The 135,109-nt window shown below is 36.8% G+C and overlaps 2 protein-coding genes and 7 long non-coding RNA genes across 10 annotated transcripts; 2 read left to right on the top strand and 7 right to left on the bottom strand.

The window, feature by feature from the left end:
- Window positions 1–20,666: 20,666 nt before the first annotated feature.
- LOC146729883 (uncharacterized) lies at window positions 20,667–21,430 on the top strand. The gene is made up of 2 exons (XR_014927858.1): window positions 20,667–20,740; window positions 21,229–21,430. It is a non-coding gene; the product is annotated as an uncharacterized LOC146729883 (long non-coding RNA).
- Window positions 21,431–23,333: 1,903 nt separating this feature from the next.
- LOC146729882 (uncharacterized) lies at window positions 23,334–24,799 on the bottom strand. Its single transcript, XR_014927857.1, has 2 exons — window positions 23,688–24,799; window positions 23,334–23,476 (listed from the first exon to the last, which is right to left on the bottom strand). It is a non-coding gene; the product is annotated as an uncharacterized LOC146729882 (long non-coding RNA).
- A 5,074-nt stretch (window positions 24,800–29,873) lies between these two features.
- On the top strand, window positions 29,874–32,341 carry LOC146729881 (uncharacterized). 2 transcript variants are annotated; one of them, XR_014927834.1, is made up of 3 exons: window positions 29,874–30,030; window positions 30,128–30,236; window positions 32,074–32,341. It is a non-coding gene; the product is annotated as an uncharacterized LOC146729881 (long non-coding RNA). The 2 variants fall into 2 exon arrangements; XR_014927835.1 differs by lacking the exon at window positions 32,074–32,341 and adding an exon at window positions 30,977–31,108.
- Window positions 32,342–32,578: 237 nt separating this feature from the next.
- Window positions 32,579–36,009, bottom strand: LOC146729880 (uncharacterized). Its single transcript, XR_014927833.1, has 4 exons — window positions 35,238–36,009; window positions 34,148–34,747; window positions 33,826–33,933; window positions 32,579–33,606 (listed from the first exon to the last, which is right to left on the bottom strand). It is a non-coding gene; the product is annotated as an uncharacterized LOC146729880 (long non-coding RNA).
- A 4,070-nt stretch (window positions 36,010–40,079) lies between these two features.
- On the bottom strand, window positions 40,080–41,029 carry LOC146729879 (uncharacterized). Its single transcript, XR_014927803.1, has 3 exons — window positions 40,922–41,029; window positions 40,713–40,824; window positions 40,080–40,195 (listed from the first exon to the last, which is right to left on the bottom strand). It is a non-coding gene; the product is annotated as an uncharacterized LOC146729879 (long non-coding RNA).
- Window positions 41,030–46,773: 5,744 nt separating this feature from the next.
- LOC146729877 (uncharacterized) lies at window positions 46,774–48,443 on the bottom strand. The gene is made up of 2 exons (XR_014927941.1): window positions 48,341–48,443; window positions 46,774–46,953 (listed from the first exon to the last, which is right to left on the bottom strand). It is a non-coding gene; the product is annotated as an uncharacterized LOC146729877 (long non-coding RNA).
- On the bottom strand, window positions 47,704–48,246 carry LOC146729878 (uncharacterized). Its single transcript, XR_014927900.1, has 3 exons — window positions 48,132–48,246; window positions 47,918–48,034; window positions 47,704–47,812 (listed from the first exon to the last, which is right to left on the bottom strand). It is a non-coding gene; the product is annotated as an uncharacterized LOC146729878 (long non-coding RNA).
- Window positions 48,444–57,083: 8,640 nt separating the features above from the next.
- LOC146729876 (uncharacterized) lies at window positions 57,084–64,840 on the bottom strand. Its single transcript, XM_085494742.1, has 4 exons — window positions 64,723–64,840; window positions 59,206–59,310; window positions 58,156–58,294; window positions 57,084–57,251 (listed from the first exon to the last, which is right to left on the bottom strand). Exons 2-4 carry the CDS (start codon window positions 59,284–59,286, stop codon window positions 57,130–57,132), a joined length of 342 nt encoding a protein of 113 aa, XP_085350868.1. The 5' UTR covers window positions 59,287–59,310; window positions 64,723–64,840; the 3' UTR covers window positions 57,084–57,129.
- A 9,878-nt stretch (window positions 64,841–74,718) lies between these two features.
- Window positions 74,719–133,389, bottom strand: LOC102805187 (caspase-8-like). Its single transcript, XM_085494325.1, has 3 exons — window positions 133,301–133,389; window positions 75,845–75,949; window positions 74,719–75,395 (listed from the first exon to the last, which is right to left on the bottom strand). The coding sequence occupies exon 3, from the start codon at window positions 75,322–75,324 to the stop codon at window positions 74,767–74,769; it is 558 nt and encodes a 185-aa protein (XP_085350451.1). The 5' UTR covers window positions 75,325–75,395; window positions 75,845–75,949; window positions 133,301–133,389; the 3' UTR covers window positions 74,719–74,766.
- Between the last annotated feature and the right edge of the window lie 1,720 nt (window positions 133,390–135,109).

Here is a 135,109-nt window from a genome sequence, read left to right as displayed (position 1 = left end):
GGTCCATTTTTAATGCACAATATTGTTTAAAAGGCGGACTAATTGTTATCCCCAGCGGGGCTGAAAGTCCTAGGAAAAATGCTCTCTTTGTCGTAGAATATAGACGAATCCCACGGTTTACAGTTAGATAATTCCTGAGTCCGCATTATACCAGTAAAGACTCGGGCGCGGCGCGGCACCAGTTAAAAAACAACTTTCACGCAGTAAAAGCGGTAGACGGCTGTGAACCGCTCCTCGGCACGCTACAGTGTGGGTGGTCGGGCATCGCTCCCGCTAAAATTGAGCTGAAACTTTTTGGGTCTGCAACATTTGACCCTCAAAATGCAGGAAATGGAGTTTCAGAGGGTCTAGATTTCAACATTTTTAAGGGGGCATGCCCCTAGACCCCCTAGTAAAGTTGCGCCTTCGGCAAGGAGGGGATATTTTTGTTTTCATGATGCCCGAATCTTGTTATTATGTTATTTTTTACCCACTGTGCTCGTTTTTTATTTTTTATTGTTCTCTGCCTTGCAATTTTCCCAATGTATGTGACACTTCTGAACGTCATTCCCCAGTCTCACCGATGAGAAAAAACTTATATAAACAACACGCAGCTAGACGAGTCACAGTACGAGATGACCCAGTGTGTTATGATAACACTACTAACAATCACGAACAAAATAAACAATATTGTATTACTCATCTACGCAGAGAAGGTAACAAATTTATTGCCAAGTTACCTTGGAAAAGTTATCATGTTCCACTATATACTATAATTATACAGTGTCTTGCAACAGAACACGTGCCATGTAAAGTTGCCAATTCAGGCTGTTTTTGAAGTTTTAGTGTGAGCGCCACCTAGAGTTCAGAGTTGTTATTCGTTTGTTGAAGTTCGAAGCCATTTGAACCGCGGAGGGAATTGTCTCATTGTATACGTTGCTATAAGTCCCGTATTGAACACGACACGTCTCAAATTGATGAATGTCCTTCACATCAAAAAACTGTGGGTGTGTTTCTGTTTACGCCTACCGGTATCTGTGGGCCGCGAATAGACACGATGATGTTGACATCGGCGGACGCGTCGATGTTGACATCGGCGGACGCGTCGATGTTGACGTAAGAACGTAGATCAAGGGAATCCCCGGTACATAGTTCGTTGACCTCGTGCGTGACGTCATCGGTGCGCGGATTCGTGTCACGTTCAACGACACCGAAGAGAGACGAATCGAATAGCGTGCAGATTGACAATTTTCCTGCACAGGAAGCCATCGTGGACCAATCTACCAAAGATTTGAATTGTTCAATTCATTTACGGTAATTCCTCGAGTCAGGAGGTCGGCTAGATTGTCAGCTGTGGGACAATATTTATACATGTATTTAAAGCCGTTAATTTCCTTCACTCTGTTAGCAATGAATAAAGACACTTTCCTATCACTATTAATCCAATGTAATTTTATTTGACTTTCACATCACAATACGCGTTCAGTAATGTTCAGTTTCTGAGATAACGCATTGTCAACAAACTTGCTCAATCACGTGACAACTAAGGCTGTCATCAACTCTACTGAGACGAGGTAAAGTCAGTGTTTTGCAGTTGATCGGCGCGACTCGGATTTTTGCCATAAAAATAGCCGTTTTGTTGGTTTTCCTGAAGAAAACAACGGCACTATATGCTTTCATGGAAGTATCAGAAAAAAACGTTCAGTTCACAGTCGTTTGTGTTGTTCATTATGCGAGTCATCTGTTGTTTCACTCATGTAGTATTTGTGATCTCATTTAGATCGTCAGCAATAAATTCCCCAATTGTTAGACATAGTGTCATTTAAAGGTTCATCTCAGTGGATTTACTTTTTCCAGATGTCTTGAATGAACAACTTTGCTTTTACATGTACTGGAGATAATAAACCAAGCGGGTCATACAATGACGCTGTATGACTGATGACGTCACGTTTCGTAATTAATTGTCCCGGTGATTGAATGTTAATATCTCTGTAAGTACGTGTATCTTTCTCGGTATTCCACTGTGTATACCAATAATACCGACGTCGGGCGCGGTGTTCAGTTTATTATTATTTCCGGCAAGTTAGCGAATCTCATTATTGTTCGAGGATCACGAGCGAAGGTTGAAACCACAAGAACTCATTAGTTGATTGGATTATTTGTAATATTGTATAGCGTCGGATTCAGACATATAACCGGCTACGACGTCATTCACATATACGTTCTATTTCAAATCGGAGGAGGTCGGAATGTCAGAATTTGCTTCCATCTGCGTTTTATTACTAGTACTATACAGCATTCAAAATGAAAGGTGAACACACAGCGCCGAATTAAATCGATTTGAATTGATAAGTGACGAATTCCCTCTCATATCTCTTGGATAAGAAAGCCACAAGAACTTTGCAAACTTTCGCTCACAAGGTTCAAGACGTATTTGAAAAAAAACTTTCTGAATTCACTCGTGAATGCGATAGGATTTGGGCGGAATCCCAGTAAAAGCGAGGTGAGGTCGTTGGGTACTGGTGGTCCAGTCAGTAGACAGTCACCAAGTGGGTGGGGGGGGGGGGTTACTCCACACTGACTGTAATGTGTGTATCTAAAATATTGAGTACCTGGTATTCTATGTCATCGTCAACCACACTGACTATAATGTGTGTATCTAAAACATTGAGTACCTGGTATTCTATGTCATCATCTACTACACTGACTATAATGTGTGTTTCTAAAACATTGAGTACCTGTTATTCTATGTCATCATCTACCACACTGACTATAATGTGTGTATCTAAAACATTGAGTACCTGGTATTCTATGTCATCGTCTACCACACTGACTATAATATGTGTATCTAAAACATTGAGTACCTGGTATTCTATGTCATCGTCTACCACACTGACTATAATGTGTGTATCTAAAACATTGAGTACCTGGTATTCAATGTCATTGTCTACCACACTGACTATAATGTGTGTATCTAAAACATTGAGTACCTGGTATTCGATGTCATCGTCTACCACACTGACTATAATGTGTGTATCTAAAACATTGAGTACCTGGTATTCTATGTCATCGTCAACCACACTGACTATAATGTGTGTATCTAAAACATTGAGTACCTGGTATTCTATGTCATCGTCTACCACACTGACTATAATGTGTGTATCTAAAACATTGAGTACCTGGTATTCAATGTCATCGTCTACCACACTGACTATAATGTATGTATCTAAAACATTGAGTACCTGGTATTCGATGTCATCGTCTACCACACTGACTATAATGTGTGTATCTAAAACATTGAGTACCTGGTATTCTATGTCATCGTCAACCACACTGACTATAATGTGTGTATCTAAAACATTGAGTACCTGTTATTCTATGTCATCGTCTACCACACTGACTGTAATGTGTGTATCTAAAACATTGAGTACCTGGTATTCTATGTCATCGTCAACCACACTGACTATAATGTGTGTATCTAAAACATTGAGTACCTGGTATTCTATGTCATCATATACCACACTGACTATAATGTGTGTTTCTAAAACATTGAGTACCTGGTATTCTATGTCATCGTCTACCACATTGACTATAATGTGTGTATCTAAAACATTGAGTACCTGTTATTCTATGTCATCGTCTACCACACTGAGTATAATGTGTGTATCTAAAACATTGAGTACCTGGTATTCTATGTCATCGTCTACCACATTGACTATAATGTGTGTATCTAAAACATTGAGTACCTGGTATTCTATGTCATCGTCTACCACACTGACTATAATGTGTGTATCTAAAACATTGAGTACCTGGTATTCTATGTCATTGTCTACCACACTGACTATAATGTGTGTATCTAAAACATTGAGTACCTGGTATCCTATGTCATCGTCTACCACACTGACTATAATGTGTGTATCTAAAACATTGAGTACGTCGTATTTTTAGGTTATCTCTACTTTATAAATAATGAGAGTCTTAAACTTGTCGGTTTTTTCGACATCAAATGATGAGATGATTGCGAGTAATACTATCCTCTTTCCACGATGTACGGCCTGCGTTCCCTTCCAATTAGAACTTAAGACGGTGTCTGTATCTGCGACCTGGTATTGACACTCGGCACAGAGAGGGTGGTCGCCCCTCTAAAATCAGGCCCTAATAAGGTCGCGCCTTCCAGTAAAAAAAGATCTACATTAACGCTAATAAACTTGTGTCTACTGGTAACTTCAACCTACGTTCTTGGTCGACAAATTGGATGATGTTGTGCAGAACGACAACAACATACACGCTACAAAAACAACTGGTGTACTTGGTATGTTATGGGACACTGAATCTGACCCGTTAACATACAGGTCTATTTTTGATCAGGAAGATTCGCAAAAAAAATGCTACTATAAATAGCATATCACGTGGTCCCGTTACTAAGCGACGAGTAGTCCACGACATTCAGTTGTATGATATAGTAGGGTTCCCTCGCCCATAACTGTTAAAGCGAAATTGTTTGTGCAAGAACTGTGGAAACAAAAACTTGAATGGAATGACATTATGACCACCGAAATGACAAATAGGTGGTACGAAACCCGTGATGATCTACAATCCACAACTGGGAAGATTTACTTGAATAAATATTGTGAATTACATATTTTCGCAGACGCAAACTTACGTCCGTACGGTGCCAACTGTCTATATCAAAATAGACAATGTCACTTCTCTCGTCATGGCGAAAAACATAATTGCGCCCACAAACCAAACTACTATTACTAAAACCAAGGTTAGTGATGGTTTTAATTAATTAATGCCACTCGACTAAGTTAAATTTGTGGAAGCCACATTCCGTGGTAAGTATGTCATTTTGATCTGATTCTCAGATTGTGCTGTATTGGTTAAATGGCCGTGGTCGTCGCGCAGCGCGTGTTCCAATTTCATGTAAACAAACAATGTATTTTACAAGCGTTGTATACGTTGCTATGAGTCCCATATCGAACACGACGCGGCGCGACGACCACCGCCTTTTAAAGTTTGACAAGAAATTACAACCATTTATTTCTAATCAATGAATGATGACGTCAGTTTCAACATACTACATTCAGCCAATCAATGACTAGATGAACTGATTCCTCCGTGGTCAATCAATGCGACTTGTGACACGTGACCGCACACCTGTTTATTGATAAATAATGCAGTTGACGAACCAAATGAAACGTACATCAATCTTGAGAATATAGTCGACTCAACTCGCTTCAGCACACTACAACGATCACTACGATTTACCTTGTTTATTCGTCGTTTTGTCGATAAACATGGCCGACGTATTTCTACCGCTAATACGCCGATTTCCGTTGAAGAAATCACCAAAGCTGAAGCTGACCTTCATCACCGACACTTCGCCGATTCATTTACCGCCATCCGCCATAACAACACAGTTTTGGTGTGCTCGTTAGACAAGTGCGTTTATTCATGGACGATAGTGGAATTTTGCGGTGTGGCGGCAGACTACACAGCGCAGATAAGAACTTTACTACTAAATTATTAATGAATCTCCTGCATTGTTACCAAGCAAACACTAATCCACTACGCTACGTGTCCGTCGAGAAGATGAACGCCTACACCGCCGTGAGACACAGGCTGAATGCTTTTGGTCAACACTATTGGATTACAAACATCAGACAGACTGTTAATTACATTATTCGGCGCGTTGTTACCTGTAGGCGAGTCGATGGTATTTGGAATTTGGGCATAATCACCCCAATATTTAAAAAAGGAGAAAAATCTGATCCAGGCAACTACATAGGGATAACTCTCTTAAACAGTCTTAGCAAGCTCTTCACAGCCATATTGAAACAAAGGTTGACCAAACGTGTAAAAAGCAATAATATCATAATTAAAGAGAAAATTGGTTTTCTTCCAAAATTCAGCACAGCAGACCATATCTTTGTTCTCAAACAGCTAATAACAAAATATCTTAATAAAGGAAACTATTTATTTGCATGTTTCATCGACTTTAAGAAGGCGTTTGATTCCATTTGGCACCTTGGTCTTTTATATAAACTTCACAAAAACAAAATCTCAGGAAAATTTCACAACATAATTAAATCTAGTTATCAGAATGTCACTGGCTGTGTTAAACTAAAAGGTGGTCTAACTGCTAGCTTTCCAGTTCAAAGGGGTATCAGACAGGGAGATGGTTTAAGCTAACTCCTTTTCAATCTTTTCATTAATGATATCAAATGCCAGATAGAATCATCCAATAATGAACCTCCTTTACTTTTAAACAAACATTTGTCATGTTTGATGTATGCAGATGACCTCCTCCTCGTATCACAATCTAAAAATGGTCTGCAAAATGCAATACGCAGAGTGGAAACATACTGCAAACAATGGAAACTAGATATCAATGTGTCAAAATCAAAAATTATCATTTTTAACAAGCAAGGTAAAATACTAAGTAAGTTCAGATTTCAAATTAATAGCCAAAAATTGGAAAACGTCTCATCATACACCTACATTGGTGTTAAAATTAATGCTACTGGTAAACTGAACAGAGCTCAAGAAGACCTTAGTCACAGAGCAATGAAGGCACTTTTTAAACTAAAACAATTACTCTATGCAGACCGAAATATCCCAATCAAAACACATCTGAAATTGTTTGATGCTATGGTTAAACCAATTTTACTCTACTGTAGTAAAATCTGGACAAGCGATATTATTAATATGCACTCAACAGACTATTTTAAACAATCCTTGCCTATGGAAAAATTACATCACAAAATGTGTAAGTACCTACTACAAGTAAACTGTAAAGCCACAAACTTGGCATGTTTACTTGAACTGGGAAAATATCCACTTATCATCTCAAGCATCAAACGTATGATTAACTACTGGCTGAAAATAAAACATATGGATGAAAACACTCTGATCTCTGAGGCCTATAAATTTGGCACCAATTTGGACAAAGAAAACATCAGTAATTGGACAACAGGCATACAAAAATTACTGAACCTTTTAGAAATTAGTGGTGTTTGCGAAAAAAACAGTATTATCCCATTAGCTACAAAAAAACTAAAAAATATGTTTGAGAAACACTGCACAGAAACAATGCATAATGACAATAAAGGCACTAATCACAAAAATAAACTGCGTACCTACAGACAGCTGAAAACTGATTTTGCACTTGAAAAATACCTTGAAATTATTAAAAACCCCATCCACAGATCATCTATGACTAAACTGAGGATAAGTGCCCACATACTTCAGATTGAAGTTGGGCGATATCACAACATAGATATCTTAAATAGACTGTGACTCCAATGAAATTGAAGACGAAGAACACTTCCTCTTCAATTGTAACCTGTACAAATTTGAAAGAGATGCTCTGTTTGAAAACTTAAACTTATCCGGTAATCTGAAAGCACTTCTCAATAACACAAATTTTGAAACTGTCCAAGCAATTGCCAAGTTTATCAGCGACTGTTTCACTAAAAGAGAGAACTTCATGAAAAGCAATTTACCAGCTGCAAATATTTATATAATATTATTTTCACAGTACTACTATTTATTTATTTCTGTCGACGCATTCCTTCAAGTTAGTTTTTTTACGATTTGCAGCGAGGCGATCGCTACCATTAACATTTCTATCCGATAACGCAACGGCTTATTTGGCGGCGTCTGAAGTAAAATAAGGTAACGTGGACATTCACCTCAAACGAGCTCCCTGGCGAAAAGGGTTTTGGGAACGACTGACCGGCATGTGAAAAACTGCATTCAAGAAAACTCTTGGTAAAACCCAAGCCACCTTCGATCATCTCCGTACAATTCTAAACGAGATTGATGCACTGGTCGACGGAATATCTCTTGGCATTGCAAGGAAAGACAAGCTTTCACAGCTGATGGATATAAACACAACGCCATTAAGGTTGGTGACGTAGTAATCGTACATGATGACATCAAGCGTCGATTCAAATATAACGCGACGGATCTACCAAACGCCCTATACATAAATTGTTTACAATCAGATGTCGGAATAAATTCCTGTACAGATGTCAGATTATCCGCCGACACATCGCTAGCTACAGATGTTGGATTAAACACACAACGTGAATGCGATAAGACACAACGCGAACAGACGGATCTCACCACCCAGAAAGCGGATGACACCAACCAGAAATTATTTGCTTATTTATATTCTGCGACAATCTACTGGGATATCACCCCAGGGAGTTAAGTTCCACATACTACATACCCCATATAGTGTGTTTGTGCACGAGTTAGTACGGGCGGTGGTATCACCTCTTGAACATGAACGGAACTGACCTCATTTTTAGACCTACCTCGAACAATTTCTTGAGTTCAAACGCAATGCAATCGTGCAACTTATAGTTATAATCTAAGACTCGCCGTGTTTGAACTCTTGTGTTACATGGCTGATATCTACCCCTAATTAGTTAATTAAACTAAAAATGCACATTACAATTAAAGAACTGAAGATTTCATTAGAAAATGAACAATATATATATATATATATATATATATATATATATATATATATATATATATATATATATATATATATATATATATATATATATATATATATATATATATATATATATATATATATTTATATATATATATAAAGCAACGGGACAAATCTGAAAGAAGTCCACATGTAGTACCTACATATGTAATATAAAAGCAATTGGACTTGCGGTTTTTAACAAGAAGTCGAAAATATCACTTTTTACCATAAATGACAAAAATATTCACCAAAATTAGAGAATTGAAGATATCATCATGAAATGAACAAATCTGAGAGAGCTCTACACCAAGTATCAAAGCATTCAGGCTTGTAGTTTTCAAGAAGAAGTTGGAAAAGTAAAACATTGACACGGACGACGGACGACGACGACGACGGACGACAACGATGACGGACGGCGACGGACAATCAATCATATAATAAACTCCGCTCGACAAAGTCGACAGCGGAGCTAAAAACTCACCGTGTGTGTTTGGTGTGTTTGGATTCAGTGGCCGGCAAACGTGAAGATGACAGGTGTTATACGGATCTACGATGACACAACATTGACGAGGAAGCGGTAAAGCGTTGAGATGTGGCTTAGTCAGCTGGCTGTGGTCTCTATGTAAACTTATTTCAATGTATGTAGTATTTATAGCACCGTTTTTTTACGTTGATTTGTGTGAAGGACTGCCACCTAACGAGTGTCAACTATTAGCAATTGAAATAATAGACACGATTAGTAAGAACATGCCGAATGCACTAGTGATTTTCTCTGAAGTGAACAATGACCAGGAAATGAATACAAACATAAATAGGTTCAATGAGCTGATGAGAGAATATGTTGATAAACGCGATGATAATGTTATTATTTTGATTAATCATGACGATTTATCAAGATCGCGCAACATGTATTCCAAAGATGGCATTCACATCAACAAGATAGGAACCGCTAGTCTTGTACGTAACATCAAGCAAACCATGAAAAATAAAGTGCAAGAAAGTACATCATTTACAAACAGTAGCAGACCAGTTTATTACAACAATCGTACTTCCAGAAAGCCGCCCACTTTTCGACGCCAATACAGCAATGAAGGCCGTGATAACTATCGCAACCGGAACAACTATCAAGAGCGCCACCAACGCCAGACAGACATACTCAAGACACCGCTCGCAATCTAGTACAATGAACTCTTCAGACATGTTCTCGAAATTCGAGAAATTCATTGACTTTATGAACTTTTTCTAAGCTGTCCTGAAATTGAATTAATTTTTGATCACTTGCCGTAACTACCCTGAATTATGAATATTGATAATAATATCTAGTACCTTACCCAAGTTACCTTCAATTCAAAATGAGACGATTCTAGTGTTTTGATTTTCTTTTATAATTTTATGATGCAACCATTAACATCTGAATTTAAATTAGACAGTTGGAACGTTAATGGGTTAATTAACAAAACTTCTAACACAGAATTTACCAGTTTTTTTTATATTCAGTTTATAGTTTGTTGTTGGTGTTTCATTTTATTTTATTATATATTTCCGTTACTAACTTCAATTTAGTCTCTTTTGGTTGTCTTTTAAACTATTAGCCATTGTAAGTTGATTCATTTTTTCTGTAATTTTTGTTGTTGTAACCTTTAACCTCCTTCAGTAGGTTGTTATGAGTTAATAAAATTGTACACTAGTGTTTCATTGTACTCGCCTCGTGACATGACACGTACATTTAATGTAAATGTACAAGATACATGTATACCTTGTCTCAACTCCGGTCAAATCAAGAACTAAGACCGTCGTTCTAATACTGTGATTGGTGTACACTCAATACAAATCTGCAGCTTTCAAAATTCCCTTTATCATCTTCCCTTATCCAGGGACAATTTTGTCGGTACAATTCGAACGCCGCTGAAGAACACCAGTTGTTATTGGTGGCATCCATTTTTGCTCGTACCTTATAGTCATCGTCGGAACGATTTTTTGCTGTTCACTAAACGATTTTTTAGTATTGATTCGCATTTCTTCCTGACCACGGCTCTCAAAATAAAACGTTAAATCAACCAAAACTTTTCTAATATTCCATGTTCCGCTAACTGCGAGATCCCCCATAGCCATGACGTTCTGGCTAGCGTTCTCTGGCGTCAGAGGAAACGTTGGTAGTCGCCCAAAGACGCTGGGATAGCGCCAGAAGAGCGCCGTGAGAACGCTAGTGAACGTCGGTAATCATTGCTGATCGTCGGGAATCGGCGGAGAACGCTGATCCAAAAAAAAAGTTTTGAACATGCACAACAGTTCTCATTTGAGACCAGCGTTCTTCAACGTTTATTTTTAAACGCTGTTAAACGTTAAATAACGTTCTTCGATCGTTTTGCTAACGTTCGACGCGTTCGATAATTGTTAGTCAGACGTTGCTCTAGCATTACTTAGTTGTTACCAATCGCTCGCTTTGCAGTGAACAACTCACTAGCGACATGTCAACGACCGCTGAACGTACCCCTAGCGCACTAAAGCGTGCGACTAACGTCAAATTAACGACCTAAACTATTCGTTCATTATTCACGTTTAAAAGTCGTTCGTCGCACGCGAGTGGCACGTTAGCACACGTAAATGATTTCCAGGGTATCTTACTTGGTCGCTCATTACACGCTCCTCGTGCGTTAGGAACACGCTAGTCATACGTTAAGGCGAACTCCGCACAGTTCGATACGCATTACTTATCATCACTGCACAAAGCAGCTTTGCATAGAACTCATTTGCATATTCGAATATGTTCGAACTACAAGACCCTGTCGGTTAACAAAGTTACGCTTAAGCCACCGTGTTACTTCAATCACTTTAATAAAACGTTTTACGTCCTAAATCTGAAAGGACTGTTCGGTTAATTAAATTAAAACATACATGTTTTACGCTTGGAAAGTGCAGTCCTTTCAAAGTTATCAAGACATTAGATTATACAATAAATTACTAACTTTATAACTTTATTAGAACCTGTGTGTTCTATAACTGTTAGACGCGGAGAATCGAATCCGTTCAAGCTAGAAATAGTATTGAAATGTTCACCAGAAAACAAGACGAACGAGGTTGTTAGGAAATCCCTTCGAGTAAAAATAGTGTTTAATGTTTCTTTCCCCATCTTGTGTACATAAACAGAACGCTGTTTTCCCTAGTTTTAGTTTATCACGTGCGCCATTTCACTACAATAACATTACCTTGCAAAACATAGTCCGTGATAAAATTGTTCGTATTTACGTTTTTACTGAAGTCTGACATTAATAAATAGTTCGGATGTCACATACGTTTTTTTTCACTTTTTGTAATATGTTTTAAGATGTAACAACTACAGGAAAATGGCCGTGCGTAGTGAGATGATTGACCATAAAATTGAAGGCTGCCTGTGGCAGAGGCACTATTGCGTAAAGCGCAAAGGCCTCTGGGAAAGAGATTGCTTTGTGCAGTGATAATAAGTAACGCGTATCGAACTGTGCGGAGTTCGTGCACAAAGCAGCTTTGCATAGAACTCATTTGCATATTCGAATGTGCGTAGTGAGGTGATTGACCACAAAATTGATGGCTGCCTGTGGCAGAGGCACTATTGCGTAAAGCGCAAAGGCCTCTGGGAAGGAGATTGCACAGACCTGTGTCATATGACTTATAAATAAATAAACGCTGCTCGGACTGATAAGTATGATATATTGAAGATAATATTTGGTAATCGTAGTCCTAAATAACTATTAAAAATAGCTAGACGTTTCGAGCAATGGCTCTTTATCGATAGCATAGAAGCAAGTGTGATAACGTACAGGTAGAACATAGGAACGTAAGAACGCGCATGAACTATAAGTTAGAATCACAAAAAATTCCACAATAGAACAAATAACGCGCCTTAGGTAGTGAGCTCAACAAATGAGTTGAACTGTTTGTTAATACCATGGGATTCTTTAGTACCAAGGCGGAATATAGTTTCCTCCTCGACACGCCTGAGCTGATTTTCGTTGCCATTGACAACACATACACCAGAAATAGACATATCTGTAATATTATGTCCACTAGAATTAAAATGAAGTGAAACCGGATAATAACGATTTTTCTGTCTAGTTTGCCGTAGATGCTCAGCAAACCGATCACCCAGTCGACGAACTGTAGAACCAATATAAAGTTTCCCGCATCTAATACATGAAATGCAATATACAACATTCATAGTGATACAACTGAACGGATATTTGACCTCAACATCTCCCTTGGGACCAAATATACGATTAGTGTCTGTAATAAAAGGACAAGTATTACACCTAGGACGATTACACGGGACAGAACCATATTTCTCAGGGTCTCCCGTTTCACCCGTATGCACCAATAACCTCCTTAAATTAGTGTCACGGCGCCAGGCAGTAGTAGGCATTAGTGGAAATGTAGAACTTGTCTCCTCACTGGTCTGTAAAATGTGAAAATGTTTTTACATAATGTTTTTAATCCTGACATTTAAAGGATGGTACCTAAGTGCCAAAATTACACGATCCTGATTGTCACGGGAAACCGTAGAACCAATACAATCAGTTCTTGACATTGACACAACCTTGGCCAATGCTTTCCCAGTGACATTACGAGGATAACCCCGTTTTCTGAAACAATCACATAAAATCCTCGCCTGGTTACGGAAATCAGTATCATCGCTGCAAATACGACGTACCCGGAGTAACTGCGAGTAAGGTATGGAGTCCTTCATTCTAGTAGGATGTGATGATTCATACTGTAAATAACAATGTGAATCAGTAGGTTTAGTGTAGATAGATGTAGAAATGCGATCACCATCTACCTTAGTAGAAATATCGAGAAATGGTAGTGTTATTTCTGATATCTCATGTGTGTATTGTATGGCGGGATTAAAGTTCTTCACAAAGTCAATGAACTGTAATAACTCATCCCGACAGCCAGACATAGCACCAAAGCCATCATCAATGTACCTGACATAAAATTCAGGTTTAGTGCCTTGAAAGGACGAAAAAATTAATTCCTCTTGATATGACATGAATAAACATGCATAGCTCGGACCAAAACAACTGCCCATAGCCACACCTCGTTTCTGTATATAATGTTTACCATTAAAAGAAAAGCAATTCCCGTTCAAAACTAATTCCGCTAAGCGCACCAACACAAACGTAGGAGGATCCTTAACTGTCCTTTTATTCAGAAAATGCTGTAAAGCCAACAGTCCATCAGTGTTCGGGATAGATGTATAAAGGGATTTTACATCCATAGAAAACAAAAATCTGGGTATATCCGGTGTGAAACGAAATAACTCTAGTTTCCTAAGTGCATCATTAGTATCCTGAACATACGTAGGCTGTGACGCAACAATTGGTCTCAACATTGAATTCAAGTATCGAGCTATGTGCTCAGTCGGACAATTACATGCTGAGACAATGGGTCTACCAGGGTTGTTTACCTTGTGAATCTTAGGTAATAGATAAAAGACTGATGTCCGTGGTGGCGTGTCGAGGAGGAAACTATATTCCGCCTTGGTACTAAAGAACCCCATGGTATTAACAAACAGTTCAACTCTTTTGTTGAGCTCACTACCTAAGGCGCGTTATTTGTTCTATTGTGGAATTTTTTGTGATTCTAACTTATAGTTCATGCGCGTTCTTACGTTCCTATGTTCTACCTGTACGTTATCACACTTGCTTCTATGCTATCGATAAAGAGCCATTGCTCGAAACGTCTAGCTATTTTTAATAGTTATTTAGGACTACGATTACCAAATATTATCTTCAATGTGTCATAGGACGCCTGACTAGCCGATTTTGTCTAAAATAGCACTCCGCCGCCTCTTTACACTAGTGTTCATACACGGAACTTGATAATTTTTTTCAATTTAAGTTGCTTTTTAATCACGTATTTTAGTGAAATATTGTTTAGTGAGTGAAATAGTAATGTCATAAATAATTCAATCTTCGAAACAACAGAAACTAACACATAATAACGATAATCAAACTTGTGTTTGAAGTTCGAAAGTACTTGCGTAATTTCCGGTCTCAACTACATGTGTGTATTTCGAAAATAGAACGTCCTTGAGCGCGATAAAATCACGCGTAGAACTCCTTCTGAACTAGACACTAGCAGCCGTAAACTTATTGCAATTTTGCGCAATTTGGTTGCAGTTTGTTCTTACAAGTTTCATTTATCATTATTTAGTAAACAGGTCTCTGAAACGATTTAATATATCCCTAAAATACGTGGCAATCGACGATTGACTTCGAAACGTTCGAAATTTCGAACAAGCTCCCGGCACACCTTGCGCGATATGCGTCAGATCGGTGTAGAAGACGCCGACCTGTAGCGTCAATGCAATCTCCCCGGGCAGAGTTCTATTACGAATATATCTCTGCCACCACGCGATCTTATGCTCGTCGTTGATTGGTCGATGCGTCACAGTGGTACTTCTTTCAAAGACGCTCACCAAAACATTGTCATGCAAGTGTTCGATTTTCGAATCCGACGAATGTGTACGCGTTGTTTACAGATTTTGGCTGTTTTCAAAGTTAGAAGCTTTTTTTCTTTCTGTAACATAAACGGTGCGGCAGTAGGAAGATTTAGTCGTCAATACTACGAAGTTCTTTCGTTAGCTTGTAATTCTTTGCCTGGCAGTCGACAGGCGAAGAAGTTTTATGAACCGAGTAACACCTTGGTAACGGTTATTACGCAATAGAATTATTTTCTTTTGTAATTTATAACTATTTCACCGTTTTAAGTGCGTTTACAAAAAAATCACTATCAGCTATCAATGAAATATTTTAAAACTTGTTTATCAGTAGGAATAAATCAACACAAGATCTCTCTAATAACAAAAATACGCAAATGATACGCGTAGTAAAAGTCTTGTGGTGTTTCACCACAAAATGGCGGTGTGTGGTGGCAGAGATACTTTCGGTGATCTAACCGCAAGGAACTCTGGGAAGGAGAATGGCGTCAATGGTGACGGGGCTATTAGCAACCAGTTTCGATCAGGTGACACAGGTCAAGCTTGCCTCAATAGACGGTGGCAGCGCCTTTGTTCACTGCGGCGTATTGCATTCACACAACAATGTTGACTGTACTAACACGCTACAATGGGAATTAAGGTAGCGGGACTATTATTTGCATACTTGTTTTCATCTTCTAATTGTGACTAAATGACTACAAATAGACCCGGGAAAGTATATATTTTTAGAATCGCCAGACTTCAAGCTTTTCACAAGTGTATTTTGCATGCCCGTATCTGCAATCTACGACGCGTTACTCAATCAAAGGTGAAAAATTATTTATTCTGTAAAAAAAATAATTACGCATTTATGCTGGCGATAAGTAGTATTTTTTTTCACTTTTCCTAGTTGTTCAATAGTCTGGTAAATTGAATGTGTCTGGTTAGTTTTATTCAAGCAACGCGTTTTAAAAAATAGTGTCCTGAATTTCAATTACTGTTTTAGTCGCATTGCCCCCAACTCAAACCACAACTCGTTGGTAAATAATCGATGAAATAGTTTGTCTGGACACATTCAAGTTCCTCTCATTGTCACCTTAAAGCTGTGAAAATTTGGTGTTAATCCGACGACAATAAGTATACGTTATTTTTTGTAAAAGACCTTGTATTTTGAAAAACATAAACTCCTAGAAAACGTTCATGAAGTAACAGCAAAGATTTTCAAGCTTGTTTATCGGCACAATCAATTTGTTTTCCCATCAAGGTCTGTTTTACCATGTGTAGGGACATCCAAATGTGTAAGGCTATTGGAAACCAAAAAAATAAAGGAATGGGATAGCTATAATTGGATAAATTTGGCATATGAAAACACCAAAATCAATGATTTTTTTTCAGTGGCTGTGTGACCTTGTGTCTGACACATTCATATGCAAATGACTAATCTGTGAAACAAACAGGGGCGGAGTCAAACCACTCAAATGTTTGGAAACACTCATTGTGTGTCAGATAGCTAATGATAACACATTCTAACATTGCTTTGTCTTGAGTTTATCTTTGAAACTTATAGGCACACAGATTAAACCTGTGTTGTTGATTTTGAAAAAAACACTACTGAGGCTGCCTTGCTTCCCATCTGAAAATCTATATTTTAACCAACTTACATGACATTCTATGTTATATTGACTTTATCATATGAAAGTTTATGGTGCATTTCATCAATTAATAAATAAATGTGAAAATCGTAATTTTCAACACAAATAATAGTCTCGCTACCTTAAACGGTGCTAACTGGATCACTCGTCGATAGCACCACAGGCATCACTGGGACTGTGATAGCACGTTGGTGTCGGTCTACTTCTTCAATTCTTCCATGCAGGTTACAATTTATGTCTATAACTTAATCAAGTCCCCCAATTTTAAGTTGATTAATTAATCCTTTGAAGGTGTTATTGGCAGTATTGAACTCGTGGTCATCCATAATATTCGGGTTGCAATTATACGTTGGTTAGTTGACGTGTCGGTTGATTGCCGCTCTCACTGCACTGAGACTCGATCTTCTGTACTTCTCTCCTGCTTGACCGGCAAATACAGCGTTCTGGCCTCGTTTAGGTTTATGTAGCACATCCCGCCATTAACAACAATAATACTAAGGTTATATATTTTGCCAGATATTTTTATTAATTCGGTATTTTTTCCAGCATTTTTCCCGATTATGAATTCGTAAATCGGGTCAATATGTTTCCTTAATGTATTCTGCTAATATCGGTACAGTAAATTTTGGTACGAACACAAATAAATTTAAAAGAACATCTAATATTCACCAATTATTTTTCAATTTAACTTTTCTATGGTCTGTGTATTCTAGTTAAAAAGACATATGAAATGGCTTATGACTTTACCCCTTGTGTTTTGTTATACACGGAAACCAATAGATTACCCCCCCCCCCCCATACAGCGAAGACGTCAAGTTTATTTACAGTCCTTCTATCTCTTCCAGAAGGAGTGTGGTTTATTTTGAGTTCCTGACTCCCTGTGTCAATTGTGACGATTATTTTGCTATTTCAAGGGGCTGTAATCAGGGTAGGGGCTTGGCTTCAGTTTCGACTGAACTTTCAAAATGGCTGCTGTTGCTACACAAATTGTTTCCTGGTATGAAAACAGTTCTTAGAACTTGCGTTTTGTGTTCTTGATATTTATACATACTTGTTTGTGTCATACAATATACAGATACAATATAAGAATGCCCTGTCCTATATGTCTTGTACAATTCAGTGTATATACCCAATAGTTTTCATCGCCATGCATGTCTTGTACAATCTTAGACATTAAAATACATTTTAAATTCCATGGTACAATTCAGTCTGCAGAGACAGTATGACTTATGTATTGTCCACACCCTAACCATTGTGTACACTAGCATTAGTTGAATACTCATTGCATATAAACATGTAGTTAAATAGAAATTGTCCACACATTATACTGTACGATTATAACTACTGACTTTACAATCTATTTTCCGTACCTACCTGTGTTTTAGATTCAACAGCTTATAGGTGTATCAGTCACGACAGACAGTCTAATGGGGTGAGAACTGGGCTTTGTGTCTGGCATCACGTGACCCGTAAACTTTGACACATATCAATTACGCTTCATAAAGTTGCTTTCTATTTGTGTTGGTGTAGTGTAAAGCCTTCTAGAATGTTCTACACAAAGGGCACGCCCATTGGAATCTTTGGGAGGGGGCCCTTGCTTTTTATAAGGCCAGTCCTTCTATAGAGAGACTGTGTTATAAGGTATAACCTTACAGGATAAAAACTAGATAGAAGTAAACCTAGAAGTGACCATTATATATCCTGGGGGGCATTGTTTGTGTTAGTGTAGTGCAATGCACTCCATGAATTGAAGTAAATCAAGGGGTGATCAATATAAACATTGGAAGGGACATTGTCTGCGTTGAAACCTTGTAAACAGTTGTATACCAAGGGGTGAGCATTATAAACTCCAGGAGAGGGACACTGTGTTGGTACAGTGTAAAAACTTAAAGGTTGAACACCGAGGGATGACCATTAGATAATCAAAGAGGAGACACTGTGTTGGTACAGTGTAAAAACCAGATAGTTATACACCAAGGGATAGCCATTATAAACTCTAGGAGGGGACACTGTGTTGGTACAGTGTAAAAAAAACTAGATATTTGTACACCAAGAGATGGCCATCAGAAACTCTAGGAGGGGACACTGTGTTGGTACAGTGTAAAAACGAATAGTTAGTTGTACACCAAGGGATGACCATTATAAACTCTAGGAGGGGACACTGTGTTGGTACAGTGTAAAAACGAATAGTTGTACACCAAGGGGTGACCATTATATATTATAGGAGGGGACACTATGTTGGTACAGTGCAAACAAGCAGCCTATCGGCTGAGATCGCTCCGCTGTTAGCAATGCACATTTCAACTAAAGAACAGTAAATATCATTAGAAATTAACAATATGTGTAGTATAAAAGCAATCAGACTTGTGTTTTAACAAGGATTTGAAAATATCACTTTTTACCAAAAATGACAAAAATAATCATTACAAATAGAGAATTGAAAATATCATCATGAACAAATCTGAGTGAGTTTTACCTGAAGTACATATATGTATAACATAAAAGCAACCAAACTTAATCGAAAAAATCACTTTTCACTAAAAAAAAGATAAAAATATTCATCAAAATCTGTGGTCCAATTGCTTTGATATTACATATATAGGTACTACATGTAGACCTCTCTCAAATTTGTTCATTTTGTAGTGACATCTTTAATTTTCTAATTTTGGTGAATATTTTTGTCATTTTTGGTAAAAAAGTGATATTTTCTTCTTGTTAAAAACCACAATCATTTTGGCGACATTTTCGACTTCTTGTTACAAATCCCAAGTCTGGTTGCTTTGATATAGGTACTATATGTGGACTTCTCTCACATTTGTTCATTTCGTGATGATGTCTTCAATTATCTAATTTTGATTAATATTTTTGGCATTTTGGTGAAAAGTGATATTTTCGAATTCTTGTTGAAAACAGCCGATTGCTTTGACACTAAACATATTGTTTATTTTCTAATGATATCTTCAGTTCTTTAAGGATGTAGTAGACTTAAAAGTCACTATTTTATACATTTTTTGTTTTATTGTATAGTTTGGTGGCATCTGACTACCTGCAGACAATGGGTGTGTTTCCCACTAAAAATCGTAACCAATACACTAAAAAAAAGCTTTTTTTAAAAAAAGTAAGGATATGTGTTTATAACAGCAGACCGCTCACTTTGCTTTCTGGATAATCGTCTTTGAGCGCAAACAATAAATATTGACCTAATTTGCATAAGTAGTTCTACCTAGCAACGAAAACAGCCCGCGCACGCCCTGCCTCTGTGATCATTCTGTATTAGCGAACGTTTGCGACACATCCAACAATTAGCGCTCCTAAATTATTATTAGATATGAAGAGAAGGAAGGGACCAAAAAGGAAGAATGCGACTCCAATGTCCGAAGAGGCAAAACTTCGTCTAAAAAAACACACCAATCGTGGTATGAATCCGATAGTTCAGACTGCAACGATGTGACGATACAAAGTTTATCAACATGTAGCTCTGACCATGGAGGTACAAAAAATGCTCTGACAGTGAAGAACCAGAAGAAGTGCCAAGAAGTGCATCTGAAAAAAAACTACCGTCACACAGTGACGATGATGAAATGGCTGACACAGATGGGTCGCTGAAACTATTCGAGGTCAACATTATAAATTGCGAACTTTTTCGGTGAGCGCGGTGTTCAAGTTGTAGCGATGAATATTTGATATTGGAAGAAGACTTGCGGCACGGCTGGGGATCTCACTTCCAGTTTAAATGTTAAATTTCAGAGTGTTATTTTTCTTCAGCCGAGAGCATTTTCCCGTCTTCCGAAAAACAAGGAAAACAGTTTCAAGTTAACAAGAAAATGATAATTGCAGAAAGAGCGATCGGTAAAGGCCGACGTGGGATGGCTAAATTTGCCGCGTACATGGGTTTACCGACACCGATCCACCGGGGACCATATAAAAAACACGTCATGGAAGTGGCAAATGGAGCCGAGAATGAGCTTGAGAAGGAGTTCGTAAAAGCGGCGTCAGAGCTCCGACAAATGAAATTGGAAATGGGTGAAATTGAGGATGAAGATGAAACCGTTAACGTGGCAGTTTATGTGGTCGAAAGCTGGAGTAACCATGGTTTCTCTGTAAAAAATGGCGTCGTTACGATGGTTTCTGTTGATACTGGTAAGCAGTAGCATTAATTATATCCATTTTCGTACGGATTCACAGTGACGCATTTTATAGTTATTGTTGCTGTAAGTCCAGTCTGAGGTTATTTTTATTTACATGGATAGAATAGAATACACATTCAAATTCGAGTTTCTAATGATTAGTCTGAGTAGTATGTGAAATTGTAATCACTGTAAATGATAGATGGTCATTTTTCGTCATTCATTCCACTGAAAACTGTCTATTGTCTTTGATTTGAGTCGCTGTGTAGATTTTGTTTCGTTTCTTTGTTTTCTGTCTTGTACTATCTTTTGTTATAATCACAGAATGTTGTATTATCTGAGACAGTTGTCTGAGGTATTATTCATGGTCTCATGTGTGAACGACATCGAAATTTTACATTTGAGCCATCCTGTGAATGTTGGGTGATTTGTGTATACCAGGTGTCAAACGTTCGCTTATTGTTTGTTCTTTCATAATGTGTATATAATAATTCTTTGCAGGAAAAATACTGGACAGTGCACATTTATGCATTTACTGCAAAGAATGTAACAAATGGGAAGACAAAGAAAAAGATGAAGAATACTATGAATGGTTTGAAAATCATATCCCTGATTGCACAGTCAACCACGAAGGCTCCTCGAAGAGTATGGAAGTAGAAGGGACTGTTTCATTATTTAGCCGATCCCTGGAAACACACAATTTCCGGGAAGTTATTTAATTTGTTACATTTTTATGAGTGTGGTATTTTCCATGGTTAGATATAACACAATCCCCGTGGCTTTCACGAACAAAACCATTTTTGCAGCAAAATAATTGTAACATTAACAAATAATTAAAATAAATAATAATTATAGAAATTATATATAAAAAAAATTAAGCCAACCAGGATCTTATTTTAATCAGATTTGATATAACAGGATTTCGAAATAGTAATTTTTTTAATTGTTAGCTATACATCGTTCATTGGTGACGGGGACAGCTCTGCGTACAATTCTGTTAAGTATATCTATGATGATGAGTACATAGTACAAAAAGAAGACTGTGTGGGACATATACAGAAAAGGATGGGTACACAGCTGAGAAGTTTAGTTGAAAAGGAAAAAGGTAAGATATATATATGTTTGCGATTTGTTTTTATATCATGATATCAGCCAATCTTATTTATAATAAAGTATTTGAGAATGTTACCCAGCACAAGGTAACATTGATTGCATGTGTTTTAATTGATTTGTTCTGTACAGGGTTGTGTTTTAGAAAGGTGCTACATCTATAATTGCATGCCCTAGAATAATTATATGATTTTTTTATCCTTTTACAGGACAGAAATTAGATGACGGTAGAGCGTTGACTGGCCAAGGAAGACTCCCTAAAAAAGTAATAAACAACCTACAAACTTTTTATGGTATTGCCATAAGAAGTAATAAAGGTATTTTTTTATATTACTTCAGTTACATTTAGAGTGTATATTACGACATACTTTCATATGTATTCTTTCTCAAATTCTTTCACAGTCAGTAAAAACATTGTAAATCAAGGCTGGTCTGAAACTTGTTTATTTATTTTATTTTTTTTGATTAAGATTACTGTATATTTTGCATAATTTATATATTATATTGTAATTTTATTCTTGTTTCACTTTTCAGGCAATGTAGACAAAATGATCCAGCAAACAAAAGCCGCAGTACTGCACTATGCCAGCACCAGTGAAAAACCAAAAGGAAATGAAAGTTGGTGCAAGTGGCAAAGGGATCTTGCTATGGGCAGTGCAACATACAGGCCACTAAAGAAACCCTACCAGCTGCTGTTGTGGACACAATTTGGCCCATAGTTGAGAAGTTGTCAAGTGAAAACCTGTTAGAAGGCGCAAAGAATGGGCTTACTCAAAATGCGAATGAATCTTGTCATCATTGTCTATGGTCTTATTTACCAAAGGAAACAAACCATGGCTACGACGAAGTAAGGCTGGGATTCCCCATGGCAGTGGCCCATTTTAATTCGGGAATGAACAAATTTAACACCAACTTCAGTTCCACGTGAAAGTACATCCGATTGGAAACATTTTGACAATGAATGAATATATGCCGGAAATTATGCCTACTCAGATGAGAGGAATGCTGCAAGAAAACAAATAAAAAAGCGCCGTCTTCATAAAGAAGACCAACAAGAATATGCAGAGGGCACAACATACGAGAGTGGGACATTCAGCGATCCACAAGAAATCAGGCATCGCCAGCCAAGATCATGTCGGCAATGCAAACTACTAATGAAAGGCCATCCAAGGGACCGCTGCAGTTTGTAATGATTCGCCACTAAATTTCCCACTGCTGTAATTATGCCATATTTGACAGTCTGTTATTTGTTTTCCTTTTTAATGTCATACTTTCAACAAAATTAGTGTAATTACAAATTTGAATCAGTCAACATTGTTTTTGTTTGTGTGAGACTTCAGTGTGAGTCAACTAGGGGACTGGCTATTATTTATATATTGTGGTTGTGAATTGGGGCCAGGGAAATGAACATAATAATGTATGAATTGTAATTGGCACAGAATTCATACATAGCTGAAAAAAAATATGTGAATAAAAATCCAACACAACAAATAGCATTGTTTTTTCATTATTATTATTATCAATTTCCAACAAAAAATAAAGAACATTCCAAAATTAAAAATGTATTGGTTGTCCTGCTATCCTGTATTGATACACATATTGCCTGACAGAAATCCTCCATCGATAGTTTGAATGCACTCTGAAAATAACAAACCAATATTAGTGAAAATATAAAGCAGATGAAATAAATGCAGTATATATTATGATTTCTGAGCCACTAACAATATAGTAGGTTGACACCCCGGGAAACTTCATGGTAGAAATTGTAGTTGTGGGTAATGATAGAATATACAAAATAATATCAACAACGAAGTGTAATGAACTGCAGGAATTTACATTGAAATACACACCTTTCTAATTTCTCCCTTCACCTGGTTTGGGTATAAAGCTCAATCCAATAAAGTACGGGAGCTGGGTAGTCATAATGACATATACACAAAGTATCAAAGCATTCAGGCTTGTAGTTTTCAAGAATTTTGACCATTCCATATTTTCACTGTCCCATCGTGTGAGGCAATATATATCCATTGTGAACATTGACATCAGAAATCAACCCAGCGTGAATCTGAAAAGAAAAAAAAAGTCTACATTAATCATTATACAGACAAAGATTTAAGGTAAAAATTACTATGCATTTTTCCCATATGTATTATGTGTATGCTATGTTGAATTGAACTGATCAAAAAAATGTGAAAAGAGATAAATGAAAATGAAGACAAAATTCAGAGTTTCAAAAACAAGATGTTTTGAAAAAATTCAGAGGTGGATGCTGTTATGTTAGTTTATGAAGGCAGTACGGTGAATATATTAACTGACTTGTAATAGGGATCAATGCAATCCTGTACTGCCTGAGTACATACTTTCTGGTATTCTCGTGATAACTTTATCATCTTATCTTTTACATGTAATAATTATTTTCGGAGATAAAATCATGAAACTGCAATGAAAAATGTTTTGAAATGCAAATATATTCATGCAAGATTAGATTCTATAAACAAAACAAATATGCATGTCTGTAAGGGTATCTCTAAAGTGTAGTTGCATGTGGAAAAGGTGAGGTGAATTTTGTCTCTATGTCACTCAACATGAGGCAATAAAATACATAAATAAATTACTTTGTTTTCATTGATGTATAAAATTTGATTTATCCTTTTATATCTATTTTTTTATTAGAACGCTGTTTATCAAAATTAATCATGTTTATATATCTGTTCTATTTTTATAGAAGAACCTTCCCAAATAAAAAAAAATTCTAAAATTTAAAAATATGAGAGGTAGTCACTGAACCATGTACTTTCACACTCAAGCAAGAGAATAGACATGTTGGTGAACTAGCCTTGCACTGTGAGTGTTTTATTGTTTACACTAAAGTTTTTTTCACAAATAAAAAAATTAAAAAAAAAGAACTGCAGACCACACTTCTTTATATTTATTAGTGGGCAAGCCATGTTTCCACATACAAAAATACACATACTATATTTCTATTTAATTTATTTTATTTAAAAAAAAAATATTTTAGAGGCATAACAATATAACGACTAGATTTGGTGTCACAGTTTGCTCCCAATTCATACTGGAATATTGCCAGCAATAATTAATAAAGCTTGTTCAGAAAACCATTTATTCCCGACATCATATTCAATGGCTAGTTCTCAGGATCTACAACAGTAAATAAATAAACAGAAATCATTTTGATGAGTGGTTTTTAGACGACACTGCCATATCGCACAGATATTCAACACCACCATATCGAATTTGGATTTGGCCATACCATTTCAAGCTGCAGGGTGTCTAAACAATGACTCAACAAACAATAAACACATCTCCCACCCACCACACAAATTTTAGCCACAATTGAACAACCAAGAAAGCAACAAATATCAGGCTGCATCTTGAAAACAACGAGATAACACATTACAACCAGTCATTACAAACATGAAATCCTCCACCCCTCCCAGTACACCCTACAGCATTAATGGTTCCTATACTCATTTGCATCTATGTACAACAAGCTTAGCCAATAGATGCACCTGACTCATCAAACTTTTCACCAACCACTCATTCTAAATATTGTGGAGTGAGGGCGCTATTTACTAAGGAGAGGAATCTTTTAAACGAATTAAACAGATCTAATATTACAAGCAGTGAGTATCTAGTTATGCTATAATTAGAGACGGTATACAATTCACTCACCTGTAAACATACTGTGGCATGACTTATAACTTGTTCCTATAGATTTGGTAGCCTAGGCGTAGTGAATACGTGTACGATATACGTCTCAGATATTGAATTTGCTTTACTTCTGAAATTAAAATAAAATATTAAAATTAATTCATTAATATTACCAGCAGTGAGTATTTAGTTATGCTATAATTAGAGACGGTATACAATTCACTCAACTGTAAACATACTGTGGCATGACTTATAACTTGTTCCTATAGATTTGGTAGCCTAGGCGTAGTGAATACGTGTACGATATACGTCTCAGATATTGAATTTGCTTTACTTCTGAAATTAAAATAAAATATTAAAATTAATTCATTACAATTACAAGCAGTGAGTATCTAGTTATGCTATAATTAGAGACGGTATACAATTCACTCACCTGTAAACATACTGTGGCATGACTCATAACTTGTTCCTATAGATTTGGTAGCCTAGGCGTACTGAATACGTGTACGATATACGTCTCAGATATTGAATTTGCTTTACTTCTGAAATTAAAATAAAATATTAAAATTAATTCATTACAAAATTCTAATATTACAAGCAGTGAGTATCTAGTTATGCTATAATTAGAGACGGTATACAATTCACTCACCTGTAAACATATTGTGGCATGACTTATAACTTGTTCCTATAGATTTGGTAGCCTAGGCGTAGTGAATACGTGCACGATATACGTCTCAGATATTGAATTTGCTTTACTTCTGAAATTAAAATAAAATATTAAAATTAATTCATTAATATTACCAGCAGTGAGTATTTAGTTATGCTATAATTAGAGACGGTATACAATAAACTCACCTGTAAACATACTGTGGCATGACTTATAACTTGTTCCTATAGATTTGGTAGCCTAGGCGTAGTGAATACGTGTACGATATACGTCTCAGATATTGAATTTGCTTTACTTCTGAAATTAAAATAAAATATTAAAATTAATTCATTACAATTACCAGCAGTGAGTATTTAATTATGCTATAATTAGAGACAGTATACAATTCACTCACCTGTAAACATACTGTGGCATGACTTATAACTTGTTCCTATAGATTTGGTAGCCTAGGCGCAGTGAATACGCGTACGATATACGTCTCAGATATTGAATTTGCTTTACTTCTGAAATTAATATAAAATATTAAAATTAATTCATTACATCTGTTCTATTTTTATAGAAGAACCTTCCCAAAAAAAAATTCTAAAATTTAAAAATATAAGAGTTAGTGACTAAACCATGTACTTTCACACTCAAGCAAGAGAATAGACATGTTGGTGAACTAGCCTTGCACTGTGAGTGTTTTATTGTTTACACTCCAGTTTTTTTCACAAATAAAAAAATTAAAAAAAAAGAACTGCAGACCACACTTCTTTGTATTTTTTAGTGGGCAAGCCATGTTTCCACATTCAAAAATACACATAATATTTCTATTTAATTTATTTTATTTTTAAAAAAAAATGTTTAGAAGCATAACAATACAACGACTAGATTTGGTGTCATAGTTTGCTCCCAATTCATACTGGAATATTGCCAGCAATAATTAATAAAGCTTGTTCAGAAAACCATTTATTCCCGACATCATATTCAATGGCTAGTTCTCAGGATCTACAACAGTAAATAAATAAACAGAAATCATTTTGATGGTGGTTTTTAGATGACACTGCCATATCGCACAGATATTCAACACCACCATATAGAATTTGGATTTGGACCATACCATTTCAAGCTGCAGGGTGTCTAAACAATGACTCAACAAACAATAAACACATCTCCCACCCACCACACAAATTTTAGCCACAATTGAACAACCAAGAAAGCAACAAATATCAGGCTGCATCTTGAAAACAACGAGATACCACATTACAACCAGTCATTACAAACATGAAATCCTCCACCCCTCCCAGTACACCCTACAGCATTAATGGTTCCTATACTCATTTGCATCTATGTACAACAAGCTTAGCCAATAGATGCACCTGACTCATCAAACTTTTGACCAACCACTCATTCTAAATATAGTGGAGTGAGGGCGCTATTTACTAATGAGAGGAATCTTTTAAACGAATTAAACAGATCTAATATTACAAGCAGTGAGTATCTAGTTATGCTATAATTAGAGAAGGTATACAATTCTCTCACCTGTAAACATACTATGGCATGACTTGTAACTTGTTCCCATAGATTTGATAGCCTAGGCGCAGTGAATACATCTACGATATACGTCTCAGATATTGAATTTGCTTTACCCCGGTAGTTCTGAAATTAAAATAAAATATTAAAATTAATTCATTAATATTACAAGCAGTGAGTATCTAGTTATGCTATAATTAGAGAAGGTATACAATTCTCTCGCCTGTAAACATACTATGGCATGACTTGTAACTTGTTCCCATAGATTTGATAGCCTAGGCGCAGTGAATACATCTACGATATACGTCTCAGATATTGAATTTGCTTTACCCCGGTAGTTCTGAAATTAAATTAAAATATTAAAATTAATTCATTAATATTACAAGCAGTGAGTATCTAGTTATGCTATAATTAGAGAAGGTATACAATTCTCTCACCTGTAAACATACTATGGCATGACTTATAACTTGTTCCTATAGATTTGATAGCCTAGGCGCAGTGAATACATCTACGATATACGTCTCAGATATTGAATTTGCTTTACTTCTGAAATTAAAATAAAAAATATTAAAATTAATTCATTACAATTCAATATCTGAGACGTATATCGTACACGTATTCACTACGCCTAGGCTACCAAATCTATAGGAACAAGTTATAAGTCATGCCACAGTATGTTTACAGGTGAGTGAATTGTATACCGTCTCTAATTATAGCATAACTAGATACTCACTGCTTGTAATATTAATGAATTAATTTTAATATTTTGTTTTAATTTCAGAAGTAAAGCAAATTCAATATCTGAGACGTATATCGTACACGTATTCACTATGCCTAGGCTACCAAATCTATAGGAACAAATTATAAGTCATGCCACAGTATGTTTACAGGTGAGTGAATTGTATACCTTCTCTAATTATAGCATAACTAGATACTCACTACTTGTAATATTTGAATTTTGTAATGAATTAATTTTAATATTTTATTTTACTTTCAGAAGTAAAGCAAATTCAATATCTGAGACGTATATCGTACACGTATTCACTACGCCTAGGCTACCAAATCTATAGGAACAAGTTATAAGTCATGCCACAGTATGTTTACAGGTGAGTGAATTGTATACCTTCTCTAATTATAGCATAACTAAATACTCACTGCTGGTAATTGTAATGAATTAATTTTAATATTTTATTTTAATTTCAGAAGTAAAGCAAATTCAATATCTGAGACGTATATCGTACACGTATTCACTACGCCTAGGCTACCAAATCTATAGGAACAAGTTATAAGTCATGCCACAGTATGTTTACAGGTGAGTGAATTGTATACCATCTCTTATTATAGCATAACTAGATACTCACTGCTTGTAATTGTAATGAATTAATTTTAATATTTTATTTTAATTTCAGAAGTAAAGCAAATTCAATATCTGAGACGTATATCGTACAGGTATTCACTATGCCTAGGCTACCAAATCTATAGGAACAAGTTATAAGTCATGCCACAGTATGTTTACAGGTGAGTGAATTGTATACCGTCTCTAATTATAGCATAACTAAATACTCACTGCTGGTAATTGTAATGAATTAATTTTAATATTTTATTTTAATTTCAGAAGTAAAGCAAATTCAATATCTGAGACGTATATCATACACGTATTCACTACGCCTAGGCTACCAAATCTATAGGAACAAGTTATAAGTCATGCCACAGTATGTTTACAGGTGAGTGAATTGTATACCTTCTCTAATTATAGCATAACTAGATACTCACTGCTTGTAATTGTAATGAATTAATTTTAATATTTTATTTAAATTTCAGAAGTAAAGCAAATTCAATATCTGAGACGTATATTGTACACGTATTCACTACGCCTAGGCTACCAAATCTATAGGAACAAGTTATAAGTCATGCCACAGTATGTTTACAGGTGAGTGAATTGTATACCGTCTCTAATTATAGCATAACTAGATACTCACTGCTTGTAATTGTAATGAATTAATTTTAATATTTTATTTTAATTTCAGAAGTAAAGCAAATTCAATATCTGAGACGTATATCGTACACGTATTCACTACGCCTAGGCTACCAAATCTATAGGAACAAGTTATAAGTCATGCCACAGTATGTTTACAGGTGAGTGAATTGTATACCGTCTCTAATTATAGCATAACTAAATACTCACTGCTGGTAATTGTAATGAATTAATTTTAATATTTTATTTTAATTTCAGAAGTAAAGCAAATTCAATATCTGAGACGTATATCGTACACGTATTCACTACGCCTAGGCTACCAAATCTATAGGAACAAGTTATAAGTCATGCCACAGTATGTTTACAGGTGAGTGAATTGTATACCTTCTCTAATTATAGCATAACTAGATACTCACTGCTTGTAATTGTAGTGAATTAATTTTAATATTTTATTTAAATTTCAGAAGTAAAGCAAATTCAATATCTGAGACGTATATCATATACGTATTCACTACGCCTAGGCTACCAAATCTATAGGAACAAGTTATAAGTCATGCCACAGTATGTTTACAGGTGAGTGAATTGTATACCGTCTCTAATTATAGCATAACTAAATACTCACTGCTGGTAATATTAATGAATTAATTTTAATATTTTATTTTAATTTCAGAAGTAAAGCAAATTCAATATTTGAGACGTATATCGTACACGTATTCACTATGCCTAGGCTACCAAATCTATAGGAACAAGTTATAAGTCATGCCACAGTATGTTTACAGGTGAGTGAATTGTATACCGTCTCTAATTATAGCATAACTAGATACTCACTGCTTGTAATATTAGATCTGTTTAATTCGTTTAAAAGATTCCTCTCCTTAGTAAATAGCGCCCTCACTCCACAATATTTAGAATGAGTGGTTGGTGAAAAGTTTGATGAGTCAGGTGCATCTATTGGCTAAGCTTGTTGTACATAGATGCAAATGAGTATAGGAACCATTAATGCTGTAGGGTGTACTGGGAGGGGTGGAGGATTTCATGTTTGTAATGACTGGTTGTAATGTGTTATCTCGTTGTTTTCAAGATGCAGCCTGATATTTGTTGCTTTCTTGGTTGTTCAATTGTGGCTAAAATTTGTGTGGTGGGTGGGAGATGTGTTTATTGTTTGTTGAGTCATTGTTTAGACACCCTGCAGCTTGAAATGGTATGGCCAAATCCAAATTCGATATGGTGGTGTTGAATATCTGTGCGATATGGCAGTGTCGTCTAAAAAACACGCATCAAAATGATTTCTGTTTATTTATTTACTGTTGTAGATCCTGAGAACTAGCCATTGAATATGATGTCGGGAATAAATGGTTTTCTGAACAAGCTTTATTAATTATTGCTGGCAATATTCCAGTATGAATTGGGAGCAAACTGTGACACCAAATCTAGTCGTTATATTGTTATGCCTCTAAAATATTTTTTTTTTAAATAAAATAATTTAAATAGAAATATATTATGTGTATTTTTGTATGTGGAAACATGGCTTGCCCACTAATAAATATAAAGAAGTGTGGTCTGCAGTTCTTTTTTTTTTAATTTTTTTATTTGTGAAAAAAACTTTAGTGTAAACAATAAAACACTCACAGTGCAAGGCTAGTTCACCAACATGTCTATTCTCTTGCTTGAGTGTGAAAGTACATGGTTCAGTGACTACCTCTCATATTTTTAAATTTTAGAATTTTTTTTTATTTGGGAAGGTTCTTCTATAAAAATAGAACAGATATATAAACATGATTAATTTTGATAAACAGCGTTCTAATAAAAAAATAGATATAAAAGGATAAATCAAATTTTATACATCAATGAAAACAAAGTAATTTATTTATGTATTTTATTGCCTCATGTTGAGTGACATAGAGACAAAATTCACCTCACCTTTTCCACATGCAACTACACTTTAGAGATACCCTTACAGACATGCATATTTGTTTTGTTTATAGAATCTAATCTTGCATGAATATATTTGCATTTCAAAACATTTTTCATTGCAGTTTCATGATTTTATCTCCGAAAATAATTATTACATGTAAAAGATAAGATGATAAAGTTATCACGAGAATACCAGAAAGTATGTACTCAGGCAGTACAGGATTGCATTGATCCCTATTACAAGTCAGTTAATATATTCACCGTACTGCCTTCATAAACTAACATAACAGCATCTACCTCTGAATTTTTTCAAAACATCTTGTTTTTGAAACTCTGAATTTTGTCTTCATTTTCATTTATCTCTTTTCACATTTTTTTGATCAGTTCAATTCAACATAGCATACACATAATACATATGGGAAAAATGCATAGTAATTTTTACCTTAAATCTTTGTCTGTATAATGATTAATGTAGACTTTTTTTTTTACTTTTCAGATTCACGCTGGGTTGATTTCTGATGTCAATGTTCACAATGGATATATATTGCCTCACACGATGGGACAGTGAAAATATGGAATGGTCAAGATTCTTGAAAACTACAAGCCTGAATGCTTTGATACTTTGTGTATATGTCATTATGACTACCCAGCTCCCATACTTTATTGGATTAGAGCTTTATACCCAAACCAGGTGAAGGGAGAAATTAGAAAGGTGTGTATTTCAATGTAAATTCCTGCAGTTCATTACACTTCGTTGTTGATATTATTTTGTATATTCTATCATTTACCACAACTACAATTTTTACCATGAAGTTTCCCGGGGTGTCAACCTACTATATTGTTAGTGGCTCAGAAATCATAATATATACTGCATTTATTTCATCTGCTTTATATTTTCACTAATATTGGTTTGTTATTTTCAGGGTGCATTCAAACTATCGATGGAGGATTTCTGTCAGGCAATATGTGTATCAATACAGGATAGCAGTACAACCAATACATTTTTAATTTTGGAATGTTCTTTATTTTTTGTTGGAAATTGATAATAATAATAGTGAAAAAACAATGTTATTTGTTGTGTTGGATTTTTATTCACATATTTTTTTTTCAGCTATGTATGAATTCTGTGCCAATTACAATTCATACATTATTATGTTCATTTCCCTGGCCCCAATTCACAACCACAATATATAAATAATAGCCAGTCCCCTAGTTGACTCACACTGAAGTCTCACACAAACAAAAACAATGTTGACTGATTCAAATTTGTAATTACACTAATTTTGTTGAAAGTATGACATTAAAAAGGAAAACAAATAACAGACTGTCAAATATGGCATAATTACAGCAGTGGGAAATTTAGTGGCGAATCATTACAAACTGCAGCGGTCCCTTGGATGGCCTTTCATTAGTAGTTTGCATTGCCGACATGATCTTGGCTGGCGATGCCTGATTTCTTGTGGATCGCTGAATGTCCCACTCTCGTATGTTGTGCCCTCTGCATATTCTTGTTGGTCTTCTTTATGAAGACGGCGCTTTTTTATTTGTTTTCTTGCAGCATTCCTCTCATCTGAGTAGGCATAATTTCCGGCATATATTCATTCATTGTCAAAATGTTTCCAATCGGATGTACTTTCACGTGGAACTGAAGTTGGTGTTAAATTTGTTCATTCCCGAATTAAAATGGGCCACTGCCATGGGGAATCCCAGCCTTACTTCGTCGTAGCCATGGTTTGTTTCCTTTGGTAAATAAGACCATAGACAATGATGACAAGATTCATTCGCATTTTGAGTAAGCCCATTCTTTGCGCCTTCTAACAGGTTTTCACTTGATAACTTCTCAACTATGGCCAAATTGTGTCCACAACAGCAGCTGGTAGGGTTTCTTTAGTGGCCTGTATGTTGCACTGCCCATAGCAAGATCCTTTTGCCACTTGCACCAACTTTCATTTCCTTTTAAGTTTTTCACTGGTGCTGGCATAGTGCAGTACTGCGGCTTTTGTTTGCTGGATCATTTTGTCTACATTGCCTGAAAAGTGAAACAAGAATAAAATTACAATATAATATATAAATTATGCAAAATATACAGTAATCTTAATCAAAAAAAAATAAAATAAATAAACAAGTTTCAGACCAGCCTTGATTTACAATGTTTTTACTGACTGTGAAAGAATTTGAGAAAGAACACATATGAAAGTATGTCGTAATATACACTCTAAATGTAACTGAAGTAATATAAAAAAAATACCTTTATTACTTCTTATGGCAATACCATAAAAAGTTTGTAGGTTGTTTATTACTTTTTTAGTGAGTCTTCCTTGGCCAGTCAACGCTCTACCGTCATCTAATTTCTGTCCTGTAAAAGGATAAAAAAATCATATAATTATTCTAGGGCATGCAATTATAGAAGTAGCACCTTTCTAAAACACAACCCTGTACAGAACACATCAATTAAAACACATGCAATCAATGTTACCTTGTGCTGGGTAACATTCTCAAATACTTTATTATAAATAAGATTGGCTGATATCATGATATAAAAACAAATCGCAAACATATATATATCTTACCTTTTTCCTTTTCAACTAAACTTCTCAGCTGTGTACCCATCCTTTTCTGTATATGTCCCACACAGTCTTCTTTTTGTACTATGTACTCATCATCATAGATATACTTAACAGAATTGTACGCAGAGCTGTCCCCGTCACCAATGAACGATGTATAGCTAACAATTAAAAAATTACTATTTCGAAATCCTGTTATATCAAATCTGATTAAAATAAGATCCTGGTTGGCTTAATTTTTTTATATATAATTTCTATAATTATTATTTATTTTATTTATTTGTTAATGTTACAATTATTTTGCTGCAAAAATGGTTTTGTTCGTGAAAGCCACGGGGATTGTGTTATATCTAACCATGGAAAATACCACACTCATAAAAATGTAACAAATTAAATAACTTCCCGAAAATTGTGTGTTTCCAGGGATCGGCTAAATAATGACAGTCCCTTCTACTTCCATACTCTTCGAGGAGCCTTCGTGGTTGACTGTGCAATCAGGGATATGATTTTCAAACCATTCATAGTATTCTTCATCTTTTTCTTTGTCTTCCCATTTGTTACATTCTTTGCAGTAAATGCATAAATGTGCACTGTCCAGTATTTTTCCTGCAAAGAATTATTATATACACATTATGAAAGAACAAACAATAAGCGAACGTTTGACACCTGGTATACACAAATCACCCAACATTCACAGGATGGCTCAAATGTAAAATGTCGATGTCGTTCACACATGAGACCATGGATAATACCTCAGACAACTGTCTGAGATAATACAACATTCTGTGATTATAACAAAAATAGCACAAGACAGAAAACAAAAAAACGAAACAAAATCTACACAGCGACTCCAATCAAAGACAATAGACAGTTTTCAGTGGAATGAATGACGAAAAATGACCATCTATCATTTACAGTGATTACAATTTCACATACTACTCAGACTAATCATTAGAAACTCGAATATGAATGTGTATTCTATTCTATCCATGTAAATAAAAATAACCTCAGACTGGACTTACAGCAACAATAACTATAAAATGCGTCACTGTGAATCCGTACGAGAAAAATGGATATAATTAATGCTACTGCTTACCAGTATCAACAGAAACCACCGTAACGACGCCATTTTTCACAGAGAAACCACCGTAACGACGCCATTTTTTGCAGAGAAACCATGGTTACTCCAGCTTTCATCCACAGAAACTGCCACGTTAACAGTTTATCTTCATCCTCAATTTCACCCATTTCCAATTTCATTTGTCGGAGCTCTGACGCCGCTTTTACGAACTCCTTCTCAAGCTCATTCTCGGCTCCATTTGCCACTTCCATGACGTGTTTTTTATATGGTCCCCGGTGGATCGGTGTCGGTAAACCCATGTACGTGGCAAATTTAGCCATCCCACGTCGGCCTTTACCGATCGCTCTTCCTGCAATTATCATTTTCTTGTTAACTTGAAACTGTTTTCCTTGTTTTTCGGAAGACGGGAAAATGCTCTCGGCAGAAGAAAAATAACACTCTGAAATTTAACATTTAAACTGGAAGTGAGATCCCCAGCCGTGCCGCGAGTCTTCTTCCAATATCAAATGTTCATCGCTACAACTTGAGCACCGCGCTCAACGAAAAAGTTCGCTATTTATAATGTTGACCTCGAATAGTTTCAGCGACCCATCTGTGTCAGCCATTTCATCATCGTCACTGTGTGACGGTAGTTTTCTTTCAGATGCACTTCTTGGCACTTCTTCTGGTTCTTCCTCACCTGTAAACATACTATAGCATGACTTGTAACTTGTTCCCATAGATTTGATAGCCTAGGCGCAGTGAATACATCTACGATATACGTCTCAGATATTGAATTTGCTTTACCCCGGTAGTTCTGAAATTAAAATAAAATATTAAAATTAATTCATTAATATTACAAGCAGTGAGTATCTAGTTATGCTATAATTAGAGAAGGTATACAATTCTCTCACCTGTAAACATACTATGCCATGACTTATAACTTGTTCCTATAGATTTGATAGTCTAGGCGCAGTGAATACATCTACGATATACGTCTCAGATATTGAACTTGCTTTAGTTCTGAAATTAAAATAAAATATTAAAATTAATTCATTACAATTCTAATATTACAAGCAGTGAGTGTCTAGTTATGCTATAATTGGAGAAGGTATACAATTCTCTCACCTGTAAACATACAATGGCATGACTTGTAACTTGTTCCCATAGATTTGATAGCCTAGGCGCAGTGAATACATCTACGATATACGTCTCAGATATTGAATTTGCTTTACCCCGGTAGTTCTGAAATTAAAATAAAATATTAAAATTAATTCATTAATATTACAAGCAGTGAGTATCTAGTTATGCTATAATTAGAGAAGGTATACAATTCTCTCACCTGTAAACATACTATGGCATGACTTATAACTTGTTCCTATAGATTTGATAGCCTAGGCGCAGTGAATACATCTACGATATACGTCTCAGATATTGAATTTGCTTTAGTTCTGAAATTAAAATAAAATATTAAAATTAATTCATTAATATTACAAGCAGTGAGTATCTAGTTATGCTATAATTAGAGAAGGTATACAATTCTCTCACCTGTAAACATACTATGCCATGACTTGTAACTTGTTCCCATAGATTTGATAGCCTAGGCGCAGTGAATACATCTACGATATACGTCTCAGATATTGAATTTGCTTTACCCCGGTAGTTCTGAAATTAAAATAAAATATTAAAATTAATTCATTAATATTACAAGCAGTGAGTATCTAGTTATGCTATAATTAGAGAAGGTATACAATTCTCTCACCTGTAAACATACTATGCCATGACTTATAACTTGTTCCTATAGATTTGATAGCCTAGGCGCAGTGAATACATCTACGATATACGTCTCAGATATTGAATTTGCTTTACTTCTGAAATTAAAATAAAATATTGAAATTAATACATTACATCTGTTCTATTTTTATAGAAGAACCTTCCCAAATAAAAAAAATTCTAAAATTTAAAAATATAAGAGGTAGTCACTAAACCATGTACTTTCACACTCAAGCAAGAGAATAGACATGTTGGTGAACTAGCCTTGCACTGTGAGTGTTTTATTGTTTACACTCCAATTTTTTCACAAATAAAAAAATTAAAAAAAAAAGAACTGCAGACCACACTTCTTTATATTTTTTAGTGGGCAAGCCATGTTTCCACATACAAAAATACACATAATATTTTTATTTAATTTATTTTATTTAAAAAAAAAAATTTAGAAGCAAACAATACAACGACTAGATTTGGTGTTACAGTTTGCTCCCAATTCATACTGGAATATTGCCAGCAATAATTAATAAAGCTTGTTCAGAAAACCATTTATTCCCGACATCATATTCAATGGCTAGTTCTCAGAATCTACAACAGTAAATAAATAAACAGAAATCATTTTGATGCGTGGTTTTTAGATGACACTGCCATATCGCACAGATATTCAACACCACCATATCGAATTTGGATTTGGACCATACCATTTCAAGCTGCAGGGTGTCTAAACAATGACTCAACAAACAATAAACACATCTCCCACCCACCACACAAATTTTAGCCACAATTGAACAACCAAGAAAGCAACAAATATCAGGCTGCATCTTGAAAACAACGAGATACCACATTACAACCAGTCATTACAAACATGAAATCCTCCACCCCTCCCAGTACACCCTACAGCATTAATGGTTCCATATACTCATTTGCATCTATGTACACCAAGCTTAGCCAATAGATGCACCTGACTCATCAAACTTTTGACCAACCACTCATTCTAAATATAGTGGAGTGAGGGCGCTATTTACTAATGAGAGGAATCTTTTAAACGAATTAAACAGATCTAATATTACAAGCAGTGAGTATCTAGTTATGCTATAATTAGAGAAGGTATACAATTCTCTCACCTGTAAACATACTATAGCATGACTTGTAACTTGTTCCCATAGATTTGATAGCCTAGGCGCAGTGAATACATCTACGATATACGACTCAGATATTGAATTTGCTTTACCCCGGTAGTTCTGAAATTAAAATAAAATATTAAAATTAATTCATTAATATTACAAGCAGTGAGTATCTAGTTATGCTATAATTAGAGAAGGTATACAATTCTCTCACCTGTAAACAAACTATGCCATGACTTATAACTTGTTCCTATAGATTTGATAGTCTAGGCGCAGTGAATACATCTACGATATACGTCTCAGATATTGAACTTGCTTTAGTTCTGAAATTAAAATAAAATATTAAAATTAATTCATTACAATTCTAATATTACAAGCAGTGAGTGTCTAGTTATGCTATAATTGGAGAAGGTATACAATTCTCTCACCTGTAAACATACAATGGCATGACTTGTAACTTGTTCCCATAGATTTGATAGCCTAGGCGCAGTGAATACATCTACGATATACGTCTCAGATATTGAATTTGATTTACCCCGGTAGTTCTGAAATTAAAATAAAATAATAAAATTAATTCATTAATATTACAAGCAGTGAGTATCTAGTTATGCTATAATTAGAGAAGGTATACAATTCTCTCACCTGTAAACATACTATGGCATGACATATAACTTGTTCCCATAGATTTGATAGCCTAGGAGCAGTGAATACACCTACGATATACGTCTCAGATATTGAATTTGCTTTACCCCGGTAGTTCTGAAATTAAAATAAAATATTAAAATTAATTCATTAATATTACAAGCAGTGAGTATCTAGTTATGCTATAATTAGAGAAGGTATACAATTCTCTCACCTGTAAACATACTATGCCATGACTTATAACTTGTTCCTATAGATTTGATAGCCTAGGCGCAGTGAATACATCTACGATATACGTCTCAGATATTGAATTTGCTTTACTTCTGAAATTAAAATAAAATATTGAAATTATTTCATTACATCTGTTCTATTTTTATAGAAGAACCTTCCCAAATAAAAAAAATTCTAAAATTTAAAAATATAAGAGGTAGTCACTAAACCATGTACTTTCACACTAAAGCAAGAGAATAGACATGTTGGTGAACTAGCCTTGCACTGTGAGTGTTTTATTGTTTACACTCCAGTTTTTTCACAAATAAAAAAATTAAAAAAAAAAGAACTGCAGACCACACTTCTTTATATTTTTTAGTGGGCAAGCCATGTTTCCACATACAAAAATACACATAATATTTCTATTTAATTTATTTTATTTAAAAAAAAATTTTTAGAAACATAACAATACAACGACTAGATTTGGTGTTACAGTTTGCTCCCAATTCATACTGGAATATTGCCAGCAATAATTAATAAAGCTTGTTCAGAAAACCATTTATTCCCGACATCATATTCAATGGCTAGTTCTCAGGATCTACAACAGTAAATAAATAAACAGAAATCATTTTGATGCGTGGTTTTTAGATGACACTGCCATATCGCACAGATAATCAACACCACCATATCGAATTTGGATTTGGACCATACCATTTCAAGCTGCAGGGTGTCTAAACAATGACTCAACAAACAATAAACACATCTCCCACCCACCACACAAATTTTAGCCACAATTGAACAACCAAGAAAGCAACAAATATCAGGCTGCATCTTGAAAACAACGAGATACCACATTACAACCAGTCATTACAAACATGAAATCCTCCACCCCTCCCAGTACACCCTACAGCATTAATGGTTCCATATACTCATTTGCATCTATGTACAACAAGCTTAGCCAATAGATGCACCTGACTCATCAAAATTTTGACCAACCACTCATTCTAAATATAGTGGAGTGAGGGCGCTATTTACTAATGAGAGGAATCTTTTAAACGAATTAAACAGATCTAATATTACAAGCAGTGAGTATCTAGTTATGCTATAATTAGAGAAGGTATACAATTCTCTCACCTGTAAACATACTATAGCATGACTTGTAACTTGTTCCCATAGATTTGATAGCCTAGGCGCAGTGAATACATCTACGATATACGTCTCAGATATTGAATTTGCTTTACCCCGGTAGTTCTGAAATTAAAATAAAATATTAAAATTAATTCATTAATATTACAAGCAGTGAGTATCTAGTTATGCTATAATTAGAGAAGGTATACAATTCTCTCACCTGTAAACAAACTATGCCATGACTTATAACTTGTTCCTATAGATTTGATAGTCTAGGCGCAGTGAATACATCTACGATATACGTCTCAGATATTGAACTTGCTTTAGTTCTGAAATTAAAATAAAATATTAAAATTAATTCATTACAATTCTAATATTACAAGCAGTGAGTGTCTAGTTATGCTATAATTGGAGAAGGTATACAATTCTCTCACCTGTAAACAAACTATGCCATGACTTATAACTTGTTCCTATAGATTTGATAGTCTAGGCGCAGTGAATACATCTACGATATACGTCTCAGATATTGAATTTGCTTTACTTCTGAAATTAAAATAAAATATTAAAATTAATTCATTAATATTACAAGCAGTGAGTATCTAGTTATGCTATAATTAGAGAAGGTATACAATTCTCTCACCTGTAAACATACTATGGCATGACATATAACTTTTAGCCCTAGGGGGGGTCAGTCTAGCCACAGTTGAAATCTTTTAAAATATTATTCCACAGGTAGTGATGCAGCTTTAGTTCTGAAATTAAATCATTTTATTAAAATTAATTCATTAATATTACAAGTAGTGAGTATCTAGTTATGCTATAATTAGAGAAGGTATACAATTCTCTCACCTGTAAACATACTATGGCATGACTTGTAACTTGTTCCCATAGATTTGATAGCCTAGGCGCAGTGAATACATCTACGATATACGTCTCAGATATTGAATTTGCTTTACCCCGGTAGTTCTGAAATTAAAATAAAATATTAAAATTAATTCATTAATATTACAAGCAGTGAGTATCTAGTTATGCTATAATTAGAGAAGGTATACAATTATCTCACCTGTAAACATACTATGGCATGACATATAACTTGTTCCTATAGATTTGATAGCCTAGGCGCAGTGAATACATCTACGATATACGTCTCAGATATTGAATTTGCTTTAGTTCTGAAATTAAAATAAAATATTAAAATTAATTCATTAATATTACAAGCAGTGAGTATCTAGTTATGCTATAATTAGAGAAGGTATACAATTCTCTCACCTGTAAACATACTATGCCATGACTTGTAACTTGTTCCCATAGATTTGATAGCCTAGGCGCAGTGAATACATCTACGATATACGTCTCAGATATTGAATTTGCTTTACCCCGGTAGTTCTGAAATTAAAATAAAATATTAAAATTAATTCATTAATATTACAAGCAGTGAGTATCTAGTTAAGCTATAATTAGAGAAGGTATACAATTCTCTCACCTGTAAACATACTATGCCATGACTTATAACTTGTTCCTATAGATTTGATAGCCTAGGCGCAGTGAATACATCTACAATGAACGTCTCAGATATTGAATTTGCTTTACTTCTGAAATTAAAATAAAATATTGAAATTAATTCATTACATCTGTTCTATTTTTATAGAAGAACCTTCCCAAATAAAAAAAATTCTAAAATTTAAAAATATAAGAGGTAGTCACTAAACCATGTACTTTCACACTCAAGCAAAAGAATAGACATGTTGGTGAACTAGCCTTGCACTGTGAGTGTTTTATTGTTTACACTCCAGTTTTTTCACAAATAAAAAAATAAAAAAAAAAGAACTGCAGACCACACTTCTTTATATTTTTTAGTGGGCAAGCCATGTTTCCACATACAAAAATACACATAATATTTCTATTTAATTTATTTTACTTAAAAAAAAAAAATTTAGAAGCATAACAATACAACGACTAGATTTGGTGTTACAGTTTGCTCCCAATTCATACTGGAATATTGCCAGCAATAATTAATAAAGCTTGTTCAGAAAATCATTTATTCCCGACATCATATTCAATGGCTAGTTCTCAGGATCTACAACAGTAAATAAATAAACAGAAATCATTTTGATGCGTGGTTTTTAGATGACACTACCATATCGCACAGATATTCAACACCACCATATCGAATTTGGATTTGGACCATACCATTTCAAGCTGCAGGGTGTCTAAACAATGACTCAACAAACAATAAACACATCTCCCACCCACCACACAAATTTTAGCCACAATTGAACAACCAAGAAAGCAACAAATATCAGGCTGCATCTTGAAAACAACGAGATACCACATTACAACCAGTCATTACAAACATGAAATCCTCCACCCCTCCCAGTACACCCTACAGCATTAATAGTTCCTATACTCATTTGCATCTATGTACAACAAGCTTAGCCAATAGATGCACCTGACTCATCAAACTTTTGACCAACCACTCATTCTAAATATAGTGGAGTGAGGGCGCTATTTACTAATGAGAGGAATCTTTTAAACGAATTAAACAGATCTAATATTACAAGCAGTGAGTATCTAGTTATGCTATAATTAGAGAAGGTATACAATTCTCTCAACTGTAAACATACTATAGCATGACTTGTAACTTGTTCCCATAGATTTGATAGCCTAGGCGCAGTGAATACATCTACGATATACGTCTCAGATATTGAATTTGCTTTACCCCGGTAGTTCTGAAATTAAAATAAAATATTAAAATTAATTCATTAATATTACAAGCAGTGAGTATCTAGTTATGCTATAATTAGAGAAGGTATACAATTCTCTCACCTGTAAACATACTATGCCATGACTTATAACTTGTTCCTATAGATTTGATAGTCTAGGCGCAGTGAATACATCTACGATATACGTCTCAGATATTGAACTTGCTTTAGTTCTGAAATTAAAATAAAATATTAAAATTAATTCATTACAATTCTAATATTACAAGCAGTGAGTATCTAGTTATGCTATAATTGGAGAAGGTATAGAATTCTCTCACCTGTAAACATGCAATGGCATGACTTGTAACTTGTTCCCATAGATTTGATAGCCTAGGCGCAGTGAATACGTGTACGATATACGTCTCAGATATTGAATTTGCTTTACCCCGGTAGTTCTGAAATTAAAATAAAATATTAAAATTAATCCATTAATATTACAAGCAGTGAGTATCTAGTTATGCTATAATTAGAGAAGGTATACAATTCTCTCACCTGTAAACATACTATGGCATGACATATAACTTGTTCCTATAGATTTGATAGCCTAGGCGCAGTGAATACATTTACGATATACGTCTCAGATATTGAACTTGCTTTAGTTCTTAAATTAAATCAAATTATTAAAATTAATTCATTAATATTACAAGCAGTGAGTATCTAGTTATGCTATAATTAGAGAAGGTATACAATTCTCTCACCTGTAAACATACTATGGCATGACTTGTAACTTGTTCCCATAGATTTGATAGGCTAGGCGCAGTGAATACATCTACGATATACGTCTCAGATATTGAATTTGCTTTACCCCGGTAGTTCTGAAATTAAAATAAAATATCAAAATTAATTTATTAATATTAAAAGCAGTGAGTATCTAGTTGTGCTATAATTAGAGAAGGTATACAATTCTCTCACCTGTAAACATACTATGGCATGACTTGTAACTTGTTCCCATAGATTTGATAGCCTAGGCGCAGTGAATACATCTACGATATACGTCTCAGATATTGAATTTGCTTTACTTCTGAAATTAAAATAAAATATTGAAATTAATTCATTACATCTGTTCTATTTTTATAGAAGAACCTTCCCAAATAAAAAAAATTCTAAAATTTAAAAATATAAGAGGTAGTCACTAAACCATGTACTTTCACACTAAAGCAAGAGAATAGACATGTTGGTGAACTAGCCTTGCACTGTGAGTGTTTTATTGTTTACACTCCAGTTTTTTCACAAATAAAAAAATTAAAAAAAAAAGAACTGCAGACCACACTTCTTTATATTTTTTAGTGGGCAAGCCATGTTTCCACATACAAAAATACACATAATATTTCTATTTAATTTATTTTATTTAAAAAAAAAATTTTAGAAGCATAACAATACAACGACTAGATTTGGTGTTACAGTTTGCTCCCAATTCATACTGGAATATTGCCAGCAATAATTAATAAAGCTTGTTCAGAAAACCATTTATTCCCGACATCATATTCAATGGCTAGTTCTCAGGATCTACAACAGTAAATAAATAAACAGAAATCATTTTGATGCGTGGTTTTTAGATGACACTGCCATATCGCACAGATAATCAACACCACCATATCGAATTTGGATTGGACCATACCATTTCAAGCTGCAGGGTGTCTAAACAATGACTCAACAAACAATAAACACATCTCCCACCCACCACACAAATTTTAGCCACAATTGAACAACCAAGAAAGCAACAAATATCAGGCTGCATCTTGAAAACAACGAGATACCACATTACAACCAGTCATTACAAACATGAAATCCTCCACCCCTCCCAGTACACCCTACAGCATTAATGGTTCCTATACTCATTTGCATCTATGTACAACAAGCTTAGCCAATAGATGCACCTGACTCATCAAACTTTTGACCAACCACTCATTCTAAATATAGTGGAGTGAAGGCGCTATTTACTAATGAGAGGAATCTTTTAAACGAATTAAACAGATCTAATATTACAAGCAGTGAGTATCTAGTTATGCTATAATTAGAGAAGGTATACAATTCTCTCACCTGTAAACATACTATAGCATGACTTGTAACTTGTTCCCATAGATTTGATAGCCTAGGCGCAGTGAATACATCTACGATATACGTCTCAGATATTGAATTTGCTTTACCCCGGTAGTTCTGAAATTAAAATAAAATATTAAAATTAATTCATTAATATTACAAGCAGTGAGTATCTAGTTATGCTATAATTAGAGAAGGTATACAATTCTCTCACCTGTAAACAAACTATGCCATGACTTATAACTTGTTCCTATAGATTTGATAGTCTAGGCGCAGTGAATACATCTACGATATACGTCTCAGATATTGAACTTGCTTTAGTTCTGAAATTAAAATAAAATATTAAAATTAATTCATTACAATTCTAATATTACAAGCAGTGAGTGTCTAGTTATGCTATAATTGGAGAAGGTATACAATTCTCTCACCTGTAAACATACAATGGCATGACTTGTAACTTGTTCCCATAGATTTGATAGCCTAGGCGCAGTGAATACATCTACGATATACGTCTCAGATATTGAATTTGCTTTACCCCGGTAGTTCTGAAATTAAAATAAAATATTAAAATTAATTCATTAATATTACAAGCAGTGAGTATCTAGTTATGCTATAATTAGAGAAGGTATACAATTCTCTCACCTGTAAACATACTATGGCATGACATATAACTTTTAGCCCTAGGGGGGTCAGTCTAGCCACAGTTGAAATCTTTTAAAATATTATTCCACAGGTAGTGATGCAGCTTTAGTTCTGAAATTAAATCATTTTATTAAAATTAATTCATTAATATTACAAGTAGTGAGTAACTAGTTATGCTATAATTAGAGAAGGTATACAATTCTCTCACCTGTAAACATACTATGGCATGACTTGTAACTTGTTCCCATAGATTTGATAGCCTAGGCGCAGTGAATACATCTACGATATACGTCTCAGATATTGAATTTGCTTTACCCCGGTAGTTCTGAAATTAAAATAAAATATTAAAATTAATTCATTAATATTACAAGCAGTGAGTATCTAGTTATGCTATAATTAGAGAAGGTATACAATTATCTCACCTGTAAACATACTATGGCATGACATATAACTTGTTCCTATAGATTTGATAGCCTAGGCGCAGTGAATACATCTACGATATACGTCTCAGATATTGAATTTGCTTTAGTTCTGAAATTAAAATAAAATATTAAAATTAATTCATTAATATTACAAGCAGTGAGTATCTAGTTATGCTATAATTGGAGAAGGTATACAATTCTCTCACCTGTAAACATACTATGCCATGACTTGTAACTTGTTCCCATAGATTTGATAGCCTAGACGCAGTGAATACATCTACGATATACGTCTCAGATATTGAATTTGCTTTACCCCGGTAGTTCTGAAATTAAAATAAAATATTAAAATTAATTCATTAATATTACAAGCAGTGAGTATCTAGTTATGCTATAATTAGAGAAGGTATACAATTCTCTCACCTGTAAACATACTATGCCATGACTTATAACTTGTTCCTATAGATTTGATAGCCTAGGCGCAGTGAATACATCTACAATATACGTCTCAGATATTGAATTTGCTTTACTTCTGAAATTAAAATAAAATATTGAAATTAATTCATTACATCTGTTCTATTTTTATAGAAGAACCTTCCCAAATAAAAAAAAATTCTAAAATTTAAAAATATAAGAGGTAGTCACTAAACCATGTACTTTCACACTCAAGCAAAAGAATATACATGTTGGTGAACTAGCCTTGCACTGTGAGTGTTTTATTGTTTACACTCCAGTTTTTTCACAAATAAAAAAATTAAAAAAAAAGAACTGCAGACCACACTTCTTTATATTTTTTAGTGGGCAAGCCATGTTTCCACATACAAAAATACACATAATATTTCTATTTAATTTATTTTATTTAAAAAAAAAAATTTTAGAAGCATAACAATACAACGACTAGATTTGGTGTTACAGTTTGCTCCCAATTCATACTGGAATATTGCCAGCAATAATTAATAAAGCTTGTTCAGAAAACCATTTATTCCCGACATCATATTCAATGGCTAGTTCTCAGGATCTACAACAGTAAATAAATAAACAGAAATCATTTTGATGCGTGGTTTTTAGATGACACTACCATATCGCACAGATATTCAACACCACCATATTGAATTTGGATTTGGACCATACCATTTCAAGCTGCAGGGTGTCTAAACAATGACTCAACAAACAATAAACACATCTCCCACCCACCACACAAATTTTAGCCACAATTGAACAACCAAGAAAGCAACAAATATCAGGCTGCATCTTGAAAACAACGAGATACCACATTACAACCAGTCATTACAAACATGAAATCCTCCACCCCTCCCAGTACACCCTACAGCATTAATGGTTCCATATACTCATTTGCATCTATGTACAACAAGCTTAGCCAATAGATGCACCTGACTCATCAAAATTTTGACCAACCACTCATTCTAAATATAGTGGAGTGAGGGCGCTATTTACTAATGAGAGGAATCTTTTAAACGAATTAAACAGATCTAATATTACAAGCAGTGAGTATCTAGTTATGCTATAATTAGAGAAGGTATACAATTCTCTCACCTGTAAACATACTATAGCATGACTTGTAACTTGTTCCCATAGATTTGATAGCCTAGGCGCAGTGAATACATCTACGATATACGTCTCAGATATTGAATTTGCTTTACCCCGGTAGTTCTGAAATTAAAATAAAATATTAAAATTAATTCATTAATATTACAAGCAGTGAGTATCTAGTTATGCTATAATTAGAGAAGGTATACAATTCTCTCACCTGTAAACAAACTATGCCATGACTTATAACTTGTTCCTATAGATTTGATAGTCTAGGCGCAGTGAATACATCTACGATATACGTCTCAGATATTGAACTTGCTTTAGTTCTGAAATTAAAATAAAATATTAAAATTAATTCATTACAATTCTAATATTACAAGCAGTGAGTGTCTAGTTATGCTATAATTGGAGAAGGTATACAATTCTCTCACCTGTAAACATACAATGGCATGACTTGTAACTTGTTCCCATAGATTTGATAGCCTAGGCGCAGTGAATACATCTACGATATACGTCTCAGATATTGAATTTGCTTTACCCCGGTAGTTCTGAAATTAAAATAAAATAATAAAATTAATTCATTAATATTACAAGCAGTGAGTATCTAGTTATGCTATAATTAGAGAAGGTATACAATTCTCTCACCTGTAAACATACTATGGCATGACATATAACTTTTAGCCCTAGGGGGGGTCAGTCTAGCCACAGTTGAAATCTTTTAAAATATTATTCCACAGGTAGTGATGCAGCTTTAGTTCTGAAATTAAATCATTTTATTAAAATTAATTCATTAATATTACAAGTAGTGAGTATCTAGTTATGCTATAATTAGAGAAGGTATACAATTCTCTCACCTGTAAACATACTATGGCATGACTTGTAACTTGTTCCCATAGATTTGATAGCCTAGGCGCAGTGAATACATCTACGATATACATCTCAGATATTGAATTTGCTTTACCCCGGTAGTTCTGAAATTAAAATAAAATATTAAAATTAATTCATTAATATTACAAGCAGTGAGTATCTAGTTATGCTATAATTGGAGAAGGTATACAATTCTCTCACCTGTAAACATACTATGGCATGACTTGTAACTTGTTCCTATAGATTTGATAGCCTAGGCGCAGTGGATTCATCTACGATATACGTGTCAGATATTTAACTTGCTTTAGTTCTGAAATTAAATCAAATTATTAAAATTAATTCATTAATATTACAAGCAGTGAGTATCTAGTTATGCTATAATTAGAGAAGGTATACAATTCTCTCACCTGTAAACATACTATGGCATGACTTGTAACTTGTTCCCATAGATTTGATAGCCTAGGCGCAGTGAATACATCTACGATATACGTCTCAGATATTGAATTTGCTTTACCCCGGTAGTTCTGAAATTAAAATAAAATATCAAAATTAATTTATTAATATTACAAGCAGTGAGTATCTAGTTGTGCTATAATTAGAGAAGGTATACAATTCTCTCACCTGTAAACATACTATGGCATGACATATAACTTGTTCCCATAGAATTGATAGCCTAGGCGCAGTGAATACATCTACGATATACGTCTCAGATATTGAATTTGCTTTAGTTCTGAAATTAAAATAAAATATTAAAATTAATTCATTAATATTACAAGCAGTGAGTATCTAGTTATGCTATAATTAGAGAAGGTATACAATTCTCTCACCTGTAAACATACTATGGCATGACTTGTAACTTGTTCCCATAGATTTGATAGCCTAGGCGCAGTGAATACATCTACGATATACGTCTCAGATATTGAATTTGCTTTACCCCGGTAGTTCTGAAATTAAAATAAAATATTAAAATTAATTCATTAATATTACAAGCAGTGAGTATCTAGTTATGCTATAATTAGAGAAGGTATACAATTCTCTCACCTGTAAACATACTATGGCATGACTTGTAATTTGTCCCCATAGATTTGATAGCCTAGGCGCAGTGAATACATCTACGATATACGTCTCAGATATTGAATTTGCTTTAGTTCTGAAATTAAAATAAAATATTAAAATTAATTCATTACATCTGTTCTATTTTTATAGAAGAAGCTTCCCAAATAAAAAAAAATTCTAAAATTTAAAAATATGAGAGGTAGTTACTAAACCATGTACTTTCACACTCAAGCAAGAGAATAGACATGTTGGTGAACTAGCCTTGCACTGTGAGTGTTTTATTGTTTACACTCCAGTTTTTTTCACAAATAAAAAAATTAAAAAAAAAGAACTGCAGACCACACTTCTTTATATTTTTAGTGGGCAAGCCATGTTTCCACATACAAAAATACACATAATATTTCTATTTAATTTATTTTATTTAAAAAAAAAAATTTAGAAGCATAACAATACAACGACTAGATTTGGTGTCACAGTTTGCTCCCAATTCATACTGGAATATTGCCAGCAATAATTAATAAAGCTTGTTCAGAAAACCATTTCTTCCTGACATCATATTCAATGGCTAGTTCTCAGGATCTACAACAGTAAATAAATAAACAGAAATCAATTTGATGCGTGGTTTTTAGATGACACTGCCATATCGCACAGATATTCAACACCACCATATCGAATTTGGATTTGGACCATATCATTTCAAGCTGCAGGGTGTCTAAACAAGGACTCAACAAACAATACACACATCTCCCACCCACCACACAAATTTTAGCCACAATTGAACAACCAAGAAAGCAACAAATATCAGGCTGCATCTTGAAAACAACGAGATACCACATTACAACCAGTCATTACAAACATGAAATCTTCCACCTCTTCCAGTACACCCTACAGCATTAATGGTTCCTATACTCATTTGCATCTATGTACAACAAGCTTAGCCAATAGATGCACCTGACTCATCAAACTTTTGACCAACCACTCATTCTAAATATAGTGGAGTGAGGGCGCTATTTACTAATGAGAGGAATCTTTTAAACGAATCAAACAGATCTAATATTACAAGCAGTGAGTAACATACGGGGGAGAGATAGAGAAGTTGCAGTAGCAGAGGGAAATGAAGAGAGAGAACAAATGGAGCATTCAGCAATCGTGAGTAATGCATAAATTTCATAATTTATTTCAAATACACAAAAAAAGTATGAAATATCTCTGGTAACAAAATCAACATATATATTATTGTATGTAAATATTGAATTTTGTGTTATTCTATTCAATGGTGGACAACCTGTGAAGCCATGACAAGGTAACAGCTGTTGGCTTTAGTAAAGCGATTAATAAGTCGCCAACCAAGCTTGGTGTTTGACCTGGTGAAGCCACCAGTTCAACAGCAGGGATACCACCCACCACCAACAGCTGAAGTACCAGACTAGTGCATCTATGAAAAGTGTTGACAGATGCCAACACTGCCAGAACGCATCTGTTGTGGATGGCTTCCACAACAGTGTCTGTCACAAACAAGAGTAAGTTCAATATTTTATTTCACACTGTCAGGAAATGACCATTAGAAACTTGGGGGTGGCAGAATTGAACAAAGAAAAATTTCTTGGGGAAAAAATCCTGCTAGAACCAATAACAGAAAAAAAAAATTCTGTGCACTTATATTTTGGAAAAAAATATTACTCAGAGTGAAAATATAAAAAAATACAGCAAACTCATCACAAAACTAAAGGATAGAAAACAATATTTTGTATCGTTTTTCTGCCATTGTCTCACCCAGAATTTGTAAAGGTCTACCTCTAATCATTTAGGAATATATAGCAGGAATAAACCTTTCAGAAACTCTGGTATGTATTATGTAGTAGCACATACAAATACAGGTACATCAGCGGTCAAAGACATATTTTTTATGATTTAGGATACAATAAATGCCATTTGTTTAAATTCTACAATACAGTAAATACAGCATTATTCAGATTTATCAGTGTCTGAATTTTCATCAACTACAAAGCACAAAATGGAAAAAAATGTGTACCTGCTATTATCTATCACATACAAAGTTTTCTGAATGATATTTTTATTTTTTTTACAGGAATTCAGAGAGATGATTGTGCACAAGGGAGTCCTAGCTATTGCAAGGGCTTTCAGGAATGACTATACACTTGGGTGTATAGTGCCCTAGGATGTTTCTGTCCTGCGTGAAACTTGCTCCTGTACCAATGTAGCTGTTGCAGGTGGTGGTATAAGTGCAATGTTAGCAGAAATGCATCTTGGGTCATCAGGTTCAAGTATAATTGTTCTGTACATCCCCTGTCTGTCAGCCATTCTTAGATCCAAAATGTTGGATTTTAATTGGACAATATGAGGATATGTCTTCTCAGTTTTGATTGGTACCACCAACCATCGACCACTTTTTTTATTGAAGATTCTTTTGTACCTAGATACAGTAAAAATATATTATACATCCGACAGTGCAACCACATCACACTAGTCAATATGCATACTTTGTAGTATTGTAATACACTGTACTTTCATAGTATTTTTACTGCTCAGTATTTAAGTTTTGGTTCAAATCTTGTCTTTATTTTCTGTACAAGATTTATGCATCAAGATACTACCGTAAAAACCCTCAAATAAGAGCCACTTTGTAACACTTTCATTTCTGGGTGGTGCTTATTTGAGGTAACATGTTGACAACTTTGTAGCCAATGGCTCTTAAACCAGGGTCATCAAACTTGTTCATTGTGAAATAGGGAAGGGGATAGGCAAACACACACACAACCAAAATAGACAAGTAATTATTAATGATGTATCATTGCAATTAATTTATTCTGTAAAAATACTGTTATGGGAATAACAAATGTCAAATAAATACGACGATTCGACGTTTCATCGATAATGTGTAGCAATGCCTGAAGTCGGATTTGGTAGCACTTTCAGTGTCTGACCCTACACTCGAATCACTTGTACCTCCGTTGTACAATTGTTTACCAAGTTTGGTACGGCAAACTTTTTTCTTGAAAACTGGGAATAACTTGGGTGGCTGTGGCTGGCGTTGTGGTTGATTTGGTGACAATATAAAATAGTTTCGGATAGAATTGATCTGACCAGCAGCGACAGGAGAAGACATACTTGCAAAGCAAGCATGGAACGAATGAAGAAAATGATGCCCAATCACTTGTATTTATGGCAAAAACAATAAATAAAAACACGTTTTTCTATAGATTTTTACAGCTTGGGTACTTGGGCATTGTTTTAATTGCGCTAGACGTCTGACAGTACAGCTTTGGTTTATATTTCCTGTTTCATAATCGAGCCAGCTTATAATGATATGTTAATGATATTCACGTACTTCACAGTCCACGCAAACGGGGTCAAACTATAGCCCCACCCCTATGTATAACCAAATACGAAACGATACCGAGAAAGTAACAATTACATGTACTAAAAATAATTTCCTGTGACCAATCGGAGAGACGAAATCATTCACGAAAGCCCAGGCCTGTTACAAGGCATTTTCTGATTGGTACAAGTTCAGATTATTTTCAATTCTCACAAATAGCTAATTTAAATATTTGGGTCAGCGGGTCACGTAGACTTCACTTTGCTGTAAGACAAGTTGATCGCGCAAGTTTGTGGAACTAATGCATTCGACTTCAATTTTGATTATTTTCGGCAAGAGAGTCCTCTCCAAACTAATGCCAGTTATTTTGTTACTTCCCTGAACATTTTGTCTCGAATCACCCCAAAACGAACGTCTCAAATGAAATGCAAAAAATAACCCAAAATCACGATCAGCGAGAGTGGACTGCGTAATCATTACATTCTCACAGTCGGAGCATTACAGCTCCCTGGTCGGAGCTACGTCACGATCCCTCAAACGTTGCCAGGACCGGATTAACACCTCTGTTTTCCCCCACGCTAAGGAAAAAATCTTTTGTTTTCTGCTGACTTCCTGTTCCGGTCCGTCTGTGAGAATGTATTTTCGATACCTCCGATTTTCCGATAAAGGCGTTCTAAAATCGTGACGTTCTTTACTTGGTTATAAAGACAACATTGACAATGAATATCCATGGAGCTAAAAAAAATCTTTTTTTAGCTCCATGGAATATCTCAACGTGATCCTTCGGTGTTTCGGCAAAAAACATACTAGTAGTTACTATGAATAGTTTGTGAATTGGTCGATTGTGTGTCAGAAATATAAAATGGACAAGTTGACAGTCACATTCACGCTCTCAGTTCATTTCTTTCGTCTATCATTCTTCCGTTCTCAATTACACAGGACATCAGGCAAGTTATGGGGATAATCTTTATTTGTCTCACACCTTCTATGGGGCAATAAACAATGCAGGGTGGAAGTGAGGCACGACAAGCTCGGTGTCTGCCTGATTGTAAACAACCTGGCGGCTGGCGCTTATTTCAGGGGGCACAGATCTAGAAGCAGTACCTACACACGAATTGGTGACGTCATAAAATACATGACCTTCAATCGGGGTCGTTTCCTCGGTATATACGAATTGGTATATACAAATTACAATAAAGATACTTAAGACATTACACATAAGGTAAAACAAATCACGTGACAATATAATGATAATAACGGTAATAAATCCTACTAGCTTAACAGTTGAAGAGAACGCTCATATAGTCAGTCGGGTGACGCCGAGGGTCACGAACTGTGTTGCAAAATGGCCGTGTGGTTGAAATTGGGTCATGGCGTGACGCGTGAGGAAGACATCATTAAACACTCAAAATCACAATAAAACGGGGAAGTGGTTGCATATTACGGCGTAGCTAACATGGGAAATAAAAAAACGCCCAATACAAACGACATGGGTTCGAATCACACTAGATACACACTCACCAGAACCGAAGCAATCAGAAACCAGCAATCGTTTTGGCTTTTCCGTTCAACTCATCGGAACACTGGAGTAGTTAGAAAAATGAACACCACTTAACGACCAACGTCGTGGCGTGGTACACAAGCGTGCCATCAAAATAAAACAAAATTAGCTTGAAAAGACAGTGGGTTCGAGTCCCGCTCAGAGCTACCGTAAAAACGTAAATCAAATAAACTGAAATCTCTCAAACCGTAAACAAGTAAACAAAGAACGTCGCAAAAAAATAATAAACCTCACAAAACTCCACCATACAAAACTGAATGAATAAATAATAAAATAACTAACGTCTTAAACTGGACGACGCGCAATTTGTTCAACAGTTTCCAGATTGTGACAAGAGATAAACAAGTCAAGGTAAGTTTTGTTAAAGTGTCGATGGCGTTCCCTATATTACGAAAACAATTCAGGCAACAGACGAATATCTTCAGTGGTGTTGTTGAATTTATACCGTGTCTGCGGAATTGTTGATTGAGGGTTCGAATCCAGCAGTTAACATTTTGTTAGAAAGTTCCACAATTAAATCAAATATCCAATGATACCAGTATATTTATTTCATTATTTTAACAACTTGCAACACGAGTTCTTACACCTAAATAAGTATCAAATATTTGTCGACACATTTATTCTCTCAACCTTGTAGAGGTGGAAATTAATTAAACAACAGGTATTTACTCACAAATATAATGGTCAATATTTGTCCATACATTCATTCTGTCAATTTAAGAACTTGTAATTGTTGGAATTAATCAAATGAGAGTTGTCTACACCAAAATAAGTTTCAAATACTTGTCCATACATTTATTCTCTCAATTTAACAACTTGTAATGGTGTAAAATAATTAAACGAGAGTTGTCTACACCAAAATAAGTCTAAAATATTTGTCCGCACATTTATTCTCTCAATTTAACAACTTGTAATGGTGTAAAATAATTAAACGAGAGCTGTCTACACCAAAATAAGTCTAAAATATTTGTCCGCACATTTATTCTCTCAATTTAACAACTTGTAATTGTGGGAATTAATCAAACGAGAGCTGTCTACACCAAAATAAGTCTAAAATATTTGTCCATACATTTATTCTCTCAATTTAACAACTTGGAATGGTGTAAAATAATTAAACGAGAGCTGTCTACACCAAAATAAGTCTAAAATATTTGTCCGCACATTTATTTTCTCAATTTAACAACATGTAATTGTGGGAATTAATCAAACGAGAGATGTCTACACAAAAATAAGTCTAAAATATTTGTCCGCACATTTATTCTTTCAATTTAACAACCTGTAATTGTGGGAATTAATCAAACGTGAGTTGTTTACATCAAACTAAGTATTTAATATTTGTTGAGACATTTATTCTCTCAATTTAACAACTTGTAATGGTGTAAAATAATTAAACGAGAGTTGTCTACACCAAAATTAATCTCAAATATTTGTCCACACATTTATTGTCACAATTTAACCACTTGTTAATAGTGGAAATTACTTAAACGCGACTTGTTTAATCAGTTGACATCAATGCAACTTACCCGCAGACAGTGCACAACAGAGTATCATTATTGAGCAATTATAAACAAAAACGTGTCTTGGCATTAGGGTTAGGGTCGGGTCAGGTATGGGCAATGGAATTATTAACAGGAATGTGTCTTGACATTAGGGTTAGGGTCGGGTCAGGTCAGGTATGGGCAACGCAAATGGCAAACACCCAATTGGCAAGATGTACACTAACGGGTTATGGCATGCATATAGTTTACACAAGTAAAAACACAAAATTGGCAATTTTTTGGACAATTGTAACTCAATAATAGAAATATGTTGTATTTCTATATATATACACACTATATAGTCTTATCAAATGCAAACACATCCAGTCAATCGAATGTGGTCTTGTGGGTCAGTTCTCTGCATAGTGATCAGGAGGACCTGGGTTCAATTCCCTTGCCTGCCCATCTTTTTCTCGCAAACGCCATTTGGCAATAAAGCTAAATATGACAACAAATTATTTAATTTGCATGACTACCCACATAGCTCAGTTGATTTGTACTATGTCAGCAATGTGAGCGATCGCTTGTTCGAATCCAGTATCTTTAGATTTTTGAATGCTAGTGAAGACAGTGCTCCTATGAATAGGACTTAAATCCTAACTCCTGTGTGAAGACACTCGTGGTACAGAGGACAAGACAGTGCGCTGGGAACTCAAAGATCGCAAGTTCGAATCACGGATTGGACACTCCTACAAAAGACATGAAAGACGTTAAAAACATAAACAGCGGATTCAAAAACTCAAGTCAAACAGAACACAAGAATACTACCCCACACGGAAGCCAGTCGAAGTCGTCGAAGAACGAACACAGTCGAAGAACGAACACAGTTGACAGCTGTAGGTCACGTGCAACAACAGACATGAGGAGCATGGCTGCTCTCCAAATGGGTCCCTTCTTTTGTATTGACCCCCTAAGGATTGCTAATCCCCCTTTGTAACTCTTCCCCCAAAAATAATATATCGCCCCTTTTAAAATTAATGAATATTCATGAGCACAGAAACTGCTACGTCATGAATAAATTAGCATAATTTAAAAAAAAAATTGCATAAAGTGTAGGTACTCCTTCTGGAGCTCTGCCTTTCAGGGTTCTTATTGACAAAACCACTAAACTCTTGGTGGCTCTTAATGGAGGGTCAAATGTAACAAATTTTCACTGAGTGTCTCTTAATTGAGGGTGGCGCTTATTTGCGGGTTTTTACGGTAAATCCTCAGGGAATAAAACTAATTTTATACTCACATGATCTCCCTGTTCTGTTTTTTTTTTGATCTCTCTATTGTAATTTACATTACAATCCATTGCAGCAAGACGATTTCTTGCTCCAGAAGCTGGTGGAGTGTATGCAAACCATTTACCGGCATATTGCAATATCTGCTGCTGAAATGTTTCCAGCTCACCTGTCTCTCTGTAGATGTAGTAAAAAACAATACTTTCATTAATACAATGTCTTTTTTATTATAAAGACACAAAATCTTATTCCAACAAGTCATTCAAAATGACACAGTCCCCGTTAAATTTTTGAAAGTTCTCTTTGTGCTCGTAATATTAAAGCAGAGGGGTTGTCGCGAACGTGTCCTTGAAACTTGAGTTCCAAGTGGCGTATACAACAGATTGTTTATTTACATCAAAACACGTGTTCCGTGTAGTAGTAATATGGCCAAAAATAAAAACAACCATTTGTTCGCCCATCTTTAATCTGATTATGAAACACACTGATATGTATGATGTATGTGCCAAATACGAATAAAAATGGTACATAAATTGAGGAAATATAGTAGTAAGACCAAAAAGTCAGATGGCTGTCACACATAAGGTACTAGGCACATGCAAAGAATGAACGGAATCGGTCCAAGGGATTCTGGTATATGACTTCGCACGGACAGACCGAGACGGCTTAGTCTTTTCCACGAAACGAAACGAAACGAAACGAAACCCAAACACTAACCCTAACCCTAACCCTAACTCGCATTTTTGTTTTCATTGGCCCAATAATATCTGAGAAAATTTCACACTGTGAAATACGGACGTGACGATGTTTGAGGTCGTTCAAAATCTAAGGTTAGGGTTATGGTTAGGGTTTCGTTTCATTTCGTTTTATTTGGTTTCATTTCGTTTCGTGGAAAAGACTAAGCCGACCGAGACCGAATTATAAGTCCCCTTTTTCGGACTTCGTCCGAACAGGGACTGAAAAAAGAAAATGACAGCCTTGTAATCTTGATTGTTAAGCTCACCTAGCATTTTAGTAGTATTTTTTTACAGAAAGCGTTTATCGAATACAATATTGCGCAATTCATCAAGTGCCTTGCTACCTCTCTGTAACCACTCTCGATCACCACTAGCTTCTTCAGTTAAGGGGCCATGAAGGCACTGACCAGTTCCAGCCTGGTCCACAGTCAAGCTCCACTCATGTTCATTTACAACATGGTGTAATAAGCCACCCCACATTCCCTGTAATGAGAACACAATTACAATCATTGAAACAAAGTATTGCCATACACATAGTACCGCCGGTACATTTATATTATAGGCATGTAACATCACATGGCTGTTGAGGTGATATGCATAAAATGTGGCTACATAAAACTGTAATCAATCATTTTGGATTTGATAGTGAATAATTCATGTGCATTATGCAAGAATAAAACAATGGCCACCAGTTGGCCATTTTGAACATAATCTGAATTCAGTAAGGTTTTTGCACAAACATTAGCTTAAAAGAAACAAATCTGAGAAAGGTCAACTAAAGGTAGCTATATATAAAATATCAAAACAATTGGGCTTACAGTTTTCATGCACACTATCAAATCAAAGAAAGGTTAGAAACAACTCCCATGTGCTAAGAATAATGGAGAAAATTAATTCAAAATTACTTGTATTTAACATATTGACGGAAACGCTGAAAACTTATTATGCAAATCAGGTAATTAACAGATTTGAGTGTAAAACTAATAAGGTCTGTGCAATGTAACAGACCATCTCTGTACCAAGTTTATAATATGAATTATGCTAATTAGGGAATTAATATGAACAGAATTTAACCATAAGCATAAGTATTGACCGAAAACTAATTGGGTCTCTGCATAGTCCTAGATTCATTGAAATGTGATGATTAGTACATGAGAAACCAGTGGAAAAGCTGAAAATTAATTAATTATGCAAAGTACATGTAGGTAATTAATATGTACTGATATTACCAGGTCTGTGCAGTGTCCTATGACATCCATGTACCAAGTTTCATCAAAAACCGGTGTATGGTTCTTGAGATATCAGTGGAACAGACGGACACTCACATACCCACGTACAGATACACTGCAAAGACTCCCATTGTGTGCTTCACACACAGGAGTCAAAAATCTTACCAGAAACTCCATTTCTGTGGAAGCCTGTTGGCAGCAGTACCAAAAGTGGTTAGCAATATGCTTTGCCCATTTTAGTAGCATCTTACAATCTTTGACTTGCCCAGCCTGAAACAAATGGTTATACAGAATATGATTGATTCATTGTAATATAAATGAGATAAGCATAAGTTAATGTGCCTTCAAAGAATTAACACCATCATGTAGTTTAACAAGTTAAATAACCATGCATATTGGTTATAACAGCAACGGTGATTTAAATAAAAACAATCCTAAAGGCATAAATAATGGCCAGTTAATTTCCTGTTGCCAAGTACAATTATGAACCAGATTGGCAAAAATGTTTTTGTTTATATTTCAGTAAAACACCAACTACTTGTACTTTAGCTACTCCAGCCTCAGGTTGCTTGGTATACATATAGTACCTAAGTGTAAGTCACCAATATTATTATAAAAATAATCTACCGGTAATGCTGCTGCAAGCCAACCCATGTAAAAGCATATAAAGCATCTACCTGTGATGGAAGACAATATAGAATAATAATCCAATCAACAATCAGTTACATAACAATATAAAAAACAGAAGAATATTATCATCTTAAACACCGAAATTAACAGGCAACACCTTGAATGAGTTAGGCAACACCTTGGATGAGTTAGGCAGCACCTTGGATGAGTTAGGCAGCACCTTGGATGAGTTAGGCAACTACCTTGGATGAGTTAGGCAACACCTTGGATGAGTTAGGCAACACCTTGGAGTTACGCAACACCTTGGATGAGTTAGGCAACTACCTTGAATGAGTTAGGCAACTACCTTCGATGAGTTAGGCAATCCCTTGGATGAGTTAGACAATGCCTTGGATGAGTTAGGCAACATCTTGAATGAGTTAGGCAAGACCTTGGATGAGTTAGGCAGCACATTGGATGAGTTAGGCAACACCTTGAATGAGTTAGGCAACACCTTGAATGAGTTAGGCAACACCTTGAATGAGTTAGGCAACACCTTGAATGAGTTAGGCAACACCTTGAATGAGTTAGGCAACACCTTGGATGAGTTAGGCAACACCTTGAATGAGTTAGGTAACACCTTGGCTGAGTTAGGCAACACCTTGGATGAGTTAGGCAACACCTTGAATGAGTTACACAGCACCTTTGATGAGTTACACAGCACCTTTGATGAGTTACACAGCACCTTTGATGAGTTACACAGCACCTTGCATGAGTTAGGCAACACCTTGAATGAGTTAGGCAACACCTTGGAAGAGTTAGGTAACACCTTGGATGAGTTAGGCAACACCTTGGATGAGTTAGGCAACACCTTGAATGAGTTACACAGCACCTTTGATGAGTTACACAGCACCTTTGATGAGTTACACAGCACCTTTGATGAGTTACACAGCACCTTGAATGAGTTAGGCAACACCTTGAATGAGTTAGGCAACACCTTGGATGAGTTAGGCAACAGCCTGAATGAGTTACACAGCACCTTTGATGAGTTACACAGCACCTTTGATGAGTTACACAGCACCTTGAATGAGTTAGGCAACACCTTGAATGAGTTAGGCAACACCTTGGATGAGTTAGGCAACACCCTGAATGAGTTACACAGCACCTTTGATGAGTTACACAGCACCTTTGATGAGTTACACAGCACCTTGAATGAGTTAGACAACACCTTGAATGAGTTAGGCAACACCTTGGATGAGTTAGGCAACACCTTGAATGAGTTAGGCAACACCTTGGATGAGTTAGGCAACACCTTGAATGAGTTAGGCAACACCTTGGATGAGTTAGGCAACACCTTGAATGAGTTAGGTAACACCTTGGATGAGTTAGGCAACACCTTGAATGAGTTAGGCAACACCTTGGATGAGTTAGGCAACACCTTGAATGAGTTAGGCAACACCTTGAATGAGTTAGGCAACACCTTGAATGAGTTACACAGCACCTTGAATGAGTTACACAGCACCTTTGATGAGTTACACAGCACCTTGAATGAGTTAGGCAACACCTTGAATGAGTTAGGCAACACCTTGGATGAGTTAGGCAACACCCTGAATGAGTTACACAGCACCTTTGATGAGTTACACAGCACCTTTGATGAGTTACACAGCACCTTGAATGAGTTAGACAACACCTTGAATGAGTTAGGCAACACCTTGGATGAGTTAGGCAACACCTTGAATGAGTTAGGCAACACCTTGGATGAGTTAGGCAACACCTTGAATGAGTTAGGCAACACCTTGGATGAGTTAGGCAACACCTTGAATGAGTTAGGTAACACCTTGGATGAGTTAGGCAACACCTTGAATGAGTTAGGCAACACCTTGGATGAGTTAGGCAACACCTTGAATGAGTTAGGCAACACCTTGAATGAGTTAGGCAACACCTTGAATGAGTTACACAGCACCTTGAATGAGTTACACAGCACCTTTGATGAGTTAGGTAACACCTTTGATGAGTTAGGTAACACCTTAGAAGTTAGGAAATATATTATTAGATAAGTTAGGATAATACTGAGACCATGTACTGTCATACTTTGCAGTATCCTTGTAATAACCTTATTCTTATACATCTTTTCCTCCCAGGAATACATCATGGAAATGCCAAAATCTAAAACGCTTATACAGATTTACCAAACTTCTTTGTTTGGGGTCCAGTCAAACCCTGGGGCTGCCATGTTTGTTTATTAGAGGACGCTTACGAGCGTAATCATTCCATATTTAGAATTTATGTTCCCTAATATGGTAGGATGAAAATAGCCTGTGCAATACCCAAAGTTAGAGCACACTGTAACTGTTTCGGTGACAGCTTTATAATAATAAACAATATAATCTTAATAAGTACATTTCAACTATTAACATTTCTCATCTAGGTATCCAGTTAGTGAATAAAGTTTTAGTAAAAGTGGAAAGACTAGAGAGTGGGATGCCACTAAAGCCAACATAGTGGATGAAACTACCAACACCAGAGACATGGGAGACACTGGTATCATCAAAAGAGAACAAAGCAACTACCAGGCAAGATTTGATTGGTTAGTTCCTTAGCTATTGTCATAGTTACCTGAATAAAGCTGAAATGGTTGAAAAAATCAAGGTACAGTTATACCTGATTGCATGCATTGCTATACAAAATATAAACCATGGCTGTAAACAAATATTATCAGAATTTCTTCACATTACTTAAGAATGAGGTCTATTAATTACTTAATTATGTACTTATGACAAGATTTCAAACTTGGCTGACTTGTTGAGTTGTGTTTTTACAGTATTTTGTATTATAACATTTCCCATATTGTTTCTGGTTCCAGAGTTTTGAAATTATTATGTAATGTCATGTGACTGGTATATACCGGTAGTATATACCAATGCATAGTGCACCAGAAAGTTGTGTTATTTCAGGCTTGCATGCAGGTTTTTTTTGTTATTTCTTGTTGTTTGTTGTTTCTCCTCTCCCAGAGTTGTGAAATTTATAAAAATGTCTGAAATTAAAGATGCAGTATGGACGAGAATTGACATTTTTGTTCACAGTCGTTTGATACTACATCCTGTAGAAGAGATTGTAATGTGATTTATCAGAATCTAAAAGCGTAACTCTTGTAACGCACTAAATAATATTTGTTCAGTGAAACAACAAAACATGCGTCTACGGTTAGTTATTGTACGTACAGGCAAAATCAATGTAAACACAGGAATTGCAACGTCATAGGTTGATAATGTGCATGCGTTAGGGCTTAGAACACAGTCTCTCGCTGTGATTACCCTTGGTAGTACCACACTAGAAGCAAGCATGTCTGCGCCACTGAAAAGGAAAGGACGACCTTTCGTTACTGACTCAGCCAAAAAACGCATCACCAAGAAAAGAAATGCCGGGAAAATAAATATTTTCGGCGAGATAGGTCGGTGGAACACGATTAAGTCGAAAATGAATTTTCAAACCAATGTGGCAGTGGCGAAATCGATCGGTAAGTTGACTGATATACGTTTGTTTTGTTTTGTCCATTATGAATTTATTTTTTATCACGTCGTATTCCATCATTAATATTTCACATTCATTTTAATAATTTGTTCATCGTTACTGTCGACAATTCAGTGTCAACAGTCAGTTGTCAGCAAGTTGGCAGTCATCGAAGTAAAATAATAAAATAAAAAGGCATTAATAACAAAAGTAATAAAAAATAAAATTAAAATAAGTTTATAGCCAAAATAATTAAAGCCCGTACACTACATCAGATTTTAATCAGATTGTAGATGACATAGTTGGGCTTGGCAGAGTTTTTTCCTTTCAAACCATGTTACCATGGAAACCCATCTTCTCTTTATAGATGTTGTAGAGAGAAGTTTTAGTTTACACTCAGTTTTTAAGCCGTGTGTGGGGTTCAGTCAAACCTTGGGGCAAACCACATAATTGTTCTATATTTGGATTTTGCACTTTTTAATATGGTAGAATAAAATTACCCAGTGCAATATTGCAAAATTGTAGTGCTACGGTGACAGAAGTATAGTAATTATAAAATATTATGAAAACATTCCAATTATAACATATTTCTGGCTCACTATTTTTAAGTTTATTATTTTTAAAGCGAAAAAAAATCTTTTCATATAAGAAAAAGTATTGTAAAAGTCTCCTGATTGGGAGATATAATTTGTTAAAATCTTACATTTTTGTCAATATCTTAGATTTCTAGACTACATTTAATAAACATGTCTTGCTGAACATAGTGTCTGTACAAACATAATTATTTCATTGCATAGCAAGATGATTTAATTAGATTGGCAACAGTTGTAATCATCACAATTAGATTGTCATTTCCGGTTTGATAATCTGTCTACAAACTAAAAAAATCAAATCATTTTCAGCAAAGAACTTTTCCCCAAATAAAGATTTCAAATTGAGGATTTGTCTCCTGATTATGTACCTATTACAGTGATTTATTTTGAAAGAATAATCCCCAAAAATTGTTTCCGACGTGATAAAATTAAGTTAACATATCGAGAGAATAATATCTCCAAAGTATTAGGCATTTTCTTTATTTTCCTGTCTATGAAAACAACCAAAGGCGATTTTTTAAGAATTATTGCAACACATCCTAAAAATTAACGTAGCGTTTGCTGACTGGGTTGTTCTAAATTCGTACAGACCTCGATAAATTACAAATTGAGTAATTTTCTCCTGATCGATACCTACATTTGTTCCTACATTTGGTGAATCCTCCTGAATTTGAGGAAAAGTTGCATGCTGACTGTCTGTACAACTGTAATTGTTGTAGTACATAACAAGATGATGTAATTAAATTGGAATCATCTGTAATCGAGACAATCTAAACGACAACTTCGGCTTGATAATCTACGTACGTTTTATCATTTATAAACTAAATCGAAAGTAAATGGTCAGTAAGTTTTCAATCCACGGTTGCGATGAAAACACTGTCAGTGTCAATTACAGTGCCGGGCGACGAACGCGTTATCCCCTATCGAACCTAAAGTACATTAAAACAGACAAATATAGTTCAATACTTACCGTTACAGGTTTATCAAACAAGGGGATCAGGTAGCACTCCGTATTTTCACTTTGCAATCCGTAGAAATAACCGCACGTTGCAATGGTTTACATCACATATAAACACAGATGACCCATGACCCGTGTAGCCTCGTCCCAGTACCTATATATTGTTGTGGCTAGACACGGAGGTACTCACGCCTATTCACCTATTAAGATGACATTGAAGTAATTAATACTGCTAATAATAATATCATAAATAATTAATTAATTACAATGATTATGTATCGGCTATAAGTGAATTCAACTCGATCGCGTGGTACATTTGTTGGCCACGAGGAGAAGACTCCATCAACGGGTGTACTAACAACTGTATTCGTTTTTACTGTGTACGAATTTGTCGGGCAGAACACACTGTCATTCACGCTTATTAACCTATTAAGTGGATAGTGGAGTAACTACTAGTTATAATAATAATATTACAAATAATTAATTACAATTATTATATATCCGTTATAACTGAATTCAACTCGCGTGGTACGTTTGCCGGATACGAGAAGACGCCACCAACAGTTGTACTAACAACTGTATTCGTTTTTACCGTGAACTCCGGATTATATTTTACACCTAAGCACATTCACATACTAGTGTCAAGGAATGATATCTTGAACAACGGTCACGTGATATAGAAACCAATCGATTTGTTAGACACGATAAAAGAGCATCTCGTGCTGCACGATACATAACATAACTGGAGAAAACGTGACGCAGTCGTGTAATTTCTGAAATTGAAAAACTGGTCTCTCTGGAAGCACGTTAAATATTGCAACACGACAATTCCTCTCACCCTAAACGCGTAACGCACCTGACCAAAATATTTACCCCAATTGTACGTTTCTTACATATGTGTTTACCCGACTTTCACTAGAGTGTCCCTGAATCTTGCCAAAACGTAATATAGTATAGTTTGGGTTATTTGGTTTTTAATCCGTGACAGAACGCTTCCATTAGATTTCCTCTTCCATTTATATGAAATACATGAGGAAATCAAACCTTTCTTTCATTTTATTATTATTGTTATCAAATTAAAACATCGACGTTCTGAACACGTGACTGTGTAATATTACGTGAACAGAAAATTAGTCACGTGGTTTTCCCTGGAAACACAAAAGGATATATAGCAATGGTGACAACCACAGTTTAGTATTTCAACTTGAAAATATATTCTTGTAAACGTGTGTGTGTTTTCTAGTTGACGCAGTAGTGTCAACGTTATATGTGTAGTGAACTCGGTCCGGCTGCTTGTGTTGGCATTGCAATGCCTTTCAGATGCCCTTGCTCTTTGATTTAAGAGGTATTGAACTTTTGACTAATGAATAGTGTGGTACTGATTTTTTTTGCTATAGAGGGCGTCATGCGTTGAACACTGTGCTCCTGTCAGCTCTGATTTATCTACGATTTACTGAGTTATTCGCACAATTTCCTATTTTAAAACATTGTAAGTAATCTCTTTAGCTATCTGTCGGATTTGTAAAATATTGAGAATCACGTTGAAGGCTTACAGATCATCACCGAGTCCTTTTGTTCTATTTCTTCATTTGCATAGCAATGAACAGTTCATACCCAACCTTGTCCTGAGAAGGTCACGTAAGTTGCGCCCTCCGCGGTGCTCCAAACCCAAAACACCCATGCCAATCACAAGAAAAGATATCGATGCCATACTGAGCACTTTAGCCGACATAGCACAAGACTCCAAAGATTTGAAAACATGATTTACAGCTATTGAGAACCGGGTGGACAATATTGAAGACACCCTTCATAGAATTCAAGAAATATCAAGCGCAAAGTGTCGACGAGGCTGAAGCAGGGATTGAGGAATATAAGAATGAAATGAAACTATGAAAGGAGGAACTGTCTGAATTGAGGAACGAAGTGAAAGCTTTGCGGAAATAGATAATAGGGACCGTAGGTGTAATCTCGTATTCCATGGAATAGAACAAAAGAATCCGTCTGAAGGCTGGGATACGACTGAGAGTATTATCAAGGATTAGACTATGGATGAACTTGTCATAGTCAACGAGTTAAGCGTCGCCAAAGAATTAATAATCGTAAACCAACTGCAAAGCTGTCGGACCGGTCGGCCCCTACAGAGTGACAAGCCACTGTCAATATTGTCATCGAATTGTCAAGGAGTAACAAAACAACTAAGCAACATTAGATTACGACTTTGAAAATGCTATCTCCATGTATAAATGCTTTTTCATGTTTTTTTCGCATATTTGTTGCCGACTATTTAACTCCCTATATGAACGAGTCTTCGGGAAATCGAAAAATGTGGTTTCATTTATCCTAGATAAAATTGTATTTGGATGAAAATAATACACCAAGATACTTATACTGAGGGACAATCTTAATTTCATGATCGTGATAGAATCATTTTTCATTTTGTTTTAGATAATCACCTCTGTGAAGGACAGTTGTCTTTGTTTTGTTTACATTTACTGTTAGACCACAATGAGAACAAAATTGGTGTGCTTTATTTATTTGTCATTGAGTGTGTGTTGGCATATCAGACCCTACGGCTACGTCATTAATATTAAGGTTGTGAAGTACTCAGTGTATGATAAAAGATCATTACCAAATATAGTAAATAATATAGGGCTTAGCATATAACCTTGAGTCTTTGACGTGTTCCGACAATGCATTAAAAATGTTCAGTAAATGAAATGAAATTACACAAGACTGCAACTTACTGTACACTGTCTGAGCGGATAACAGACAAGACTTTGCCATGAATACCATATTTGATTACTTTCCACCACAGAAAATCGTGCTGAATCGATTAGATAATATTATCGCACTGTTCCCATGTAATAAACATCACTGATGAGATATTATCACTCTGGTCCCATAGAATACTTTTTACTTGTAAGATTATATTATCTCACTGGTTCCATGTAATAAATATATTATCACTCTGTTCCCATAGAATACTCATTACTTGTAAGATTTTATTATTTCACTGGTTCCATGTAATAAACATCACTGATGAGATATTATCACTCTGCTCCCATAGAATACTCATTACTTGTAAGATTTTACAACTGACTGTACGCATCTGCGGGCATTTGACTGATATTAATTATTCATGATGTCATTGTTTATTCATGAGTGGATGTGTGAAAGTAAACGTGACGTTTTAAAGATTGATTCGATTCGATCGCAGAGATGGATACTTTACCTTTTTTTAGCGCAACGGCGATACTTTCATCCATGTTTACTGAAAACAAGTCGATTTGAATGTCCAATGTATATAAGTAGTCTTTCAAAATCGCCGGGGCCTCAGAAGTGAAAGGTCACGTACATTAACATAGATAAGAGATGACGTATACAGCTGCACTTTAATTCGTTGTCAATGCTTGTCAACATCTTTTAATCAACATAATCACCGGAGTGATTTCGCTCCGGTTTTTCACTCCAACGCAAGGGGTCGCCTGCAGATGCGTCCAGTCGGGATTTCTTTCGCAGTCACGCTAGTTTTAGCGATCACGTTAAAAAGGCTAAATTGACAAATAATTATATTTTTTTGTAAAACAAAAAAGAAGTCCCGACTTTTCCAGTCTAGGTGTCCCGTAGCGGCGTTCGAATTCTAGCTGACAAAATTGCAGTAAAATTGCACCCAGGTAATTGCCATCTGTTTCAAAGAACACGGGACAACGCAGAATTCGACGACGATATATGGTATTGTAATTCTCCACTATGGGTAAATAAATTACAGGAGATGATGAAGGTAATTTCGAAAGCTGCAGATTTGTGCAGTGTGTACACCAACCACTACATTAGAGCGACCGGTGCAAAGTCTTTCTTTCGGCCGGAGTTGAGACAAGGCGTATCATGTACTAGTCACAAAAACGATGCGAGAGTCCGATCTTACACCATCAAACTTACCCCAGAACAACGACAAAACTTGTCAGTCATACTGTCACAAACTTTGGTTATACCAAAGGTATTCAGGTCAGATGTTGGAACTGAAGTCACCGTGTCAGTCGCCTTACATGATACACGGTGTCCCGCCGCGTCTCAAATTTCAGTCGAACCAAGCATGGAGCTAAAGTTACATATAGTATGATGAGTCACAAAACCGGTTTATTTCACAACTGTAATTTTAATTGGCAAATTACAATCCAAATTGTACAAAAATCGGAATGGAAACGTGGAAAATCCGTTGTTTTAATGATCCAAACTGTACACGACCCTGTATTTCAAATGGGGTTGACGCATTCAGTAAAAGGTCATCTTTTGTTATGCAAATGCTTGTGTTTACGCTGCTCTATTCACCGTGGATACGTTTCTTTTTCATGCGGAATAAAAAATAGTTTGTATTCAATTTGAACTGTGTTGCCCATGTTATTTAAAATAGAGAGTGAACATGCCAGAATGGATATTACGTTAGATACTCGGCTGTGGCATTATCAATATTATAGTCATGACCACCATCCCTTTGGCAGGCAACAAATCGTGATATTACGTTAGATACTCGGCTGTGGCATTATCAATATTATAGTCATGACCACCATCCCTTTGGCAGGCAACAAATCGTGATATTACGTTAGATACTCGGCTGTGGCATTATCAATATTATAGTCATGACCACCATCACTTTGGCAGGCAACAAATCGTGATATTACGTTAGATACTCGGCTGTGGCATTATCAATATTATAGTCATGACCACCATCCCTTTGGCAGGCAACAAATCGTGATATTACGTTAGATACTCGGCTGTGGCATTATCAATATTATTGTCATGACCACCATCCCTTTGGCAGGCAACAAATCGTGATATTACGTTAGATACTCGGCTGTGGCATTATCAATATTATAGTCATGACCACCATCCCTTTGGCAGGCAACAAATCGTGATATTACGTTAGATACTCGGCTGTGGCATTATCAATATTATAGTCATGACCACCATCCCTTTGGCAGGCAACAAATCGTGATATTACGTTAGATACTCGGCTGTGGCATTATCAATATTATTGTCATGACCACCATCCCTTTGGCAGGCAACAAATCGTGATATTACGTTAGATACTCGGCTGTGGCATTATCAATATTATAGTCATGACCACCATCCCTTTGGCAGGCAACAAATCGTGATATTGCAATCACAAACATGTATTATTTAAACATTTTTCTTCGATGAAACAAAATTTATCGTTTTCAGCAGTAAATGTCAACACATTAATTTTTAGCATTTTTTCTCCTGATTATTTTTCCCTCTATACAATCAACCATTTCTGTAGAATAGTTATATACCTCGTGCCTATCCAGTTTTGTATTCATTATTTTAATTCTCTATGTAGTCTGGCTGGCAGCAAGTCAAACCAACTTTGTCAAACTTCCACAAATTATGTAAATTAAACAATAGTGTAAGCAATTGGAGTGACTAATAAAGGAATGTATTAGTTGAAACAGGTGTTCTCCAAACGTTGGTCAGAGACAAGTGGTCACATGACCTAATATAATTATCCTACAATTCAGTATACTTTTTGACATGATTTGACGTTTACCACATATACAGTTTGAGGGCGCTGTTCTCACGAAATGTCAATTCTAGCTCACAGTCATTCACATTCATAATTTACACAAATAAGCCACAATAAACTCATTGGTATCATTTGCTCTGGATTTATATCAAGCTACTTCGTGAATAATTTGGAATAATTTATTGTTTATTATTCATCATACAATTGACTACAGTAAGTAAAGTAACAGTTGGCAGAACGATGGTAAAATTTAATGCATTTTCTTCTCACTTTCGTCAGCAAGCACAAATTATTGACACCTATCAATAGTGAGAATTTAATCCACTAATGAGAATAAAACCTGATGTTGATTCTCACCAACAGAATGTATAGTTATATTTCACACTGTCACCATATTGCTGGTGAGAAGTGTTTTGTGGTACTGTATTCTCACATTTCACAATTTATGAAATAACTACTGTATCTTGGCAAACCCTTTCAGCAATGCATTTCAGAATGTAGAACACAACACTTGAACTCCGTATGAGAGTCACAAAAATAAACATATTTAAGAAAGTGGAAATTTAAATCAACAGCAGGTTTCATTCTCACCAGAATACTATGTTCTCAGTAATGTTGGTTGGAAGGACAATACATTCTCACTAACTGTTAGAAAGTGATATATTCCTGCATAATTTCCACCTTCCTTCTCCATAGTGTATACAGATTGGATATATAAAACCAAAACATTATCTGTAATACATTTTTAATTTAAGTATCATAATATTAGTTGATAAGCACACTGTATTTATCATCAAATTGAATAAAATAATAATGTACAGAAATGGGTATATATCAAAACCACACCATGATTTGATCTGAATACAATTGACTAAATTACTAATACAAAATATGAATGGATATTTATTAAACTACATTTGAGATACATTCTTCATTGAGGTATTAAAATAATAATCACAAATCACACAATATTGATCATCAAATTGACTAAATTATTATTTAAAATAAAATGGATTCATAACAAATCACACTCTGATTTGAAATATATTTCTAATCAAAGAATTACTTTGACAGTAAATATACATATTATATTCATCATTCAATTTACTAAAGTAATGAACTGAAACAAACAAAACAGGATTTTTATGAAAACATGCCATGATTTGAAATGCATTTTGAATTATGGTATTATTTTAACAGTCAATATGCATATCATACAATCATACAATTGACTAAAGTAATGTATTGAAACCAAACATAACTGGATATTTATGAAAACATGCCATGATTTGAAATACATTTTCAATTAAGGTATTATTTTGATAGTCAATATACATACCATATATTTATCATACAATTGTACTGAAACCAAAAGTATCTGAATATGTATGAAATCGTGCAACGATTTGAAATAAATTTTGAATTAAGGTTTTATTTTTACAGTCAATATACATTCCATATTAATTGACTATAGTAATGTACTGAAACCAAAAATATCTGAATATTTATGAAAACATACCATGATTTGAAATACATTTTGAATGAAGGTATTATTTTGATAGTCAATATGCATACCATATTTATCATACAATTAACTAAAGTAATCTACTGAAACCAAACATAACTAGATATTTATGAAAACATGCCATGATTTGAAATACATTTTGAATTAAGGTATTATTTTGATAGTCAATATGCATACCATATTTATTATACAATTGACTAAAGTAATCTACTGAAACCAAACATAACTGGATATTTATGAAAAATGCAATGATTTGAAATACGTTTTGAATTAGGGTATTATTTTGACAGTCAATATGCCTACCATATTTATCATACAATTGACTAAAGTAATCTACTGAAACCAAACATAACTAGATATTTATGAAAAATGCCATGATTTGAAATACGTTTTGAATTAGGGTATTATTTTGACAGTCAATATGCATACCATATTTATCATACAATTGACTAAAGTAATCTAGTGAAACCAAACATGACTAGATATTTATGAAAAATGCCATGATTTGAAATACTTTTTGAATTAGGGTATTATTTTGACAGTCAATATACATACCATATTTATCATACAATTGACTAAAGTAATCTACTGAAACCAAACATAACTAGATATTTATGAAAAATGCCATGATTTGAAATACGTTTTGAATTAGGGTATTATTTTGACAGTCAATATACATACCATATTTATCATACAATTGACTAAAGTAATCTACTGAAACCAAACATGACTAGATATTTATGAAAAATACCATGATTTGAAATACTTTTTGAATTAGGGTATTATTTTGACAGTCAATATACATACCATATTTATCATACAATTGACTAAAGTAATGTACTGAAACGAAACATAACTGGATATTTATGACAAGCAGCCTGTCGGCTGAGATAGCTCCGCTGTTAGCAATGCACATTTCAATTAAAGAACAGAAGATATCATTGGAAAATGAAAAATGTGTATAGTATCAAAGCAATCGGAATTGCTGTTTTCAACAAGAATTCGAAAATGTCACTTTTTACCAAAAATGTCAAAAATATTCATTGAAACTAGAGAATTGAAGATATCATCACGAAATGAACAAATCTGAGAGAGGTCTACCTGTAGTATCTATATATGTAATATCAAAGCAATCAGGCTTAAGGTTTTCAACAAGAAGTCAAACATATCACTTTTTACCAAAAATTACAAAAATATTCACCAAAATTTGAGAATTGAAGATATCATCATGAATGAACAAATCTGAGAGAAGTCTACTTGTAGTACATACAAATGTTATATCAAAACAATCAGAGTTGCAGTTTTCAACAAGAAGTCAAAAATATCTCTTTTTACCAAAAAAGACAAGAATATTCATTAAAATTAGAGAATTGAAGACATCATCACGAAATGAACAAATCTGAGAGAGGACCACATGTAGTACCTATATATGTAATATCAAAGCAATCGGACTTGCGGTTTTTAATAAGAAGTCGAAAATATCACTTTTTACCAAAAATGACAAAAATATTCACCAAAATTAGAGAATTGAAGACACCATCACGAAATGAACAAATCTGAGAGAGGTCTACCCAAGGTACCTACATACAAAGTATCAAAGTATTTGGGCTAGCGGCTTTCAAAAAGAAGTCAAAAATAGCATTTTAACCAAAAATATTCGCTATAAATAAAACAATTAAACATATCCACACAAAATGAACAAATCTGAGAGAGAACCACCCAAGGTACCTTCCTAGAAATTTCACAGCTATACAGTTTGTGGTTTTAAGAAGAAGACGAAAATGTAAAGTTGACGACGGATGCCGACGGACAATCAGTAATACTATAAGCTCCGCTTGACTTCATCGACAGCGGAGCTAAAAACATTTTATGATTTGAAATACATTTTGAATTAAGGTGTTATTTTGGGAAACAGTTACATATGTATACCTTGTTTATCCCACCAATTAACTAAAGTATGTACTGAACAACACAAAACGTGATATATCGGTACATTGGTTCCACAGTTTTTATTTGGGATTACAAACTGTATTAATCACCCCTACATCAACAGAAATAAACATCACATCTGTTAAGCTCATACATGGTCATTAATGAGTATTCCTAAAATATATGCTAATTAACCAAGCTTATTATGCTAGGCAGATTAAATGCTGTCCATTTAAGTATTATGTGGAAGTGCACTAAGTCAATTCTAACAGAATAATGTGGCTATGTTATGGTCCAATACCACAAGACTTTCTGGAATAAAGAGGACTGATGTTTTTCACCATCTGTACCCACATGCTCCTGCACTGGGAGTAGTGTTTGATTTGGGTATTCTTATAACCCGACAGGTCCCATGGGCTCCTGTACTGTACGTGAGTAGGGTTTGATTTGGGTTTTCTTATAACCCGACAGGTCCCATGGGCTCATGTACTGTACGCGAGTAGGGTTTGATTTGGGTATTTTTATAACCCAACAGGTCCCATGGGCTCATGTACTGTACGTGAGTAGGGTTTGATTTGGGTTTTCTTATAACCCGACAGGTCCCATGGGCTCATGTACTGTACGCGAGTAGGGTTTGATTTGGGTATTTTTATAACCCAACAGGTCCCATGGGCTCATGTACTGTACGTGAGTAGGGTTTGATTTGGGTATTTTTATAACCCGACAGGTCCCATGGGCTCATGTACTGTACGTGAGTAGGGTTTGATTTGGGTTTTCTTATAACCCGACAGGTCCCATGTACTGTACGTGAGTAGGGTTTGATTTGGGTTTTCTTATAACCCGACAGGTCCCATGTACTGTACGTGAGTAGGGTTTGATTTGGATACTCTTATAACCTGATATGTTTCACTTAAGATAATTAACCTAATGAATAAATCATTGTACACATTATCAGTAGTACTTAAACAATATAAACTATAGCTGCAATGATCTTTCACTAATTTGTCGAAATTTGATATAACTATGTCTTATAGTTGATAAATGTATTTCAATCACATCATTACAGATACACTTTTTTACCCAATGTACTGTGGAATGCGGTACACTGAGTAACAAATCCAGGAACAAATGAACCATCTCTTCTACCTGGTTGGAGTAACTTCTTTTGAACCTGGTCATTGACACGAGATAAAATCGACTGAAGATCTTCTCTTTCTGAATACTTTTCAATATTTTCAACTAAGATACTGATATACCAAGACCCCTCAGTTGTACTTCTCCATGACACATGCCCCGGTGTAGTGGAATACCCAATACAAAAATCAGCCTCATTGGCTGTAATGCTAGATTTAGCATCAGTCACTGCATCATATTGAGCATCAGCAACTGCTGCCATTTTGTATGACCCCTGACATGCCTGAATGAAAAATAATTTAGGTTTTCCCATTAGACTTGGACACGCAATTGCATTGAAATGACTGGTGAGATTATTTACATTGACACGATTCCCATCAACCCCACACACTACGCCTTTATCACCATGTGATAGAATACACACTATGATACAATCTGCTTTGCTGTGGTCTTGAATACTTATGTCTCGAATTTCACCATACATTTGATGGGCAGTCAGGTCATTGAACACATGTACTTTGAATCCCTTTCTTTGAAATAATTGCTCCAACTTCTCTGAAAAAAAAAGAATTTTTATAAAATCATCATTAAAGATGTGGTGTTACAACAAAGTGACTGCAATGAATGAATGTCAAGTTTTTAAAACATTATCGTTTACTTTGATGGTAGCCATGGTGTTTTTTTGTCACTGAATTTTCTTAAATCTGTGTTATAAGATTGATTACATATACAATGTTTTTAATTTCAAAAAAATAATACTCCAAACTAGAGATGATACACTGTAGTATTTGCTCCACTGTTGACATTGTCCACCAAGCCAAGCAATTTTAATCAAACAGACGAACAAAGAAATGAAGAGAGGAGGGACAGAATAGGATGAAACGAACAAACTGTCGGTCAGTCGGGTTCCATTCAATATCTCCTCCTTCTGACTATTCATCCGAACATTTCATGATATATAAGATTTGAGAGAATAACAAAATTGCATGTTCTGCATTACTTACTGCCGTCAATTTCTGTGCCATATCTATTGTGCTTTGTATTGTGGAATGTGTGGTTATTTATGATAATAGCCTGGCCTTTTTTTCTAATATCATATTTTGGGATATCTAAAGAAAGAAAAAGTAAATCAATAATCTGTAACCTATATGTGGTGTGAAAACATTTGGAGGCAATGATAAAGACATCAATGTCATTGTTTCTATCTTTGAAAATAGAATACATATCATATACATAGACTTACATATCATAAATAACTAACTGGCAAATCATGTTTACAGTATCGGCCATGGTATTTCAGAGAATTCAGCCATTTTGAATCAAATCACAAACAAACTGAGGAGCCTTTTATGTGTGATGTAATTATTTTTATAAAAAGTTTGAAAAGAATCAGAATAGAATATATAGTAAAAATTACATCAGAAATGAGTCTAGTATTATAGCCATAACATTATTCCATAATTAATATTCATCTCTCTGAAATAAAGTCGTATTTTATTTTGACCTATGTTACCCAGTGTTTCTACAGTGACAGACGGTGTTGTCACCAGTGTTGCTACATGTCAAACAGTGTTGTCATTCATGTTGCTCAGCATTGCTACAGAGATATCTTGCGACCTGGCAAACAGAGATTTGAAGTATTTTTCTAGAAATGCATCATTTGTTGTCCATTCCCATATACACCAGTAAGAGCATATTTTAGAAGCATTTATTCCGGAGGTATGTTTATTTGGAACATGAGAGTAGATTCTTCCCCCTCCCCCCACACCGGTCTTGCTGCAGCACTTTGCACTGCCTAGGGCCTTTTTATTTTATTATTTGGCCTGTTGTTACAAGAGTATGGCCAGCTATTTCACACATTATTGTCACCTGTGGTGCTAGATATCACACAATATTGTCACCTGTGCGGCTGGATAACACACATTATTGTCACCTGTGTTGCTAGATATCAAACAGTATTGTCATCTGTGTTGCTAGATATCGCACAATATTGTCACCTGTGTTGCTAGATATCACACAGTATTGTCACCAGTGCTGTTAGATATCACACAGTATTGTCACCTGTGTTGCTAGATATCAAACAGTATTGTCATCTGTGTTGCTAGATATTAAACAGTATTGTCATATGTGTTGCTAGGTATCACACAGTATTGTCACCTGTGTTGTTAGATATCACACAGTATTGTCACCTGTGTTGTTAGATATCACACAGTATTGTCACCTGTGTTGTTAGATATCACACAGTATTGTCACCAGTGTTGCTAGATATCACACTGTATTGTCACCTGTGTTGCTAGATATCACACTGTATTGTCACCTGTGTTGCTAGACATCGCACAATCTTGTCACCTGTGTTGTTAGATATCACACAGTACTGTCACCTGTGTTGCTAGATATCACACAGTATTGTCACCTGCGTTGTTAGATATCACACAGTACTGTCACCTGTGTTGCTAGATATCACACAGTATTGTCACCTGTGTTGCTAGCTATCAAACAGTATTGTCATATGTGTTGCTAGGTATCACACAGTGTTGTCACCTGTGTTGCTAGTTATCACACAGTATTGTCACCTGTGTTGCTAGATATCACACAATATTGTCACCTGTGCTGTTAGATATCACACAGTATTGTCACCTGTGTTGCTAGATATCAAACAGTATTGTAATATGTGTTGCTAGGTATCACACAGTGTTGTTACCTGTGCTGTTAGATATCACACAGTATTGTCACCTGTGTTGCTAGATATTGCACAATATTGTCACCAGTGCTGTTAGATATCACACAGTATTGTCACCTGTGTTGCTACTAGTAGATATCACACAGTGTTGTCACCTGTGTTGCTAGATATCACACAGTATTGTCACCTGTGTTGCTAGATATCGCACAATATTATCACCTGTGCTGTTAGATATCACACAGTATTGTCACCTGTGTTGCTAGATATCAAACGGTATTGTCATCTGTGTTGCTAGATATTAAACAGTATTGTCTTATGTGTTGCTAGGTATCACACAGTATTGTCACCTGTGCTGTTAGATATCACACATTATTGTCACCTGTGTTGTTAGATATCACACAGTATTGTCACCTGTGTTGCTAGATATCAAACAGTATTGTCATATGTGTTGCTAGGTATCACACAGTATTGTCAACTGTGCTGTTAAATATCACACAGTATTGTCACATGTGTTGCTAGTTATCAAACAGTATTGTCACCTGTGTTGCTAGATATCACTCAGTATTGTCACCTGTGTTGCTAGGTATCGCACAATATTGTCACCTGTGCTGTTAGATATCACATAGTATTGTCACCTGTGTTGCTAGATATCAAACAGTATTGTCATCTGTGTTGCTAGATATTAAACAGTATTGTCATATGTGTTGCTAGGTATCACACAGTGTTGTTACCTGTGCTGTTAGATATCACACAGTTTTGTCACCTGTGTTGCCAGATATTGCACAATATTGTCACCAGTGCTGTTAGATATCACACAGTATTGTCACCTGTGTTGCTACTAGTAGATATCACACAGTGTTGTCACCTGTGTTGCTAGATATCACACAGTATTGTCACCTGTGTTGCTAGATATCGCACAATATTGTCACCTGTGCTGTTAGATATCACACAGTATTGTCACCTGTGTTGCTAGATATCAAACGGTATTGTCATCTGTGTTGCTAGATATTAAACAGTATTGTCATATGTGTTGCTAGGTATCACACAGTATTGTCACCTGTGCTGTTAGATATCACACATTATTGTCACCTGTGTTGTTAGATATCACACAGTATTGTCACCTGTGTTGCTAGATATCAAACAGTATTGTCATATGTGTTGCTAGGTATCACACAGTATTGTCAACTGTGCTGTTAAATATCACACAGTATTGTCACATGTGTTGCTAGTTATCAAACAGTATTGTCACCTGTGTTGCTAGATATCACTCAGTATTGTCACCTGTGTTGCTAGATATCGCACAATATTGTCACCTGTGCTGTTAGATATCACATAGTATTGTCACCTGTGTTGCTAGATATCAAACAGTATTGTCATCTGTGTTGCTAGATATTAAACAGTATTGTCATATGTGTTGCTAGGTATCACACAGTATTGTCACCTGTGCTGTTAGATATAACACAGTATTGTCACCTGTGTTGTTAGATATCACACAGTATTGTCACATGTGTTGCTAGATATCAAACAGTATTGTCATATGTGTTGCTAGGTATCACACAGTATTGTCACCTGTGCTGTTAGATATAACACAGTATTGTCACCTGTGTTGTTAGATATCACACAGTATTGTCACCTGTGTTGCTAGATATCAAACAGTATTGTCATATGTGTTGCTAGGTATCACACAGTATTGTCACCTGTGTTGTTAGATATCACACAGTATTGTCTCCTGTGTTGCTAGATATCGCACAATATTGTCACCTGTGTTGTTAGATATCACACAGTACTGTCACATGTGTTGCTAGATATCACACAGTATTGTTACCTGTGTTGCTAGATATCACACAGTATTGTCACCTGTGTTGCTAGATATCGCACAATATTGTCACCTGTGCTGTTAGATATCACACAGTATTGTCACCTGTGTTGCTAGATATCACACAGTATTGTCACCTGTGTTGCTAGATATCACACAGTATTGTCACCTGTGTTGCTAGATATCACACAGTATTGTCACCTGTGTTGCTAGATATCACACAGTATTGTTTCCTGTGTTGTTAGATATCACCCAATACTGTCACCTGTGTTGCTAGATATCACAGAGTATTGTCACCTGTGTTGCTAGATATCAAACAGTATTGTCATCTGTGTTGCTAGGTATCACACAGGGTTGTCACCTGTGTTGCTAGGTATCACACAGTGTTGTCACCTGTGTTGCTAGATATCACAGAGTATTGTCACCTGTGTTGCTAGATATCGCACATTATTGTCACCTGTGTTGTTAGATAACACACAGTATTGTCACCTGTGTTGCTAGATATCACACAGTATTGTCACCAGTGTTGCTAGATATAACAAAGTATTGTCACCAGTGTTGCTAGATATCCTACAATATTGTCACCTGGTTTAGTAGATATCACACAATATTGTCACCTGTGCTGTTAGATATCACACAGTATTGTCACCTGTGTTGCTAGATATCAAACAGTATTGTCATCTGTGTTGCTAGATATCAAACAGTATTGTAATATGTGTTGCTAGGTATCACACAGTGTTGTTACCTGTGCTGTTAAATATCACACAGTATTGTCACCTGTGTTGCTAGATATTGCACAATATTGTCACCAGTGCTGTTAGATATCAAACGGTATTGTCATCTGTGTTGCTAGATATTAAACAGTATTGTCATATGTGTTGCTAGGTATCACACAGTATTGTCACCTGTGCTGTTAGATATCACACAGTATTGTCACCTGTGTTGTTAGATATCACACAGTATTGTCACCTGTGTTGCTAGATATCAAACAGTATTGTCATATGTGTTGTTAGATATCACACTGTATTGTCACCTGTGTTGCTAGATATCACACAGTATTGTCACCTGTGCTGTTAGATATCACAGTGTTGTCACCTGTGTTGCTAGATATCACACTGTATTGTCACCTGTGTTGCTAGATATCACACAGTATTGTCACCTGTTTTGCTAGATATAACACAGTATTGTCACCGGTGTTGCTAGATATCACACAATATTGTCACCTGTGCTGTTAGATATCACACAGTATTGTCACCTGTGTTGCTAGATATCAAACAGTATTGTCATCTGTGTTGCTAGATATCAAACAGTATTGTAATATGTGTTGCTAGGTATCACACAGTGTTGTTACCTGTGCTGTTAAATATCACACAGTATTGTCACCTGTGTTGCTAGATATTGCACAATATTGTCACCAGTGCTGTTAGATATCAAACGGTATTGTCATCTGTGTTGCTAGATATTAAACAGTATTGTCATATGTGTTGCTAGGTATCACACAGTATTGTCACCTGTGCTGTTAGATATCACACAGTATTGTCACCTGTGTTGTTAGATATCACACAGTATTGTCACCTGTGTTGCTAGATATCAAACAGTATTGTCATATGTGTTGTTAGATATCACACTGTATTGTCACCTGTGTTGCTAGATATCACACAGTATTGTCACCTGTGCTGTTAGATATCACAGTGTTGTCACCTGTGTTGCTAGATATCAAACGGTATTGTCATCTGTGTTGCTAGATATTAAACAGTATTGTCTTATGTGTTGCTAGGTATCACACAGTATTGTCACCTGTGCTGTTAGATATCACACATTATTGTCACCTGTGTTGTTAGATATCACACAGTATTGTCACCTGTGTTGCTAGATATCAAACAGTATTGTCATATGTGTTGCTAGGTATCACACAGTATTGTCAACTGTGCTGTTAAATATCACACAGTATTGTCACATGTGTTGCTAGTTATCAAACAGTATTGTCACCTGTGTTGCTAGATATCACTCAGTATTGTCACCTGTGTTGCTAGATATCGCACAATATTGTCACCTGTGCTGTTAGATATCACATAGTATTGTCACCTGTGTTGCTAGATATCAAACAGTATTGTCATCTGTGTTGCTAGATATTAAACAGTATTGTCATATGTGTTGCTAGGTATCACACAGTGTTGTTACCTGTGCTGTTAGATATCACACAGTTTTGTCACCTGTGTTGCTAGATATTGCACAATATTGTCACCAGTGCTGTTAGATATCACACAGTATTGTCACCTGTGTTGCTACTAGTAGATATCACACAGTGTTGTCACCTGTGTTGCTAGATATCACACAGTATTGTCACCTGTGTTGCTAGATATCGCACAATATTGTCACCTGTGCTGTTAGATATCACACAGTATTGTCACCTGTGTTGCTAGATATCAAACGGTATTGTCATCTGTGTTGCTAGATATTAAACAGTATTGTCATATGTGTTGCTAGGTATCACACAGTATTGTCACCTGTGCTGTTAGATATCACACATTATTGTCACCTGTGTTGTTAGATATCACACAGTATTGTCACCTGTGTTGCTAGATATCAAACAGTATTGTCATATGTGTTGCTAGGTATCACACAGTATTGTCAACTGTGCTGTTAAATATCACACAGTATTGTCACATGTGTTGCTAGTTATCAAACAGTATTGTCACCTGTGTTGCTAAATATCACTCAGTATTGTCACCTGTGTTGCTAGATATCGCACAATATTGTCACCTGTGCTGTTAGATATCACATAGTATTGTCACCTGTGTTGCTAGATATCAAACAGTATTGTCATCTGTGTTGCTAGATATTAAACAGTATTGTCATATGTGTTGCTAGGTATCACACAGTATTGTCACCTGTGCTGTTAGATATAACACAGTATTGTCACCTGTGTTGTTAGATATCACACAGTATTGTCACCTGTGTTGCTAGATATCAAACAGTATTGTCATATGTGTTGCTAGGTATCACACAGTATTGTCACCTGTGCTGTTAGATATAACACAGTATTGTCACCTGTGTTGTTAGATATCACACAGTATTGTCACCTGTGTTGCTAGATATCAAACAGTATTGTCATATGTGTTGCTAGGTATCACACAGTATTGTCACCTGTGTTGTTAGATATCACACAGTATTGTCTCCTGTGTTGCTAGATATCGCACAATATTGTCACCTGTGTTGTTAGATATCACACAGTACTGTCACATGTGTTGCTAGATATCACACAGTATTGTCACCTGTGTTGCTAGATATCACACAGTATCTCACCTGTGTTGCTAGATATCGCACAATATTGTCACCTGTGCTGTTAGATATCACACAGTATTGTCACCTGTGTTGCTAGATATCACACAGTATTGTCACCTGTGTTGCTAGATATCACACAGTATTGTCACCTGTGTTGCTAGATATCACACAGTATTGTCACCTGTGTTGCTAGATATCACACAGTATTGTTTCCTGTGTTGTTAGATATCACCCAATACTGTCACCTGTGTTGCTAGATATCACAGAGTATTGTCACCTGTGTTGCTAGATATCAAACAGTATTGTCATCTGTGTTGCTAGATATCAAACAGTATTGTCACCTGTGTTGCTAGACATCACACAGTATTGTCACCTGTGTTGCTAGATATCGCACAATATTGTCACCTGTGCTGTTAGATATCACACAGTATTGTCACTTGTGTTGCTAGATATCAAACGGTATTGTCATCTGTGTTGCTAGATATTAAACAGTATTGTCATATGTGTTGCTAGGTATCACACAGTATTGTCACCTGTGCTGTTAGATATCACACATTATTGTCACCTGTGTTGTTAGATATCACACAGTATTGTCACCTGTGTTGCTAGATATCAAACAGTATTGTCATATGTGTTGCTAGGTATCACACAGTATTGTCAACTGTGCTGTTAAATATCACACAGTATTGTCACATGTGTTGCTAGTTATCAAACAGTATTGTCACCTGTGTTGCTAGATATCACTCAGTATTGTCACCTGTGTTGTTAGATATCACACAGTATTGTCACCTGTGTTGCTAGTTATCAAACAGTATTGTCACCTGTGTTGCTAGATATCACTCAGTATTGTCACCTGTGTTGCTAGATATCAAACAGTATTGTCACCTGTGTTGTTAGATATCACACAGTATTGTCACCTGTGTTGCTAGATATCAAACAGTATTGTCATATGTGTTGCTAGGTATCACACAGTATTGTCACCTGTGCTGTTAGATATAACACAGTATTGTCACCTGTGTTGTTAGATATCACACAGTATTGTCACCTGTGTTGCTAGATATCAAACAGTATTGTCATATGTGTTGCTAGGTATCACACAGTATTGTCACCTGTGTTGTTAGATATCACACAGTATTGTCTCCTGTGTTGCTAGATATCGCACAATATTGTCACCTGTGTTGTTAGATATCACACAGTACTGTCACATGTGTTGCTAGATATCACACAGTATTGTCACCTGTGTTGCTAGATATCACACAGTATTGTCACCTGTGTTGCTAGATATCGCACAATATTGTCACCTGTGCTGTTAGATATCACACAGTATTGTCACCTGTGTTGCTAGATATCACACAGTATTGTCACCTGTGTTGCTAGATATCACACAGTATTGTCACCTGTGTTGCTAGATATCACACAGTATTGTCACCTGTGTTGCTAGATATCACACAGTATTGTTTCCTGTGTTGTTAGATATCACCCAATACTGTCACCTGTGTTGCTAGATATCACAGAGTATTGTCACCTGTGTTGCTAGATATCAAACAGTATTGTCATCTGTGTTGCTAGGTATCACACAGGGTTGTCACCTGTGTTGCTAGGTATCACACAGTGTTGTCACCTGAGTTGCTAGATATCACAGAGTATTGTCACCTGTGTTGCTAGATATCGCACATTATTGTCACCTGTGTTGTTAGATAACACACAGTATTGTCACCTGTGTTGCTAGATATCACACAGTATTGTCACCAGTGTTGCTAGATATAACAAAGTATTGTCACCAGTGTTGCTAGATATCCTACAATATTGTCACCTGTTTTAGTAGATATAACACAGTATTGTCACTAGTGTTGCTAGATACTGCACAGTATTGTCACCTGTGTTGCTAGATATCACACAGTATTGTCACCAGTGTTGCTAGATATCACACTGTATTGTCACCTGTGTTGCTAGATATCACACAGTATTGTCACCAGTGTTGCTAGATATCACACTGTATTGTCACCTGTGTTGCTAGACATCGCACAATCTTGTCACCTGTGTTGTTAGATATCACACAGTACTGTCACCTGTGTTGCTAGGTATCACACAGTATTGTCACCTGTGTTGCTAGATATCAAACAGTATTGTCATATGTGTTGCTAGGTATCACACAGTGTTGTCACCTGTGTTGCTAGATATCACACAGTATTGTCACCTGTGTTGCTAGATATCACACAATATTGTCACCTGTGCTGTTAGATATCACACAGTATTGTCACCTGTGTTGCTAGATATCAAACAGTATTGTCATCTGTGTTGCTAGATATCAAACAGTATTGTAATATGTGTTGCTAGGTATCACACAGTGTTGTTACCTGTGCTGTTAAATATCACACAGTATTGTCACCTGTGTTGCTAGATATTGCACAATATTGTCACCAGTGCTGTTAGATATCAAACGGTATTGTCATCTGTGTTGCTAGATATTAAACAGTATTGTCATATGTGTTGCTAGGTATCACACAGTATTGTCACCTGTGCTGTTAGATATCACACAGTATTGTCACCTGTGTTGTTAGATATCACACAGTATTGTCACCTGTGTTGCTAGATATCAAACAGTATTGTCATATGTGTTGTTAGATATCACACTGTATTGTCACCTGTGTTGCTAGATATCACACAGTATTGTCACCTGTGCTGTTAGATATCACAGTGTTGTCACCTGTGTTGCTAGATATCACACTGTATTGTCACCTGTGTTGCTAGATATCACACAGTATTGTCACCTGTTTTGCTAGATATAACACAGTATTGTCACCAGTGTTGCTAGATATCCTACAATATTGTCACCTGTTTTAGTAGATATAACACAGTATTGTCACTAGTGTTGCTAGATACTGCACAGTATTGTCACCTGTGTTGCTAGATATCACACAGTATTGTCACCAGTGTTGCTAGATATCACACTGTATTGTCACCTGTGTTGCTAGATATCACACAGTATTGTCACCAGTGTTGCTAGATATCACACTGTATTGTCACCTGTGTTGCTAGACATCGCACAATCTTGTCACCTGTGTTGTTAGATATCACACAGTACTGTCACCTGTGTTGCTAGGTATCACACAGTATTGTCACCTGTGTTGCTAGATATCAAACAGTATTGTCATATGTGTTGCTAGGTATCACACAGTGTTGTCACCTGTGTTGCTAGATATCACACAGTATTGTCACCTGTGTTGCTAGATATCACACAATATTGTCACCTGTGCTGTTAGATATCACACAGTATTGTCACCTGTGTTGCTAGATATCAAACAGTATTGTCATCTGTGTTGCTAGATATCAAACAGTATTGTAATATGTGTTGCTAGGTATCACACAGTGTTGTTACCTGTGCTGTTAAATATCACACAGTATTGTCACCTGTGTTGCTAGATATTGCACAATATTGTCACCAGTGCTGTTAGATATCAAACGGTATTGTCATCTGTGTTGCTAGATATTAAACAGTATTGTCATATGTGTTGCTAGGTATCACACAGTATTGTCACCTGTGCTGTTAGATATCACACAGTATTGTCACCTGTGTTGTTAGATATCACACAGTATTGTCACCTGTGTTGCTAGATATCAAACAGTATTGTCATATGTGTTGTTAGATATCACACTGTATTGTCACCTGTGTTGCTAGATATCACACAGTATTGTCACCTGTGCTGTTAGATATCACAGTGTTGTCACCTGTGTTGCTAGATATCACACTGTATTGTCACCTGTGTTGCTAGATATCACACAGTATTGTCACCTGTTTTGCTAGATATAACACAGTATTGTCACCGGTGTTGCTAGATATCACACAATATTGTCACCTGTGCTGTTAGATATCACACAGTATTGTCATCTGTGTTGCTAGATATCAAACAGTATTGTCATCTGTGTTGCTAGATATCAAACAGTATTGTAATATGTGTTGCTAGGTATCACACAGTGTTGTTACCTGTGCTGTTAAATATCACACAGTATTGTCACCTGTGTTGCTAGATATTGCACAATATTGTCACCAGTGCTGTTAGATATCAAACGGTATTGTCATCTGTGTTGCTAGATATTAAACAGTATTGTCATATGTGTTGCTAGGTATCACACAGTATTGTCACCTGTGCTGTTAGATATCACACAGTATTGTCACCTGTGTTGTTAGATATCACACAGTATTGTCACCTGTGTTGCTAGATATCAAACAGTATTGTCATATGTGTTGTTAGATATCACACTGTATTGTCACCTGTGTTGCTAGATATCACACAGTATTGTCACCTGTGCTGTTAGATATCACAGTGTTGTCACCTGTGTTGCTAGATATCACACTGTATTGTCACCTGTGTTGCTAGATATCACACTGTATTGTCACCTGTTTTGCTAGATATAACACAGTATTGTCACCGGTGTTGCTAGATATCACACAGTATCGTTTCCTGTGTTGCTAGATATCACACAATATTGTTTCCTGTGTTGCTAGATATCACACAGTATTGTCACCAGTGTTGCTAGATATCACACAGTATTGTCACCAGTGTTGCTAGATATCACACAGTATTGTTACCTGTTTTGCTAGATATAACACAGTATTGTCACCAGTGTTGCTAGATATCACAGAGTATTGTCACCTGTGTTGCTAGATATCACACAATATTGTCACCTGTGTTGCTAGATATCACACTGTATTGTCACATGTGTTGCTAGACATCGCACAGTACTGTCACCTGTGTTGCTAGATATTACACAATATTGTCACCTGTGTTGCTAGATATCACACTGTATTATCACCTGTGTTGCTAGACATCGCACAGTACTGTCACCTGTGTTGCTAGATATCGCACAATATTGTCACCTGTGTTGTTAGATATCACACAGTATTGTCATCTGTGTTGTTAGATATCACACAGTACTGTCACCTGTGTTGCTAGATATCACACAGTATTGCCACCGGTGTTGCTAGATATCAAACAGTATTGTCATCTGTGTTGCTAGATATCAAACATTATTGTCATATGTGTTGCTAGGTATCACAGTATATTGTCACCTGTGTTGCTAGATATCACACAGTATTGTCAACTGTGCTGTTAGATATCACACAGTGTTGTCAGCTGTGTTGCTAGAAGCCGCACAATATTGTCACCTGTGTTGTTATATATCACACTATATTGTCACCTGTGTTGCTAGATATCACACAGTATTGTCACCTGTGTTGCTAGATATCACACAGTATTGTTTCCTGTGTTGTTAGATATCACACTGTATTGTCACCTGTGTTGCTAGGTATCACACAATATTGTCACCTGTGTTGTTAGATATCACACTGTATTGTCACCTGTGTTGCTAGATATCACACAGTATTGTCACCTCTGCTGTTAGATATCACAGTGTTGTCACCTGTGTTGCTAGATATCACACTGTATTGTCACCTGTGTTGCTAGATATCACACAATATTGTCACCTGTGTTGTTAGATATCACACTGTATTGTCACCTGTGTTGCTAGATATCACACAGTATTGTCACCCGTGCTGTTAGATATCACACAGTGTTGTCACCTGTGTTGCTAGATATCACACTGTATTGTCACCTGTGTTGCTAGATATCACACAGTATTGTCACATGTGTTGCTAGACATCGCACAGTATTGTTTCCTGTGTTGCTAGATATCACAAAGTATTGTCACCTGTGTTGCTAGATATCACACTGTATTATCACCTGTGTTGCTAGACATCGCACAGTACTGTCACCTGTGTTGCTAGATATCGCACAATATTGTCACCTGTGTTGTTAGATATCACACAGTATTGTCATCTGTGTTGTTAGATATCACACAGTACTGTCACCTGTGTTGCTAGATATCACACAGTATTGCCACCGGTGTTGCTAGATATCAAACAGTATTGTCATCTGTGTTGCTAGATATCAAACATTATTGTCATATGTGTTGCTAGGTATCACAGTATATTGTCACCTGTGTTGCTAGATATCACACAGTATTGTCAACTGTGCTGTTAGATATCACACAGTGTTGTCAGCTGTGTTGCTAGATACCGCACAATATTGTCACCTGTGTTGTTATATATCACACTGTATTGTCACCTGTGTTGCTAGATATCACACAGTATTGTCACCTGTGTTGCAAGATATCACACAGTATTGTTTCCTGTGTTGCTAGTTATCAAACAGTATTGTCACCTGTGTTGCTAGATATCACACAGTATTGTCACCTGTGTTGCTAGATATCACACAGTATTGTTTCCTGTGTTGTTAGATATCACACTGTATTGTCACCTGTGTTGCTAGGTATCACACAATATTGTCACCTGTGTTGTTAGATATCACACTGTATTGTCACCTGTGTTGCTAGATATCACACAGTATTGTCACCTCTGCTGTTAGATATCACAGTGTTGTCACCTGTGTTGCTAGATATCACACTGTATTGTCACCTGTGTTGCTAGATATCACACAATATTGTCACCTGTGTTGTTAGATATCACACTGTATTGTCACCTGTGTTGCTAGATATCACACAGTATTGTCACCCGTGCTGTTAGATATCACACAGTGTTGTCACCTGTGTTGCTAGATATCACACTGTATTGTCACCTGTGTTGCTAGATATCACACAGTATTGTCACATGTGTTGCTAGACATCGCACAGTATTGTTTCCTGTGTTGCTAGATATCACAAAGTATTGTCACCTGTGTTGCTAGATATCACACTGTATTATCACCTGTGTTGCTAGACATCGCACAGTACTGTCACCTGTGTTGCTAGATATCGCACAATATTGTCACCTGTGTTGTTAGATATCACACAGTATTGTCATCTGTGTTGTTAGATATCACACAGTACTGTCACCTGTGTTGCTAGATATCACACAGTATTGCCACCGGTGTTGCTAGATATCAAACAGTATTGTCATCTGTGTTGCTAGATATCAAACATTATTGTCATATGTGTTGCTAGGTATCACAGTATATTGTCACCTGTGTTGCTAGATATCACACAGTATTGTCAACTGTGCTGTTAGATATCACACAGTGTTGTCAGCTGTGTTGCTAGATACCGCACAATATTGTCACCTGTGTTGTTATATATCACACTGTATTGTCACCTGTGTTGCTAGATATCACACAGTATTGTCACCTGTGTTGCAAGATATCACACAGTATTGTTTCCTGTGTTGCTAGTTATCAAACAGTATTGTCACCTGTGTTGCTAGATATCACTCAGTATTGTCACCTGTGTTGCTAGATATCGCACAATATTGTCACCTGTGCTGTTAGATATCACATAGTATTGTCACCTGTGTTGCTAGATATCAAACAGTATTGTCATCTGTGTTGCTAGATATTAAACAGTATTGTCATATGTGTTGCTAGGTATCACACAGTGTTGTTACCTGTGCTGTTAGATATCACACAGTATTGTCACCTGTGTTGCTAGATATTGCACAATATTGTCACCAGTGCTGTTAGATATCACACAGTATTGTCACCTGTGTTGCTACTAGTAGATATCACACAGTGTTGTCACCTGTGTTGCTAGATATCACACAGTATTGTCACCTGTGTTGCTAGATATCGCACAATATTGTCACCTGTGCTGTTAGATATCACACAGTATTGTCACCTGTGTTGCTAGATATCAAACGGTATTGTCATCTGTGTTGCTAGATATTAAACAGTATTGTCATATGTGTTGCTAGGTATCACACAGTATTGTCACCTGTGCTGTTAGATATCACACATTATTGTCACCTGTGTTGTTAGATATCACACAGTATTGTCACCTGTGTTGCTAGATATCAAACAGTATTGTCATATGTGTTGCTAGGTATCACACAGTATTGTCAACAGTGCTGTTAAATATCACACAGTATTGTCACATGTGTTGCTAGTTATCAAACAGTATTGTCACCTGTGTTGCTAGATATCACTCAGTATTGTCACCTGTGTTGCTAGATATCGCACAATATTGTCACCTGTGCTGTTAGATATCACATAGTATTGTCACCTGTGTTGCTAGATATCAAACAGTATTGTCATCTGTGTTGCTAGATATTAAACAGTATTGTCATATGTGTTGCTAGGTATCACACAGTATTGTCACCTGTGCTGTAAGATATAACACAGTATTGTCACCTGTGTTGTTAGATATCACACAGTATTGTCACCTGTGTTGCTAGATATCAAACAGTATTGTCATATGTGTTGCTAGGTATCACACAGTATTGTCACCTGTGCTGTTTTATATAACACAGTATTGTCACCTGTGTTGTTAGATATCACACAGTATTGTCACCTGTGTTGCTAGATATCAAACAGTATTGTCATATGTGTTGCTAGGTATCACACAGTATTGTCACCTGTGTTGTTAGATATCACACAGTATTGTCTCCTGTGTTGCTAGATATCGCACAATATTGTCACCTGTGTTGTTAGATATCACACAGTACTGTCACATGTGTTGCTAGATATCACACAGTATTGTCACCTGTGTTGCTAGATATCACACAGTATTGTCACCTGTGTTGCTAGATATCGCACAATATTGTCACCTGTGCTGTTAGATATCACACAGTATTGTCACCTGTGTTGCTAGATATCACACAGTATTGTCACCTGTGTTGCTAGATATCACACAGTATTGTCACCTGTGTTGCTAGATATCACACAGTATTGTCACCTGTGTTGCTAGATATCACACAGTATTGTTTCCTGTGTTGTTAGATATCACCCAATACTGTCACCTGTGTTGCTAGATATCACAGAGTATTGTCACCTGTGTTGCTAGATATCAAACAGTATTGTCATCTGTGTTGCTAGGTATCACACAGGGTTGTCGCCTGTGTTGCTAGGTATCACACAGTGTTGTCACCTGTGTTGCTAGATATCACAGAGTATTGTCACCTGTGTTGCTAGATATCGCACATTATTGTCACCTGTGTTGTTAGATAACACACAGTATTGTCACCTGTGTTGCTAGATATCACACAGTATTGTCACCAGTGTTGCTAGATATAACAAAGTATTGTCACCAGTGTTGCTAGATATCCTACAATATTGTCACCTGTTTTAGTAGATATAACACAGTATTGTCACTAGTGTTGCTAGATACTGCACAGTATTGTCACCTGTGTTGCTAGATATCACACAGTATTGTCACCAGTGTTGCTAGATATCACACTGTATTGTCACCTGTGTTGCTAGATATCACACAGTATTGTCACCAGTGTTGCTAGATATCACACTGTATTGTCACCTGTGTTGCTAGACATCGCACAATCTTGTCACCTGTGTTGTTAGATATCACACAGTACTGTCACCTGTGTTGCTAGGTATCACACAGTATTGTCACCTGTGTTGCTAGATATCAAACAGTATTGTCATATGTGTTGCTAGGTATCACACAGTGTTGTCACCTGTGTTGCTAGATATCACACAGTATTGTCACCTGTGTTGCTAGATATCACACAATATTGTCACCTGTGCTGTTAGATATCACACAGTATTGTCACCTGTGTTGCTAGATATCAAACAGTATTGTCATCTGTGCTGCTAGATATCAAACAGTATTGTAATATGTGTTGCTAGGTATCACACAGTGTTGTTACCTGTGCTGTTAAATATCACACAGTATTGTCACCTGTGTTGCTAGATATTGCACAATATTGTCACCAGTGCTGTTAGATATCAAACGGTATTGTCATCTGTGTTGCTATTTATTAAACAGTATTGTCATATGTGTTGCTAGGTATCACACAGTATTGTCACCTGTGCTGTTAGATATCACACAGTATTGTCACCTGTGTTGTTAGATATCACACAGTATTGTCACCTGTGTTGCTAGATATCAAACAGTATTGTCATATGTGTTGTTAGATATCACACTGTATTGTCACCTGTGTTGCTAGATATCACACAGTATTGTCACCTGTGCTGTTAGATATCACAGTGTTGTCACCTGTGTTGCTAGATATCACACTGTATTGTCACCTGTGTTGCTAGATATCACACAGTATTGTCACCTGTTTTGCTAGATATAACACAGTATTGTCACCGGTGTTGCTAGGTATCACACAGTATCGTTTCCTGTGTTGCTAGATATCACACAATATTGTTTCCTGTGTTGCTAGATATCACACAGTATTGTCACCAGTGTTGCTAGATATCACACAGTATTGTCACCAGTGTTGCTAGATATCACACAGTATTGTTACCTGTTTTGCTAGATATAACACAGTATTGTCACCAGTGTTGCTAGATATCACAGAGTATTGTCACCTGTGTTGCTAGATATCACACAATATTGTCACCTGTGTTGCTAGATATCACACTGTATTGTCACCTGTGTTGCTAGACATCGCACTGTACTGTCACCTGTGTTGCTAGATATTACACAATATTGTCACCTGTGTTGCTAGATATCACACTGTATTATCACCTGTGTTGCTAGACATCGCACAGTACTGTCACCTGTGTTGCTAGATATCGCACAATATTGTCACCTGTGTTGTTAGATATCACACAGTATTGTCATCTGTGTTGTTAGATATCACACAGTACTGTCACCTGTGTTGCTATATATCACACAGTATTGCCACCGGTGTTGCTAGATATCAAACAGTATTGTCATCTGTGTTGCTAGATATCAAACATTATTGTCATATGTGTTGCTAGGTATCACAGTATATTGTCACCTGTGTTGCTAGATATCACACAGTATTGTCAACTGTGCTGTTAGATATCACACAGTGTTGTCAGCTGTGTTGCTAGATACCGCACAATATTGTCACCTGTGTTGTTATACATCACACTATATTGTCACCTGTGTTGCTAGATATCACACAGTATTGTCACCTGTGTTGCTAGATATCACACAGTATTGTTTCCTGTGTTGTTAGATATCACACTGTATTGTCACCTGTGTTGCTAGGTATCACACAATATTGTCACCTGTGTTGTTAGATATCACACTGTATTGTCACCTGTGTTGCTAGATATCACACAGTATTGTCACCTCTGCTGTTAGATATCACAGTGTTGTCACCTGTGTTGCTAGATATCACACTGTATTGTCACCTGTGTTGCTAGATATCACACAATATTGTCACCTGTGTTGTTAGATATCACACTGTATTGTCACCTGTGTTGCTAGATATCACACAGTATTGTCACCTGTGCTGTTAGATATCACACAGTGTTGTCACCTGTGTTGCTAGATATCACACTGTATTGTCACCTGTGTTGCTAGATATCACACAGTATTGTCACATGTGTTGCTAGACATCGCACAGTATTGTTTCCTGTGTTGCTAGATATCACAAAGTATTGTCACCTGTGTTGCTAGATATCACACTGTATTATCACCTGTGTTGCTAGACATCGCACAGTACTGTCACCTGTGTTGCTAGATATCGTACAATATTGTCACCTGTGTTGTTAGATATCACACAGTATTGTCATCTGTGTTGTTAGATATCACACAGTACTGTCACCTGTGTTGCTAGATATCACACAGTATTGCCACCGGTGTTGCTAGATATCAAACAGTATTGTCATCTGTGTTGCTAGATATCAAACATTATTGTCATATGTGTTGCTAGGTATCACAGTATATTGTCACCTGTGTTGCTAGATATCACACAGTATTGTCAACTGTGCTGTTAGATATCACACAGTGTTGTCAGCTGTGTTGCTAGATACCGCACAATATTGTCACCTGTGTTGTTATATATCACACTGTATTGTCACCTGTGTTGCTAGATATCACACAGTATTGTCACCTGTGTTGCAAGATATCACACAGTATTGTTTCCTGTGTTGTTAGATATCACACTGTATTGTCACCTGTGTTGCTAGGTATCACACAATATTGTCACCTGTGTTGTTAGATATCACACTGTATTGTCACCTGTGTTGCTAGATATCCCACAGTGTTGTCACCTGTGCTGTTAGATATCACACAGTGTTGTCACCTGTGTTGCTAGATATCACACTGTATTGTCACCTGTGTTGCTAGATATCACACAGTATTGTCACCTGTGCTGTTAGATATCACACAGTGTTGTCACCTGTGTTGCTAGATATCACACTGTATTGTCACCTGTGTTGCTAGATATCACACAGTATTGTCACATGTGTTGCTAGATATCACACAGTATTGTTTCCTGTGTTGCTAGATATCACAAAGTATTGTCACCTGTGTTGCTAGATATCACACTGTATTGTCACCTGTGTTGTTAGATATCACACAGTACTGTCACCTGTGTTGCTAGATATCGCACAATATTGTCACCTGTGTTGTTAGATATCACACAGTATTGTCACCTGTGTTGCTAGATATTGCACAATATTGTCACCTGTGTTGTTAGATATCACACAGTACTGTCACCTGTGTTGTTAGATATCGCACAGTATTGTCACCTGTGTTTCTAGATGTCAAACAGTATTGTCATCTGCGTTGCTAGGAATCACACAGTGTTGTCACCGGTGTTGCTAGATATCACACAATATTGTCACCTGTGTTGCTAGGTATCACACAGTGTTGTCATCTGTGTTGCTAGATATCACAGAGTATTGTCACCAGTGTTGCTAGATATCGCACATTATTGTCACCTGTATTGCTAGATATCACACAGTATTGTTTCCTGTGTTGCTAGATATCACACAGTATTGTCACATGTGTTGCTGGATATCACACGGTATTGTCACCTGTTTTGCTAGATATAACACAGTATTGTCACCGGTGTTGCTAGATATCACACAGTATCGTTTCCTGTTTTGCTAGATATAACACAGTATTGTCACCAGTGTTGCTAGATATCACAGAGTATTGTCACCTGTGTTGCTAGATATCACACAATATTGTCACCTGTGTTGCTAGATATCACACTGTATTGTCACCTGTGTTGCTAGATATCACACAATATTGTCACATGTGTTGCTAGATATCACACTGTATTGTCACCTGTGTTGCTAGACATCGCACAGTACTGTCTCCTGTGTTGCTAGATACCGCACAATTTTGTCACCTGTGTTGTTAGATATCACACTGTATTGTCACCTGTGTTGCTAGATATCACACAGTATTGTCACCTGTGTTGCTAGATATCACACAGTATTGTTTCCTGTGTTGTTAGATATCACACTGTATTGTCACCTGTGTTGCTAGATATCACACAATATTGTCACCTGTGTTTAGATATCACACTGTATTGTCACCTGTGTTGCTAGATATCACACCGTATTGTCACCTGTGCTGTTAGATATCACACAGTGTTGTCACCTGTGTTGCTAGATACCGCACAATATTGTCACCTGTGTTGTTAGATATCACACTGTATTGTCACCTGTGTTGCTAGATATCACACAGTATTGTCACCTGTGTTGCTAGATATCACACAGTATTGTTTCCTGTGTTGTTAGATATCACACTGTATTGTCACCTGTGTTGCTAGATATCACACAGTATTGTCACCTGTGCTGTTAGATATCACACAGTATTGTCACCTGTGCTGTTAGATATCACACAGTATTGCCACCTGTGTTGCTAGATGTCAAACAGTATTGTCATCTGTGTTGCTAGATATCACAAGGTACTGTCACCTGTGTTGCTAGATATCACACAGTATTGCCACCTGTGTTGCTAGATATCACACAATATTGTCACATGTGTTGCTAGATATCACACTGTATTGTCACCTGTGTTGCTAGACATCGCACAGTACTGTCTCCTGTGTTGCTAGATACCGCACAATATTGTCACCTGTGTTGTTAGATATCACACTGTATTGTCACCTGTGTTGCTAGATATCACACAGTATTGTCACCTGTGTTGCTAGATATCACACAGTATTGTTTCCTGTGTTGTTAGATATCACACTGTATTGTCACCTGTGTTGCTAGATATCACACAATATTGTCACCTGTGTTTAGATATCACACTGTATTGTCACCTGTGTTGCTAGATATCACACCGTATTGTCACCTGTGCTGTTAGATATCACACAGTGTTGTCACCTGTGTTGCTAGATACCGCACAATATTGTCACCTGTGTTGTTAGATATCACACTGTATTGTCACCTGTGTTGCTAGATATCACACAGTATTGTCACCTGTGTTGCTAGATATCACACAGTATTGTTTCCTGTGTTGTTAGATATCACACTGTATTGTCACCTGTGTTGCTAGATATCACACAATATTTTCACCTGTGTTGTTAGATATCACACTGTATTGTCACCTGCGCTGTTAGATATCACAGTGTTGTCACCTGTGTTGCTAGATATCACACTGTATTGTCACCTGTGTTGCTAGATATCACACAATATTGTCACCTGTGTTGTTAGATATCACACTGTATTGTCACCTGTGTTGCTAGATATCACACAGTATTGTCACCTGTGCTGTTAGATATCACACAGTATTGTCACCTGTGCTGTTAGATATCACACAGTATTGTCACCTGTGTTGCTAGATATCACACAGTATTGTCACCTGTGTTGCTAGATATCACACAGTATTGTTTCCTGTGTTGTTAGATATCACACTGTATTGTCACCTGTGTTGCTAGATATCACACAATATTGTCAACTGTGTTGTTAGATATCACACAGTGTTGTCACCTGTGTTGCTAGATACCGCACAATATTGTCACCTGTGTTGTTAGATATCACACTGTATTGTCACCTGTGTTGCTAGATATCACACAGTATTGTCACATGTGTTGCTAGATATCACACAGTATTGTTTCCTGTGTTGCTAGATATCACACAGTATTGTCACTTGTGTTGCTAGATATCACACTGTATTGTCACCTGTGTTGTTAGATATCACACAGTACTGTCACCTGTGTTGCTAGATATCGCACAATATTGTCACCTGTGTTGTTAGATATCACACAGTATTGTCACCTGTGTTGCTAGATATCGCACAATATTGTCACCTGTGTTGTTAGATATCACACAGTACTGTCATCTGTGTTGTTAGATATCGCACAGTATTGTCACCTGTGTTTCTAGATGTCAAACAGTATTGTCATCTGCGTTGCTAGGAATCACACAGTGTTGTCACCGGTGTTGCAAGATATCACACAATATTGTCACCTGTGTTGCTAGGTATCACACAGTGTTGTCATCTGTGTTGCTAGATATCACAGAGTATTGTCACCTGTGTTGCTAGATATCGCACAATATTGTCACCTGTATTGCTAGATATCACACAGTATTGTTTCCTGTGTTGCTAGATATCACACAGTATTGTCACATGTGTTGCTCGATATCACACAGTATTGTCACCTGTTTTTCTAGATATAACACAGTATTGTCACCGGTGTTGCTAGATATCACACAGTATCGTTTCCTGTGTTGCTAGATATCACACAATATTGTTTCCTGTGTTGCTAGATATCACACAGTATTGTCACCAGTGTTGCTAGATATCACACAGTATTGTTACCTGTTTTGCTAGATATAACACAGTATTGTCACCTGTGTTGCTAGATATCACACAATATTGTCACCAGTGTTGCTAGATATCACACTGTATTGTCACCTGTGTTGCTAGACATCGCACAGTACTGTCACCTGTGTTGCTAGATATCACACAATATTGTCACCTGTGTTGCTAGATATCACACTGTATTGTCACCTGTGTTGCTAGACATCGCACAGTACTGTCACCTGTGTTGCTAGATATCGCACAATATTGTCACCTGTGTTGTTAGATATCACACAGTATTGTCATATGTGTTGTTAGATATCACACAGTACTGTCACCTGTGTTGCTAGATATCACACAGTATTGCCACCTGTGTTGCTAGATATCAAACAGTATTGTCATCTGTGTTGCTAGATATCAAACAGTATTGTCATATGTGTTGCTAGGTATCACAGTGTTGTCATCTGTGTTGCTAGATATCACACAGTGTTGTCACCTGCGTTGCTAGATACCGCACAATATTGTCACCTGTGTTGTTAGATATCACACTGTATTGTCACCTGTGTTGCTAGATATCACACAGTATTGTCACCTGTGTTGCTAGATATCACACAGTATTGTGTCCTGTGTTGTTAGATATCACACTGTATTGTCACCTGTGTTGCTAGATATCACACAATATTGTCACCTGTGTTGTTAGATATCACACTGTATTGTCACCTGTGCTGTTAGATATCACACAGTGTTGTCACCTGTGTTGCTAGATACCGCACAATATTGTCAGCTGTGTTGTTAGATATCACACAGTATTGTCACCTGTGTTGCTAGATATCACACAGTATTGTTTCCTGTGTTGTTAGATATCACACTGTATTGTCACCTGTGTTGCTAGGTATCACACAATATTGTCACCTGTGTTGTTAGATATCACACTGTATTGTCACCTGTGTTGCTAGATATCACACAGTATTGTCACCTGTGCTGTTAGATATCACAGTGTTGTCACCTGTGTTGCTAGATATCACACTGTATTGTCACCTGTGTTGCTAGATATCACACAATATTGTCACCTGTGTTGTTAGATATCACACTGTATTGTCACCTGTGTTGCTAGATATCACACAGTATTGTCACCTGTGCTGTTAGATATCACACAGTGTTGTCACCTGTGTTGCTAGATATCACACTGTATTGTCACCTGTGTTGCTAGATATCACACAATATTGTCACCTGTGTTGTTAGATATCACACTGTATTGTCACCTGTGTTGCTAGATATCACACAGTATTGTCACCTGTGCTGTTAGATATCACACAGTGTTGTCACCTGTGTTGCTAGATATCAAACAGTATTGTCATCTGTGTTGCTAGATATCAAACAGTATTGTCATATGTGTTGCTAGGTATCACAGTGTTGTCATCTGTGTTGCTAGATATCACACAGTGTTGTCACCTGCTTTGCTAGATACCGCACAATATTGTCACCTGTGTTGTTAGATATCACACTGTATTGTCACCTGTGTTGCTAGATATCACACAGTATTGTCACCTGTGTTGCTAGATATAACACAGTATTATCACCTGTGTTGCTAGATATCACACAGTATTGTTTCCTGTGTTAGATATCACACTGTATTGTCACCTGTGTTGCTAGGTATCACACAATATTGTCACCTGTGTTGTTAGATATCACACTGTATTGTCACCTGTGTTGCTAGATATTACACAGTATTGTCACCTGTGTTGTTAGATATCACACTGTATTGTCACCTGTGTTGCTAGATATCACACAGTATTGTCACCTGTGTTGCTAGATATAACACAGTATTGTCACCTGTGTTGCAAGATACCGCACAATATTGTCACCTGTGTTGTTAGATATCACACTGTATTGTCACCTGTGTTGCTAGATATCACAGTGTTGTCACCTGTGTTGCTAGATATCACACTGTATTGTCACCTGTGTTGCTAGATATCACACAATATTGTCACCTGTGTTGTTAGATATCACACTGTATTGTCACCTGTGTTGCTAGATATCACACAGTATTGTCACCTGTGCTGTTAGATATCACACAGTGTTGTCACCTGTGTTGCTAGATATCACACTGTATTGTCACCTGTGTTGCTAGATATCACACAATATTGTCACCTGTGTTGTTAGATATCACACTGTATTGTCACCTGTGTTGCCTAGATACCGCACAATATTGTCACATGTGTTGTTAGATATCACACTGTATTGTCACCTGTGTTGCTAGATATTACACAGTATTGTCACCTGTGTTGCTAGATATCACACAGTATTGTTTCCTGTGTTGTTAGATATCACACTGTATTGTCACCCGTGTTGCTAGATATCACACAATATTGTCACCTGTGTTGTTAGATATCACACTGTATTGTCACCTGTGTTGCTAGATATCACACAGTATTGTCACCTGTGCTGTTAGATATCACACAGTGTTGTCACCTGTGTTGCTAGATATCACACAGTATTGTCACCTGTGCTGTTAGATATCACACAGTGTTGTCACCTGTGTTGCTAGATATCACACTGTATTGTCACCTGTGTTGCTAGATATCACACAATATTGTCACCTGTGTTGTTAGATATCACACAGTATTGTCACCTGTGCTGTTAGATACCGCACAATATTGTCACATGTGTTGTTAGATATCACACTGTATTGTCACCTGTGTTGCTAGATATTACACAGTATTGTCACCTGTGTTGCTAGATATCACACAGTATTGTTTCCTGTGTTGTTAGATATCACACTGTATTGTCACCCGTGTTGCTAGATATCACACAATATTGTCACCTGTGTTGTTAGATATCACACTGTATTGTCACCTGTGTTGCTAGATATCACACAGTATTGTCACCTGTGCTGTTAGATATCACACAGTGTTGTCACCTGTGTTGCTAGATATCACACAGTATTGTCACCTGTGCTGTTAGATATCACACAGTGTTGTCACCTGTGTTGCTAGATATCACACTGTATTGTCACCTGTGTTGCTAGATATCACACAATATTGTCACCTGTGTTGTTAGATATCACACAGTATTGTCACCTGTGCTGTTAGATATAACACAGTATTGTCATCTGTGTTGCTAGATATCACACAGTATTGTCACCTGTGTTGCTAGATATCACACAGTATTGTTTCCTGTGTTGTTAGATATCACACTGTATTGTCACCTGTGTTGCTAGATATCACACAATATTGTCACCTGTGTTGTTAGATATCACTCTGTATTGTCACCTGTGTTGCTAGATGTCACACAGTATTGTCACCTGTGCTGTTAGATATCACACAGTGTTGTCACCTGTGTTGCTAGATATCACACTGTATTGTCACCTGTGTTGCTAGATATCACACAATATTGTCACCTGTGTTGTTAGATATCACACTGTATTGTCAACTGTGTTGCTAGATATCACACAGTATTGTCACTTGTGCTGTTAGATATCACACAGTATTGTCACCTGTGCTGTTAGATATCACACAGTATTGTCACCTGTGCTGTTAGATATCACACAGTATTGTCACCTGTGCTGTTAGATATCACACAGTATTGTTACCTATGCTGTTAGATATCACACAGTATTGCCACCTGTGTTGCTAGATATCAAACAGTATTGTCATCTGTGTTGCTAGATATCACACAGTACTGTCACCTGTGTTGCTAGATATCACACAGTATTGCCACCTGTGTTGCTAGATATCAAACAGTATTGTCATCTGTGTTGCTAGATATCAAACAGTATTGTCATATGTGTTGCTAGATATCACACAGTATTGTCACCTGTGTTGTTAGATATCACACTGTATTGTCACCTGTGTTGCTAGATATCACACAGTATTGTCACCTGTGCTGTTAGATATCACACAGTGTTGTCACCTGTGTTGCTAGATATCACACTGTATTGTCACCTGTGTTGCTAGATATCACACAATATTGTCACCTGTGTTGTTAGATATCACACTGTATTGTCAACTGTGTTGCTAGATATCACACAGTATTGTCACCTGTGCTGTTAGATATCACACAGTATTGTCAGCTGTGCTGTTAGATATCACACAGTATTGTCACCTGTGCTGTTAGATATCACACAGTATTGTCACCTGTGCTGTTAGATATCACACAGTATTGTTACCTGTGCTGTTAGATATCACACAGTATTGCCACCTGTGTTGCTAGATATCAAACAGTATTGTCATCTGTGTTGCTAGATATCACACAGTACTGTCACCTGTGTTGCTAGATATCACACAGTATTGCCACCTGTGTTGCTAGATATCAAACAGTATTGTCATCTGTGTTGCTAGATATCAAACAGTATTGTCATATGTGTTGCTAGATATCACACAGTATTGTCACCTGTGTTGCTAGATATCACACAGTATTATTTCATGTGTTGTTAGATATCACACTGTATTGTCACCTGTTGCTAGATATCACACAATATTGTCACCTGTGTTGCTAGATATCACACAGTATTGTCACCTCTGCTGTTAGATATCACACAGTGTTGTCACCTGTGTTGCTAGATATCACACTGTATTGTCACCTGTGTTGCTAGATATCACACAATATTGTCACCTGTGTTGTTAGATATCACACTGTATTGTCACCTGTGTTGCTAGATATCACACAGTATTGTTACCTGTGCTGTTAGATATCACACAGTATTATCACCTGTGCTGTTAGATATCACACAGTATTGTCACCTGTGCTGTTAGATATCACACAGTATTGTCACCTGTGCTGTTAGATATCACACAGTATTGTTATCTGTGCTGTTAGATATCACACAGTATTGCCACCTGTGTTGCTAGATATCAAACAGTATTGCCACCTGTGTTGCTAGATATCACACAGTGTTGTCACCTGTGTTGCTAGATACCGCATAATATTGTCACCTGTGTTGTTAGATATCACACTGTATTGTCACCTGTGTTGCTAGATATCACACAGTATTGTCACCTGTGTTGCTAGATATCACACAGTATTGTTTCCTGTGTTGTTAGATATCACACTGTATTGTCACCTGTGTTGTTAGATATCACACTGTATTGTCACCTGTGTTGCTAGATATCGCACAATATTGTCACCTGTGTTGTTAGATATCACACAGTATTGTCATCTGTGTTGTTAGATATCACACAGTACTGTCACCTGTGTTGCTAGATATCACACAGTATTGCCACCTGTGTTGCTAGATATCAAACAGTATTGTCATCTGTGTTGCTAGATATCAAACAGTATTGTCATATGTGTTGCTAGGTATCACAGTGTTGTCACCTGTGTTGCTAGATATCACACAGTGTTGTCACCTGTGTTGCTAGATACCGCACAATATTGTCACCTGTGTTGTTAGATATCACACTGTATTGTCACCTGTGTTGCAAGATATCACACAGTATTGTCACCTGTGTTGCTAGATATCACACAGTATTGTTTCCTGTGTTGTTAGCTATCACACTGTATTGTCACCTGTGTTGCTAGATATCACACAATATTGTCACCTGTGTTGTTAGATATCACACTGTATTGTCACCTGTGTTGCTAGATATCACACAGTATTGTCACCTGTGTTGCTAGATATCACACAGTATTGTTTCCTGTGTTGTTAGATATCACACTGTATTGTCACCTGTGTTGCTAGATATCACACAATATTGTCACCTGTGTTGTTAGATATCACACTGTATTGTCACCTGTGTTGCTAGATATCACACAGTATTGTCACCTGTGCTGTTAGATATCACACAGTGTTGTCACCTGTGTTGCCTAGATACCGCACAATATTGTCACCTGTGTTGTTAGATATCACACTGTATTGTCACCTGTGTTGCTAGATATCACACAGTATTGTCACCTGTGTTGCTAGATATCACACAGTATTGTTTCCTGTGTTGTTAGATATCACACTGTATTGTCACCCGTGTTGCTAGATATCACACAATATTGTCACCTGTGTTGTTAGATATCACACTGTATTGTCACCTGTGTTGCTAGATATCACACAGTATTGTCACCTGTGCTGTTAGATATCACACAGTGTTGTCACCTCTGTTGCTAGATATCACACAGTATTGTCATATGTGTTGCTAGATATCACACAGTATTGTCACCTGTGTTGCTAGATATCACACAGTATTGTTTCCTGTGTTGTTAGATATCACACTGTATTGTCACCTGTGTTGCTAGATATCACACAATATTGTCACCTGTGTTGCTAGATATCAAACAGTATTGTCATCTGTGTTGCTAGATATCAAACAGTATTGTCATGTGTTGCTAGATATCACACAGTATTGTCACCTGTGTTGCTAGATATCACACAGTATTGTTTCCTGTGTTGTTAGATATCACACTGTATTGTCACCTGTGTTGCTAGATATCACACAATATTGTCACCTGTGTTGTTAGATATCACACTGTATTGTCACCTGTGTTGCTAGATATCACACAGTATTGTCACCTGTGCTGTTAGATATCACACAGTGTTGTCACCTGTGTTGCTAGATATCACACTGTATTGTCACCTGTGTTGCTAGATATCACACAATATTGTCACCTGTGTTGTTAGATATCACACTGTATTGTCAAATGTGTTGCTAGATATCACACAGTATTGTCACCTGTGCTGTTAGATATCACACAGTATTGTCACCTGTGCTGTTAGATATCACACAGTATTGCCACCTGTGTTGCTAGATATCAAACAGTATTGTCATCTGTGTTGCTAGATATCACAAGGTACTGTCACCTGTGTTGCTAGATATCACACAGTATTGCCACCTGTGTTGCTAGATATCAAACAGTATTGTCATCTGTGTTGTTAGATATCACACTGTATTGTCACCTGTGTTGCTAGATATCACACAATATTGTCACCTGTGTTGTTAGATATCACACTGTATTGTCACCTGTGTTGCTAGATATCACACAGTATTGTCACCTGTGCTGTTAGATATCACACAGTGTTGTCACCTGTGTTGCCTAGATACCGCACAATATTGTCACCTGTGTTGTTAGATATCACACTGTATTGTCACCTGTGTTGCTAGATATCACACAGTATTGTCACCTGTGTTGCTAGATATCACACAGTATTGTTTCCTGTGTTGTTAGATATCACACTGTATTGTCACCCGTGTTGCTAGATATCACACAATATTGTCACCTGTGTTGTTAGATATCACACTGTATTGTCACCTGTGTTGCTAGATATCACACAGTATTGTCACCTGTGCTGTTAGATATCACACAGTGTTGTCACCTCTGTTGCTAGATATCACACAGTATTGTCATATGTGTTGCTAGATATCACACAGTATTGTCACCTGTGTTGCTAGATATCACACAGTATTGTTTCCTGTGTTGTTAGATATCACACTGTATTGTCACCTGTGTTGCTAGATATCACACAATATTGTCACCTGTGTTGCTAGATATCAAACAGTATTGTCATCTGTGTTGCTAGATATCAAACAGTATTGTCATGTGTTGCTAGATATCACACAGTATTGTCACCTGTGTTGCTAGATATCACACAGTATGGTTTCCTGTGTTGTTAGATATCACACTGTATTGTCACCTGTGTTGCTAGATATCACACAATATTGTCACCTGTGTTGTTAGATATCACACTGTATTGTCACCTGTGTTGCTAGATATCACACAGTATTGTCACCTGTGCTGTTAGATATCACACAGTGTTGTCACCTGTGTTGCTAGATATCACACTGTATTGTCACCTGTGTTGCTAGATATCACACAATATTGTCACCTGTGTTGTTAGATATCACACTGTATTGTCAAATGTGTTGCTAGATATCACACAGTATTGTCACCTGTGCTGTTAGATATCACACAGTATTGTCACCTGTGCTGTTAGATATCACACAGTATTGCCACCTGTGTTGCTAGATATCAAACAGTATTGTCATCTGTGTTGCTAGATATCACAAGGTACTGTCACCTGTGTTGCTAGATATCACACAGTATTGCCACCTGTGTTGCTAGATATCAAACAGTATTGTCATCTGTGTTGCTAGATATCAAACAGTATTGTCATATGTGTTGCTAGATATCACACAGTATTGTCACCTGTGTTGCTAGATATCACACAGTATTGTTTCATGTGTTGCTAGATATCACACTGTATTGTCACCTGTGTTGCTAGATATCACACAATATTGTCACCTGTGTTGTTAGATATCACACTGTATTGTCACCTGTGTTGCTAGATATCACACAGTATTGTCACCTCTGCTGTTAGATATCACACAGTGTTGTCACCTGTGTTGCTAGCTATCACACTGTATTGTCACCTGTGTTGCTAGATATCACACAATATTGTCACCTGTGTTGTTAGATATCACACTGTATTGTCACCTGTGTTGCTAGATATCACACAGTATTGTTACCTGTGCTGTTAGATATCACACAGTATTGTCACCTGTGCTGTTAGATATCACACAGTATTGTCACCTGTGCTGTTAGATATCACACAGTATTGTCACCTGTGCTGTTAGATATCACACAGTATTGTTACCTGTGCTGTTAGATATCACACAGTATTGCCACCTGTGTTGCTAGATATCAAACAGTATTGTCATCTGTGTTGCTAGATATCAAACAGTATTGTCATATGTGTTGCTAGGTATCACAGTGTTGTCACCTGTGTTGCTAGATATCACACAGTGTTGACACCTGTGTTGCTAGATACCGCACAATATTGTCACCTGTGTTGTTAGATATCACACTGTATTGTCACCTGTGTTGCTAGATATCACACAGTATTGTCACCTGTGTTGCTAGATATCAAACAGTATTGTCATCTGTGTTGCTAGATATCAAACAGTATTGTCATATGTGTTGCTAGATATCACACAGTATTGTCACCTGTGTTGCTAGATATCACACAGTATTGTTTCATGTGTTGTTAGATATCACACTGTATTGTCACCTGTGTTGCTAGATATCACACAATATTGTCACCTGTGTTGTTAGATATCACACTGTATTGTCACCTGTGTTGCTAGATATCACACAGTATTGTCACCTCTGCTGTTAGATATCACACAGTGTTGTCACCTGTGTTGCTAGATATCACACTGTATTGTCACCTGTGTTGCTAGATATCACACAATATTGTCACCTGTGTTGTTAGATATCACACTGTATTGTCACCTGTGTTGCTAGATATCACACAGTATTGTTACCTGTGCTGTTAGATATCACACAGTATTGTCACCTGTGCTGTTAGATATCACACAGTATTGTCACCTGTGCTGTTAGATATCACACAGTATTGTTACCTGTGCTGTTAGATATCACACAGTATTGCCACCTGTGTTGCTAGATATCAAACAGTATTGTCATCTGTGTTGCTAGATATCAAACAGTATTGTCATATGTGTTGCTAGGTATCACAGTGTTGTCACCTGTGTTGCTAGATATCACACAGTGTTGTCACCTGTGTTGCTAGATACCGCACAATACTGTCACCTGTGTTGTTAGATATCACACTGTATTGTCACCTGTGTTGCTAGATATCACACAGTATTGTCACCTGTGTTGCTAGATATCACACAGTATTGTTTCCTGTGTTGTTAGATATCACACTGTATTGTCACCTGTGTTGCTAGATATCGCACAATATTGTCACCTGTGTTGTTAGATATCACACAGTATTGTCATCTGTGTTGTTAGATATCACACAGTACTGTCACCTGTGTTGCTAGATATCACACAGTATTGCCACCTGTGTTGCTAGATATCAAACAGTATTGTCACCTGTGTTGCTAGGTATCACACAGTATTGTCACCTGTGTTGCTAGATATCACACAGTATTGTCATCTGTGTTGTTAGATATCACACAGTACTGTCACCTGTGTTGCTAGATATCACACAGTATTGCCACCTGTGTTGCTAGATATCAAACAGTATTGTCACCTGTGTTGCTAGGTATCACACAGTACTGTCACCTGTGTTGCTAGATATCACACAGTATTGCCACCTGTGTTGCTAGATATCAAACAGTATTGTCACCTGTGTTGCTAGGTATCACACAGTATTGTCACCTGTGTTGTTAGATATCACACAGTATTGTCATCTGTGTTGTTAGATATCACACAGTACTGTCACCTGTGTTGCTAGATATCACACAGTATTGCCACCTGTGTTGCTAGATATCAAACAGTATTGTCACCTGTGTTGCTAGGTATCACACAATATTGTCACCTGTGTTGTTAGATATCACACAGTATTGTCATCTGTGTTGTTAGATATCACACAGTACTGTCACCTGTGTTGCTAGATATCACACAGTATTGCCACCTGTGTTGCTAGATATCAAACAGTATTGTCATATGTGTTGCTAGGTATCACAGTGTTGTCACCTGTGTTGCTAGATATCACACAATGTTGTCACCTGTGTTGCTAGATACCGCACAATATTGTCACCTGTGTTGTTAGATATCACACTGTATTGTCAGCTGTGTTGCAAGATATCACACAGTATTGTCACCTGTGTTGCTAGATATCACACAGTATTGTTTCCTGTGTTGTTAGATATCACACAATATTGTCACCTGTGCTGTTAGATATCACACAGTATTGTCACCTGTGCTGTTAGATATCACACAGTATTGTTACCTGTGTTGCTAGATATCACACAGTATTGTTTCCTGTGTTGTTAGATATCACACTGTATTGTCACCTGTGTTGCTAGATATCAAACAGTATTGTCATATGTGTTGCTAGGTATCACAGTGTTGTCACCTGTGTTGCTAGATATCACACAGTGTTGACACCTGTGTTGCTAGATACCGCACAATATTGTCACCTGTGTTGTTAGATATCACACTGTATTGTCACCTGTGTTGCTAGATATCACACAGTATTGTCACCTGTGTTGCTAGATATCAAACAGTATTGTCATCTGTGTTGCTAGATATCAAACAGTATTGTCATATGTGTTGCTAGATATCACACAGTATTGTCACCTGTGTTGCTAGATATCACACAGTATTGTTTCATGTGTTGTTAGATATCACACTGTATTGTCACCTGTGTTGCTAGATATCACACAATATTGTCACCTGTGTTGTTAGATATCACACTGTATTGTCACCTGTGTTGCTAGATATCACACAGTATTGTCACCTCTGCTGTTAGATATCACACAGTGTTGTCACCTGTGTTGCTAGATATCACACTGTATTGTCACCTGTGTTGCTAGATATCACACAATATTGTCACCTGTGTTGTTAGATATCACACTGTATTGTCACCTGTGTTGCTAGATATCACACAGTATTGTTACCTGTGCTGTTAGATATCACACAGTATTGTCACCTGTGCTGTTAGATATCACACAGTATTGTCACCTGTGCTGTTAGATATCACACAGTATTGTTACCTGTGCTGTTAGATATCACACAGTATTGCCACCTGTGTTGCTAGATATCAAACAGTATTGTCATCTGTGTTGCTAGATATCAAACAGTATTGTCATATGTGTTGCTAGGTATCACAGTGTTGTCACCTGTGTTGCTAGATATCACACAGTGTTGTCACCTGTGTTGCTAGATACCGCACAATACTGTCACCTGTGTTGTTAGATATCACACTGTATTGTCACCTGTGTTGCTAGATATCACACAGTATTGTCACCTGTGTTGCTAGATATCACACAGTATTGTTTCCTGTGTTGTTAGATATCACACTGTATTGTCACCTGTGTTGCTAGATATCGCACAATATTGTCACCTGTGTTGTTAGATATCACACAGTATTGTCATCTGTGTTGTTAGATATCACACAGTACTGTCACCTGTGTTGCTAGATATCACACAGTATTGCCACCTGTGTTGCTAGATATCAAACAGTATTGTCACCTGTGTTGCTAGGTATCACACAGTATTGTCACCTGTGTTGCTAGATATCACACAGTATTGTCATCTGTGTTGTTAGATATCACACAGTACTGTCACCTGTGTTGCTAGATATCACACAGTATTGCCACCTGTGTTGCTAGATATCAAACAGTATTGTCACCTGTGTTGCTAGGTATCACACAGTACTGTCACCTGTGTTGCTAGATATCACACAGTATTGCCACCTGTGTTGCTAGATATCAAACAGTATTGTCACCTGTGTTGCTAGGTATCACACAGTATTGTCACCTGTGTTGTTAGATATCACACAGTATTGTCATCTGTGTTGTTAGATATCACACAGTACTGTCACCTGTGTTGCTAGATATCACACAGTATTGCCACCTGTGTTGCTAGATATCAAACAGTATTGTCACCTGTGTTGCTAGGTATCACACAATATTGTCACCTGTGTTGTTAGATATCACACAGTATTGTCATCTGTGTTGTTAGATATCACACAGTACTGTCACCTGTGTTGCTAGATATCACACAGTATTGCCACCTGTGTTGCTAGATATCAAACAGTATTGTCATATGTGTTGCTAGGTATCACAGTGTTGTCACCTGTGTTGCTAGATATCACACAATGTTGTCACCTGTGTTGCTAGATACCGCACAATATTGTCACCTGTGTTGTTAGATATCACACTGTATTGTCAGCTGTGTTGCAAGATATCACACAGTATTGTCACCTGTGTTGCTAGATATCACACAGTATTGTTTCCTGTGTTGTTAGATATCACACAATATTGTCACCTGTGCTGTTAGATATCACACAGTATTGTCACCTGTGCTGTTAGATATCACACAGTATTGTTACCTGTGTTGCTAGATATCACACAGTATTGTTTCCTGTGTTGTTAGATATCACACTGTATTGTCACCTGTGTTGCTAGATATCAAACAGTATTGTCATATGTGTTGCTAGGTATCACAGTGTTGTCACCTGTGTTGCTAGATATCACACAGTGTTGACACCTGTGTTGCTAGATACCGCACAATATTGTCACCTGTGTTGTTAGATATCACACTGTATTGTCACCTGTGTTGCTAGATATCACACAGTATTGTCACCTGTGTTGCTAGATATCAAACAGTATTGTCATCTGTGTTGCTAGATATCAAACAGTATTGTCATATGTGTTGCTAGATATCACACAGTATTGTCACCTGTGTTGCTAGATATCACACAGTATTGTTTCATGTGTTGTTAGATATCACACTGTATTGTCACCTGTGTTGCTAGATATCACACAATATTGTCACCTGTGTTGTTAGATATCACACTGTATTGTCACCTGTGTTGCTAGATATCACACAGTATTGTCACCTCTGCTGTTAGATATCACACAGTGTTGTCACCTGTGTTGCTAGATATCACACTGTATTGTCACCTGTGTTGCTAGATATCACACAATATTGTCACCTGTGTTGTTAGATATCACACTGTATTGTCACCTGTGTTGCTAGATATCACACAGTATTGTTACCTGTGCTGTTAGATATCACACAGTATTGTCACCTGTGCTGTTAGATATCACACAGTATTGTCACCTGTGCTGTTAGATATCACACAGTATTGTTACCTGTGCTGTTAGATATCACACAGTATTGCCACCTGTGTTGCTAGATATCAAACAGTATTGTCATCTGTGTTGCTAGATATCAAACAGTATTGTCATATGTGTTGCTAGGTATCACAGTGTTGTCACCTGTGTTGCTAGATATCACACAGTGTTGTCACCTGTGTTGCTAGATACCGCACAATACTGTCACCTGTGTTGTTAGATATCACACTGTATTGTCACCTGTGTTGCTAGATATCACACAGTATTGTCACCTGTGTTGCTAGATATCACACAGTATTGTTTCCTGTGTTGTTAGATATCACACTGTATTGTCACCTGTGTTGCTAGATATCGCACAATATTGTCACCTGTGTTGTTAGATATCACACAGTATTGTCATCTGTGTTGTTAGATATCACACAGTACTGTCACCTGTGTTGCTAGATATCACACAGTATTGCCACCTGTGTTGCTAGATATCAAACAGTATTGTCACCTGTGTTGCTAGGTATCACACAGTATTGTCACCTGTGTTGCTAGATATCACACAGTATTGTCATCTGTGTTGTTAGATATCACACAGTACTGTCACCTGTGTTGCTAGATATCACACAGTATTGCCACCTGTGTTGCTAGATATCAAACAGTATTGTCACCTGTGTTGCTAGGTATCACACAGTACTGTCACCTGTGTTGCTAGATATCACACAGTATTGCCACCTGTGTTGCTAGATATCAAACAGTATTGTCACCTGTGTTGCTAGGTATCACACAGTATTGTCACCTGTGTTGTTAGATATCACACAGTATTGTCATCTGTGTTGTTAGATATCACACAGTACTGTCACCTGTGTTGCTAGATATCACACAGTATTGCCACCTGTGTTGCTAGATATCAAACAGTATTGTCACCTGTGTTGCTAGGTATCACACAATATTGTCACCTGTGTTGTTAGATATCACACAGTATTGTCATCTGTGTTGTTAGATATCACACAGTACTGTCACCTGTGTTGCTAGATATCACACAGTATTGCCACCTGTGTTGCTAGATATCAAACAGTATTGTCATATGTGTTGCTAGGTATCACAGTGTTGTCACCTGTGTTGCTAGATATCACACAATGTTGTCACCTGTGTTGCTAGATACCGCACAATATTGTCACCTGTGTTGTTAGATATCACACTGTATTGTCAGCTGTGTTGCAAGATATCACACAGTATTGTCACCTGTGTTGCTAGATATCACACAGTATTGTTTCCTGTGTTGTTAGATATCACACAATATTGTCACCTGTGTTGTTAGATATCACACTGTATTGTCACCTGTGTTGCTAGATATCCCACAGTATTGTCACCTGTGTTGCTAGATATCACACAGTATTGTTTCCTGTGTTGTTAGATATCACACTGTATTGTCACCTGTGTTGCTAGATATCACACAATATTGTCACCTGTGTTGTTAGATATCACACTGTATTGTCACCTGTGTTGCTAGATATCACACAGTATTGTCACCTGTGCTGTTAGATATCACACAGTGTTGTCACCTGTGTTGCCTAGATACCGCACAATATTGTCACCTGTGTTGTTAGATATCACACTGTATTGTCACCTGTGTTGCTAGATATCACACAGTATTGTCACCTGTGTTGCTAGATATCACACAGTATTGTTTCCTGTGTTGTTAGATATCACACTGTATTGTCACCCGTGTTGCTAGATATCACACAATATTGTCACCTGTGTTGTTAGATATCACACTGTATTGTCACCTGTGTTGCTAGATATCACACAATATTGTCACCTGTGTTGTTAGATATCACACAGTATTGTCATCTGTGTTGTTAGATATCACACAGTACTGTCACCTGTGTTGCTAGATATCACACAGTATTGCCACCTGTGTTGCTAGATATCAAACAGTATTGTCATCTGTGTTGCTAGATATCAAACAGTATTGTCATATGTGTTGCTAGGTATCACAGTGTTGTCACCTGTGTTGCTAGATATCACACAATGTTGTCACCTGTGTTGCTAGATACCGCACAATATTGTCACCTGTGTTGTTAGATATCACACTGTATTGTCACCTGTGTTGCAAGATATCACACAGTATTGTCACCTGTGTTGCTAGATATCACACAGTATTGTTTCCTGTGTTGTTAGATATCACACTGTATTGTCACCTGTGTTGCTAGATATCACACAATATTGTCACCTGTGTTGTTAGATATCACACTGTATTGTCACCTGTGTTGCTAGATATCCCACAGTATTGTCACCTGTGTTGCTAGATATCACACAGTATTGTTTCCTGTGTTGTTAGATATCACACTGTATTGTCACCCGTGTTGCTAGATATCACACAATATTGTCACCTGTGTTGTTAGATATCACACTGTATTGTCACCTGTGTTGCTAGATATCACACAGTATTGTCACCTGTGCTGTTAGATATCACACAGTGTTGTCACCTGTGTTGCTAGATATCACACAGTATTGTCACCTGTGTTGCTAGATATCACACAATATTGTCACCTGTGTTGTTAGATATCACACTGTATTGTCACCTGTGTTGCTAGATATCACACAGTATTGTCACCTGTGCTGTTAGATATCACACAGTATTGTCACCTGTGCTGTTAGATACCACACAGTATTGTCACCTGTGTTGCTAGATATCACACAGTATTGTCACCTGTGTTGCTAGATATCACACAATATTGTTTCCTGTGTTGTTAGATATCACACTGTATTGTCACCTGTGTTGCTAGATATCACACAATATTGTCACCTGTGTTGTTAGATATCACGCTGTATTGTCACCTGTGTTGCTAGATATCACACAGTATTGTCACCTGTGCTGTTAGATATCACACAGTGTTGTCACCTGTGTTGCTAGATATCACACTGTATTGTCACCTGTGTTGCTAGATATCACACAGTATTGTCACCTGTGTTGCTAGATATCACACAGTATTGTTTCCTGTGTTGTTAGATATCACACTGTATTGTCACCTGTGTTGCTAGATATCACACAATATTGTCACCTGTGTTGTTAGATATCACACTGTATTGTCACCTGTGTTGCTAGATATCACACAGTATTGTCACCTGTGTTGCTAGATATCACACAGTATTGTTTCCTGTGTTGTTAGATATCACACTGTATTGTCACCCGTGTTGCTAGATATCACACAATATTGTCACCTGTGTTGTTAGATATCACACTGTATTGTCACCTGTGTTGCTAGATATCACACAGTATTGTCACCTGTGCTGTTAGATACCACACAGTGTTGTCACCTGTGTTGCTAGATATCACACAGTATTGTCACCTGTGCTGTTAGATATCACAGTGTTGTCACCTGTGTTGCTAGATATCACACTGTATTGTCACCTGTGTTGCTAGATATCACACAATATTGTCACCTGTGTTGTTAGATATCACACTGTATTGTCACCTGTGTTGCTAGATATCACACAGTATTGTCACCTGTGCTGTTAGATATCACACAGTATTGTCACCTGTGTTGCTAGATATCACACTGTATTGTCACCTGTGTTGCTAGATATCACACAATATTGTCACCTGTGTTGTTAGATATCACACTGTATTGTCACCTGTGTTGCTAGATATCACACAGTATTGTCACCTGTGCTGTTAGATATCACACAGTATTGTCACCTGTGCTGTTAGATATCACACAGTATTGTCACCTGTGCTGTTAGATATCACACAGTATTGTCACCTGTGCTGTTAGATATCACACAGTATTGTTACCTGTGCTGTTCGATATCACACAGTATTGCCACCTGTGTTGCTAGATATCAAAACAGTATTGTCATCTGTGTTGCTAGATATCAAACAGTGATGTCATATGTGTTGCTTGCTATCACAGTGTTGTCACCTGTGTTGCTAGATATCACACAGTGTTGTCACCTGTGTTGCTAGATACCGCACAATATTGTCACCTGTGTTGTTAGATATCACACTGTATTGTCACCTGTGTTGCTAGATATCACACAATATTGTCACCTGTGTTGTTAGATATCACACTGTATTGTCACCTGTGTTGCTAGATATCACACAGTATTGTCACATGTGCTGTTAGATATCACACAGTGTTGTCACCTGTGTTGCTAGATACCGCACAATATTGTCAACTGTGTTGTTAGATATCACACAGTATTGTCACCTGTGTTGCTAGATATCACACAGTATTGTTTCCTGTGTTGTTAGATATCACACTGTATTGTCACCTGTGTTGCTAGGTATCACACAATATTGTCACCTGTGTTGTTAGATATCACACTGTATTGTCACCTGTGTTGCTAGATATCACACAGTATTGTTTCCTGTGTTGTTAGATATCACACAATATTGTCACCTGTGTTGTTAGATATCACACTGTATTGTCACCTGTGTTGCTAGATATCCCACAGTATTGTCACCTGTGTTGCTAGATATCACACAGTATTGTTTCCTGTGTTGTTAGATATCACACTGTATTGTCACCTGTGTTGCTAGATATCACACAATATTGTCACCTGTGTTGTTAGATATCACACTGTATTGTCACCTGTGTTGCTAGATATCACACAGTATTGTCACCTGTGCTGTTAGATATCACACAGTGTTGTCACCTGTGTTGCCTAGATACCGCACAATATTGTCACCTGTGTTGTTAGATATCACACTGTATTGTCACCTGTGTTGCTAGATATCACACAGTATTGTCACCTGTGTTGCTAGATATCACACAGTATTGTTTCCTGTGTTGTTAGATATCACACTGTATTGTCACCCGTGTTGCTAGATATCACACAATATTGTCACCTGTGTTGTTAGATATCACACTGTATTGTCACCTGTGTTGCTAGATATCACACAATATTGTCACCTGTGTTGTTAGATATCACACAGTATTGTCATCTGTGTTGTTAGATATCACACAGTACTGTCACCTGTGTTGCTAGATATCACACAGTATTGCCACCTGTGTTGCTAGATATCAAACAGTATTGTCATCTGTGTTGCTAGATATCAAACAGTATTGTCATATGTGTTGCTAGGTATCACAGTGTTGTCACCTGTGTTGCTAGATATCACACAATGTTGTCACCTGTGTTGCTAGATACCGCACAATATTGTCACCTGTGTTGTTAGATATCACACTGTATTGTCACCTGTGTTGCAAGATATCACACAGTATTGTCACCTGTGTTGCTAGATATCACACAGTATTGTTTCCTGTGTTGTTAGATATCACACTGTATTGTCACCTGTGTTGCTAGATATCACACAATATTGTCACCTGTGTTGTTAGATATCACACTGTATTGTCACCTGTGTTGCTAGATATCCCACAGTATTGTCACCTGTGTTGCTAGATATCACACAGTATTGTTTCCTGTGTTGTTAGATATCACACTGTATTGTCACCCGTGTTGCTAGATATCACACAATATTGTCACCTGTGTTGTTAGATATCACACTGTATTGTCACCTGTGTTGCTAGATATCACACAGTATTGTCACCTGTGCTGTTAGATATCACACAGTGTTGTCACCTGTGTTGCTAGATATCACACAGTATTGTCACCTGTGTTGCTAGATATCACACAGTATTGTCACCTGTGCTGTTAGATATCACACAGTATTGTCACCTGTGCTGTTAGATACCTCACAGTATTGTCACCTGTGTTGCTAGATATCACACAGTATTGTCACCTGTGTTGCTAGATATCACACAATATTGTTTCCTGTGTTGTTAGATATCACACTGTATTGTCACCTGTGTTGCTAGATATCACACAATATTGTCACCTGTGTTGTTAGATATCACGCTGTATTGTCACCTGTGTTGCTAGATATCACACAGTATTGTCACCTGTGCTGTTAGATATCACACAGTGTTGTCACCTGTGTTGCTAGATATCACACTGTATTGTCACCTGTGTTGCTAGATATCACACAGTATTGTCACCTGTGTTGCTAGATATCACACAGTATTGTTTCCTGTGTTGTTAGATATCACACTGTATTGTCACCTGTGTTGCTAGATATCACACAATATTGTCACCTGTGTTGTTAGATATCACACTGTATTGTCACCTGTGTTGCTAGATATCACACAGTATTGTCACCTGTGTTGCTAGATATCACACAGTATTGTTTCCTGTGTTGTTAGATATCACACTGTATTGTCACCTGTGTTGCTAGATATCACACAGTATTGTCACCTGTGCTGTTAGATATCACACAGTGTTGTCACCTGTGTTGCCTAGATACCGCACAATATTGTCACCTGTGTTGTTAGATATCACACTGTATTGTCACCTGTGTTGCTAGATATCACACAGTATTGTCACCTGTGTTGCTAGATATCACACAGTATTGTTTCCTGTGTTGTTAGATATCACACTGTATTGTCACCCGTGTTGCTAGATATCACACAATATTGTCACCTGTGTTGTTAGATATCACACTGTATTGTCACCTGTGTTGCTAGATATCACACAGTATTGTCACCTGTGCTGTTAGATATCACACAGTGTTGTCACCTGTGTTGCTAGATATCACACAGTATTGTCACCTGTGTTGCTAGATATCACACAGTATTGTCACCTGTGTTGTTAGATATCACACAGTATTGTCACCTGTGCTGTTAGATACCTCACAGTATTGTCACCTGTGTTGCTAGATATCACACAGTATTGTCACCTGTGTTGCTAGATATCACACAATATTGTTTCCTGTGTTGTTAGATATCACACTGTATTGTCACCTGTGTTGCTAGATATCACACAATATTGTCACCTGTGTTGTTAGATATCACGCTGTATTGTCACCTGTGTTGCTAGATATCACACAGTATTGTCACCTGTGCTGTTAGATATCACACAGTGTTGTCACCTGTGTTGCTAGATATCACACTGTATTGTCACCTGTGTTGCTAGATATCACACAGTATTGTCACCTGTGTTGCTAGATATCACACAGTATTGTTTCCTGTGTTGTTAGATATCACACTGTATTGTCACCTGTGTTGCTAGATATCACACAATATTGTCACCTGTGTTGTTAGATATCACACTGTATTGTCACCTGTGTTGCTAGATATCACACAGTATTGTCACCTGTGTTGCTAGATATCACACAGTATTGTTTCCTGTGTTGTTAGATATCACACTGTATTGTCACCTGTGTTGCTAGATATCACACAGTATTGTCACCTGTGCTGTTAGATATCACACAGTGTTGTCACCTGTGTTGCCTAGATACCGCACAATATTGTCACCTGTGTTGTTAGATATCACACTGTATTGTCACCTGTGTTGCTAGATATCACACAGTATTGTCACCTGTGTTGCTAGATATCACACAGTATTGTTTCCTGTGTTGTTAGATATCACACTGTATTGTCACCCGTGTTGCTAGATATCACACAATATTGTCACCTGTGTTGTTAGATATCACACTGTATTGTCACCTGTGTTGCTAGATATCACACAGTATTGTCACCTGTGCTGTTAGATACCACACAGTGTTGTCACCTGTGTTGCTAGATATCACACAGTATTGTCACCTGTGCTGTTAGATATCACAGTGTTGTCACCTGTGTTGCTAGATATCACACTGTATTGTCACCTGTGTTGCTAGATATCACACAATATTGTCACCTGTGTTGTTAGATATCACACTGTATTGTCACCTGTGTTGCTAGATATCACACAGTATTGTCACCTGTGCTGTTAGATATCACACAGTATTGTCACCTGTGTTGCTAGATATCACACTGTATTGTCACCTGTGTTGCTAGATATCACACAATATTGTCACCTGTGTTGTTAGATATCACACTGTATTGTCACCTGTGTTGCTAGATATCACACAGTATTGTCACCTGTGCTGTTAGATATCACACAGTATTGTCACCTGTGCTGTTAGATATCACACAGTATTGTCACCTGTGCTGTTAGATATCACACAGTATTGTCACCTGTGCTGTTAGATATCACACAGTATTGTTACCTGTGCTGTTCGATATCACACAGTATTGCCACCTGTGTTGCTAGATATCAAACAGTATTGTCATCTGTGTTGCTAGATATCAAACAGTGATGTCATATGTGTTGCTTGCTATCACAGTGTTGTCACCTGTGTTGCTAGATATCACACAGTGTTGTCACCTGTGTTGCTAGATACCGCACAATATTGTCACCTGTGTTGTTAGATATCACACTGTATTGTCACCTGTGTTGCTAGATATCACACAATATTGTCACCTGTGTTGTTAGATATCACACTGTATTGTCACCTGTGTTGCTAGATATCACACAGTATTGTCACATGTGCTGTTAGATATCACACAGTGTTGTCACCTGTGTTGCTAGATACCGCACAATATTGTCACCTGTGTTGTTAGATATCACACTGTATTGTCACCTGTGTTGCTAGATATCACACAGTATTGTCACCTGTGTTGCTAGATATCACACAGTATTGTTTCCTGTGTTGTTAGATATCACACTGTATTGTCACCTGTGTTGCTAGATATCACACAGTATTGTCACCTGTGCTGTTAGATATCACACAGTGTTGTCACCTGTGTTGCCTAGATACCGCACAATATTGTCACCTGTGTTGTTAGATATCACACTGTATTGTCACCTGTGTTGCTAGATATCACACAGTATTGTCACCTGTGTTGCTAGATATCACACAGTATTGTTTCCTGTGTTGTTAGATATCACACTGTATTGTCACCCGTGTTGCTAGATATCACACAATATTGTCACCTGTGTTGTTAGATATCACACTGTATTGTCACCTGTGTTGCTAGATATCACACAGTATTGTCACCTGTGCTGTTAGATACCACACAGTGTTGTCACCTGTGTTGCTAGATATCACACAGTATTGTCACCTGTGCTGTTAGATATCACAGTGTTGTCACCTGTGTTGCTAGATATCACACTGTATTGTCACCTGTGTTGCTAGATATCACACAATATTGTCACCTGTGTTGTTAGATATCACACTGTATTGTCACCTGTGTTGCTAGATATCACACAGTATTGTCACCTGTGCTGTTAGATATCACACAGTATTGTCACCTGTGTTGCTAGATATCACACTGTATTGTCACCTGTGTTGCTAGATATCACACAATATTGTCACCTGTGTTGTTAGATATCACACTGTATTGTCACCTGTGTTGCTAGATATCACACAGTATTGTCACCTGTGCTGTTACATATCACACAGTATTGTCACCTGTGCTGTTAGATATCACACAGTATTGTCACCTGTGCTGTTAGATATCACACAGTATTGTCACCTGTGCTGTTAGATATCACACAGTATTGTTACCTGTGCTGTTCGATATCACACAGTATTGCCACCTGTGTTGCTAGATATCAAACAGTATTGTCATCTGTGTTGCTAGATATCAAACAGTGATGTCATATGTGTTGCTTGCTATCACAGTGTTGTCACCTGTGTTGCTAGATATCACACAGTGTTGTCACCTGTGTTGCTAGATACCGCACAATATTGTCACCTGTGTTGTTAGATATCACACTGTATTGTCACCTGTGTTGCTAGATATCACACAATATTGTCACCTGTGTTGTTAGATATCACACTGTATTGTCACCTGTGTTGCTAGATATCACACAGTATTGTCACATGTGCTGTTAGATATCACACAGTGTTGTCACCTGTGTTGCTAGATACCGCACAATATTGTCAACTGTGTTGTTAGATATCACACAGTATTGTCACCTGTGTTGCTAGATATCACACAGTATTGTTTCCTGTGTTGTTAGATATCACACTGTATTGTCACCTGTGTTGCTAGGTATCACACAATATTGTCACCTGTGTTGTTAGATATCACACTGTATTGTCACCTGTGTTGCAAGATATCACACAGTATTGTCACCTGTGTTGCTAGATATCACACAGTATTGTTTCCTGTGTTGTTAGATATCACACTGTATTGTCACCTGTGTTGCTAGATATCACACAATATTGTCACCTGTGTTGTTAGATATCACACTGTATTGTCACCTGTGTTGCTAGATATCCCACAGTATTGTCACCTGTGTTGCTAGATATCACACAGTATTGTTTCCTGTGTTGTTAGATATCACACTGTATTGTCACCTGTGTTGCTAGATATCACACAATATTGTCACCTGTGTTGTTAGATATCACAATGTATTGTCACCTGTGTTGCTAGATATCACACAGTATTGTCACCTGTGCTGTTAGATATCACACAGTGTTGTCACCTGTGTTGCCTAGATACCGCACAATATTGTCACCTGTGTTGTTAGATATCACACTGTATTGTCACCTGTGTTGCTAGATATCACACAGTATTGTCACCTGTGTTGCTAGATATCACACAGTAATGTCATATGTGTTGCTTGCTATCACAGTGTTGTCACCTGTGTTGCTAGATATCACACAGTGTTGTCACCTGTGTTGCTAGATACCGCACAATATTGTCACCTGTGTTGTTAGATATCACACTGTATTGTCACCTGTGTTGCTAGATATCACACAATATTGTCACCTGTGTTGTTAGATATCACACTGTATTGTCACCTGTGTTGCTAGATATCACACAGTATTGTCACATGTGCTGTTAGATATCACACAGTGTTGTCACCTGTGTTGCTAGATACCGCACAATATTGTCAACTGTGTTGTTAGATATCACACAGTATTGTCACCTGTGTTGCTAGATATCACACAGTATTGTTTCCTGTGTTGTTAGATATCACACTGTATTGTCACCTGTGTTGCTAGGTATCACACAATATTGTCACCTGTGTTGTTAGATATCACACTGTATTGTCACCTGTGTTGCAAGATATCACACAGTATTGTCACCTGTGTTGCTAGATATCACACAGTATTGTTTCCTGTGTTGTTAGATATCACACTGTATTGTCACCTGTGTTGCTAGATATCACACAATATTGTCACCTGTGTTGTTAGATATCACACTGTATTGTCACCTGTGTTGCTAGATATCCCACAGTATTGTCACCTGTGTTGCTAGATATCACACAGTATTGTTTCCTGTGTTGTTAGATATCACACTGTATTGTCACCTGTGTTGCTAGATATCACACAATATTGTCACCTGTGTTGTTAGATATCACAATGTATTGTCACCTGTGTTGCTAGATATCACACAGTATTGTCACCTGTGCTGTTAGATATCACACAGTGTTGTCACCTGTGTTGCCTAGATACCGCACAATATTGTCACCTGTGTTGTTAGATATCACACTGTATTGTCACCTGTGTTGCTAGATATCACACAGTATTGTCACCTGTGTTGCTAGATATCACACAGTAATGTTTCCTGTGTTGTTAGATATCACACTGTATTGTCACCCGTGTTGCTAGATATCACACAATATTGTCACCTGTGTTGTTAGATATCACACTGTATTGTCACCTGTGTTGCTAGATATCACACAGTATTGTCACCTGTGCTGTTAGATATCACACAGTGTTGTCACCTGTGTTGCTAGATATCACACAGTATTGTCACCTGTGTTGCTAGATATCACACAATATTGTCACCTGTGTTGTTAGATATCACACTGTATTGTCACCTGTGTTGCTAGATATCACACAGTATTGTCACCTGTGCTGTTAGATATCACACAGTATTGTCACCTGTGCTGTTAGATACCACACAGTATTGTCACCTGTGTTGCTAGATATCACACAGTATTGTCACCTGTGTTGCTAGATATCACACAATATTGTTTCCTGTGTTGTTAGATATCACACTGTATTGTCACCTGTGTTGCTAGATATCACACAATATTGTCACCTGTGTTGTTAGATATCACGCTGTATTGTCACCTGTGTTGCTAGATATCACACAGTATTGTCACCTGTGCTGTTAGATATCACACAGTGTTGTCACCTGTGTTGCTAGATATCACACTGTATTGTCACCTGTGTTGCTAGATATCACACAGTATTGTCACCTGTGTTGCTAGATATCACACAGTATTGTTTCCTGTGTTGTTAGATATCACACTGTATTGTCACCTGTGTTGCTAGATATCACACAATATTGTCACCTGTGTTGGTAGATATCACACTGTATTGTCACCTGTGTTGCTAGATATCACACAGTATTGTCACCTGTGTTGCTAGATATCACACAGTATTGTTTCCTGTGTTGTTAGATATCACACTGTATTGTCACCTGTGTTGCTAGATATCACACAGTATTGTCACCTGTGCTGTTAGATATCACACAGTGTTGTCACCTGTGCTGTTAGATATCACACAGTGTTGTCACCTGTGTTGCCTAGATACCGCACAATATTGTCACCTGTGTTGTTAGATATCACACTGTATTGTCACCTGTGTTGCTAGATATCACACAGTATTGTCACCTGTGTTGCTAGATATCACACAGTATTGTTTCCTGTGTTGTTAGATATCACACTGTATTGTCACCCGTGTTGCTAGATATCACACAATATTGTCACCTGTGTTGTTAGATATCACACTGTATTGTCACCTGTGTTGCTAGATATCACACAGTATTGTCACCTGTGCTGTTAGATACCACACAGTGTTGTCACCTGTGTTGCTAGATATCACACAGTATTGTCACCTGTGCTGTTAGATATCACAGTGTTGTCACCTGTGTTGCTAGATATCACACTGTATTGTCACCTGTGTTGCTAGATATCACACAATATTGTCACCTGTGTTGTTAGATATCACACTGTATTGTCACCTGTGTTGCTAGATATCACACAGTATTGTCACCTGTGCTGTTAGATATCACACAGTGTTGTCACCTGTGTTGCTAGATATCACACTGTATTGTCACCTGTGTTGCTAGATATCACACAATATTGTCACCTGTGTTGTTAGATATCACACTGTATTGTCACCTGTGTTGCTAGATATCACACAGTATTGTCACCTGTGCTGTTAGATATCACACAGTATTGTCACCTGTGCTGTTAGATATCACACAGTATTGTCACCTGTGCTGTTAGATATCACACAGTATTGTCACCTGTGCTGTTAGATATCACACAGTATTGTTACCTGTGCTGTTAGATATCACACAGTATTGCCACCTGTGTTGCTAGATATCAAACAGTATTGTCATCTGTGTTGCTAGATATCAAACAGTGATGTCATATGTGTTGCTTGCTATCACAGTGTTGTCACCTGTGTTGCTAGATATCACACAGTGTTGTCACCTGTGTTGCTAGATACCGCACAATATTGTCACCTGTGTTGTTAGATATCACACTGTATTGTCACCTGTGTTGCTAGATATCACACAATATTGTCACCTGTGTTGTTAGATATCACACTGTATTGTCACCTGTGTTGCTAGATATCACACAGTATTGTCACATGTGCTGTTAGATATCAAACAGTGTTGTCACCTGTGTTGCTAGATACCGCACAATATTGTCACCTGTGTTGCTAGATATCACACAGTATTGTTTCCTGTGTTGTTAGATATCACACTGTATTGTCACCTGTGTTGCTAGGTATCACACAATATTGTCACCTGTGTTGTTAGATATCACACTGTATTGTCACCTGTGTTGCAAGATATCACACAGTATTGTCACCTGTGTTGCTAGATATCACACAGTATTGTTTCCTGTGTTGTTAGATATCACACTGTATTGTCACCTGTGTTGCTAGATATCACACAATATTGTCACCTGTGTTGTTAGATATCACACTGTATTGTCACCTGTGTTGCTAGATATCCCACAGTATTGTCACCTGTGTTGCTAGATATCACACAGTATTGTTTCCTGTGTTGTTAGATATCACACTGTATTGTCACCTGTGTTGCTAGATATCACACAATATTGTCACCTGTGTTGTTAGATATCACACTGTATTGTCACCTGTGTTGCTAGATATCACACAGTATTGTCACCTGTGCTGTTAGATATCACACAGTGTTGTCACCTGTGTTGCCTAGATACCGCACAATATTGTCACCTGTGTTGTTAGATATCACACTGTATTGTCACCTGTGTTGCTAGATATCACACAGTATTGTCACCTGTGTTGCTAGATATCACACAGTATTGTTTCCTGTGTTGTTAGATATCACACTGTATTGTCACCTGTGTTGCTAGATATCACACAATATTGTCACCTGTGCTGTTAGATATCACACAGTGTTGTCACCTGTGCTGTTAGATATCACACAGTGTTGTCACCTGTGTTGCCTAGATACCGCACAATATTGTCACCTGTGTTGTTAGATATCACACAGTATTGTCACCTGTGTTGCTAGATATCACACAGTATTGTCACCTGTGTTGCTAGATATCACACAGTATTGTTTCCTGTGTTGTTAGATATCACACTGTATTGTCACCCGTGTTGCTAGATATCACACAGTATTGTCACCTGTGCTGTTAGATACCACACAGTGTTGTCACCTGTGTTGCTAGATATCACACAGTATTGTCACCTGTGCTGTTAGATATCACAATGTTGTCACCTGTGTTGCTAGATATCACACTGTATTGTCACCTGTGTTGCTAGATATCACACAATATTGTCACCTGTGTTGTTAGATATCACACTGTATTGTCACCTGTGTTGCTATATATCACACAGTATTGTCACCTGTGCTGTTAGATATCACACAGTGTTGTCACCTGTGTTGCTAGATATCACACTGTATTGTCACCTGTGTTGCTAGATATCACACTGTATTGTCACCTGTGTTGCTAGATATCACACTGTATTGTCACCTGTGTTGCTAGATATCACACTGTATTGTCACCTGTGTTGCTAGATATCACACAATATTGTCACCTGTGTTGTTAGATATCACACTGTATTGTCACCTGTGTTGCTAGATATCACACAGTGTTGTCACCTGTGTTGCTAGATATCACACTGTATTGTCACCTGTGTTGCTAGATATCACACTGTATTGTCACCTGTGTTGCTAGATATCACACAGTATTGTCACCTGTGCTGTTAGATATCACAGTGTTGTCACCTGTGTTGCTAGATATCACACTGTATTGTCACCTGTGTTGCTAGATATCACACAATATTGTCACCTGTGTTGTTAGATATCACACTGTATTGTCACCTGTGTTGCTAGATATCACACAGTATTGTCACCTGTGCTGTTAGATATCACACAGTGTTGTCACCTGTGTTGCTAGATATCACACTGTATTGTCACCTGTGTTGCTAGATATCACACTGTATTGTCACCTGTGTTGCTAGATATCACACTGTATTGTCACCTGTGTTGCTAGATATCACACTGTATTGTCACCTGTGTTGCTAGATATCACACAATATTGTCACCTGTGTTGTTAGATATCACACTGTATTGTCACCTGTGTTGCTAGATATCACACAGTGTTGTCACCTGTGTTGCTAGATATCACACTGTATTGTCACCTGTGTTGCTAGATATCACACTGTATTGTCACCTGTGTTGCTAGATATCACACTGTATTGTCACCTGTGTTGCTAGATATCACACAGTATTGTCACCTGTGCTGTTAGATATCACACAGTATTGTCACCTGTGCTGTTAGATATCACACAGTATTGTCACCTGTGCTGTTAGATATCACACAGTATTGTCACCTGTGCTGTTAGATATCACACAGTATTGTTACCTGTGCTGTTAGATATCACACAGTATTGCCACCTGTGTTGCTAGATATCAAACAGTATTGTCATCTGTGTTGCTAGATATCAAACAGTGATGTCATATGTGTTGCTTGCTATCACAGTGTTGTCACCTGTGTTGCTAGATATCACACAGTGTTGTCACCTGTGTTGCTAGATACCGCACAATATTGTCACCTGTGTTGTTAGATATCACACTGTATTGTCACCTGTGTTGCTAGATATCACACAATATTGTCACCTGTGTTGTTAGATATCACACTGTATTGTCACCTGTGTTGCTAGATATCACACAGTATTGTCACATGTGCTGTTAGATATCAAACAGTGTTGTCACCTGTGTTGCTAGATACCGCACAATATTGTCACCTGTGTTGCTAGATATCACACAGTATTGTTTCCTGTGTTGTTAGATATCACACTGTATTGTCACCTGTGTTGCTAGGTATCACACAATATTGTCACCTGTGTTGTTAGATATCACACTGTATTGTCACCTGTGTTGCAAGATATCACACAGTATTGTCACCTGTGTTGCTAGATATCACACAGTATTGTTTCCTGTGTTGTTAGATATCACACTGTATTGTCACCTGTGTTGCTAGATATCACACAATATTGTCACCTGTGTTGTTAGATATCACACTGTATTGTCACCTGTGTTGCTAGATATCCCACAGTATTGTCACCTGTGTTGCTAGATATCACACAGTATTGTTTCCTGTGTTGTTAGATATCACACTGTATTGTCACCTGTGTTGCTAGATATCACACAATATTGTCACCTGTGTTGTTAGATATCACACTGTATTGTCACCTGTGTTGCTAGATATCACACAGTATTGTCACCTGTGCTGTTAGATATCACACAGTGTTGTCACCTGTGTTGCCTAGATACCGCACAATATTGTCACCTGTGTTGTTAGATATCACACTGTATTGTCACCTGTGTTGCTAGATATCACACAGTATTGTCACCTGTGTTGCTAGATATCACACAGTATTGTTTCCTGTGTTGTTAGATATCACACTGTATTGTCACCTGTGTTGCTAGATATCACACAATATTGTCACCTGTGCTGTTAGATATCACACAGTGTTGTCACCTGTGCTGTTAGATATCACACAGTGTTGTCACCTGTGTTGCCTAGATACCGCACAATATTGTCACCTGTGTTGTTAGATATCACACAGTATTGTCACCTGTGTTGCTAGATATCACACAGTATTGTCACCTGTGTTGCTAGATATCACACAGTATTGTTTCCTGTGTTGTTAGATATCACACTGTATTGTCACCCGTGTTGCTAGATATCACACAGTATTGTCACCTGTGCTGTTAGATACCACACAGTGTTGTCACCTGTGTTGCTAGATATCACACAGTATTGTCACCTGTGCTGTTAGATATCACAATGTTGTCACCTGTGTTGCTAGATATCACACTGTATTGTCACCTGTGTTGCTAGATATCACACAATATTGTCACCTGTGTTGTTAGATATCACACTGTATTGTCACCTGTGTTGCTATATATCACACAGTATTGTCACCTGTGCTGTTAGATATCACACAGTGTTGTCACCTGTGTTGCTAGATATCACACTGTATTGTCACCTGTGTTGCTAGATATCACACTGTATTGTCACCTGTGTTGCTAGATATCACACTGTATTGTCACCTGTGTTGCTAGATATCACACTGTATTGTCACCTGTGTTGCTAGATATCACACAATATTGTCACCTGTGTTGTTAGATATCACACTGTATTGTCACCTGTGTTGCTAGATATCACACAGTGTTGTCACCTGTGTTGCTAGATATCACACTGTATTGTCACCTGTGTTGCTAGATATCACACTGTATTGTCACCTGTGTTGCTAGATATCACACAGTATTGTCACCTGTGCTGTTAGATATCACAGTGTTGTCACCTGTGTTGCTAGATATCACACTGTATTGTCACCTGTGTTGCTAGATATCACACAATATTGTCACCTGTGTTGTTAGATATCACACTGTATTGTCACCTGTGTTGCTAGATATCACACAGTATTGTCACCTGTGCTGTTAGATATCACACAGTGTTGTCACCTGTGTTGCTAGATATCACACTGTATTGTCACCTGTGTTGCTAGATATCACACTGTATTGTCACCTGTGTTGCTAGATATCACACTGTATTGTCACCTGTGTTGCTAGATATCACACTGTATTGTCACCTGTGTTGCTAGATATCACACAATATTGTCACCTGTGTTGTTAGATATCACACTGTATTGTCACCTGTGTTGCTAGATATCACACAGTGTTGTCACCTGTGTTGCTAGATATCACACTGTATTGTCACCTGTGTTGCTAGATATCACACTGTATTGTCACCTGTGTTGCTAGATATCACACTGTATTGTCACCTGTGTTGCTAGATATCACACAATATTGTCACCTGTGTTGTTAGATATCACACTTTATTGTCACCTGTGTTGCTAGATATCACACAGTATTGTCACCTGTGCTGTTAGATATCACACAGTATTGTCACCTGTGCTGTTAGATATCACACAGTATTGTCACCTGTGCTGTTAGATATCACACAGTATTGTCACCTGTGCTGTTAGATATCACACAGTATTGTTACCTGTGCTGTTAGATATCACACAGTATTGCCACCTGTGTTGCTAGATATCAAACAGTATTGTCATCTGTGTTGCTAGATATCAAACAGTGATGTCATATGTGTTGCTTGCTATCACAGTGTTGTCACCTGTGTTGCTAGATATCACACAGTGTTGTCACCTGTGTTGCTAGATACCGCACAATATTGTCACCTGTGTTGCTAGATATCACACAGTATTGTCACCTGTGCTGTTAGATATCACACAATATTGTCACCTGTGTTGTTAGATATCACACTGTATTGTCACCTGTGTTGCTAGATATCACACAGTATTGTCACATGTGCTGTTAGATATCACACAGTGTTGTCACCTGTGTTGCTAGATACCGCACAATATTGTCAACTGTGTTGTTAGATATCACACAGTATTGTCACCTGTGTTGCTAGATATCACACAGTATTGTTTCCTGTGTTGTTAGATATCACACTGTATTGTCACCTGTGTTGCTAGGTATCACACAATATTGTCACCTGTGTTGTTAGATATCACACTGTATTGTCACCTGTGTTGCAAGATATCACACAGTATTGTCACCTGTGTTGCTAGATATCACACAGTATTGTTTCCTGTGTTGTTAGATATCACACTGTATTGTCACCTGTGTTGCTAGATATCACACAATATTGTCACCTGTGTTGTTAGATATCACACTGTATTGTCACCTGTGTTGCTAGATATCCCACAGTATTGTCACCTGTGTTGCTAGATATCACACAGTATTGTTTCCTGTGTTGTTAGATATCATACTGTATTGTCACCTGTGTTGCTAGATATCACACAATATTGTCACCTGTGTTGTTAGATATCACACTGTATTGTCACCTGTGTTGCTAGATATCACACAGTATTGTCACCTGTGCTGTTAGATATCACACAGTGTTGTCACCTGTGTTGCCTAGATACCGCACAATATTGTCACCTGTGTTGTTAGATATCACACTGTATTGTCACCTGTGTTGCTAGATATCACACAGTATTGTCACCTGTGTTGCTAGATATCACACAGTATTGTTTCCTGTGTTGTTAGATATCACACTGTATTGTCACCCGTGTTGCTAGATATCACACAATATTGTCACCTGTGTTGTTAGATATCACACTGTATTGTCACCTGTGTTGCTAGATATCACACAGTATTGTCACCTGTGCTGTTAGATATCACACAGTGTTGTCACCTGTGTTGCTAGATATCACACAGTATTGTCACCTGTGTTGCTAGATATCACACAATATTGTCACCTGTGTTGTTAGATATCACACTGTATTGTCACCTGTGTTGCTAGATATCACACAGTATTGTCACCTGTGCTGTTAGATATCACACAGTATTGTCACCTGTGCTGTTAGATACCACACAGTATTGTCACCTGTGTTGCTAGATATCACACAGTATTGTCACCTGTGTTGCTAGATATCACACAATATTGTTTCCTGTGTTGTTAGATATCACACTGTATTGTCACATGTGTTGCTAGATATCACACAATATTGTCACCTGTGTTGTTAGATATCACGCTGTATTGTCACCTGTGTTGCTAGATATCACACAGTATTGTCACCTGTGCTGTTAGATATCACACAGTGTTGTCACCTGTGTTGCTAGATATCACACTGTATTGTCACCTGTGTTGCTAGATATCACACAGTATTGTCACCTGTGTTGCTAGATATCACACAGTATTGTTTCCTGTGTTGTTAGATATCACACAGTATTGTTTCCTGTGTTGTTAGATATCACACTGTATTGTCACCTGTGTTGCTAGATATCACACAATATTGTCACCTGTGTTGTTAGATATCACACTGTATTGTCACCTGTGTTGCTAGATATCACACAGTATTGTCACCTGTGTTGCTAGATATCACACAGTATTGTTTCCTGTGTTGTTAGATATCACACTGTATTGTCACCTGTGTTGCTAGATATCACACAGTATTGTCACCTGTGCTGTTAGATATCACACAGTGTTGTCACCTGTGTTGCGTAGATACCGCACAATATTGTCACCTGTGTTGTTAGATATCACACTGTATTGTCACCTGTGTTGCTAGATATCACACAGTATTGTCACCTGTGTTGCTAGATATCACACAGTATTGTTTCCTGTGTTGTTAGATATCACACTGTATTGTCACCCGTGTTGCTAGATATCACACAATATTGTCACCTGTGTTGTTAGATATCACACTGTATTGTCACCTGTGTTGCTAGATATCACACAGTATTGTCACCTGTGCTGTTTGATACCACACAGTGTTGTCACCCGTGTTGCTAGATATCACACAGTATTGTCACCTGTGTTGCTAGATATCACACAATATTGTCACTTGTGTTGTTAGATATCACACTGTATTGTCACATGTGTTGCTAGATATCACACATTATTGTCACCTGTGCTGTTAGATATCACACATTCTTGTCACCTGTGCTGTTAGATACCACACAGTATTGTCACCTGTGTTGCTAGATATCACACAGTATTGTCACCTGTGTTGCTAGATATCACACAATATTGTTTCCAGTGTTGTTAGATATCACACTGTATTGTCACCTGTGTTGCTAGATATCACACAATATTGTCACCTGTGTTGTTAGATATCACGCTGTATTGTCACCTGTGTTGCTAGATATCACACAGTATTGTCACCTGTGCTGTTAGATATCACACAGTGTTGTCACCTGTGTTGCTAGATATCACACTGTATTGTCACCTGTGTTGCTAGATATCACACAATATTGTCACCTGTGTTGTTAGATATCACACTGTATTGTCACCTGTGTTGCTAGATATCACACAGTATTGTCACCTGTGCTGTTAGATATGACACAGTATTGTCACCTGTGCTGTTAGATATCACACAGTATTGTCACCTGTGCTGTTAGATATCACACAGTATTGTCACCTGTGCTGTTAGATATCACACAGTATTGTCACCTGTGCTGTTAGATATCACACTGTATTGTCACCTGTGTTGCTAGATATCACACAGTACTGTCACCTGTGTTGCTAAATATCACATTATTGTCACCTTTGTTGCGAGATATCACAGTTTTGTCACCTATGTTGCCTCAATGTCATATGGGTTTGTCACTAGTGTTGCTATAGTGTCACTCAGTGTTGTCACCAGTGTTGTTGCTAGTGTCATACAGTGTTGTCACATGGATCTGTTTTGTTAGTTATTTCAAATCAATAAAACAGAGGAATGATTTGGGCTCTGTGTTGCATAGCTATGCAAGAATTATTAAGCTGACATTCATACCTGATGGTGGCGTAACTGTGCAGGTTTCTTCTAAAGATCTTGTATCTGTATGTACAAAATAAAGTATGAATACAAAGTAACAATTGATTGCAGAAGTTCATTTTTAATTCATATACATCTCTATTCTATATACTATTATATATACATCTACAATAAATAGTGTGACTATATATTATTATATATACATCTACAATAAATAGTGTGACTATATACTATTATATATACATCTACAATAAATAATGTGACTATATACTATTATATATACATCTACAATAAATAGTGTGACTATATACTATTATATATACATCTACAATAAATAGTGTGACTATATATTTTTTTGAATGGCAGAATATTATGTGAATCAGAAAGTGCAGGTCATAACTGCACAGAGTGGGGATCATAGTGAGACGGGAATTATTTCCTGTCTTGTTCCTCTGAATATATTGAACAGTAAGTATTGAACTGAAAATTGCTAGATCAACAGGTCAAATGGGGAATAACACTGGAAGGTTTGACAGACCCCATAGCAAGCAGTTGTTGTGGTCCCCTCTGGTGATGACATGCCCACCCCTACTGGAATAAAATGAAATATTTAAGTGTTACTTAATTGGTGAATATTGATAATTGGTTGAATTTCCTATGAATATGCGATCTAATTACCTGTACTATCTTGGATAGTCCGATAATGGTTCTTGCTTGACTAAGGAAAAACATGTCACAACGGTCTGACTCAAATGAACTGATTGACCTGGACCAGTCTGGTCATTGGGTCCTTATATAGGAGACTAGTTACCCTGGCCTTTGAGATTCATTAGAAACTCACTATCACTATTATTAATTATACATTATTACCCTTATAATTTTGTAGTGCTGTGAGAAAACTACAAGAGTTATGATATTATATATGACATCTCCAGGAAATTGCACAGAATTGATTGGTTAATCCTCTTTCTCCTAAGTCCAGTGGACTATGGTGACTTTGCCAGCCCCTCTGACACACGTTTCATCCCAATTTGAACTCACTATGGCTCCCGCCAATCTTTTAGTGAGAAATTAGTATTTGAACACACATTAACAACATTAAAATTATTTTCACCTTCATCATAATTTTGGTTTTAGTGGGTTTGACGCAACTTTATTCGACAATTCTTCTGATTGCTTAAACTAAAAGTAATTTGTTAACATTTCATAATTATAGATGAAATTAAAAAAAATGTGAATTTGAGATAACTTATGTCCTCCTAATAAATTAATATTTTACTGGAAGGGGTATGAAGTGCATTTTTGTTCATATTATATTTAGGATACACAGCATATGCAAACATCACCTAGGTAACTTATGTCCTCCTAATAAATTAATATTTTACTGGAAGGGGTATGCAGTGCATTTTGTTCATATTATATTTAGGATACACAGCATATGCAAACATCACCTAGGTAACTTATGTCCTCCTAATAAATTAATATTTTACTGGAAGGGGTATGAAGTGCATTTTTGTTCATATTATATTTAGGATACACAGCATATGCAAACATCACCTAGGTAACTTATGTCCTCCTAATAAATTAATATTTTACTGGAAGGGGTATGCAGTGCATTTTGTTCATATTATATTTAGGATACATAGCATATGCAAACATCACCTAGGTAACTTATGTCCTCCTAATAAATTAATATTTTACTGGAAGGGGTATGAAGTGCATTTTTGTTCATATTATATTTAGGATACACAGCAAACAAACATCACCTAGGTAACTTATGTCCTCCTAATAAATTAATATTTTACTGGAAAGGGTATGAAGTGCATT

This window comes from Saccoglossus kowalevskii, chromosome 20 (genome assembly GCF_978046115.1).
Source record: "Saccoglossus kowalevskii chromosome 20, keSacKowa6.1, whole genome shotgun sequence".
Taxonomy (NCBI): Eukaryota; Metazoa; Hemichordata; class Enteropneusta; family Harrimaniidae; genus Saccoglossus; species Saccoglossus kowalevskii.
This window is presented reverse-complemented; position numbering and strand designations above follow the sequence as displayed.

Bases quoted from the DNA above. Each gene is read 5' to 3' on its own strand.
- LOC102805187 (XM_085494325.1), bottom strand. From the start codon at position 75,324: ATGTATGGTGAAATTCGAGACATAAGTATTCAAGACCACAGCAAAGCA.
- LOC146729876 (XM_085494742.1), bottom strand. From the start codon at position 59,286: ATGCTACTAAAATGGGCAAAGCATATTGCTAACCACTTTTGGTACTGC. The intron at 58,295-59,205 runs GTAAGATTTTTG...TTCTCATTACAG, and splicing joins CCACAGAAATGGAGTTTCTG to GGAATGTGGGGTGGCTTATT. The intron at 57,252-58,155 runs GTAGCAAGGCAC...CTACATCTACAG, and splicing joins TCGAGAGTGGTTACAGAGAG to AGAGACAGGTGAGCTGGAAA.